Consider the following 134,083-nt stretch of genomic DNA (forward strand, 5'->3'; position numbering starts at 1 on the left):
TATAAAAATAGCTTATATCTCTTATAAAACTCACACCTGAATTTCAAAACTTGGAGTCATTATTATGGCTGTTACTATGGCTAAGTGATAAGATTTCAGTGTCTCATTAAGCTCTTAAGACAAAGTGTTTCATTAAGCTCTTAAGACAAAACCAGAAATCTAAAAATCAATTTCCTTTTGAAAGAATTTGCTTTGAGAAAAATTTTTATTGACATCATTAAATTAAACTTCATCTGAATAAACAGTACACAAAATAAATATTCACAAAGTAAAATCACTGCAATTTCCAATCAGTGAACTACAAGAGGCACACATTTCTCATTTATCTTTAATTTTGAATATAATTGTCCAAAATAATTTTTGCATGCATTATACAGCCTTGTTCCATGAAACCACAGTTCCTGACCACAAACTGCTTTGCTGTGAGACTGAATGCACTTATGAAAGGCACAGTATAACACACAGTTGCTGAAACACTAATAAAACAATCACTGCTTAATTGGATATACATTTGGTATCACTGCTTTTTCATTTATGTAGAGATACCTTTTCACCTCTGTACTTTAACACTGAAGGAGCAGAGAAATTTAGAAGTGAATATCAAAATGCTTGATCCTCTCCAGAACTAAAAGCAGGATCCAGGAGCAGTTGTCCTTCAGAACTAAATAGTACACTGTTAGTTGGAGATGGTTGTTTCTTACTCTATCTTTTAAGAGATTATTAAATGCAGTGAGAATGGACATACAGTAACTATCCACACTCTTTCAGGAACAGAACCAAATTGTCCAAAATTACACTCACACCAGCGATTGTTTTCACTGAGGACACAATCCACACAGCCAGAGTAAAGAGGGGCTTAGAGAACACATTCTAAAAAATGACAAATATGAAAGGACAATAATCCAATATTTTCCCTCAATAAAATTAGTTACTATTTTAAACCCAATATAAAGCAGAAATATACTAAATATTATTTTAAAATATAAACACAGTTCTTTGTGAGTTATAGATAGCTCTAATTAGCTAAAAACAATAGTATTGGAACATACTATAAAATCTCTATACAGTTTCCCCAACTCAGTACACATCACATATTCCTCCAGAGCACAGGTCAACCTGATTAACTACTTTTTACAACAGCAGAATAAAGATGCTGGAGGGTCATCTTCTAGTCTGTATTTTCCAGAATTGGGTAGATCTTTGCACTCTGATATAAATGTACGAAGTTCGGTCTCTGGAAAGCCATTTTGTTGATAGTGCTATAAAGAAGAATGAAAAGACTCATTAATAAGCTCCTTGAAAACAGCTTTATTCCAAATTCGAAGTGGATCATTTGGCAAGGGAGGGGATTTTTTTTCTAGAGGGACAGTTTAGGGTTCCCAAGTATTTTCAGGAAATAGTAGCCTCTGGAGTCGGTCTTAGATTTGGCTGAGGTGAAGCGGGTCTGGGACTGTTCAGATCCCCCCTTCACCTCTTTTCCAGGTCTACTCAGCCCAAGGGGTGCCACATGGAGTCTGGTCTGTTAGGGGAGAATCGAGCCAACCATATCCTGAGTCCGAGAGCCTCTGTCACCACTCTGCCCTGTAGCACTGTGACTTCCAGGCGGTGTAAATCAAGCTCGTTGGATGGAACCCAATTGATTGAGATTAATGAGATGTTTGGGGGCCTGAGAGTGAACATTCTTAGTTTTCCGAATGACTACAGCATAGCTGTGGACATTTTGGAGATGGCCCAGGTTCTGAACAGAGATCTAAATGCCAGAAGCACATTTCCAACCTGCATACCCTTTTTCAGTCACTCATCCAGGCAGACAGGTATGGTTAAGGGCCTCATATGCATATCAGCTTAGGATCTGAGATCCCTAGGACATGCCCTGACCAGAAAAGAAAAGCACTCACTTAGCGTGCCCATTTGGCGAGGGCTCTGAGCCCACAGAAAGAGATTAATAACTGTAACAGGAGGCTCAGTATTTTGTCATTAAGAGTTATCCTTAGAGATTTGGATGTCACCCTTGAATGGCACCTGGGCCTCTGCATGCAGAGGTGAAGGTCATGGATCCCTCCCAAGGAGAGGGTTTGGGACAGTTATATCTACATCCTTTCCCAATCACCTTGGAGACCAATGTATATATCTGCCAAACAAGCACTGAAGAAAGTAAGGAGGATGGTCAGTTCCTAAAATATGGTTCAGTAAGAGTGAAGTTTTGGCCCAGGCTTCATAAGCAAGGGATCCATCATTATCAACTCCAACCCATGGCCTTCTGGTCATCCCCAGGGCCAATCACATGACAAAATGTTTCGTTATTCCTCTCATTCCCAGAGGGAAAAGTCCCCACAAGGAAAAGTCTATGCCAATAGCACATTTAACAGTATAAAGTTAGTAGAAATTTAAATATAGGGATATTTATTCTGCCTTCTTATATTTCAAGGGGAACAAATGGATAGCTTTTAAAATTATATTTCTGACTCCAAAGCAAACACGGCCAGTACTTGACATGTCAACCCTTCTGCTGTTCTGGAGGCTGAACCCTAAGGTTGAGCCTTGTAGGAAGTAATGTGTTCAGTTATGGCACATTCCAAATGAAAGGGGCATTTTTTCTTTATAAAAACTGTATTCTTAAAGATCTCCTCAAAATTTTGGCTTTCCACAATGTCATCTATTTTATTCACCCAAAGCTTACTTTTATACTTATTTTTTATTAATTAAGTTTATTGGTACATTTTAGGTATACCATATGATGACATTCATCACTGGAAATTTGCACCTTTACATAATCTCTCTTGGTTCTTATTTTTTTCCCCATTCCCCTGCCCTCCCTTCAACCCCTATATCCCTTCCTATTTACAAAGACTTTGTTTCCATTTTTTCCTTTTCTCATATTTTTTCCTTTCCCTTCAACTTTTATACTTGTAATAAAACGTTAGAAAGCTTACTTGAAAAAGCACCATTACTTACAAGACTCATCATTCTAGAAATTGCATTTCTCCTTCATTTCTGTTTCCCAGTCTCTAAAATTGAGGTCCTTCTCTATCCTGGACAAATCAACATTCCATCAATTCCCTCCCTTTAGTTACTAAATTTCACTGTTACAATACAAACTCTAGAAGAATGCTGCTACTTATGATAAACCTACCTTAATCGTTTCATATGTATCAGTGATCAGTGCAATGAAAAGGCTTAAAATCATATATATAAAGAGGCTGATGAACGAGTAGAGATAAATTCTGCTGAACAGCCAGACCAAGTAACTTTTTTGCTGCATTTTTGCAAATGTGGCAAACATATCATCTCCATTTATCAAAGAAAAAAGGCACTCAGAGACCCTGTTCAGAGAACGGAACTGGAAAAAGAAAATACAAAAGTTCATTTTCTTCCACACTCTTTCCCCCCTAGAGACCTTTGTTCGTGACATCTTAAAAATAATGAGGCCGCATATCCCAAGTTATCCTTTTCAAACAAATAATTTGAAGCAGGACAAACATTTTGCTTTGTGATGTATATACTGTGCACAAACCTACTCTCTTTTCTCCTGGGATGAGCAGCTTTTTCTTGCTGCTCTTCTTAGTTGAAACAGCCTGGATGCAGGCAGAAGGGGCAGTTCTCAGTGACTTTCTAGGTCCCCCTACTCCCGTTCCCCTTTACCTTGAGATGCTTCTGCAGAGATACCCAGGTCCCAAACACACATGCTCAAATGTCTCCTCTTAAAGTTCATTCCATGTACGCCAATGCATAATGTTCAAGACCATTGCTCTGGTAGCAAAATTTTCAAATATTCTACACATTTCTCCTTATACTACTTTTTAAAAATAAAGTCACATTTTGAGAAGGCTTACCCATCGCCTATTCTGGTACATTAATAATGAATCAAATTAATTAAAATTGACTTCCCTGGTGGTAGAAAGAACTTAATTATCTGACATTTTCCAAACAAGATTTGAAGCAATCCAGCTTCAAACAATTCTTTTGAGTTGATCACACTTTGCTAGTTTATAAATATGGCAATAGATAGACATTTGAGATTTTAAGGGTGAGTCACAAAATAAAACTTAATTTAAAAAAAAGAAACCAATAGCTCTATTCTAAAGTTAGGGATAACAGGGAAAAAGTAGTTCATCAGTACCTTCTCGTGGTAAGGCCCCAGCACGATCCACCCACAGAAGCAGTAGCCTAAATAAATCATAGCTGCACAGCAGCAAAACCTAATAACATTGGGCAACGCTGCCTGAAGGGTCAGAATGAGGAGCTGGAAAGTAAGAGAGGTCGTTAAAATCCCTTTGTCCTTCATCCCTGGCAGTGCAGTAACTGAATATCAAAAGCACAGAATTCCCCGGAACTCCTTACATTGTACTTCTCAAAGAAACCCAGGTATCGGATGACTCCAAGCCACACAAGCATGGTAGATGTTCCGAGAAGTATGCTACAGACATCATAACTCGTGAGACTCTAAAATGGAGCAGAAAAAGTAGATTAAACCGGGCTGGGGATTTAGCTCAGTGGTTCCACCACCTGCCTCGAAAGTGCAAGGTCCCGAGTTCAATCTCCGGTACCAAAAAAAAAAAAGTAGATTAAACAGCAGAAAGTCACTTGGGCAAGAAATATTTATTGGGCAGCTGTAAGTTGGGCCCTATTTTAAGTGGTAAGAATAAATCAGTGAATAAACAAAATTATCTGTCCTCATGAAGCCTGCATTCTACTGAGGGTGCAAAGAGAAAGAAGAGAAATAAATTTATAGAACCCTTGGTAAATTAGCTTCTGGTAAGTGCTGAGGAGAAAAGGTGGGGGGATAAAGAATGGAAATGAATTTATGCTTTAAAATAGGGGAATTAGGGAAGAGCTCCACAAAAAGTGATACATGAGCAAAGATCGGAAAGGAGTGAAGAAGCAAGTCAAGCAAAAATCTAGGGCAGGACGAGATTGCACACACAGGGACCAGCGGCACTAAAGGCTCTGGGGCACAAAGGAGCCTGGAAAAATCGTGAGTCTGGCCAGATTGAGCAATAGAAATAGTATGGAGACATAAAGGTCAGGGGCAGGTAGCACAGGGCCTCGTGGGTGGTGAGCAATTTTGTCTTTTCTTCAAAATAGGTTTGGGAGATTAAAAAGCCCCGAAAAGAGCTAGGCATGGCAATGCACACCTGTAATCCCAGAACACTGGGAGGCTGAGGCAGGAGGATTGCAAGTTCAAGCCCAACCTGGCCAACCTAGGAATTTAGTGAGGCCTTGTCTCAAAATAAAAATGGGCAGGGATTGTAGCTCAGTGCAAAGGCCCTGGGTTCAATCCTTGGTACTGAGAAGAAGGAGAGGAAGAAGAGGAAGAGGAGGAGGAGGAGGAACAAGGGGACAAGGAGGAGGAAGAAGAGGAAGAGAGGCAGCAGCCCCAAATGGGAACAGAGGTGACCTGATCAAATGCTTGTGCTGTGGTTGAGAGCAGACAAGGAGTGAGGGGCTGTTGTCCTGATGCAGGTGAGAGCTGGGGAAGCTTGGACCAGCTGCACATAGTGGAAGTGATGAGGTGTTTTTTAAAGGCAGAGCAATAGGATTCCCTCTTGGATTAGATGTGGGAGACACGGATAGTGAAAAAAGGAGTCTTGGATAAATCTATAGTTTTTGGTTTGGGCCACTGAAAAGAGTTGTCATGAACTGAAACTGGAAAGGCTATGGGAGAAGCAGGATTGAACTGTGGAGTTGGGGATTTTAGGAGTTTTTCTGGTTATCTTGAATTTGCGATAACAAGCAGACATCCAAGTGCAGACTGGAATAGACATCTGAGTACTTGGGTCTGGAGTTCAGGGAAGAATTCCAAGCTATTTGGGCATCACTGACAAATAGATACTACTCAAAGCATCTATTTGAGACAGGATGACGCTACCATGGCCTAGGTGGAAAAGAAGCTGTCCACGCACTACATCTTGAAGCATTTCCACCTCACAGGTAAGAGGGGACCAATAAGGGACAGTGTGAATATCAGCAGTGATTTGGGAGGAAAACCAGGTAAGTGACAGTCCAGTGAAGAAGCATGTCAGAAACAGTGTGTGGCTGCGTTAAAAGCTGCTGACAGGTCAAGGTAAGGATAAATGACTGATGATTGGACTTAGCACGATGGCACAGGAGCCTGACTGGAATAAATATATGGAAGAATGGAAGGAGGAGAACCACAACAATAAGATGATTTTTTGAGACCTTTTGTTGTATAATGGGGAGCAGAGAAATGGGGGAGTAGCTGGAGAGAGAAGTAAGAGATGAGATTTTGTCTTTGAGAGGAGAAAAATGTGGTAGTAGGGGAAACTACCTGGTAAGGAGCGGGAAACTTATGATTGCAGAGAAAAGGAGGAAGAACTGGAGCAATGTCCTGGAGTAAGCAGGTGGGGGCGGCACCTGGCAGGCGAGGAGAAGGCTAGGTTTGGGATACTGGTCCAAGTATTCACAGTAACAAGATTAAATAATAAATGGACACTGATGCTTGAAGGTGGATAAGTAAAGTGGGAATTAATGCAGGCTCTGGAGGGGTTTTTTTCCTATTGTTTTTGTAAGATAGGGAGTAAAGTCATTCATTGGCTGAGAGTGAGGATGGGGAGGAGTGTTAGAAGTTTTATAAGGGATGAAGTGATCATCTGAGAGACAGGAAGGGTAATGATCTAGACAGAAGAATGAAGAGAGATTTTGGACATCACTAGGGGCTCACTGAGGACAATGATAGTGGAGGTTGGTAAAAATAAAGATTTGCTGCAAGTCTACCCTAACTCATTCTTTCATCCCTAAAGTGGAATGGCATAGTCTCTCCACATATGGTGGCAGCTGCTCAAGGTCAACCTAAACCACCCTCTCCTTCCCAGGCACAGGCCTGTGCTGCATTCCCCAGCTCTCCATCTAGTTTGGTTTGACCAGTGGGATGGGAAGAGAAATGAGGCCCACCACTTTTGAGCCGAGGCCACAAGGCAGGGGAGAGCTTCCATGAGATGGTGTTTTCATTTTCCACAGGCCATAGGCTAGAACCTGTTGGGAGGTGACCCAGTGTCAGTCACACAGTCAGCGTGAGCTCTTAAAGTATGGTAAAGAAACAAAATGAGGGCTGGGGATTTAGCTCAGTGGTTCCGGCGCCTGCCTCGCAAGCACAAGGTCCCAAGTTCCGTCTCTGGTACCAAAAAAAGAAACAAGATGAGAGGAGCTTGGGGGTCCCTGAATGCTTGTGTGGAGCCAAGTAAGGTGCCAACCCAGAAAACCCACCGTACTATTACATCAGACAGAGAAAAGCTCCTTTCTTATCTGAGCCATTGCATTTGGAATCTCTGCCCGTGCTCACAACCCACTCCACAGGTGATTCAAACATAATTAGTTGTATGAAGGCTAGGAAAATAGAAGATGGAGTAAGATTAGTTTGAATATTAGTTTTTCAATTTTACTTTTGTTTAGGGGAAGGGTCAATTTCTAGACGAGGTCAGTCTTTTTAAAAAAAAGGATAGCCTTGGATCTTATCAATGGGAAAGTAAGAAAATGGGAATGGTCTCATTTTGAATGGATAGAAGAAACAAATGGAAGCGCTCACGAAACAGTACCTTGGCCTCACTTATCTCCTCCAGCCCTCTTTTTTCATTGAAGATTTTTGCCAATTCTCGTAAAGTTTGTTTTAACTCTTACCTTGATTGTCTTGGTGTTTGTATCTTTGTGTGTGTAAGGATTCACAGGCCCCATGTGAAGAGTATGGATCCAGTGGGTTTAACACGGCACATTTTTGCCAGGCACCCAAGTGATTCTGATCCAGTGGTCTGTAGAATATATTCTGAAAACCTCTGCCTAAGAGACTGCTTGACTAGAGTAAAGAGAATTACTGTTTTCAATGTCCAGCTTACTCACCATAAGTCTTGGGCAAAATCATTTACTCCGAAATTCTCACTAAAATACCATTCACCTGAATCTGATACTAATGATGGGATGATAGGAAAAAAAATTACCTTAGCTTGGATTTCCATTTTCAGAATTGAACCAATGACTGTCAGTATGTCACTAATAATAATCATAATGTACCATCCATTGACAAATTCCATTTTAACAGAAACAGAAACTTCCTTCTTATAATGGAGGAGAAAAAACTTGACGAATTCCTTTAGGGAAAAGAGGAGAGACACAGTGAGCGTCTCCGTCGATCAGAATGTCAGTAGCATTGGTAAAGAGCCCCAGCCACTACCTGCTGAAGCTGAAGTCCTCTAATCACAGATCTAACGCAGAGGAGCAGCGAAGACAAGCAAGTCAGAATGACAAAAGCGTCAAAGATCATCATGTAATGCGTGTTCTTCTGAACTGCAAGCAAAGAAGATTATGTGAAGAGACATTCATATTGAGACATTAGTTTCTTCTTAGAATAATTTAGGTAATTTTAGCATTCTTTACAGAAAGATAACAAAGAAACCCTGATAAACATTCTTTCAGTGAATGTTTCAAAAGGTTAAAACCAAAGATCATTTGATATCAGCTGCTGGTCACTTGTTCTAAACACAGCCTTCCTGCATAGTCTATTAACATATAACTATCTGGACACAAAGTATTTACTAAGCACCCACTATGCACCTGGCACTTTTCTGGATGCTGGCATACAGTGGAAACGGACAGATAAGGCCCCTCAGCTTATGGAACTTCCCACTGCAATGAGACAAGCAGAGAAGTAAGCAAGTACATGAGCAAAGTATTTTCAGGCAGAAGTGATATAACAAAATAAATCATCCTAGTTGACATGTACCGAGGACATTTCTTTTTTCTTTCTTTTTTTTTTTTTTTTGATATGGGGGATCGAACTCGGGTCCTTGAGCTTTCAAGGCAGGCAGCAGAACCACTGAGCTAAATCCCTGGTCCACTGAGGACATTTCCTACTGGTCATAGTTCCAAGCACTTTACATGCATGAACTTATGTGATCCCAATGAGATAACATCATTACCCCTACTTTGCAGGTGGAAAATCTGAAGTGCATGATTTGTCCATAGTTACACACCCAGCAGTAAGGATTCAAACCTTTTCATCCTGTCTTCAGCACCGCTGGTTCCTGGCACCCTAGGGAACTTCTTAGAAGCAGACATTCCCAGGTCTTACCCTAGACCCCCCACACTGGAAGCTCTGTGTCTTCTCAAGCCCTTGAGGTGATGCCAACATTTGAAAACCAATGCTGCATAAGGAGGAGGTTGGTGTGGGAGGCCGGCAGACAAGAGGTTCACATACTTTGTGTGGTTGGGGAAGGCCTCGCCAAAGGAAGAGTAGGTTTTAAGTGAGACTGCAACATCCAGAAGGAATCACCCACACAGAGATGTCTGGAGAATCAAAAGTGCAAAGCTTTGGCCAGCAGGACTGGAACCAATGAGGAGAAGATGAAAGAGGTCTCAGCTGTCATGTGCTCTGGTATAGAGCTGGTTTCCATTTAACAAATTAGCCTGCTCTATCTTGAGAGGAAGATACAGTACTTAAGACTAGTTCTGACAATGAAACATCCTGTTAGGTTTGCCAGTGGATCATCTAATTGTTCTACAAATGTCTAAATCTACTTTAGAAAAACTTTTAAACCAAGAAACAAACATTTGAGAGAAAGCCCATATATCAGGGTCTTTCAGATGCTCTCCTTTCCACTTTCTAAAGTTTGTGGAAAATCATTATGATGTTTCAGATAACAAAATGTGTTTCAAATAAATGAATTTGTGATTGGAATACAGTTTGTGATTCAAGAGCTTTATAAATTTGAAGTCACCTATTAGTGAAAGAAGCACTGTAATTCTGAAATTTCATCTAATTTATGCTGGTCATCTCAGTATAACTTCTGAACATGGTAAATTCACCTAAGACAGTGATTATTCAAGAATAGTCTGAGAAAGGACTACTGGGCATGTCCAACCCGTAGCCCTTGGGTAGAAAACACCTGACTTGGCTGAGCCATACTGAGTGAAGAGGAATTCTTTCGGACTACATGGAAGACATATAATATAGTTCATGTTTGTAAGTAACAAAACTTCCTTCTTAAAAATATTTTTTATTTTACCACAGAGGGCTACAGGTTGGACACTTGCGCAAGGGTCTTCAACCTCGCCCCACAACTACTGTCTGGGGAGCCAAGAAAACTGTATCTTATTGGGTTCTGAGCTGATTCCTTTTCCCATTAGAATGCAAGATCCCCTGACCTATGGATTGAGGCCTGCACAACACACCATTATGTTACTTCAAAGGAGCTAGAAAATGAGACAGATACATTCTTTCCAGCAAATTTTCTCCTGTTCAGTTCCAAAATTCTTGAAAGCACTCAGTCTACACCTGAATTCTTGTCCATATTTCTAAAAATAGAGCTTTTCATATTTAGTCTACTTTTTAACCTGAATGGAAGACCATTATAATGAGTGGGAGGCTTCAAGGTCAAATTCTACCTGACTTTTCCCCAGCTGTCTGACCATGGACACCAGGCATGACATCTAAGCATTGGTTTCTTGATCTGTAAAAATAACGATTCTGCCTCTCTCAAGGATTTTCTCCCTCAAGGACTTTTTTTTCCCTAGTACTAGTGATTGCATCCAGAGCCTCTGCACTGAGCTACATCCCCTGCCCTTTTTTTAAAACAAACTTGAGACGGTCTTTTTGAGTGGATAAGTTGTATAGGTTTGGCTTACACATGAGATCCTCCTGCCTCCTCCCAGAGTGGTGAAATTACAGGCATGGGCCACTGTGCCTGACTCTCAAAGATATTTTAAAATATTAAAATGAGGAAAATGGAGATGGAAGTATTTATGTAGCATATTCTCAATAAATATTGGTTTGGGTACATATAGGGCTTTGGTGGGGGACTGTAAGTATGTTATTGGTGAGGAGTAGGCAAGTGAAGATGCATGGAAAACCTGGAATCATTTCAATTCTAACAACTTAGGTACTTTCTGGTACATCAAATGTCTGCAATACACTGATACACTTGCGGAGAACTGGGGACTTGGGAATGTTTTAGCTGGTATTCTGTATGCCCTGGAGGCAGTAATTTAAGGACCATTTTACATTATTTAATAACCATTGTGAAAGTAAAGCTTGCCACTTACTTGATCCAGATACATGCCAGTCCTTACATTCTCTAATGGAAATATCATTATCTAAACTTATTTTAATTCTTCCACTGTGAGCCTTGTTGTCAAATGTTATCTGTGAAGACAGGAAAAGGGTGAAATGCATATGTACAGTTGCTTTTGCTGCTATGGGTCGTTTTGTTTTTCTTTGCAGTACTGGGGACTGAACCAAGGGTGATCTACCACTGAGCTATATCCCCAGCCCTTTTCATATTTTTTTTACTTTGAGACAGAGTCTCTCTAAGTTATCTAGGAGATCTTCCTGCCCTAAACACTGGGATTAGTCTTTGAAGGCAAGATACCGCTATCCATTAATCAGAAAGCAGTTCTTTCAAGGGTACAATAGACCCAAATTCTCATTTCTTACCTGTTGTTAACTCTATTTAACCTTGGGAAATGCCCTTTATTTCTCTGTAAATGGAGAAGTTTGAATTAGATCTGCTATAGAAACATTTTAGTCTAATACCCTATGTTTCTAGGACAGCATTGCATCCCCAGATATCTTATATAACAAGAATACTTCCCCTTTCCTCCCATTCCAAGGACCTCCAGATGCCCTTTTGATAGGGCCAGAGCTAGTACAGCTGTTCTTTGCTGTGGCCTCCAGCAAGGCTCCAGGAAGGGATGAACTTTCAGTGCTTCTGCAAGTTTTACTAACACAGAGGCTCATTGCTTCTGCCTTGAGATATTTCAGGTGGAGCTTTTAAATTTTTCATTCTGGGTGTAGCTCTTGTAGTCACTCTCGCACCACCTGTATTACAAAGGGCTTGGAAGTCGCCAACCGTGTGCTCTTCTTAGGTAATCAGGCACCAAGCTGGACAAAACTATGCCAGAATACTTTCACAGCTCTTTCCTGCTAGCTCCCTCCCTTTTACCATGCAGGACACAGGCAAGAAAATCAGCGCCTTCTCTCTCTTTCTCTCTCTCTCTCTCAAATAAAGTTCCATTGAAAGTCTGTTCATTAGACCTGAGGATCAGTGGAATAGATTAGAAGATCCAGAAACAATTCTAGACATGCTCATTATAAAATGTGGGGTTTTTTATAAAATGGAGTACTACTCAGCCATAAAGAACAAAAAACTAGAGTCATTTATAGCTAAATGGATGCATATTGAGGCCATACTCTTAAGTGAAATAAATAGGACACACACATGTGTAAATACCGAATAGTTTCACTAGTGTGAGAAACTGATAGTGTAAACAAGGGTTAAAATGATTAAAATAAATAAATGATAATTTGAAATAGGAAAAAAGGTCCACAGAGAAAGGAGTGAAGGGAGGGGAAGGAGAAAGGAAAAGAGGGAAAGGAAAAACTATGAGAAAAGAAAAAAAAATGGAAATGAAGTCTATGATAATAGGTAAGGGCAGAGGGGGTGAAAGGCACACATGTAATGGGGAAAAAAATAAGAACCAAGATATATCATGTACAGGTACAAACAATGATAAATGTAAATGAATTGTATACCTAAAATGTACCAATAAAATGTACCAATAAAATTAATTTTTTAAAAAAGTCTGTTCATTTAAGCGAATTCATTCATTTAAATGAATTTTATTGAAGTTTCTCCATGTAGGATAGTCAAAACTCATTTCAGATAAGAGATCTCCAATGACTTTAAAGAGTTTAATCACTGTATTTCTCTTCATGGTGAAATGCAACTTCTTCTGTAACAAGAAATTGAGGACACTTCCTCTGTTTGCTCTTCTTCACAGTAGCTGGAGGACCTGGACTCTAGCTTCACACAAAGAAGATGTTTGGTGTCATTTGGCAGTCAGAAATCCACAAAGAGCCTCAGGATTTTTAAAGCATTAGGTGTTCATCAAGTATCTTGGATAAATTAACCATGACTTAGTGTTACTTATATTTCAAGTAAAACTCAGAAGAAAAAGTCTCTCAAAAGGGAAAAAATACGTGGTAGGTATTAGACCGCACAGAAAAGTAAATTTGAAAATTTGAATACATAGCAAAATAAATTGTACAAAATGAAACCAAGAAGAAAAATTGAACATAAAACAGAGAATTAGTGAACTATGGGACAAGTTCGAATGATGAAATACAGATGTAATTAGAATCTCTGAAAGTTGAGGGGTTAGGGACAGAAAAATATTTGAAGACATATAATGAATATAGAACACAATGAAAATTATAAATTCAGAAGCCAAAGATGCCTGCTGAACCTCAAACATAGGGAACATGAAGAAAATGATACCAAGGCACTTCATAACCAAATTTCTTAAAATCAGAAATAAAGTGAAAATGTTAAAAGGGAGAAAATATATCCCATACAGAGGAACAAGATAAAGTTGACAGCAGACTTCATTTCTCATGAGAAGCAATATAAGCTAAAAGAATATCTTTTAGGAGGAGGGAAGGAGACCACTCAGACTAGAATTCTATACCCAGTAAAACTATCTTTAAAAACTGAAGGGAAAATTCTTCTTCAGACATAAAAAGCTGAAAGAATTCATTACCAGCAGACCTGCACTACATGAAATGTTAAAGGAAGCACTTCAGGCAGAAGGAAAATGCTACCAGATTTGTTATAAATAAGAATGAGGAACACGAGATATAGTAACTACATAAGAAAATAAAAAGGAGATACCATCAGTAAGTGCTCGCAGATCCTGGCCAGCAGCGGTGTGGACCAGACCTGCGAGGCTGCAGGCAGATCCCAGCCAGGGCCCCGCCCAGACACCAGTGGCTTGGGCACACAAGACCAAGACAAAGGGTGGCCCATAAAAGAGCTGCACAGGCACACAAGCATCAGCCAGAGACCCACCCCATACCATCAGTAAGTGCGTGGAGACCCTATCCAGACGACTGCTCAGACAGCAGGGTCTGGGGTGGGAGACAGCTCCCAGCAAAAGGCCTTCCCAGACAAAGCTACATAGAGGGGGCCCAAGCCACCCTAGATACCATCCCAAGTGTGCACAGGCCCCAACGAGAAACCCACCCAGACAGCAGGTCAGCTAAGGGATCCAGAAGGCAACCATTCTGAACTCAGGAATTGGTACACTGGTGAGTAGCAGAGAAAAGGTTGCTCAGTGGCTTCCTGAGAATTGAAGGCCACTGGGTGAACAAAAAGTTGCCCCAACAATGGCACAGGAGGCTGCATCTGTTGAAATAAGAAGACACGTAAATAAATCTCAAAACCAGACTTCCAGATCACCTAAGGCAACCCCAAAGGGAAACAAGATGGAATAATCTGATACTCAACCACCTGGACTCCCTGAACTGGCAATGAAAGAGGATCTGAAAAAATGAAACCAGAAATAATTTCTAAGATAACAGTGGAGACTGTGCCCATAGTGCAAGACATGATTAATAAATCTAGAGCAGACACAGATTAAAAAAAATATAGAGGAGCCAAGGAACATGATGGAATCCCAACATAGGAAAAAAATGGAATCCATAAAACAGATGCAAACAGATTTCCAATTTTTAATCTCCACTGAAAGTTTACACAGCAAAATGAACAAGTGTGAGGATAGAATTTCAGATATGGAAGATAGGATTGCAATTAGTGACCAGGAAAAGAAAAGTTTCTCAAAAATAGTAAGGGACCATGAGACTGATCGGATTCAATGAAGAAACAGGAGAGAGTGCAGATGACATAAGAAAAACACTGTTCACAAAACTAATGGCAGAAAACTTCCCAAGTAGGGAAAAAGAACTTGATACAGTAAGTGAGGCATACAGGACTCCAACTAGCCATGATAAAAAAAAAAAATCTACACATAGTCATATAATAGTTAAGATTTCAGAAACCAAACAGAAGAACAAAATTCTACAAGCAGTTAGAGAAAAGAAACAAATCACATACAAAGGAAATCCCATCAGAATCACAGCAGACTTCTCAGCACAAACCCTCAAGGCTAGAAGAGCTTGGAGTGATGTATTTCAAGCCCTAAGAGAAAACAACCTCCAACCCAGATTGATGTACCCTGCAAAATTATCTTTCAAAATTGATGGAGAATTAAGATACTTTCATGACAAAGAGCACCTGAGGAACTTCATGAATACCAAACCAGCACTCCAAAAAATTTTAGACAATATCCTAGGAAAAGACAATGAGGATCACAACCCCAGGAAGCCCAGCAGAATGAATCCATTAGGCACAACAAGAAATAAAACACAAAGGGGAGAATCCAACAAAAAGAAAAGGTTATTACAAGGATAAGTCAATACATATCAGTTATAATCATCAAAGTTAATGATCTCACTTCAATCAAAAGAAAGAGACTGGCAGAATGGGTCAAGAAGCAAGATCCAGCAATATGCTGCATACAAGAAACACACTTAATTAAAAAAGAAACTCATAGACTGAAAGTTAAAGGGTAGAAAACAATGCTCCATGTGATAGGAACCTGAAAAATGGCAGGAGTAGTTATCCTCTTTGCAGATGAAGTGGATTTCAAACCAACACTAAGAGAGACAAAGAAGGACACTACATCCTTGTAAAGGGAACAATTCAAGAGGAAGACATGACAATCATAAATATCTATGCCAAACACTAGTGTGCTCAACTATATAAAACAAATACTAATGGACATGGAAAATGAAATAAGCACTAATACAACAGTAGTGGGGCACCTCAATACCCCACTGTCACAAATAGATAGATCAACTTGACAAAAAAACAAGCAACGAAATACTAGAACTCAATCAAACTCTGAAAAAACGAAGTTAACAAATGTTCACAGAGTGTTCCGCCCCACAAAATCAGAATATACATTCTTTTCAGCTGCACATGGGTCATTCTCCAAAATAGACCACATACTCTCTTATAGAACATGTTTAAGTAAGTGCAAAGGAATTGAAGTTATCTCCTCTATATGATCAGATCATAGTGCCATGAAATTGGAGATCAATAGTAGAAGCAACCACAAGAATTTCATAAACACATGGAAATTGAACAACACACTTCTGAATAATCAATGGGTCACAGAGGAAATTAAAGAACAAATCAGACAGTTCCTTCAATTAAATGACAATGACAATATAACATATCAGAATCTATGGGACACAATGAAAGCAGTCTTACGAGGGAAATTCATAGCAGTGAAAACTCACATGAGGAAAAGAAGGCAAGCCCAAATAAACAACCTGATGCTGAACCTTAATCTTCTAGAGAAAGAGCAGGACAAACCCAAAACTCACACAAGGGAGAAAATTATAAAGATCAGAGAAGAAATCAATGCAGTGGAGACTAAGACAATGATACAAAAAAATCAATGAAGCCAAGAGTTGGTTTTTTGAAAGAATAAACAAAATTCACAAACCCTTAGCCAACCTTATCAAAAAGAGGAAAGAAAAGGACCAAATCCATGCAATTAGGAATAAAAAGGGTGAAATTATAATGGATTCAGCAGAAATCCAGAGGATCATCAATACCTTCTTCGAGAACCTATATGCCAATAAGATTGAAAATACAGAAGGGACAGATTCCTAGATACATATGAATTACCAAAGTTGAACAAAGAAGACCTAAAAATTCTAAATGAACCAATATCAATCAATGAAATTGAAAATGTAATTAAAAACTTACCAACTAAGAAAAGCCTGGGTGCTGATGGCTTCACTGCTGAATTCTACAAGAAATTTAGAGAAAGACTACTGCCATTACTGTTTAAACTCTTCAATGAAATTGAAAGGGAAGCAATACTTTCAAATTCATTCCTGCAAGCAAGCATCACCTTGATTCCCAAAGCAGAGAAAGACCCAACCGAAAAAGAGAACTATAGGTCAATCTCTCTAATGAACATAGATGCAAAAATCCTTAATAAGATTCTGGCAAATAGAATGCAGAACATCATCAAGAAGATCATATACCCTGACCAAGTGGGATTCATCCCAGGGATGCAGGGATGGTTCAACATACATAAATCAATCAATGTAATACACTGTATTAATTGAGCCAAGGACAAAAAACATGTGATCATCTCAATAGATGCAGAAAAAGCATTTGACAAAATCCAACACATATTTATGATAAAATCCCTACAGAAACATAGGAAATGAAGAAGTCAAATTGTCATTATTTGCAGATGACATGATACTGTATATAGAAGACCCCAAGAACTCCACCAAAAGTTTTCTAGACTTAATAACCAAATTCAGTAAAGTAGCTAGATATAAGGTCAACACGCAAAAATCAACAGTTTTCCTCTACACAAACAACAGACTCACTGAGACAAAAATAGGGCATCAATTCCTTTCACAATAGCATCCAAAAAACTGAAATACCTAGGAATCAACCTAACGAAAGAAATCAAAGACCTCTTCTCTGAAAACTATAGCCCTCTGAAAAGAGAGATTGAAGATGATATCAGAAAATGGAAAGATATCCCTTGCTCCTGGGTAGGAAGGATCAACATAGTGAAAATGGCCATACTTCCAAAACTGCTATATAGATTCAATGCAATCCCAATTGAAATCCCAGCAGCATACTTCACAGACCTGGAGGAAAAAATTGCAAAAATTCATTTGGAACAAGAAGAGACCTAGAGTAGCAAAAGCAATTCTAGGCAACAGAGACATGGCAGAGGGTATCACAACTCTCAACTTGAAACTATACTACAAAGCTACTGTGATAAAAACAACATGGTACTGGCAAAGGAACAGACTTGAGAACCAGTGGAACAGATTAGAAGATGCAGAAACAACTCCAAATACACTCACCCACCTCATCTTCAACAAAGAAGCCAAACACCCTCACTGGAGGAAAGCCAGCCTCTTTAATAAATGGTGCTGGAAAAATTGGGTTTCAACTTGCCAAAGTTTAAAACTAGACTTACATCTCTCACCATGCAGTCAACTAAAATCGAAATGGATTAAAGATCTAAATATTAAAACAGAAACGCTGAACCAGCTGGGGCAGAGGTTGGGTAGAACTCCTTAAAACATTGGTGTAGGAAAAGATTTTATGAACAAAGCCTCAGTTGCCCATGAACTAGCGCAAACAATCAACAAGTGGGATCTCTTCTTATTAAAAAGCTTCTGCACAGCAAGAGAAACCACCAACAGTGTGATGAGATAACCCACAATGTGGGAAAAAATTTTCACCTGCTATTCCTCAGACAAAGGTCTACCATCTAGAAACTATAAAGAACTTTAAAAAATAGACCTTCCAAATTTAAAGACCCAGTCCAAAAATGGGCATCTGAAATGAACAGACATTTCTCACACAAAGAAGTAGAAATAAACATGAAAAAATGTTCAACATCACTGGTTATTCAAGGGATGCAAATGAAAACAACTCTGAGATGTCACCTCACCCCACAAAGAATGGCTGCTATCATGAAATCAACCAATAACACATGCTGGCAGGGCTGTGGGGAAAGAGAAACCCTGCTCCATTGCTGATGGGAGTGTAGACTGGTGCAACCACTGTGGAAATCAGTATGGAGATACCTCAAAGAACTAGGATTGGAAGTCCCATTTGACCCAGCTATTCCCCTGCTGGGCATCTTCCCCAAAGAAATAAAAGAATCCTACCACCGTGATATATGTGCACCCAAGTTCTTAGCAGCACAGTTTTTAATAGCTAAAACTTGGAAACAGCCCAATTGCCCATCAACTGGAGACAGGATAAAGAAAATGTGGGTTTTTTATAAAATGGAGTACTACTCAGCCATAAAAAATGAGAAATTAGAGACCCACATTGACCCAATACTCTTAAGTGAAATACATAGGACACATAAGTGTAAATACTGAATAGTTTCTCTGGTGTGAGAAAGTGAAAGTGTAATAAGGACTAAAAGGTATAATAGATAATGTGAAACAGGAAGAAAAGGGCAAAGGGGAAGGGGAAGTGGGAGGGGTAGGGGAAAGGAAAGAAGGGAATGGAATTAATATGAGAAAATGAAAAATGGAAACAAAGTCTTTGTAAATAGGGAGGGATGGAGGGGTTGAAGGGAGGGCAGGGGAAGGGGGAAAAAATAAGAACCAAGAGAGATTATGTAAAGGTGCAAATTTCCAATGATGAATGTTATTATATTGTATACCTAAAATGTAGCAATAAAATTAATAAAAGCAAAAATCAAATGATACTGATAATTCATCCTTTGCTGGGCTAATAATAGGGCCAAAATTTGTACTCTAATTCAAAATAGTCCCACATTTTAGTGCTTTTTCTTCTTGTTAAATGTTCTACATAATAATTACACTGTACTATACACTGAAAATTTTTTAGCCTCAATCTCTGCAACTTGATTTTTCACAAGGAATTAATTGAGTATTAGGGACATAGCTTTTGATACTAACTCCTACTGACAGAAATCTGGGTCATTCAAAGATAAGTTTCAAACTCTGCTCTGCCAGTGACCAAGTAGCAGAGGGTTATTCACTTATAAGGTGATCACCTCACAAGGAAGTATCTTGCTCTCTAGAGAGCTTTATAGCTCCCTCTGCAACTGGAGTATAGACAACACACAAGTAGTGAGGTAGGCTGAAGTGGGGAAGATGAACCAGAGCTTTCAGGGGCAACACCAGAAGTCACAGTGAGCAGCAACCCAAACATGAACCGTGAGAAACTCAGTACAAGATGGTAAGCAGAGAGCCACACCCGCCTCCTCCTTTGTGTTTGAACATCTACTCCATGCCTGGCACTATTCTCAGCATTGGATTCAGCACCAAACAGGACAAGTCCCTGCCCTTACAGAACCTACAGTGAGGTGCAGAAGACACGTTAACAAGTGAATAAGTTATAACAAACAAAGCAGAGCTAGCAATAATCAGTGTTCTCCCAGCACATTCATGTGGAACATCTTATACTTCTGATCTCTCCTTAGTACAAGTATGTGAAGCATATGATGAGAAAAACAATTTCTCTCCAGACTGGAGTCACTGCAGTGCAATGCACACTTACAGTCAGGGTAAAGTCATAGCAGTCAGGGAGCTCCTGGTGACGAACCGTCTGCAGATTGATGGCCTTCAGTTTAAACTGAAGCTCCACTGTCAGGAGCCTACAAAACAGAGGAGGCTTTAGTGGGTGGAAACACACACACACACACACACACACATGCACAGACACAAGTTATGCCCCCACTTGTTCCCCTCACCTGTGGAAGTCCAGTGTTAAGTTGAGTTTATTTTCTTCCAGCATTCCAATATGAAAAGATTCATCAGGCTCCACAAAGAAACACTCTGCCATGGAAAGAAACAAAAGCATGATACAGTTCCTCAAATAAAGAAATAAAACTTCATTTTGAAAGGATAATTCATTCAAGATGTTATTCAGACTCCACTCTTTTTCTGAATTAAGATTTTAGAAGCTATTCGCCTATACGACTTTGTTAAAGCACTTTACGTATTTTTAGGACCTACAAGACTACACCATTCCTGGAGTGCTTGGGGACTAGAGAAAGGCCTGAAGTCTGTCTCATTAGGGTCCTATAAAATGCCTCCTTCCTTTCTGTCTCTGTAATCTTTGATCAACTCTGAGTCCCACCTCCTCTTGTCTTTGTATCCTAAGTGGAGGATTTGAAGTACTTACAGTGCCTGATTTTCTAAGTAGGTTAGAGAAGGGGTCACTACTTGCTTCAAGGGGGGGGGGGGGGGCTGCATAGCTTGGTGGTCTTTTAGAAAAAGGGGTGGGGCCCAGCAGGAGGTAAGTGCCAGGCAGGTGAGCCAGTGAATCTTCATCTGTATCTGCAGCCCTCTATGCACTTGAATCATCTCAAAACCATTCTCTCCCACATCCACCCCAGCCCATCCATGAAAAATTATCTTCCATGAAACCAGTTCCTTGTGCCAAAAATGTGTGGGATTGCTGGTAACTTTAAGAAAAGGAAGCAGCATTTTAGAAAATTTTCTCTATTTGGTATTGTTATCCTTTACTAGTCTTCTCAATATAATAAATTATTCATAAGCATGTTTTGTAAGCATAATACCCATCTATCTGTACAACCAGCCTACCCATAGGCAATTGCCTATGAGAGGCAATAGAGAATATGACTTAGCTTCCGGCTGCCTCTCGATAGTTCATCCTGAGTAGGTCAGTTGGTTCACTGAGCTGTACTTCACTCTTCTAGGAAACAGGGATAATAATAAACCTTGCCTTATCTAGGTTTCTTTGAGGATTCCTGAGATACAGTAAAAGGTTTAGAACAGTAGTTGAGACATAAGAACTTCTACACAGTTTTTACTAAGCCCTAATAGCAAAGATCATACCAATGTTTTCAGAGATGAATTTGCTGATTTTAAGTGTAAATCAAGGAGTTAAAACCCAAAGCTCTACCATATAGAACATTACCTGTTTCGATTTCTGGATCAATGTCAAAGGTGTCATTTCCAGGAAAGATGTTTCCTCGCTTGTAGAAGTGCTGGCAGATTGCCATAGCAGAGTGCTTGGTACCCTTGTTCTTGTAGGCATGATTCCCAACTGAGACATTGCGTAGTTGCAGGTACTTCAACCACAGAGGGAAGCAGAAAGTGAAATGTCAGTCAGGGCAGAGTGAAGCCAGGATGTCTGTCCCTCCCTCCCCACCTCTGAAACTGGCTGGTGGCCACCTCCTGCCCAGGGTGGAGACATCCAGGGTGAGTGGAAAGTGAGTGACTTGCTGCTCAGCACCAGGAAGGGAGGGCAAAGAGTGCTCTTAAATTAGAGTTTCCGGTTCAAGGCTCATTTCAGTCACAAATTTTCTGAGCTATTGGTTCCTTATCTGCAAAACTAAAGTCTAAAGCTGCATAGTCTTTGAAGTTCTTTCCTTCTTTGAAGAACAATGTCCAGGGACTGAGTTTTTACATTCAGAGTGAATATACATTTTTGTCACTGAACTATCTCCTGCAAGGTAAGGTCAGAGTTCTTTACTACTATGATTTAAGAAGTGGGATACATCTGTTCCAAATGGACCATTAAAACCTTTTCTTTAAAAAATGTTGATTTAATCATTATCTTGACAAAAAATACATTTAATCACATTTGCAGAAATGATTCCCTTGTTCTAGTGGGTCTTCTAAACAACATAAAATGTTACTTTTACAAATGAAAACCTTATTGCACCTTGGAATAACTGTCAATGTAAACTCAAGGGATTTCCAGAGATGTTTTCATAGCTTGCAGTGAGCAATGTGGTTGCACAATTGGTCATATGAAAATAAGGAATGGTATCTGTCTCTCTTGAAATTAGCACTTTTGTATGATGGATGCAGAAAAGTAATTCTGCTAAAGATGCATGTGAATAGAAATCATTTATGATCCGGGCCTCGGGGATAGATTCTGAGCCAGGCCTTGCCAAGGTTGCCAATGGGTAACATGCTACTATGTAAAATGCTTAGTTCTGAGCCCTAACCTAACTCCCCCATCATATTTGATGCAGTTTGAGTGTTTCTCCCTGACTTCTTCTTTTTCGGACTTCTGGGCCACAGGCTGCTTCTTCTTCTTGTACTTCCTTGATGAATCCTCCCTGTCATTCTCCCCTTGGAGTCCCCTTGGATTCAGCCCACAACCTCTGCATCCACATTTTCTCCACAAGTGACTTCAACCAGAGTCTTGTTTTAAACACCATCTATACACTGAAGACTTCCAAATTTACATCTCCAGCCTTGATCTCTCCATCAAATACCATCCATGGGTAGCAGTCTGCCTACCTGATGTCTGTGGTGTCTAAAGAGGATTTCAAACCTAAATGTGCAACAGAAAGACCTACTTCTCCACCATAATTCCCTTCTCAATGAATGACTCCAGAAGTCAATCAGTTGATCAGGATCAAACTTAGGAAAGGTCTTTCCGACTCCTTTTCTCATATTTCACTTCCAATCTATCAAAAAGTAATGTGTTGCTTTCAAGTCACTTCCCCATGGGACTCACCCAAAGCTCTGAGCCACCTCAGCACAATCTGACTGCCTCATCACTTTCACTGCTGCTACTGCCCTAGTCCAACCACCATCACTTCTCCCTTGGACTAGTTAAGCCTCCTAACTTCCTGCTTCCAGTCCTGGTTCTCTCGCTAGTCTAGTATCCACTGAGAACTCAGGAATGAATGAATTAACGGATGTGAAACCCTTCGAACACTGATACCCAACACAGTACAGGAGCCTGCTCAACGCTCCTGCTTACTGTTCCTTCTCCTTTGAGATAGCCGCTGGCTCCTGCCCCAATTATTATCTCTTCTCTTCTCCTCTGGCACCTTAACAAAGAAGCCTTCTCTGGCCACCTCCAGTTGTTCATTCTGTCTGCTGTATTTTGTTCCCATAGTACTTATAACTGACAGATGGTGTCCTTACGTGCTTGTTCGTTGCCTGTCTCTTCCTCTTACACTATGACCTCTTTGCCTTTGTCTGTTTGCTTACTGTACAATCCCTGCTCTAAACAAGTACCTGATATATCATAGACACCAAATAATATTTGAACAAATACCTCTTCGCTCTGGTCTATGTATAATAGAGCCTGTGCCCTATCGAAAGCTCCCATGGCTTCCTGGCCCCCTCAGCATAAGCCCCAAAGCTCCTTTCTGGGTCCTGCAAAGCTCGGAGAGGCCTGGCCCTGGCCCCTCTCTATCCGTCCCCGCACTGACTCCCACTTGCACCCTCAACTTCATTTCCTCAAAGGCACCGAATGTTTCTACCCCAGACCTTTGCTGTTAGCAACTCCTTCAGCCTGGAATATTCTTCCCCAGATTCCAAATCCTCAGAAAGGCCTTTTCTAACCATCGTGAGCCTATTGCCATTCCTTATGCTGCTTCATTTTATTTTACAGCACACATCACTACTTTAAATCAAATAATTTCGGTCAAAATTTTTAAAGTCTATCTCTCCCATTAGAAGGCAAGCTCCACAGGAAAGGGAATTTATCCAGTCCACTGCTTTAATGCCAGCACTTTGGGGCCACAGTGAGTGTGTGCGCATTTGTCAAACTGATGGCAAAGTGAAAAATTATCATATAGTGACAGTAGCTCTTTATTATAGCTAATTTATGCACAATGAGTCAGCAAACTTCGAGGATAAGATACATGATTACAGTCACACACTTTCTGTTGGCCCTTGGATTGGGAAAATGATCCAGAAGTCTGCAATAATAGAAACAAGCTGTATATGTTGTTAAACAGTATTATGTTCTACATGTCTCAAGAGATAGGGTAACGCTGAGATATTGAGTTTTTCTGGTTTTGTTTCCCAACATGGACATGGTATACCTGGAATGTGGGGTACACAGTAGGAGGTAACTCTGGAAAGTTGGAGTCAGACCTGTGATGAGTTCTAAGTATGTGTGGGACAATCCCCACAAGGGTCCCCTGAAGCTCTGAACCTCCTGACCACAAAAATCTTATGCAAAAGATCTGAAGCCCAGGGATGCAGGTAGCTGTTAACACTGGAAGTTATGCAACAGTGTGACAGCCAGACTTCCTGGCTTTTTAAGGCTCCCTGTGGAGGTCTGAGTAGCAGGCAAGACCTGGATGGTCCAGAGCAAGTGGCAGGGCTGTGACCAGCTAAAGGACCACACTAGAGACCAAGCCAGAGGATTCTGGGACAGGAATGTGGGGCGGAGACTAATGCTGGGAGTCTGGGAATTGTCAGGGAGGCTGCATGGGGCATGTAAGTGGCTATGGCCTCTGTAGGGCTTAAGTGGGCTGGCACATATCTCTTCTGACCTTGGCAGCTCTGCCTTAAGAAGAGATTTTCACTCAGATCAAGGGTCCTAGGTCAGACTTTGTGTAATAGTATAAAAACAAAATTAAATGTCCTTAGCTGAGTGATTGGCACCAAAATTAAAGCAAATTAAAATTGGTTGCTCCTTGATTATATGTTGCTTATTCATGGCTCCTCTGTGATCACTTGACCCTAACAAATGTCATGAGGGTTTTGAGCTTATTCACTCATTCACAAACATCTGAGTCCTGTTTTATATCCTCACCTTCTGAAATAAACACATCCAATGCTGTGTTACTCAACTCAGTTTGATGGAGATATAGATGGATGTGTAGATAAAAGTGCACATATATCTATATCATGAGAAATGTTATGCAACGAGATCTGTGATTTTAGGTGAAATCACTGGAAAATAACCAAGAGGTGGTAAGGCAGGTGGATGAGGAATAAAGGAAGCCAACCAGACAGGAAAATTTATGCACAATGTTTGAGCCACAAGAGTAAATGATTCCAAGACCCTGAGGCCTTTAAACCCAAGCAATAGACCAGAAAGAGGAACCAGTCTGGGCAGCAGGCTGGAAGAGACTGAGCTTCTTTGGACAGGGTGATTCTTCCCTGCAGCTGCGCAGCAGTGTGAACAACTGTTTGGGAGTCACCTTGTCCTGGTGATGACCAAGGCTGGGTAATGCAGGAAATTTCTCCAGGAAAAGGACAAATCTCTCAGAATTATCCAAACAAAGAAAAGGAGCCAGCAAAGATGACCCAAAAAGGATGGAGGAAATAAGAGGAAAGCCGAGATACAGTATGAAACACACAAAGTAACTCTTTGACACGCTAATGTAAAAGTGTTAGAATCACAGTATTTGACCAGGATGAGTCTTAGGGATCACTGAGTTAGATGACAACTTACCTCCACTATCTAATCATTGCCTTACATAAAATGAAGTATCCCTATCAGTCCCACTGTCCCCATTCAGTTCTCTCGATGCATGCGAATAACTGACCTCACTAACCACAAAATTCCTACTTGTTCATGAAATATTTGATCAAGACACTTTAGTCTTCAGCTAAAAGTACCTAATGGGGCTGGGAAACTGCAGGGAGTCACTGCCATTAGTATTATTTATTTGCCTACTGGTGCTATAATTTGAACGGATTATGTCTCTTCAGAATCCACATGTTGAACTTAAACAACAATATGGTAATATTAAGAGTGAGATCTTTAGGAGCAAAGGGAGATTAAGTAGCAAAGGTAGAGCCCTCACAAATGGGATTAACAAGACTATGAAAGTACTAGAAGGAAAAGTTAGGTCCCGTCATCCTTCTACAACTCTTCCGCCATGTGAGGACACAGAAAGAAGATGCAAAATACGGAGCCTGTAGCCTGCTTGAGCTTAGACTGTCCAGCCTCCAGTACTGTGAGAAATAAATTTCTGTTATTTACAAATTATCCAGACTCTGGTATTTTATTATAACAGTAGAAAAAAGACAACCAGGACAAGGAATCTATATCTATTGCTACATGGAAAGGTCATGGAGATCTGTTAAGCAGAATGACCCAATACCAAAGAGTATATTTTAAAGACTGAGATTAGGCCTAGTAAGAAAGGTAAAATATTTCATAATGAATATAATGGACTGTTTACCTCTTACCTCTACCCCCCACACTCTCCCCCAAACACCAAACTACCAATTTGGTGCAGAGTCACTTTAGAGAAACTTACTACACTTAATGCAAAAATTTCAAAATTGTCTAGGATTAAGCCATTTTCCCCTATAAACTGCAGGCCATAATTCTGTTTAACAACTTATGCAGCTTATATCTATTACTGATTTTCTCATTACTAATGCTAACTAAAAACTTAGTCCCATATAGGCATATTTTATCTGGGCAATTTACCATGTTACTGCATAGATTGTCTCCGGAAAATGAAGAGTTGTATTGCAATATTACCATGTTTTGAAAAAGAGTTGTAATAATTACGAAATGTGGTCTGTAAACTAAACCCGCACTGGAAATACTGACTTCAAGAGCACTTTCAGTGAAATACACACAATACAAAATTTGGGATTTTGTTAAAGTACTATTTATAAAAATTCAATGATTAGAAACTCAGACTAAAAAATATGACTCATGTATGCAAAATAAGCTTATTTTTGTTGGCAGTTAGTATCACAATAAAATTGTCAAAGCTTTACTTACTTTTAAATGAACTTTCAAGTATTGGTTGCTGTAAAAACTCTGTAAAGTTAATATTCTCATTATTTGCCATAAGCCTCTGAAAATGTAAGATCAGAAGACTACTTATGTCCCAGGTCATGTTCAGTGATTTTAAACCTTTGAGGCTCTTATTCGAACCCCTAACTCTGATTCTTTCAATAAAGTTATCAAAGTTTCTATCTCTCAGTACTAAATAAAACCTTTTCTCAACTTCTAGCTTTGTAAAAGTTTTCTGGCAATATCTTTTTTTTTTTTGCTGGCAGTATCTTTAAGAAAAATTTAAAAACAGTGTTATGCCTAAGTCATTTCCAAGCATTTGTTCACCCTTCTACACTTGAGTGTCAGTTTCTAAAAAATGCATTGCTACTGCTTTTCCAGCCTGTTTTTTATCCCAAGAATAGATATACTTGATTTACCTGGTTCACTGCAAAGATGATCTGATCATAGACTTCGCTTTGCGTGTACACTGCATAGGTGTCATCCATACGGTCCAGGTATCCTTTGAGGAAGAGATGTTTGAATGCTATAGTGTTCTCTTCCTTGAAAGCTACCACCATCTGGTTACTTAGTCCAAAAAGAACCAGCTTAAAAGAAGAGTAGAAATGGTAAGAGAGTGAACAATCTGAACAAAAATGTAGAGGCAGATGGTGCAGGAGCTTGAACCGCAAGATGAATTTCCAGTGAATTCCAGAGGACATCGAGAAGGCTCGTGACTGACTGATAACACTGCATAAAAAAGCCCAAGCCCTGTGGCCAAATTATACTTACTCATAGGCCTCATTACCAAACCTGTGACAATAAGATCAAAACTAGAAAAAAAAAATCTTTTCAATTTATCTCTAACTTAAAGTACATTAACATAATGTGTCCTTAATATTTGGGTAGGATTGACCCCAGAGTTTTACATGAAACTCAATTGTTTGCATGGAAAAAGTTTGTTTTACTGCACCACTGTCATGATGACATAAGCTCTTTTAATCATACCCAAAAGCTTGCTGTTGTGGTTTACACCTAAAATGTCCCCCAAAAGGCTCATGTATTCAGAAGTGGGGCTTTCAGAAGGCGATTGGATCATGAGGGCTCTAATTGCATATTTTGATGGCAATATCACGAGGAATGGAGACTTACAAAGCGCCTAGTGGAAAGGGATAGGTCATGAGACGTGACCCTGACTGTATCTTGCCCCTGGCCCCCTCCTCTCTGGCTTTCTCCCCCACGGCGGTTCCTGGCTGCCATGAGGTTAGCAGTTTTCCTTCAACTCACTCTTCCGCCTCACCACCAGCCTAAAAGCAATGGAGCCAGTTGATCATGGACTGAAACTGCTGAAGGTATGAGACAAAATAAATCTTTTGTATTTAAGTTGTTTTTTCCAGGTATTTTGTACAATAACAAAAAGCTGATTTGATTTACTCCAAGTCTGTTTCATACCCTTCCACTCCCCACCCCCCCACCCAGTAAGCTTAAATCCCGGGGTGAGGAGGCCATATTGTAGAAACCTGTCTTATCACATTTATTGATTCCACAGCATAATTCCAAATGTAATAATTTTGCGAGGAGTACATAAAGGCTTAGAAAAGTTAGATAAATTTTTCAACTCACATCACTAGCAAGTGTACAGTCAAAATTGGAAACTGTATCTGACAGACTAAATCTAAATTCTATCTGTTCTATCAGGCACACAAGTAATCCAGGGTCTGATAAGACAGACCCCTTTCCCTCTCCTTGTGACGTATGACAGATGTCACCATCCTAACTCCACCTAGCTCCACTCCCATTTCTGAAAAGACTTTTAAACCTAAGTATCCTCACTGAAATCACAGTAAGGTGAAAGCTTGATAGTCCAGGGATTTTACATCTAAAGTCAGTGCCAAAAAAATCTTCAAGATGAAGATATTCTTATCAATTTTATGAGTACCTTCCACATGCCAGCATTGCACTAGGTACTGAGATAAAATGAGAAGACAATTGATTCCTATCTTCAAGGGCTGAGGACAGACTGGAGCAAGAGTGGCTGGAAGAACTGCTATAATTCAGAGACTGAGCCAGCCAGTGAAAACAGGGAAGATTTTAGTGGGGTTCCTGTCATTGTGAACACAAAATCTCCAATTTAGCAGAAAGATTCCTTTTTCCTGAAAAGAGGTAATCTGTCTCTAAGTTGCCCACATTTGCTCCATGACAAAACTGTCTTTATGTGATTTGTTGGACTGCTCAGATACAGAATAAAGAAATATCACAATCAGGAAATTCTCCATTACTTTTTAAAACTTACCTATGCAGATTTCCCACGCTTATTACCAACAGGTTTATTTTTTTCATTAACTTTATTGGTACATTTTAGGTATACAGTACAGTTACATTCATCACTGGGATCTTGTACTTTTACATGATGTATCTTGATTCTTATTTTTTCCCCATTCCCCTGCCCTCACTTCACCCCCTCCACCCTTCCCTATTTACAAAGACTTTGTTTCCATTTTTTTCCTTTTCTCATATTTTTTCTTTTCCCTTCTTTTCTTTTCCCTACCCCCCCCACTTCCCCTACTCCTTTAGACCTTTTCTTCCTATTTCACAATATCAATTATACATTTTGATCCTTATTTACAATTTTAGTTTTTCACACCAGAGAAACTATTTGGTATTTACACATGTGTGTCCTATTTATTTCACTTAAGAGTATGGCCTCAATGTGCATCCACTTAGCTATAAATGTATCTAGTTTCTCATTCTTTATGGCTGAATAGGCTTACCAACAGGTTTAAACTACTGGTCCATTTTCCTTTTGACCACCCTAGTAAGTATATGAAGATCAGGGGAACTCCCCAAAAGATTAAAGAGTAACTAACAGCATAAGCCTTAAAGGTTATAAATCTGAGTTTGAATCTCAGTTCTACTCTTCTAGTTTCCTGACTATGACACGTTATTTCACCATACCAAATGTCAGTGTTCTTGTCTGTGAAACAAAGATACCACTACCTATGTCCAATTTGTTTGAAGAATTGAACATAATGATGTCTATAAAATGTTTAATATGACACACAGCAAACACTCAAGTGGTACCAATTGCTACTCTGAGTAAAAAAAATTCCATTTAGCTGATATGGGGTTTCAGAGTCTTGAAAAGCCTTTTAAAAAGTATAAACATCAACTTCTTCATCTATAAAATGAGGGAAGCTAGCATTTACCTGATAAGAGTGTTGTTAGAATTAAATGAAATAATGTATTAGAACAGAACAATCATCCGAATGTTCATTCCCTTAATATAATATCTAGTATCAGAAACTTAAACAAGAATTCTACTAATCTAATATGATTATAGAAATTGCCTTAGCTGCTACCAATCATAACCATTTGTTCTCAATAAGCAATTAAGATTAGTAATGTCAGGATTTAAAAGTTTCTCAGGTGGGGCTTAAGCTCAGTGGTTCAGCCGCCTAACTCACAAGCAGAAGGTCCTGACTTCTATCCCTGGTACCAAAAAAAAAAAAAAAAGTTCCCTTTCAATACTCATTTATTACTTGTGTATTTTTTTTACAAAAAATAATAATAAAAATAAATCTTTCATATCTATTTTCACTATTAGAAACTTTTATTTTTGTTCTGCTTTTAACAAGAGCTACTATTCTTCCCAGTAGGAAAACCCAGGTTCATAAAAATAAATCACAGCCAGTGTATGTAAGAATCACAAAATATGGTTTCCCTATAAAAATTTTTAAAGAAGCCAAGGAAAGTTTCCTTTCACAAAAACTAATTAGACTATGTGACCAAAATTACAATGTAGTGAAAGATGAGGAGGAAAAAGGTAAGAACAAAAAAGCCAAATTCTTCCACAAACGTTAAGGAGAGAAAGGTTAAGATTGTGTTTATTTGTTGTTCTCCCCTATGCAAGCAGTTAAAAAGTGGTTTTTAAAAAAATTATCCATTGTTCTCTTTGTTTTTAGAGAGGATTTCACCAAACTCACGATCAGAGTTGCTTACCTGGATGGTCACTGTGGCAATTTTCAGAATTTGTATGGCAAATTTCCATGGTTTTCTGCCTCGGGCCCAGAACTTCTCACAAGGATTCATGAAAAAAAACTTGAGTTTTCTCCTCATCTGGTCTTCTAAAAGAAGCTCCTCAGATAGTGATGCATTCTGGTTCAAAGTGTAGCGATTTTCCTCTTCCTGAGAGCTACAGCTACTTATAACTACCTCAGGAGTTGCCATCCCTAGGGAAGAAAAGAGGCCCATCATTTCCACTCAGTGTCTAACGGCACAAGCCCATATTGTTTGCTCTTGCCAAACTGTGCCGGAAGGAGCCCAAAGGAAACCCCTGGTGTCAAATAAGAGCTGTTGTCCTAAACTGCACTTTAGGTATTCACAGAATGGACTGAAATTTAAGGTATCATGTTTCCTCTTTGTTTTAATTACTAAGTGAATTCTCGCCTATTTGAAGATTACTACATTCTAAGGCTGCTCCTATTAGTAAAAGATAATGTGTAATATGTATAGTATGTGCATGCTTTCTGCTTCATTAAGTAACAAAGTTAGAGCAAAGATTAGACTTGAGAGCCTGGATAAAGACTTCACAGGGTAGGTAAACTCTGAAATTATATGCAAAAACTTGTGTATATGAGGGTATGGCCCCTTCTTCCCTAGGGAGAAATTAAAACTTTCACCAGATTATTTTTTAAAAGAAGTTTAAAATCACTGAGTTGATGGTAATAGTGGATCTTTAAAAAACAAGATCCAATTTGGTTTCTAATTCTGGTTCCCACAGTTTGATATGACCTGATGGAAGTCACTCAGCCACCTCAGGCCTCAGTTTCTTCTCAAAAAAATGGAAATGATATTAACCCTCATATTATTGTAGGGAGCATTAAATAAAAATGCAAGAGCTCTCACGTGGAGTCTAGCACTAAGCAGTTGGCCTCATTCCCCTTCACCCCAAAAGACAGAGCAGCATTCTAAACAGCCAGCAGAGTTTTTTGGGGCAGAGTGAGAATGAGGGAACTGAAAGTTCTATGTACAAAGGGAAAAAGAGGCACTCAGCTGCAGGCCAGTTCCCAACCAGCTGCATCAATTATATGTGCTTTTCATGAAAGTACATTTTTATGTTTATGGACCACATCTTACTTTTCAAAGTACTTGATACCTATTATATCTTTGGTTACTCTGAAAATGATGGGGCAGCTTTCTCAAAGTGACAAAAAGTCACTCCATAGACTGGGACCTATCTTGGATTATCCTCATACTAATATCGACACTATGGAAACCTGTTCAAAATAAAATAACCCAAACTACCAAGAGGATAGAGTCCTTCCATACAGAATAGAAAACCAGGTTTGAGTTCATTATTTTTATGATTACTTTTACTTGGCAATGAAAGAGGAAGTCTTTAACCTACATTCATAGAATACCTGACTAGTCACTGTTCAGGTACCACACTGCTTTCCAAGTCTAGAAGCTCATGTATGATTTGGACTCCAACATTCTTAGCAAATCTAAGGAATGTAGATACTGGTTATAAAAACTAGCCATGGGGAAAATGTTTAAACTCCTAATTAATGAAAAAGACTAATAAAGATATTGCTGAGCAGGTAAGGCGTAAAACATATTTACTCTACATCATACACCGTGTCTTCAAAATGAAGTAATTATGACAGAACTCATTCAAGAGTGACTCGTGTTTGTGTGTTAAAATGCCTATACAGTAAGTCTTAGATAAAGACTAAAATGTGAGGGAAAAAAGGCTTTTAATTCCTTAGGATTCTTAAGAACATTTTATTTCCTTCTTCCAAAAGGTAGACTATGTTAACTAGCATTTAAGAAGACTTTCTCTATGGGATTCAAAATGAAGGTGATTTTATATTGATAAAATGTGTATAAGAGTATCAATATAATGATAAAATTGTTAATAAACTATTTGGAGAATTATGGATTTGGAGTCACATTAAGCCCTTTCCATTTTGATAGCGAGAAAAATTAAACTGTAAACAAACTAACCACACACTGTGTAACAGTAGCCCACAAGATCAAAGAGAAAATGAGCCATCATCATTAATTTATTCCGCACATAGCACCAAACTGTTCCGGAAACGGGACATTTCATTCACAAGCCTGACCAATAAACTTGCTGTGAATGCCTGCCTGACCCTATCTCGAAAGCCCTTCTGAGGATGCACTGCTCCAGCTGCAAACTGTTGGGCCCCTAGGAGCTGAACGAGCCCTGGCAGCTACCCTTCCCTTGGATGTAGAGGCGCTGGGAAGGCAGGGTGCCCCAAGGCACCCTCAGCGTCTATCCCAGAGCCTCGCTAGCTCCTGGAAGCCACAGGGAGGTTCCTTATCCCGCGTACTTGGGTCGAGCTGCAGAAAGTTAGACAAGTTACCTGTAAATAGTAAAAGCCTCACGACTGGCGACAAAGTAACTCAATCTCCTTTCTTCGGCAGCGCTTTCCCACTTTATCAGATCAGCAGACACAAAACTTCAGGCTCGCTTCTCTCTCTCCCTCCCTCCCTCCCTCTTTCTCTCATCTTTTTTCCTCTGAGCCTTGCGAACTGATCTGCGCAGCGCTGATCCCTGGGGGAGCCCGCAGCCCCCGGCGCCGCCCCTGAACTCGCTGGCGGGGGACGCTAGATGCGACCCCATTTCCACCCTCTCCCCACAAGCCTCTAAAAAGGGGGACAACCCGAGTTAAGAGTGGCCGGGAGAGCAACTTCCAGATCGTCATCGAGGCCATCGAGCCCTGGGCGGGCATCCAGAGTGACCCTCGCGCCCCAGGCTTCTCCGGGGTGAGGTGGCTTCCTGCTCTCGGGTCCTTGCCCCCGGGTTCCGAATCTCCCCCACCCCCACTCGCCGCCACCCGGCCCGAGTCCACCCGACCGGCACGGCCGCTACTGACCTCTGGCCGGCGGCGGAGCTGAGGCTGTGCCCAGCTCCCGCATCTCGCACCCGGCTCCCACCTGTGCACTCCAGGGCCCCGAAGCCCGGGGGCCCGGCCCTCCCGCCCAGTGTGTGTCCCCCGCGCCTCGGGACATCGCGATCCGTCCTGCGTGTCGCGGGGCGCCGTTCCCAGGACACCTAATGCCTCCGGCGCCGCCCTGCGCCGCTTACCTGCGGCCGGCGGGGACGACCAAGGGACCGCGCCTGGACGCTGCAGGTCTGCGCGCGGCTCCCGCTGCCCGGCTCCGCTCCGCCCAGCGTCCGAGGAGAACCCGGAGCCCTCGCCCTCGTGACCCTCCCGACCGCCGCTCCGATTCCTACCACGCCCTTCCTGGGGCCGCCTCGTCCCGGCTGTCCCGGGGCTCTGGCGACCCCCAGCCCCAGCCTCAGCTCCAGCCCAAGCCCTCGGGTCGCAGTAAACAACCTGCACGGGTTTCTGTGTCTGCTGCGCAGCTGCTGTCGGACGAGCGGCCAGCGAGTGGCCTCCGACTTCAAAGGAGCCTCAGCACCCGCCGGGCGCGTCCTCCCGGTGACCGCGCGGCTGAAACGCGGTGTCGATGCGCAGCGCTTCGCACGCGCGGGAGCTCAGCCCTCGCCTGGGCCTGCCATTCTGATGTTTGCACACAGGGTGAAATCAGGGCTCCTACCCTCCCCGGTCCTCGTTCCAGGCAAGTTCTATGAAATGACCGGGTTGTCCATTAGATTGCTCCATCCTGGGCGCAGGGACCAAAAAAAGCCCTGGAAGGCTCTTCGAAGTAATGTGAACAGAATAAAACGCCTACGGTGGACCTTGAGCCGTAACCTTTTTTTTTTTTCATGAATTCTTTTTAAAAATTAAACCTTAGCCTATGCCTTAACAGGAATGGATCAGGAACTTTGGTTAATTTTAATTACACTCATTTTGATTTGTTTTAATTTATTCTTTTTTATTATGTTTGGCCCAGAGTAAGTTTATAAAAGTCAGTGAATGTCCCTAACAGAGTATTCCAGAAATTGTATCAAGAGCTATCAGACCCTTTACAAAACCTTTTATTTTTCAAATACTGGATCGGTTTGCACGGACAATTTATAAATGAAATTATCTTTTGTTGCAGTGGGGTACAAGAATTTTATGCTGTTCATTAATTTGAATCTCATGTGTTATAAACAAGATAAATACCCGAAGGATATAACTGGTGCACTCAATTCTCAAATGCAATTTGGAAAATATAATTTAACCTCAGAAATAGGAGCATTGCCTTTTCCCCCTAAGATTAAATAATACTTTAGGTTGTTTTGTTTTGTTTTTTTGGTCCTGGGGATTGAACTCAGGACCTTGCACTTGCGAGGCAGGCAACGGAACCACTGAGCTAAATCCCCAGCCCAAGATAAATAATACTTAAATGAAAATATTTTTATTCTTTTTTTTTTTTTTTTTTTTTTTTTGGTACCAGGGATTGAACTCCGGACCTTGTGCTTGCGAGGCAGGCACCAGAACCACTGAGCTAAATCTCCGGCCCCTAATGTACACATTTTTAAACCAAAATTCCATGAGAAACAAGATGTCAATTTTTTTTTTTAAAAGGAGGGGGAGAAAATTTCAGAGCCCTGCAGAGCTGTGCAGAGCAAGGCAAAAGGAGCAATCAGTAATTCTGCCTCTCAGCTGGAGCACTGAAATCTTCCCCCTAAGATAAATAATACTTTAGGTTTTTTGGTTTTGTTGTTTTGTGTTTTTGGTACCAGGGATGGAACTCAGGACCTTGCACTTGCAAGGCAGGCGCGGTGCCACTGAGCTAAATCGCAGGCCCCAACATCATGTTTTGACACATATACACTGTAAAATGATTACTTCAGTCAAGCTAACCAACGTATCCATCAGCTCACATACTTACCACAATTCTTAATTCATCCACTTAGAAACATTTTATAATAACACCAGTCAAAAATACTCTCAGGTGGGGCCAGGGATTTAGGTCAGTGGTGCCAGCGCCTGTCACGCAAGCGCAAGGTCCTGAGTTCGATTCCTGATAATGAAAAAAAAATACTCTCATGTGAAAAGGTAAATGTACTCAGCATCTCATATCCAGAGGCAGATTAAAGCAGTTAAGTCAACACCATTCTGGACAACTTCTTGACATCTTTATTTGTACATTTTTGAAATTTTAAAAATTGGCAATACCATATATACTATTTTGTAACCTGCTGTTTCACTTAACAGTGTGTAGTGGACACCTCTTCACTTCAATAAATTCTTGTCAGCCTCATGGTCTCTTGATGATCTCATTGACATCTCCTTTTTCTATCCCCCCACGACTCTCCATCACAGCCTCCTCTGCCTCCTGAGTACAGTACTGCCTTTTGCTTGAACCTGAAGACTTGTACCCTCAAATACAAAAATATCCCAAATGGATTTTATTTCAAATCTGAGGCTGCTGACTTGGCTGAGAGAAGAATCAATTCTTCTGTTTCCTGGTAGGTGAAAAAGCTCTCTGTGGGAACTGAAGCCATGTGCAGTCCACTGCCGTGGGCTCTGTGCCTCTGGAAGTTTGTTCCCGTGGCGGCCATGTGCTGGTTCCCACCCTTGTCTGGCCTGCTCTAAGGAAAGTACCTTTATCCCAAACTTTGCAGATATAAAACTGAAATATGGACAGATTAATACTTTGTCTGATCCCACTTATCCAGAAAGTGACAAGTTTAGGCTTCAATACAATTTTCTTACTTTGAATACAGTTTTTGTTACTTTGCCACTGGTAAAAACCACTAGGTCTGTGGGACTGGTATTCCCTGACTCTGGAAGTGGCTGCTTTATTGGACCATCACTCCCATATCACGGCTCTCCCACCACCTACTCTTCTTGGGAGGGGGCAGCAGAGACGCACCTGTACTCACAGAAGTCCAATCTGCTACCACATGGCCACAATTATTTCCTCCTCTGCTCCCGCATTGTTCCCTCTGGAGACTTCTCCTGCTATAGCCTGTAGCTCAGTTGTAGGGCCGTCTTCCCTTGTAGGAAAGGCCAGCAATTCTAGAGCCAAGTAGAACCTGTATCCTCCTTAGTCCTTAGTAGACTCAAGCTATTCTCTACAGAAGTAGAAAGAATGTTTTTTCTCATTTCTGAAGCTGAATACTGTATTTATATGGGATCCTCCTCAGTTCCTCATGTAGTAGGTGGTGATAATTTCCTCAAGAATTTTGGAAAATAGTAATTCCAACAGTTTAGGTATCAAACAAGGATACTTCCTTCCTTTCATCTCTCCTAATCATACTGATGAAGTCAAAGAAGGAATAAAGGCTCCTATTCAAGGTCTTCTATCCCTAAGTTCTGAGCTATACATATATATATATATATATATGTATATATATATATGCAATCCAATTTGTACCTAACTTATCAGATTATCTTCTCTAAACCTAATCAGAAGTTTATCAAAATGACCTTAAATAATCAGAGAAGTATTTTTAGTTGTGACTTCTTGACTCATGACATCTTCACTCAACTAATAAAACTAAAACAGCTTTTTAAACATGTTCAGTTTCAGGCAAAATTAAGTCAGCATTCCCTATGACCACATGGTGATGTTTCATTTCTAATGACTCCCACAAAAGAACAAATAACTAGTCAATTATGAATTTGTATCATGAAGAAATGACTAAACACCACTTAATTTCTAACTCTTTTGGTGTTGTGACTTATTTCTCTGAAATTACATCCCCTTGGGGTATCTCTTAAAGAAAAGATGACAGAAAGGCTGTGTGTCTCATTCAAATCACAGGGTTCTAATCCTTACTTCCTTAAATCTGACTGCAAAGGATTATGAATTTTTTTTAGGAAAAATAAATTCTTTGGAAAATTACAGAGAAGCTTTAGTTATCTCTTTTTAGGTTTGATTTCAATAATAGTCAACCAAATATTTAAACATACATTTTGTTAAGTGTATCAGATGTCATTATTGGAGATGTAAAAGAGTAAGAATCTATTCTAGCCCTAAAATTTAGAAGGGGAGACACCCATGTAAACAAGCTGTTGCCACACAATATAATACTTACTCTGATGGAAAAACAGAAGAAAGAGTGACTAATTCTACTGTGTCCTTCTCTGGCTTTCCAGAGATGATGACATTTGAGTCTTGACAATAAAGAGTAGTTTATTAAATAACAAAGATGAAGAAAGGCATCACAGGGTAAGGTGGAGGTAGAGGCAGCAGGCTGAGCACATGTACAGGTGTCAATAAGGATGGCATTTTGGGAGCTATCAGGAGCCCAGTGTAACCAGAGCTTTGGTCTCAACCTGGGACCCACAAACTTCTGGACTTGAACAGCAGTATGTTAGGGGTAATGGAAAACTGAGGGATGAGCAGGTCACAGTCACCTGAGGTTTCTTTGTGTTCATTTACTTTTATGTCAGTTTTAGTAGTGATTTTATGCATTTTAAAAATTATAATAAACATGAAAAGATTGAAGATTGTGCAACATAGTTCAAAAACCTCATAATCTTTTTTTTTTTGGTACTGGGGATCTAACTCTAGTCCTTGTGCTTACGCAGCAGGCAGCGAATCCACTGAGCTAAATCCCCAGCCCACTTCATAATTTTTCCCCCCCATTAAGTTTATTGGTACATTTTAGGTATAAAATACATTTACATACATCATTGGGATCTTGTACCTGTACATGAGTATCTTTGTTCTTTCCCCCCCCTTCCCCTGCCCTCCCTTCACCCTCTCCACCCTTCACTATTTGCAAAGATTTTGTTTCCATCCACTTCATAAATTCTTATATAAAACAAAGTAGACTTTAGTTGCAAAAATCTGTTTCATACTGTAACTCCTCTTACCATCTGCTACCAATCCATGCCCCTGAAGTTTCAGGCCCTTCAGCTGCCCCAGGCCTTCAGTTAAGAAGCACTGAACTAAACAGGGGTTACCCTAGGAAGAGAGACCAGAAATGAGGTCACAAAAATAACTCATCATCTTCTAGATATATCTCAGGTATCGTTCATAACTGTTTGTACAGGGTTTCATATGCTAGATTGAGGACATTTAAGCAGGGAAATGCCTTGGTTGAATCCCTGATTTAGTATACTCCATTGCAATTTAGCAAATAAATTAAAGGGGAGAAAATAAAACAAAGGACTGTTGCTACTATCTAGGTGAGAGATGAAACATATCTGATATGAGGGAGAGATAGAGGATGGCTAAGAGGAGATGTATTATTAAATACTTAGCAAAGACAAATGATAAGATTTAGTAATATGTTAACTGTGAGTATTAAAAGAGGAGTCAGGGATGACTCAGATTTCTAGTTTTTCTAGCTGACAGTAATGCTGAGATAGGAAATAAAGTACAAAATCTTGTTGAAAAATATCTGAAACATAATGATTTGATTTTGCTTCTGCTAAGCTGTGGTACTCATGGCATGGTAATTCCTCCATTCACTCATTCATTCAGTATTTTTATGTAGTAACTAGTAAGCACCAGGATCTGAACTGGACCAGTAGTAAGAAATAACCAACAACTTGTGGAAATTCAGGTCTGCAGCTTAAGAGATGCATTAGGGCTGAGACTCTGAACATGAAAGTCCCAATGTCTTTAGAGGTGATGCTTGAAGCTAAGGGGAATAAATAGGGTACCACAGGAGAGTGCAAAGAATAAGACGCTCGGTCTGAGATTAGGGGAAAACTAATCTCTCAGTGCCAGAGAGAGCCCAGGAATAGAGTGTTATAACATTTAGATAAGACTTCTTCCTAGGTAGTCTTTCTTTTTCATGATTTCTATGGTAAAATATATTTTGGTTTTGCAAACAAACTCATCAGAAATTTGAAAGAATCAACGTAATCTACATAAAAGTTTAATCTTCATTTAGGATTAAGTCTGATATATGCTATAAATTTATCTTTTAAATTTAAATATTTATTTAAATTGATACAAAGAATTAACTTAAACCAATTACGCCAGTCAATTGCACTACTTTATTAAATTCTCCACGGTTACAAACTAGGCAGTTATAATTATTTTTATGAAAGAAAGGAGGGCAACTATTCAGAGATTAGTTTCTCACTGTGAGTCCCCTGGGATCCATAATCATAGACAAAATGATCCTTAGAGTTACTCGGGGATTCAGACTTTTCCCCCAGAGATGCACACTTGCAGCTTGAGTCGAGCTCTCTACACAAGTTATTTTGGCAAGAGGAAAATATAACATATTAGCAGTTCTGGGACGCCCACCGCACAGTGGGACCCAATTTCCTCTCCACCCCCGAATTTAAGAGGGGATTCCTAGAAGGCTCCAGCTTGCCGCCGCGAGTTGGGAGGGGCAACTACCCTTAGAGGTTTCACTCGCTGCTTCTAGAGTCCACAACACAGGATTCTCCTTCGGATAAGATTGTGGTGGGTGCAGATTATGGACCAAAACGGTCAGGCTTGAAAATCGGCTGGATCACTACCTTTGCACACATAATTTGCTAAACTCTTTCCTGCCAAAAGGACAATGCAGACTTCGGCTGGTTCCTGTTGCGTGATGTCACATCACAGTAACCAATCACAGCCATTGTAAAATAGACTATTCGGAAGTGAACACTGCATTGGTGGAGGTGCTTTGTCAATCTCAGCAGAGGCCCTGCCTCTTTTCTCTTAGCAACTAATGCGTCTTAGCAACGCCTTGCCCAGGAGTTTGTGCTATTGGGATTTGTTTTTCTGAGAGTCTATCACCAGCTCTCAAAGGCGCTTTTCTCCAGTTTACTGCCGAGGCTTCTTTCTCTTCACTTTAGTAATACTGTATCAGGTAAGGCCAGCTCTGAAAGAGAAAGGAGGAGTGGGAAAAAGTGTTTTATTCACTCTTTCAAGAGTGTTTGGAAACTTTCTAGAATGGGCTAGTTGCTGAAAAGACTGAAAAAATAAATAAGACTTCCACGGCTTTGAAAGCTCTTCTAGACTGGCTAGGGAAAGCAGATAACGGCAATCTAAGAACTTTGAGGGCGGTATTACCTTGTTTACGGGTTGTACATCTTCAGTGACTCTCACATTACCTGGCACATAGTGGGAGCTCAAAAAAATCATGAAAGAATGAATATAAAAATGACAAGATCCTGGTTATTAGTGTGCGGGAATCAAAAAAGATTAATGCGGGATCAAGTAGAGAGACCACTTCAGAACTGTTGAGAAAGGGGTGGAAGACAAACAGGAAGATAGATAAGGAACACGAACGCTTTGAAAGTAAAGATCTTGTCTGATTTTTCTAATGATTAGTTCTACCTCGTACCTAATTGCTGATCGGTCCATTCTATCTCTTACTTCGAGTGTGCTGAACGCTGAATGAATTCACAGCAATCTTCCGGGCAGTTTACACTTGAGGAACTCTGCCTTGACAAAGACCTGGCATAATTAACTACACACAGCGTGATTAGAATATGTTGAGGAGAACAACATTGTTGCAGCCTGAGACAGACAGGGAGTCTTCTAGGAGGTCATGTTGGAGTTGAGCCTCGAAGGTTGAGTAAAATTTAAGCAGAGAAATTCATGTAGGTTAAGGAGGGAAGGGTGTTCTCTGGAGGGAGGTGGCAAATACTGGAACCATCTGAGGATGAATGGTAATGGGATGAGGCTGGAGCAGAACGGGAAAGGCGGGTGGGATGAGGCTGACTGGGGAGGGAGTTGAAGGCTGTGCTTACAAGTGGGACTCTACCCTCTTCTCCAAGTCTGTTTGGCAGAACACCAGTCCAAGACTACCTTGTAATGCTTTGTAAAATGCAAGGTTCCAAGCTCAGGTAGATCTGCAGAATCAGAAGAGGGTTCAGGATATTTACATTTTAAAGGAGCTCCATTTTTATAATATGGAAGAGCACACTGCTACGGACAATAAGGACTCACAAAAGTCCTTATAAAGACCCGGGCTTGGCGGCACACACCTGTAATCCCAGCACTCTGGGAGGCCGTTGCAGGACGATTGCAAGTTTGAGCAGCTTGGGCAACTTAGCAGTGTATAGAGACATTATCAAAATAAAAAATTTTAAAAGGACTGTCAGTGTAGCTCAGTATGGAGAACCTGGGTTTAATTCCTAGTATTGACCCCCCCAAAAGTCATTACACAAGTAAGTGACCAAATAAGATTTGCATTTGCAGGCAGACTGTGTGATTGTTTCAGTAAGCACACAGACAAGGAGGCCAGTTAAGAGTTATGATTTAGGTTAGAGTGTGGAGGAGTGGAATCGGTGAATTTAAAAAATATATATATATATACATACATTTTTATTTTCACTAACTGCTAAGTGAAATATATGCATTGGGTAACAAACCACAGAAGCATTAGCAGGATCTATGTCCTGGTTACCAAGAAAAATTCCAGCTCTTTTCAAATTAAGTTACAAATGTTGCAGATATATTATTTAGGCTCATCAATACCTTTAAATTAGGGTAGTCTTTAGAATTACTGTTAGATCTTATTATTCAATGTGTTGATAATAAAGAAGCACATAAATTAATACATTATAGATTTAAAATATTTTAACACCTGTATTTCAATATACTTTGTTGTAATCTTGTATTTTTATTTAGTGCATGGGCATTACCAGTCTATCATAGGGATTTACACCACCAAATGGATTAGGAGCTCTGGTCTAGAATGATGTGTTGAGGCCTGAACTAAAGGAAGATATGGGAGAGGAAGACAGAAAGGAGACATTTTAAGGGGAAGAGTAATAGGATAGTATCTGCATAAATGAGTAATATCCAACCTTGGAAAGAAGTGGAGTAGATATGGAGCGGGAGAAACACGAGCAGTAGACTCATAGAAAGCATTGTAGGAATGGTTATCTCTGAAGAGTGGATGTTTCATACTTCTTAGGAAACAGCCGAAGGGCCCAGGAGAACCCTGAAGACTAATCAGGGTCTTAGTGAAGATTTACTAAGAAGTACAAGTTCTTGAAGACCATTTACTAGATGCCCAAGATGTTAGCTTTGCCTTTTATTCTAATTATTGGTTTTCTTAAAGAAAAGAAAGAAAGAAAGAAGGAAAGAAAGAAAGAAAGAAAGAAAGAAAGAAAGAAAGAAAGAAAGAAAGAAAGAAAGAAAAGAAAGACAGACAGGAGGCAAGTATGGTGAGTTTATCAGTACTTTAGAATAAGAAAAGAATGATAACCACTTTGACAAAGCTAATTGAGGGAGACTTGGGAGTAAATGCTTCCTAAAGAAGATCCTTGGTGAAGAAAAGGTGCCATTGCTACAGATCTTTTCAGAATCGGGATCTCAAGGCCGGGAGCAAGCCACACATACAAGTTACAACAACTGGGAGCAAGCCAAAGGATGAGTGCATCTCACGAGCAAGGTGAAAAGAGGAGATTAATAGCTGTTCAAATGACTGTGGATGTCAGTTGCAATTTGCATCACTTATTGCTTCAGGGGCAGTAGCTGTTCTCCTAAATATCAGAAGCATCATAAGGTTAGTCACAGTCAAGTCTGGAGAGGTAACTGGGAACCAGGTCGTGGACTGCTCTGAACAGTGTTCTGCAGAGTCAGTAGAGGACCTCACAGATTTTGAAATTCTGTTTGGAGGACTAAACAATACCCACAATTTGTCAGCCTCTAAAGTGTGATTGTTGATTAATTGTGTCAATAGGAGTAAGAGAAGCTCAACTAAATTGACTCAGTAATTCCACACCATACAGATGGTATAAGGGGGAAATGAAGGAGGACAGATCTGCTTCTGTTTCTTCAGAGGACCTCCAGTCTTTGCCTTCACCTTGAATGTCATCTGGTTTCCAACACACACTCTTCAGCTTCTGGTGCAGATCCTTTGGCCTTCCGGGGTAGACTCTTCAGCCTTCCATCACAAACTCATCCACCTCCTGATACAAACTCTCACGGGATACTGCAGTGAGCTCCAGACAGTTGACTGAAACCTTCAGTCTCCAGGGTGCAGACAGACCCTCTGCACTCTTCCTCATCCGACCGTGTGGGTGGCCGTTGGGAGCCAATCTTGTAAATCAAGATATATTTGTTTATCTTGTGTTATATCCATTTCTCTAGTAAACACTGATACATAAAGACATTTTTTGTTAACATAGATGGCAGAAAATATGACCTTTGTACATTGATAGAAAAAATATACTCTGGAATGGGTCAATTTGTAAAGATATGTGATTTTTCATGTCAAAAATATTTTAATGAAATGTTCACACATTTCTAAGTGTTGTCTTCAACAATTTGTTTAGAAATCTGATCAGCTCTGTTGCTTTGAAAAACAATCACAACACAAAGCCACTGAACATAACTATTTAGAAGTAGATGAAATATCTGTTCTATTACTCTTTTTTTTGTTGCTTAAATTCATTTATTGGTACATTTTAGGTATACAATACATTTACATTTATCATTGGGTGCTTGTACCTGTACATGATGTATCTTGGTTCTTCCCCCCCCCCCCATTCACTGTGCTTCCTTCACTCCCTCCACCCTTCCCTATTTATAAAGACATTGTTTCCATTTTTTCCTTTTCTCATAATTTTTCCTTTCCCTTCTTTCCTTTCCCCTTCCCCTCCCACTTCCCCTACCACTTTGGAACTTTTCTTCCTATTTCAAATTATCAGTTATTCATTCTAATCATTTTAATTCTTATTTACACTTTCAGTTTCTCATACTAGAGAAACTATTTGGTATTTACACTTATGTCCTATTTCTTTCACTTAAGATTATGTCCTCAATATACATCCATTTAGCTATAAATGTCTCTAGTTTCTCATTCTTTATGGCTGAGTAGTACTCCATTTTATAAAAAACCCCCACAACTTCTTTAACCAGTTTCCAGTTGATGGGCACTTGGGCTGTTTCCAAACTTTAGCTATTACAAACTGTGCCGCTATAAACATGGGTGCACATATATTGCTGTGGTATGATTCTTTTAATTCTTTTGGGAAGAGATCCCAGTTGTTGATTCTTTGTGCTAGTTCCCATGCTACTGAGGTTTTATTCATAAAGTATTTTCCTATGCCAATGTCTTCAACAGTTCTACCTAACTTATCTTCCAGCAAATTTAGTGTTCCTGTCTTAATATTTAGATCTTTAACCCACTTCGATCTTAGTTTAGTGCATGGTGATAGATATGGGTCGAGTTTCAATCTTTGCAGGGTGAAATGCAGTTTTTCCAACACCATTGATTAAGTAGGCTATATTTTAAAAAATAAAAATAAAAATAAATAGGCTATGTTTCCTCCAATGAGGATGGTTGGCTCCTTTGTCAAAGATGATGTGGCTGAGTATGTCTGGCGTTGTTTCTGCATGTTCTAATCTATTCCACTAATACTCGAGTCTGTATCTTTGCCAGTACCATGCTGTTTTGATCACAGTAGCTTTGTAGTATAGTTTCAAGTTGGGGATTGTGATACCCCCTGCCATGTCTCTGTTGCCTAGAATTGTTTTTGCTATTCTAGGTCTCATCTGGTTCCAAATGAATTTTTCAATTGTTTTCTCTAGCTCTGTGAAATATATTGTTGGAATTTCAATCAGCATTGCACTCAATTTATATAGCAGTTTTGTAAGTATGGCTATTTTCACTATATTGCTTCTTCCCACCCAGGAACAAGGGATGTCTTTCCATTTTCTTATATCCTCCTCAATCTCCTTTTTCAGCGTGCTGTAGTTTTCAGTGTAGAGGTCTTTTGCTTCCTTTGTTAGATTGATTCCTAGATATTTCATTTTTTTGGATGCTATTGTAAAAGGAATTGTTTCCCTAATTTCTCTCTCAATTAGTCTATTATTTGTGTATAAAAAGGCTATTGTTTTTTGAGTGTTGACCTTCTATCCAGCTACTCTACTGACTCTGTCAATTAAGTCTAGAAGGCTTTTGGCAGAGTTTTTTGGGTCTTCTATGTAAAGTATCATATCATCAGCAAATAATGACAATTTAACTTCTTCCTTTTCTATCTTTATTCCTTTTATTTCTTTCTGTTGTCTAATTGCTGTGGCTAATGTTTCCAAAACTATATTGAAGAGGAGTGGTGATAGTGGGCATCCTTGTCTTGCTCCTGATTTTAGTGTGAAAGTTTTCAGTTTTTGACCATTTAGTATGATGTTGGCTATTGGTTTTTCATAGATAGCCTTAATCAGGTTGAGATAAAGACCTTCTATTCCAATTTTCTGTAGGGTTTTTATCATGAATTGGTGTTGGATTTTGTCAAATGCCTTTTCTGCATCTATTGAGATAATCATATGGTTTTTGTCCCTGACTCTGTTAAGATAGTGTATTACATTTATTGATTTATGAATGTTGAACCATCCTTGCATTCCTGGGATAAATCTAACTTTGTCAGGGTGTATGATCTTCTTGATGACCCTCTGTATTCTGTTTGCCAGTAACTTGCTGAGGAATTTTGCATCTATGTTCATTAGGGAGATTGCCCTGTAGCTCTCTTTATGGGTTAGGTCTTTCCCTGGTTTTGGAATCAAAGTCACACTTGCTTCCAGGAATGAATTTGGAAGTAATGCTTCCCTTTCAATTTCATTGATGAGTTTAAAAAGTAATGGTGATAGTTCTTCTTTAAATGTCTTGTAGAATTCAGCAGTGAAGCCATCAGGACCTGGGCTTTTCTTTGTTGGTAAATTTTTAATTACATTTTCAATTTCACTCATTCTAATTAGGGTGTTTAGAATTTCTATGTCTTCTTCATTTAACTTTGGCAATTCGTATGTTTCTAGGAATCTGTCCATTTCTTCTCTGTTTTCCATTTTATTAGAGTACAGGTGCTCCAAGTAGGTATTGATGATCCTCTGGATTTCTGCTGGATCTGTTGTGACTTCACCTCCTTCATTCTTAATTGCATGGATTTGAGACTTCTCTTTCCTTTTTTTGATAAGGTTGGCTAAAGGTTTATCAATTTTATTTATTCTTTCAAAAAACCAACACTTTGATTCATTGATTTTTTTGTATCATTCTCTTAGTCTCCATTGCATTGACTTCTGCTCTGATCTTTATAACTTCCTCTCTTGTATGAGCTTTGAGTTTATCATGATCTTCTTTTTCTAGGAACTTGAGGTTCAGTGTTAGGTTGTTTATTTGAGCTCTCTCTGTTTTCCAAATATGGGCATTCACTGCTATGAATTTCCCTTGTATAACTGCTTTCATTGTGTTCCATAGATTGCTTTATGTTGTACTGGCATTATCATTTACTTGTAGAAACTTTCTGATTTCTTCTTGAATTTCTCCTGTAACCCATTGGTTGTTCAGGAGAGTGTTATTCAATTTCCATGTGTTTGTGGGGGTTTTGCAGTTTCTTATGTTATTGATCTCCAATTTTATTGCACTATGGTCTGATAATATACAGGGAGTAACTTCAATTCTTTTACATTTACTTAAAAATGTCCTATGAGCTAGCATGTGGTCTATTTTGGAGAAGGACCCATGTGCAGCCAAAAAGAATGTGTATTCTGATTTTGTGGGGTGGAACACTCTGTAAACATCTATGAAGTGCATTTGTTCAATAGCTTGGTTCAGTTCTAGAATTTCATTGTTGACTTTTTGTCCAGATGATCTGTTTATTTGTGATAGTGGGGTATTGAGGTCCCAGACTACAACTGTATTAGTGCTTATTTGGTTTTTCATGCCCATTAATATTGGTTTTATATAGTTGGGGGCATTCATATTTGGTGCATATACATTTATGATTTTCATCTCTTCCTCTTAGACTGTTCTCTTCACAAGGATGTAGTGACCATCTTTGTCTCTCTTAATTAGTTTTGGTTTGAAATCTACTTTGTCTGCAAATAAGATTGCTACCCCTGCTTTTTTCTGGGTTCCTGTTGCATGGAGAAATATTTTCCATTCTTTTACTTTCAGTCTATGAATTTCTTTTTGAGTTAGGTGTTGTATACAGCATATTGTTGGATTTTGCTTCTTAATCCATTCTGCCAGTCTATTTCTTTTGCTTGGTGAATTGAGGCAATTAACATTGATGGTTATAATTGATAGATATTGACTCATCCTTGTCATGATGTTTTACTGTTGTTGGCTCTTTTATTTTTTATTTTTCTCCCTTTTCCTTTAGTTTCTAGCCTTGCTTGGTGGCTTCCCCCTGTTGGGCCTCATGGAGTTGTGACATTCATTATCTTTTTCTAGGCTATTGCTTAGAATTGTTTGGAGTGCTGGTTTGGTGTTCATGAAATTTCTCAGGTGTTCTTTGTCATGAAAGTATTTAATTTCCTCATCGATTTTGAAAGATAATTTTGCAGGATACAACAGTCTAGATTGGAAGTCATTTTCTTTTAGGGCTTGAAATACTTTACTCCAGGCTCTCCTTGGCTTGAGGGTTTGTGTTGAGAAGTCTGCTGTGATTCTGATGGGCTTTCCTTTGTGTGTAGTTTGTTTCTTTTCTCTAACTGCTTGTAGGATTTTGTTCTTCTGTTGGGTTTCTGGGATCTTGGCTATTATATGTCTAGATGTAGATTTTTTTTTATCATGGCTAGTTGGAGTTCTATATGCCTCACTTATCTGTATATCCAATTCCCTACCTCTGTCTGGGAAGTTTTTCACTATTACTTCTGTGAACAGCTTTTTTTTTAATGTCAATTGTACTTTCTCCTGTTTTTTTGTGGACTCCTATTAGTCTTATGTTATTCTTCTTTGCATCATGTAGCAGCTGCTGGATTGATTTCTCATGGTCCCTTACTGTTTTTAAGAAATCTCTGTTTTCATGGTCACTAACTGCAATCTTGTCTTCTCTATCTAATATTCTATCTTCACATTCCCTTAATCTACTGTGAATACTTTCAATGGAGTTTTCAATCTCCTGGATATCTATTTGTATCTGTTTCATGGATTCCATTTCTTTTTTTTAATTACTTTATTATCAAAGACACACATGCAAAAAATTAAAACCACTCAAAGAAGAACAATTCAAGAGGAAAAAAACTACAATAATATTCAAATACAGTACAACTCAACAAAAACAAAACTGAGAAGCACTTAAACATTTTTCCATATAACTTAAAAAAGCATCTCAAGCACCAACGAGACACCAGAGGATGTGATTTGTTTCAGAAAGGTCTGCAAAACCAACATTGAACAAATAATGATCTGGAAAAAAAAACTCTAGTTAGTTAGCAGACTCTGCATAAGCCAAACTTCTCCCTAATTTAAATTTCGATACAGTCATACGACACACGATGGAAACACAGTCCGAGAAATATGTTATTAGGGCATTTCATCCATGTGTATCCTTATTTACATTTTCAGTTTCTCACACTAGAGAAACTATTCGGCATTTACACACATGTGTCCTGTTTATTTCACTTAAGAGGATGGCCTCAATATGCATCCATTTAGCTATAAATGTCTGTAGTTTCTCATTCTTTGTGGCTGAGTAGTACTCCATTTTATTAAAAAAACACATCTTCTTTATCCAGTCTCCAGTTGATGGGCACTTGGTCTGTTTCCAAGCTTTCACTATTACAAACTGTGCAGCTATAAACATGGGTACACATATATCGCTGTGGTAAGATTCTTTTAATTCTTTTGAGAGGAGACCCAGCAGGGGGATAGCTGGGTCAAATGAGACCTCTAAACTTAGTTCTTTGAGGTATCTCCATACTGATTTCCACAGTGGTTGCACCAATCTGCACTCCCACCAACAATGGAGAAGGGTTCCCCACACCCCTGCCAGCATTTGTTATTAGATGATTTCTTAATAGCAGCCATTCTCTCTGGAATGAGACGGGGATTCCATTTCTTTCTTATGTTGGGTGATTGTGGTTTCCATTTCTTTCTTATGCTGGGCATTCATGGCTTCCAGCATGGTTCTGAGCTCATCTATTTTTGTATCTGTTTCTGTTCTAGAGCCTCTAATCATGTCTTTCACTCTGATCACCATCTCTGTAGTTATCTGAGAAATCATTTCTGTTTTGAATTTTTCTAGAGCCTCATTCATCTGTTTTGTCACTTCCTGTGCTATCAGTTCAGGGTGTCCAGGTGGTTGATTATCACATTTTTCCACCTCCTTTCCCCAGAATTTGCCTTTTGTGGGGTAGAAGTCTGAGTTTGTGCCTTGCACAGATGTCTTTTCATTTTTGTTTTTGGTACTGTCCTTGGTTTCATTCCTAGGTTGACACTTCAAAATTGCTTATTGTAAGTATCTTTGTTGCTTGTGTTTAGAACCCTTGTGGAATGATTGCTTTTCAGAGGTGTCTTCCAGACATAGCTAGTCTTTAGGTTTTGAATCTCTAATGAATCTGTGGCTATCTCATTTTCATTACACTAGGAAGGCAATCACAACATCTTAGCCCAAATGATACAATCAGTAACACTATATCATCAAGCACAGCTTAGAAAATGACAATTTGTGGTAATTATTAATCTCTCACCTTTAACTGTGTGACATATCAAAATCGAGGACCAGCCCAACATATGTTTACGGTGAATAAACTCTTCAATATACCAACTTTACCCTTCGGGATGGGGAGTTAGAAGGAGTTGGGGAGGGAGGGATAGATAGGTAGAAGGATTGGGAAAGGATAGCAGTGAAGCCAGAAGACACAGGAAGAACTCACAAACTCTAAGAAACTGTTGAAGAGGAAAAGGCAGAATGAAAGAACAAAGACATGAACAGAACAACTTAACAGCAATAGGGAGGCTAGATACTATATTTACTTTCCTTTAAAACTAATGATAATCAGGCCGGGGATTTAGCTTAGTCGTTCTGCCACCTGCCTTGCAAGCACAAGGACCCGAGTTTGATCCCTGGTACCCCCCCCCAAAAAACTAATGATAATCTAGAGAAGGAAAAAGAGAAGAAAAGAAAAATAAAGAAGAAATACGAATTAGGGCCAGAACAGGAACAAAAAGGGAGATGAAGAACAATGTGGGACAGTGAGAGAGTGAGTGAGAGAGAGAGAAAGAAAAGAGAAAAGAAAGGAAAAAAAGAACAGAAAAATAAAAATTTGAAAAGAGTATAAAAAATAAAAATTAAAAATTAAAAATAAGAGAAAAAATTTTTTTGCAAATAACAACAAATAAAAATGAAAAGCCTCCTTCAGGGTGTGTCTCTGCTGTCACAATAGACATCATGGGCAGCCATGAGCAGATATAAGTCAATGAGTCTCAGCAAGGCAGTAGCAGATTTGTGAGATTCAGGCAGATTTCTGGCTGCTAGTCCCAAGTTGAGCTCCCTGTCCTCCTGCAGGGTTGAACTCTGCAAGGTTCTACTGCAGGTTCCAGCTGCCTTTCTCCTGAAGATATCCAGGTTCTGATGGGAGGTGATGATCTCTCCAATTTACCAAGTACAGTGGTCTGGTGTGCCTTTATTGCAGAGATTCTTTTCCCTTTTCCAGTGGGCTTCAGTTTTCTTCAAGGCACCTGAGAGAGGCCCTCTTTCTGTTGCTTACTTCTGCTCTATATTCTGGAGCTCAGGACAATTGCCTTTATGACCCCCTGTACCTCTGTACTGTGGAGCCAGGTAGTAGCACAGCAAGGAGGCCAGAGGCAGGGGGTGTGGAGAGTGGGGGGACTAAGCTTGTCATGGTGGGCAGAGTGTGGGGTTGGAGCGGGGGCTCCACACTGCTGGGGTCCTCATTGTGCGCTGGCTGGTTACGTTGTATGTTCTATTACTTTTACTAAGTACAACATGATTTTAGTCTGTTTAGAAGTAGATGAAATATCTGTTCTATTACTCTTACTAAGTAAAAAATGATTTTAGTTGGGAACAGAAAAAATGTGAGCATTTCAGAGTAATGCTAATAAAGTAATGTTAAATAATCTAGTATTGAAAAATTTCCATAATCTTTTGATAATTAATTTAATTGAAAAATAAAATTTAGAAAATGTATAATGTTCTCTGTAAAATATGCAATTAATATTCTGAAAAAGACTTTCAATAAGCCCTGGTATAATTTGAAAACATTTTCTTTTATTTGACATTTGTGTCTAAGAAGAAAAATCTGCATAAAAATAAGCCTTGAAAAAATGTACTTACTGAAATTATGCAGACTACATTATTCATTTGATTTTATATTTCCAATTAAAAGTGATTTATTTTCTAGATATAATATTGACAGGATTTTATATACAATTACTATAATAAACTATGAAATATTTCCTAAAAAGTAAATGCAATTTAAGGTAGCTACTTTAAAGTAATCATTTTCTTTTCCATTGAGACTGTATCCACCAGTCTACGCTCAGTAAATCAAACTTCTTTTTATGATACCTAGCAACTAAGATACCATGCTGTTTAATTAAGAAGGTTCAGAACCTTTAAAAGCCTGCAGACCAACCTAGTCCTACTTTGCTCTTGATTACTAGTCTATAATTTAGACAGAGAAGTTAATTAGTATTTGTGAAAATTGTAAATGAGCTAATCAGATAATGCAGCATGCATTTATAATACTGGTTTCAATTTTGTAGCCTAATTTGCTGCTAAAAATTTGATTTTGTGGCTTCTGGGCCACCTTACCACTGCTACCAGTGCAAAGGAGGTGACCTGCATGGATGCCAAGAGCACACACCCACCCTACCTCCCCTCCACACACATAGAAATGAGAAGACACGTAAATAAGTCTCAAAACCAGACTTCCAGATCACCTACAGCAACCCCAAAGGGAAATGACATGGAACACTCTGATACTCAACCACCTGGACCCACTGAACCGGCAACAAAAGAGGAAAAAATGAAATCAGAAATACTTTCTCAGATAACGGCAGAGATTGTGCCCATAGTGCGAGACATGATTAATAACTCTAAAGATGAGCTCAGGAACATGATGGAATCCCAACATAAGAAACAAATGGAATCCATAAAACAGATGCAAACAGATTTCCAGGACATGAAAAACTCCATTGAAAGTCTACACAGCAGAATGAGCCAATGTGTGGACAAATTTCAGATATAGAAGATAACATTGCAATTAGTGACCAGGAAAAGAAAAATGGCTTCAAAAATGTAAGGGACCATGAGAAATCAATCCAGCAGCTGCTAGATGATGCAAAGAAGAATAACATAAGACTGATTGGAGTCAATGAAGAAACAGGCAAGAGTGCAGATGACATAAAGAAACTCTTCACAGAAGTAATGGCAGAAAACTTCCCAAGCAGTGGAAAAGAACTTGACATACAGATAAGGGAGGCATATAGGACTCCACATAGTCTTGATCAAAAAAATTCTACACATGGGCGTATAATTGTTAAGATTCCAGAAACCCAACAGAAGAACAAAGTTCTACAAGCAGTTAGAGAAAAGAAACAAATCACATATAGAGGAAAGCCCATCAGAATCACAGCAGACTTCTCAACACAAACCATCAAGGCAAGAAGAGCTTGGAGTGACATATTCCAAACCCTAAAAGAAAACACCCTCCAACCCAGATTGATATACCCTGCAAAACTATCTTTCAAAATGGATGGAGAAATAAGATACTTTCATGACAAAGAGCACCTTAGGAACATTGTCAATACCAAACCAGCACTCCAAAGAATTTTACACAATATCCTAGGAACAGACATTGAGGATCACAACCCCAGGAAGCAAAGCAGAATGAACCCATCTGGCATGACAAGGAATTAAATGTAAAGGGGGAGAACTCAACAAAAAGAAAAAGTCGTGGCAATGACAAGTCAATACGTTTCAGTTATAACCATCAATGTTAATGGTCTCAATTCACCAATCAAAAGAAATAGACTGGCAGAATGGGTCAAGAATCAAAATCCAACAATATGCTGCATAGAATAAACACACTTAACTCAAAAGGAAACTCATAGTCTGAAAGTTAAAGGGTGAAAAACAATACTCCATGTGACAGGAACCCGAAAAAAAGCAGGAGTAGCTATCCTCTTGGCAGATCAAGAAGATTTCAAGCCAACACTGATTAAGAGAGATGAATAAGGGCACTGCATCCTTGTAAAGGGAACGATCCAAGAGGAAGAGATAACAATCATAAATATCTATGCACCAAACACTAGTGCACCCAACTATATAAAACAAATACTAATGGACATGAAAAGTCATATATGCACTAATACAATTGTAGTGGGGGAGTTCAACACCCCACTGTGACAAATAGATCAACTAGACAAAAAATAAGTAATGAAATACTAGAACTCAATCTAACTCTTGAACAAATGAACTTAACAGATGTTTACAGAGTCTTCCACCCCACAAAATCAGAATGCACATGCTTCTCAGCTGCACATGGGTCATTCTCAAAAATAGACCACATACTCACATAGAACATGTTTAAGTAAGTGCAAAGGATTTGAAGTTATCCCCTGTATATTATCAGACCATAGTGCGATGAAATTGGAGATCCATAGCAAAAGAAACTCTAAAAATTTCATAAACACGTGGAAATTGAACAACACACTTCTGAATAACCAATGGGTCACAGAGGAAATTAAAGAAGAAATCAGACAGTTCCTTCAATTAAATGACAATGACAATACAACATCAGAATCTATGGGACATAATGAAAGCAGCCTTACGAGGGAAATTCATAGCAGTGAATATGCATATTAGGAAAACAGAATGAGCCCAATTAAACAACCTGATGCTGAACCTCAAGCTTCTAGAAAAAGAAGAACAGGACAACCCCAGAGCTCATACAAGGGAGGAAATTATAAAGATCAGAGGAGAAATCAATGCAATGGATACGAAGAGAATGATACAAAAAAATCAATGAAGCCAAGAGTTGGTTCTTCGAAAGAATCAACAAAATTGATAAACCCTTCGCCAACCTTCTCAGAAAAAAGAAAGTAAAGGCCCAAATCCATGCAATTAGAAATGAAAAGGGTGAAATTACAACAGAACCAGCAGAAATCCAGAGGATCATCAATACCTACTTCCAGAACCTATACACCAATAAGATGGAAAACACAGAAGAAATGGACAGATTCCTAGATACATATGAATTACCAAAGTTGAATGAAGAAGACCTAAAAATTATAAACAACCGAAAATCAATCAATGAAACTGAAAACGTAATTAAAAACTTACCAACCAAGAAAAGCCCAGGTCCTGATGGCTTCACTGCTGAATTCTACAAGACATTTAGAGAGGAACTACTGCCACTACTGTTGAAACTCTTCAATGAAATTGAAAGGGAAGCAATACTCCCAAATTCATTCCTGAAAGCAACCATCACCTTGATCCCCAAAGCAGAGAAAGACCCAACTGAAAAGAAGAACTATAGGCCAATCTCTCTAATGAACATAGATGCAAAAATCCTTGATAAGATAATGGCAAACAGAATGCAGAAGATCATCAAGAAGGTCATACACCCTGGTCAAGTGGGATTCATCCCAGGGATGCAGGGATGGTTCAATATATGCAAATCAATCAATGTAATACACTATAGCAATAGAGCCAAGGACAAAAACCATATGATTATCTCCATAGATGCAGAAAAAGCATTTGACAAAATCCAACAGGCATTTATGATAAAAACCCTACACAAAATTGGAATAGACGGTCTCTACCTTAATCTGATAAAAGTCATCTATGAAAAACCAACAGCCAATATCATACTAAATGGTCAAAAACTGAAATCCTTCACACTAAAATCAGGAACAAGACAAGGATGTCCACTATCACCACTCTTGTTCAATATAGTTCTGGAAACATTAGCCATGGCAATTAGACAAGAGAAAGAAATAAAAGGAATAAAGATAGGAAATGAAGAAGTCAAATGGTCATTATTTGCAGATGACATGATCCTCTATATAGAAGACCCCAAGAACTCCACCAAAAGTCTTCTAGACTTAATAACCAAATTCAGTCAAGTAGCTGGTTATAAGGTCAACACACAAAAATCAATAGCTTTCCTGTACACAAATGACAGACTCACTGAGAGAGAAATAGGGCAAATAATTCCTTTCACAATAGCATCCAAAAAACTGAAATACCTAGGAATCGACCTAACCAAAGAAATCGAAGCCCTCTTCTCTGAAAACTATGGCATTCTGAAAAGAGAAATTGAAGATGATATCAGAAAATGGACAGACATCCCCTGCTCCTGGGTAGGAAGGATTAATATAGTGAAAATGGCCATACTTCCAAAACTGCTATATAGATTTAATGCAATTCCAATTGAGATCCTAGCAGCATACTTCATGGACCTTGAGAAAACAATCCAAAAATTCATTTGGAACAAGAAGAGACCCACAATAGCAAAAGCAATTCTAGGTTACAGAGACATGGCAGGGGGTATTACAACCCCCAGATTGAAACTCTACTACAAAGCTACTGTGATAAAAACAGCATGGTACTGGCAAAGAAACAGACCTGAGGACCAGTGGAACAGATTAGAAGATGCAGAAACAACTCCGGACACACTGAGCCACCCCATGTTTGACAAAGGAGCCAAACACCCTTACTAGAGGAAAGATAGCCTCTTTAATAAATGGTGCTGGAAAAATTGGGTTTCAACTTGCCAAAGACTAAAATTAGACCTATATCTCTCCCCATGCACTAAACTAAAATCAAAATGGATTAAAGATCTAAATATAAAAACAGAAATGCTGAACCGGCTGGAACAGAGGTTAGGTAGAACTCTTGAAGATATTGGTGCAGGAAAACACTTTATGAACAAAACCTCAGATGCCCGTGAACTAGCAGAATCAACAAGTGGGCTCCTTCTTACTAAGAAGCTTCTGCACAGCAAGAGAAACCACCAGCAATGTGAAGAGACAACCCACAATGTGGAAAAAAATTTTCTCCTGCTGTCCCTCAGACAAAGGTCTACTATCTCGAATCTATAAAGAACTTAAAAAAATCAGACCTCCCAAATTTAAAGACCCAATCCAAAAAGGGGCATCTGAAACGAACAGACATTTCTCAGACAAGGAATTAGAAATAGCAAATAAATACATGAAAAAATGGTCAACATCACTGGTCATTCAAGAGATGCAAATGAAAACAACGCTGAGATTCCACTTCACTCCAGAAAGAATGGCTGCTATCATGAAATCAACCAATAACAAATGCTAGCGGGGCTGTGGGGCAAGAGGAACCCTGCTCCACTGCTGGTGGGAGTGTAGACTGGTGCAACCACTGTGGAAATCAGTATGGAGATACCTCAAGGAACTAGGACTGGAAGTCCCATTTGACCCAGCTATTTCCCTGCTGGGGATCTTCCCCAAAGAATTAAAAGAATCATACCACAGTGATATATGTGCACCCATGTTCATAGCAGCACAGTTTGTAATAGCTAAAACTTGGAAGCAGCCCAATTGCCCATCAACTGGAGATTGGATAAAGAAAATGTGGGGGGTTTTTATAAAATGGGGTACTACTCAGCCATAAAAAATGAGAAATTAGAGACATTTAGAGCTAAATGGATGTACATTGAGGCGATACTCTTAAGTGAAATAAATAGGATACATATGTGTAAATTCCAAATAGTTTCTCTAGTGTGAGAAATTCAAAGTGTAAATAAGGACTGAAAGGTATAATAGATAATGTGAAATAAGAAGAAAAGGGGCAAAAGGAAGGGGAATTGCGAGGGGTAGGGGAAAGGAAAGAAAGGAATGGAATTAATATGAGGAAATGAAAAGTGGAAACAAATTCTTTGTAAATAGGGAGGGGCAGAGGGGTTGAAGGGAGGGCAGGGGAATGGGGAGAAAATTAGAACCAAGAGAGATTATGTAAAAGTGCAAATTTCCAATGATGAATGTCATTATACTGTATACCTAAAATGTACCAATAAAATAAATTTTTTTTTAAAATTTGACTTTACATCTCCCTCAAAATAGGAAATTCAGTTAAATTACCCACAGATCATTTACTAGCTCCATTTGAAAAAAAATGGACATACACTGACTTTGTGTTTTGGGGGGGATGCCCGTGTTAAACTGTTACCTATACTCAAGCTTAATATTAAGGTAGCATCTCTTGATCGCTGGAACCTGTGAATTTGTCGGTATCCATGGCAAAGAGGATTAAGATTGCAGATGGAATTAAAGTTGCCAATCAGCTGATGATATATAAGGAGATTATCCTGGATTATCTAGGTGAGGCCAATGTAATCAAAGGCACCCTTATAACTGGAAGAGGGGGAAGAAGGGGAGGTTAGCGTATAGTCCCAGAGAAGGACCCACTCCCACTTGCACTGATGTTGAAGAGAATTCCACAAACCATTAGGCAAAAAGCCTTTTGTTCAGATAGGAGATTCACAAAGAATGGCAGAAGGGAATAAAAAACTAGACAGCCATTAGTTCAACTTTAGGAAAACAAGTTTTTAGTATGTTCACTGTGCCACTTATAACGGTTATGTTAATGGAAGTGAAAACATAATTCCTGTCTTCACAGTTCACAGACTCTAACTTCACATGCCCTGAATTAAACTCCTGAGTTTCCCTTTCAAGTATGCTTTTCTCATAGGACCACAGCTTAATTAATAGCAACCCCATGCTTTCCATTCCTTAGGCAAAATTCACCTTGATCTGCTCCTCTCAGGCCCTACATCTAAGTCAGCAACAAATCCTATTAGCTCTGTATCTAGAATCCAGTCATATTTTGAGAGATGGAGTCCCATTGTCCAGGCTGGCCCTGAACTCCTAGTCTCAAGCAATCCTCCTGCCTCAACCTGCGAATAGCTAGGGCTACAGACATGCACCACCACACTCAGCTCCAGTCATTTTTTGCATCCATTAGCTCTTCCTGACCTAGTCTGCCATCATCTCTCCTACAGGTTTTTATTTTTGGTTTTGTTTTTTTATTTTGTTTTGTTTTGTTATTTGGTATCAGGGATGAAACTTGGGACCTTGTGCTTGCGAGGCAGGCAGCAGAACCACGGAGCCAGATCCCCAACCCTCCCTACAGGTTTTTGAATGGCTCTTCATCAGATTCCTTGCTTCATTCCTTTTCTTGCTGCAGTCTTTTCACAACATAGTGCACCTACTGATCATTAAAAATGTCCATCAGTCCAGGAGTGAGCACATGCCTGTGATCTCAGCTGCACAGGAGGCTAAGGCAGGAGAATTGCAAGTTTGAGGCCTGCCTACACAACTTAATGAGACCTCCTTGTCTCAAACCAAAAAATTAGAAAGGGATGAGGATTTAGCTCAGTATGAGCCATGGATTCACCCCCAGTAAAACACACACACACACACACACACACATGCTGAGTCAGGTTGTGTAAAGTAGCTCCTCAGCTCAAAGACATCCAATAGCTCCCCACATCCTTCAGAGTGAAAGCCATAGTTCTTCTACACCACCTTCTGATATGTTGTAAATTGTTCCCTGCTACATTATTCTCAACTATTACTCCCTTCCTGTAAGAAAGTCCCACTTGCTACCGTGAAGGCAAAGTATTCTTCCCCCGTCTCAGGATTGACTGTATGACATGCTTGGGCCAATAGAATGTGAGCCGAAGGAACAGCGGACCAATGCCAAGAAGACTTAGTAAGCATCATGTGGTTCCTTTAGGTCTCTTGCTCTTTTCTCTACCATGAAAGTGGCATAGGCCATGTCAGGGCTGCTCCTTCACCATCAGCTCTGGAATAAGAGGACTTGCAGCAGCTGATCTGCAGCCATAATACATACATGAGAAGAAACAAATGTTGTATGAGACTGAGATTTGGGGGCCATTTGTTACTGCAGCAAAGCTGACTATTATATCCCAATCACCTCTCCAACTACCTTCATTTCTAGTCTTCCTGTTGCTTGCTCTGCTCCAGCCATCATGACTACTGGCTGTTTTATTAAATGTGCCAGGTGGACTTTTACCCCTGACACTTGACACATAGTTCCCTCTGCCTAGAAACTTTTGGCCTTCCCCAGATGTCTGCATTTTTGTCTTCCCATTCTCTGAGGTCTTTGTCCTGTTATTTATAATACTTGTGTCATTCAGTGTAAAATCATAACCTACAATTCCTCTCCTCTTCCTACTTTATTCCCTTTCTTAGTAACTATCACATCTAAATATCTGAACACTAATTATTTTGCTCCTTTGTTTTTTCATTGTCTGTGCCCCCCAAATATCAGCTTTATCAGGACAAGCACTTTTTTGGCCTATTTTGTTCACCACTGTAGCCTTAACACTAGGATGGTCTCTGGTGCATTCTGGCCAATAGATGTATGTGGAAGGATCAGGGATGGTGGTAGGATTCATTGAACCCGTGTGTGAGCGTGGGGTGGGGGTGAGGCTCGATGGTGTTCAGAGTGTTTGTGTATCTTTTAAGTAAAATTCAGCTAGAATAGAAAATGGAGAGGAGTACATTGATAAGGAATTGTCCAAAGGAAGGATTAGCGCTAATATCTGAAATTATGCTGAGAAGGGAAGTGGGATGGAGGGCACAGTCTGAAAAGTTGAGAGAGCCACTCATTGCAGAGTATTTTGAAAGCAGAAATTTTTAAGTGGTCATTAAATGTTGATTAAATAATCAGTTGTACCTGTGTAGACAAAGGCTCAATTTTAAATAGTTTCACTTGTAATGAAACATAGCCAGTTTCCCTGGACTTGAAGGACAGGCAGGGTGGAGGGCAGAGGTTAAAAGTGTGGCCCAGCAGCTGGGCTGCAAAGGCTCTCTGTGTCCTCTCAGCAAAGTCACCTGACCACTCAGGTGACTATGAATACATGCAAAAGTGCCTTTAGAGCTGTACCTGGCCCAAGGAAAGCTCTCTACAACTGTAAGCTGTCACTGTCACCATTTGCAAACATACATGGGGGAAAAACATGAAGAAAAAATATTTCTAGGCAAACACATAGGCACCCACACTTTGGTCAAACTTTCACAATCAAGGGGCTAGGTAGATATTTAAATTTGTGATATTTTGAGCACGAACTATGAAATAATGATGAATCTGTATGATTTATTGAAATAAAGCAAGCCAGTCTAAAGTGATTTAGTTTTATAAAATTTTTATTAATCTCATTAAGTCTTTATAATCATCTTGAGAAGGTGGATTTTATTATTATCCCCATTAAACACATGAATAAACTGAGACTTCAAAGATAAGTAATTGGTTCAGGGTCACTGAGCAGGCAAACGGCAGCACCTGTTTTTAAACCCTTGCTGGTGAGACTCCTGAAATCATGCCCCTAACCATTAAACAGCTTGGGGCAGAGGTGGGCATCCTCTGCACAGGAACACAGGGACTTGCTGCCATGGTGACAACTTTGGCTAGCCCTCCATCCTGTCAAAAATAATGACAATACTTCCAGAGGCATCCTTTGAGAGCACAAACAAGGCCTTAGTGCTTACATGCACACATGCTAAGACAAAAGTCTAGCTTAAGTTATGTTAATTTAAAAATTGTGTATATGTATGCACTTTGTGGCCCTGTCTCTCCTGGAAGACTTTAAACTCCTCTTTGTAACTGGGGGACCTTTCAGGGAGTCCAGCACAAGGCAGCACAGAGCCACCACCTAAAATGGGAACTAGAATGAGAGGTGGGAGGCCAGTGCCCTTTGTTGTGCTCCCAAGGTGGGGCCTGCCGTGAAACCCTGACATTTTGGCAGGTCTCCATCTTGTGCTTCCGCTGCATGGTTCTGCTGGAACGAGATCTTCTCAGTAACATGGCTACAGTAAACCTCTGGTCACAGAATACCCATCCTATTGAAAATGCATGTTGGTTTAGTACAGGCAAAACCTAGAAAACACATTGTTATGTTCACTACATGATAAAGCTTAATAGTTGAAATCGTAAACCAGAATTTACTAATGATGGTATCTCTTTATATAGATTAAGTCAGAACCATGGCTCCAAAATCCCCACAAAGAAAGACCGTAAGTGGCCAGAAGTCAACATCCGGCAAAAAGAAACAAAAATCAACATTGCCTGGTAGGATTATCTTTCATTTAATGTGTTATATCAGCAGTCAAAATGGCTATTGTTTTATGTATCAAATTAAATGAAATATGTTTACTGTCATAAAGCCAATCATGCAGAATTAAGTATTTGGGAATTTATTTTTACTTTTGATTCATTTCATTATAATATCAATTAAATGCCATATAACAAAAGCCATAGCAAATATTTCACTGATAACTTCCTTAGAAAGAAATTATTTGCATGCAGGTATTCATAAGCTAGTTTAACTCTTCATTATATATTTGCATTTACATTTTATGTTTTGAGGTCTGGTAACAGATTATAATAAGCTGAGATATATTTGATTTACACATGAAAATTTGATATCATTTTATTTTATTTTAGCTAATGAAGAAGAGGAACCAGTAAATATGGAAAGCATGGGTAAGTGGAAACACAATTTAAAATTTGTGTCCCCAGTTTTATAAGATTTTAATCTGTAATGAGCAGACAAGAATACTGAAAAATGAAGTGATCAAAATGTAGAAGAGCTAAAATTCTACCATGTGATTTAGAATAAAAAATTAAAGATTTTAGTAAAGAATAGAATAAAAAAAGAATTTCAAATTGAGTAATAGATTTGGGGCACACCTGCCAGCCATCAGCTTAGTCCCCAGGGCACCTGCATCAACAGACACATCCCATACACACTCCCATACCCCCACCCCTGCCTCTGCCCTCTTGGCTGTGCAGCTACCTGATTCCACACTACAGAGGCACAAGGGGACATAAAGGCCATTGGCCTGAGCTGCAGAAGTAAACAACAGAGAGATGGCCTCTCTCAGGCTCCCTGATGAAAACTGAAGCCCACTGGAAAAGTGAAGAGAATCTCTGCAATAAAGGCACACCAGACCACCATACTTGGTAAGTTGGAGTGATCATCACCTCCCATCAGAACCTGAACTATCTTCAGGGAAAAGGCAGCTGGAACCTGCAATAAAACTTTGCAGAGTTCAAACCTCCAGGATGTCCTGGAGCTCACCCTGGTACTTGCAGCCAGAAATCTGCCTGAATCTCATGGGTCTGTGACTGGCTTAGTGAGACTCATTGATGTATAACTGCACACAGCTGCCCACATTGTCTATTGTGACAGCAGAGAAATACCCTGAAGGAGGCCCTTCATTTTTATCTTTTATTTGTTATTTTCAAAATTACCACTATTTTTTTGCTCTTATTTTTTATCTTTTTCTACTCTTTTAAAATTTTTCTTTTTCTTTTTTCTTTTTCTCTTTTCTTTCTCTCTCTCCCTCACTCCCTTGCTGTCCCACATTGTTCTTCATCTCCCTTTGTGTTCCTGTTCTGGCCCTAATTCAGATTTCTTCTTTATTTTTCTTTTCTTCTCTTTCCTTCTCTTGTCTGTGCCCTCTGGCCTCACTGCTAATCTTCCCTTATCCTTCTACCTACCTATTCCTCCCTCCCCAACTCCATCTAACTCCCCATCCTGAAGGGTAAAGTTGCTATATTAAAGAGATTATTCACTATAAACATATGTAGAGTTGGTTTTTGATCTTCATTTAATCCACACAATTAAAAGTGATAGGTTAATAACTACCAGAAATTATCATTTTCTAAGAGGTACTTGATGCTATGGTGTTGCTGATTGTATCACTTGGGCTAAGGTGTTCTTATTGATCTAATCAGTTGTCCTTCCTGGTATAATGAAAATGAGATAGCCTCAGAGCCATTAGAGACTTAAAACCTAAAGACCAGCTATACCTGGAACACCTCTGAGAAGCGATCATTCCATAAGCGTTCTAAATACATCAACAAAGATACTTACAATAAGCAACTTCAAAGTACCAACCCAGGAACTAAACCAAAGACAGTACCAAAAACAAAAATGAGAAGACATATGAGCAAGCCACAAACTCAGACTACCACCTCACAAAAGTCAAATTCTAGGGGAAACAAGGAGGAAAAGTCTGATAATCAACCACCTGGACACCCTGAACTGATAGCACAGGAAGAAACAAAACAGATGAATGAGGCTTTAGAAAAATTCAAAGCAGAAATACTCTCCCAGATGACTACAGAGATGGTGAGCAGAGCGAAAGACATGATTAGAGGCTCTAGAACACAGATAAAAAAAATAGATGAGCTCAGAACCATGCTAGAAGGCATGAATGCCCAGCACAAGAAAGAAACAGAATCCATGAAACAGATTCAAACAGATATTCAGGAGATTAAAAACTCCATTGAAAGCATGCATAGCAGATTAAGAGAATGTGAAGATAGAATATCAGATATAGAAGACAGGACTTCGGTTAAGGACCATGAACACAGAGATTTCTTAAAAATAGTAAGGGAACTTGAGAAATCAATCCAGCAGCTGCTACATGATGCAAAGAAGAATAACATAAGACTAATAGGAGTCCACAAAAAAACAGGAGAAAGTACAATTGACATTAAAAAAAACTTCCCAGAAGTAATAGTAGAAAACTTCCCAGACAGAGGTGAAGAATTGGATGTACAGATAAGTGAGTCATATAGAACTCCAACTAGCCATGATAAAAAAACAATCTACAGCTATACATATAATAGTCAAGATCCCAGAAACCCAACAGAAGAACAAAATTCTACAAGCAGTTAGAGAAAAGGAACAAACCACACACAAAGGAAAGCCCATCAGAATCATAGCAGACTTCTCAACACAAACCCTCAAACCAAGGAGAGCCTGGAGTAAAGTATTTCAAGCCCTAAAAGAAAATGACTTCCAACCTAGACTGTTGTATCCTGCAAAATTATCTTTCAAAATCGATGAGGAAATTAAATACTTTCATGACAAAGAACACCTGAGAAATTTCATGAACACCAAACCAGCACTCCAAACAATTCTAAGCAATAGCCTAGAAAAAGATAATGAATGTCACAACTCCATGAGGCCCAACAGGGGGAAGCCACCAAGCAAGGCTAGAAACTAAAGGAAAAGGGAGAAAAATAAAAAATAAAGGAGCCAACAACAGTAAAACATCATGACAAGGATGAGTCAATATCTATCAATTATAACCATCAATGTTAATTGCCTCAATTCACCAAGCAAAAGAAATAGACTGGCAGAATGGATTAAGAAGCAAAATCCAACAATATGCTGTATACAAGAAACACACCTAACTCAAAAAGAAATTCATAGACTGAACGCAAAAGGATAGAAAACATTTCTCCATGAAATAGGAACCGGAAAAAACCAGGAGTAGCAATCTTATTTGCAGACAAAGTAGATTTCAAACCAAAACTAATTAAGAGAGACAAAGATGGTCACTACATCCTTGTGAAGGAAACAGTTCAAGAGGAAGAGATGACCATCATGAATATGTATGCACCAAATATGAATGCCCCCAACTATACAAAATCAATATTAATGGGCATGAAAAATCAAATAAGTGCTAATACAATTGTAGTAGGGGACCGCAATATCCCACTAAAACAAATAGACAGATCATCTAGACAAAAAGTCAACAATGAAATTCTAGAACTGAACCAATCTATTGAACAAATGCTCTTCATAGATGTTTACAGAGTGTTCCACCCCACAAAATCAGAATACACATTCTTTTTGGCTGCACACGGGTCATTCTCCAAAATAGACCACATGCTAGCTCATAGGACATTTTTAAGTAAATGTAAAAGAATTGAAGTTACTCCCTGTATATTATCAGACCATAGTGCAATAAAATTGGAGATCAATGACATAAGAAACTGCAAAACTCCGACAAACACATGGAAATTATATAATACCCTCCTGAACAATCAATGGGTCACATAGGAAATTAAAGAAGAAATTGGACAGTTTCTACAAGTAAATGATAATACCAGTACCACAGGAATCTATGGGACACAATGAAAGCAGTTTTATGAGGGAAATTCATAGCAGTGAATGACCATATTAGGAAAACTGAGAACTCAAATAAATAACCTAATGCAGAACCTCAAGCTCCTAGAAAAAGAAGATCATGATAAACCCAAAGCTCATGCAAGAGAGGAAGTTATAAAGATCAGAGCAGAAGTCAATGCAATGGAGACTAAGAGAATGATACAAAAAAATCAATGAATCAAAGGGTTGGCTTTGTGAAAGAATAAATAAAATCGATAACCCCTTAGCCAACTTTATCAACAAAAGAAAAAAAAAGGCTCAAATGCATGCAATTAAGAATGAAAAAAGTGAAGTCACAACAGTTCCAGCAGAAATCCTGAGCATCATCAATACCTACATCGAGAACCTGGACTCTAATAAAAAGGAAAACACAGAAGAAATGGACAGATTCCTAGATACATATGAATTGCCAAAGCTAAATGAAAAAGATACAGAAATTTTAAACACCCCAATTACAATGAGTGAAATTGAAAAATATAATTAAAAATTTACCAACAAAGAAAAGCCCAGGTCCTGATGGCTTCACTGCTGAATTCTACAAGACATTTAAAGAACTATCACCATTACTCTTTAAACCCATCAAGGAAATTGAAAGGGAAGCAAGACTTCAAATTCATTCCTGGAAGCAAGTGTGACTTTGATTCCAAAACCAGGGAAAGACCCAACCCAAAAAGAGAACTACAGGCCAATCTCCCTAATGAACAGAGATGCAAAAATCCTCACCAAGATACTGGCAAACAGAATACAGAGGGCCATCAAGAAGATCATACACACTGACCAAGTTGGATTTATCCCAGGGATGCAAGGATGGTTCAACATTCATAAATCAATAAATGTAATACACTATATTAACAGAGTCAAGGACAAAAACCATATGATCATCTCAATAGATGCAGCAAAGGCATTCGATAAAATCCAACACCAATTCATGATAAAAACCCTACAGAAAATTGGAATAGAAGGTCTTTATCTCAACCTGATTAAGGCTATCTATGAAAAACCAACAGCCAACATCATACTAAATGGTCAAATACTGAAAACTTTCACACTAAAATCAGGAGCAAGACAAGGATGCCCACCATCACCACTCCAGTTCAATATAGTTTTGGAAACATTAGCCACCGCAATTAGAAAAGCGAAAGAAATAAAAGGAATAAAGATAGGAAAGGAAGAAGTTAAATTGTCATTATTTGCTGATGATATGATACTTTACATAGAAGACCCAAAAAAGTCTGCCAAAAGACTTCTAGACTTAATTGACAGATTCAGTAGAGTAACTGGATAGAAGGTCAACACTCAAAAAACAATAGCCTTTTTATACACAAATAATAGACTAATTGAGAGAGAAATTAGGGAAACAATTCCTTTTACAATAGCATCCAAGGGCCAGGGATTTAGCTCAGTGGCTCCAGCACCTGGCTCAGAAGTGAAGGGTCCCGAGTTTGATCCCTGGTACCAAAAACAAACAAACAAACAAACAAACACTATATATATAAAAGCCAAAAAACCAAAAAACTATATATACATATATATATATACACACACACAATACCATCCAAAAAAATGAAATATCTAGGAATCAATCTAACAAAGGAAGCAAAAGACCTCTACACTGAAAACTACATCACTCTGAAAAAGGAGATTGAGGTGCATATAAAAAAATGGCAAGACATCCCTTTTTCCTGGGTAGGAAGCACCAATATAGTTAAAATGGCTATACTTACAAAACTGCTATATAGATTTCATGCAATCCCAATTGAAACTCCAACAATATACTTCACAGAACTAGAGAAAACAATCCAAAAATTCATTTGGAACCAGAAGAGACCTAGAATAGCAAAAGCAATTCTAGGCAACAGAGATATAGCTGGGGGTGTTACAATCCCCAACTTGAAACTCTACTACAAAGCTACTGTGATAAAAACAGCATGGTACTGGCAAAGAAACAGACCTGAGGATCAGTGAAATAGATTAGAAGATGCAGAAACAACTCCAGACATACTCGGCCACCTCATCTTTGACAAAGGAGCCAACCACCCTCATTGGAGGAAAGATAACCTATTTAATAAATGGTGTTGGAAAAACTGGATTTCACCCTGCCAAAGATTAAAACTAGACCCATACCTATCACCATGCACTAAACTAAGATCGAAGTGGATTAAAGATCTAAATATTTAGACAGAAACACTAAATTTGCTGGAAGATAGAACTGTTGAAGACATTGGCATAGGAAAAGACTTTATGAACAAAACCTCAGTAGCATGGGAACTAGCACAAAGAATCAACAACTGGCATCTCATCTTAATAAAAAGCTTCTGCACTACAAGAGAAACTACCAAGAAAGCTAACAGACAACCTACAATGTGGGAAAAAATTTTCAGCAGCTGTACCTTATATTTAGAATATACAATGAACTGAAAAAATCAGACCCCCCAAATTCAAAGACTCAGTTCAAAAATGGGCATCTGAAATGAACAGATATTTTTCAGACAAAGAAGTAAAAGCAGCAAATAAATATATGAAAAAGTGTTCAACATCACTGGTTATTTGAGAGATACAGATGAAAACAACCCTGAGATTCCACCTTACCCCACAAAGAATGGCTGCTATCAAGAAATCATCCAGTAACAAATGCTGCTGGGGGTGTGGGGAGAAAGGAACCCTTCTCCATTGTTGGTGGGAGTGCAGACTGGTGCAACCACTGTGGAAATCAGTATGGAGATACCTCAAAGAACTAGGACTAGAGGTCCCATTTGACCCAGCTATTCCCCTGCTGGGGGTCTTCCCAAAAGAATTAAAAGAATCATACCACAGTGATATATGTGCACCCATGTTGGTAGTGGCACAGTTTGTAATAGCTAAAGCTTGGAAACAGTCCAAGTGCTCCATCAACTGGAATCTGGATAAAGAAGATGTGGTTTTTTTTATAAAATGGAGTACTGCTCAGCCATAAAGAATGAGAAACAAGAGACATTTATAGCTAAATGGATGCATATTGAGGCCATCCTCTTAAGTAAAATAAATAGGACACACATGTGTAAATACTGAATAGTTTCTCTAGTGTGAGAAACTGAAAGTGTAATTAAGGATTAAAATGATTAAAATGAATAATTGATAATTTGAAATAGGAAGAAAAGGTTCAAAGGGGTAGGGGTGGCAGGAGGGGAAGGGGAGAGATCAGAGTTAAAGGCCGGAATCTGGAAAGAGTCCATATATAGATTGTGTTTAAAACTATGGGAAGAGATGTAGATAGAGCCTAGGCTGGAGCTCATCAGTGGGTTGTGAAGGAAGAGTCACTGAGATCAAAGGAGAGATGGGTGTGTTTCCAGAAGAAGCACATACAACTATCTACAGTACACAGTACTCGATAGTGTGATAAATGGCTGTTACTGTTCTAGGTATTTATCATAACATGCTGTGCTTTTCATTCTTTAGAGCATAATCCTACTTACATAAAAGAGTTTACTGTAAAACAGCATGCAGCATATTACCAGTGCTAGCCTCATGTATCTCATGTTTAACTGCGTATTTGGATAATATCAAGGGGCCATCACAGCTGATTGACATATACCTTCTCAGTTTGCACTTAGCAGTTGCCACTCTGTGTGGTACTTTGCGATACACATGGATGAAATTGCCTAATAACACATTTCTCAGATTATATTTCCATCATGTGTCACATGACTGTGTTGAAATTTAAATTTAAAAAATTTGACCTATGTGGAGTCTACTAGCTAATTAGAATTTTTTTCCAGAGCACTATTTGTTCAATGTTAGTTTTGAAAATCTTTCTAAAACAAATCACTTCCTTTGATGTCTTGTTAATGCTTGAGATTTTTTTTAAATTATATGGAAAATTGTTTAAGTACTTTTCAGTTTTGCTTTGGTTGAGTTCTGTTATATTTGAAGATTATTATAGTTTTTTCCTTGCATTGCTTTTCTTTGAATAATTTTAATTTTTGTATATGTGTGTGTTTAGTGAATGATAATAAAGTTATACATTTTTATTTTAAAAATTGAGTAATAGATTTAGACCAAGCAGTATCTTCAAAATCTATTATGTGATTATTGCAAGATCTTTTGTAACTGTAAAGTATTGCAAGTCTGTAAATTATTACCTTTATCAGAATAGTATTCTCCAAACTCTGGTTCATTGGCAGTGTTTATCTGTACTTCACAGATTCCTCTATTTCAAGGAAATGGACTGAGTTTTCAAGCAAATAAACTACAACTTCAACAACCAAGCTAATGTTCTTTCTTTTAAAGGCTAAATAATTTTTATTCCAATAGAAGTAGGGGAGTGAAGGGGAAAACTTTTTCTCAGAGATGGCTTAGATGAAGATTTGTGCTTTTAGTGATATAGAATAGGTAAATATTGCTCAGATTTTTATGCAAGTCTCTCCTTATAATTGAGACCTAGACTCCATCTCCCCCTCAAGAAGCTTTTGTCTTTCATAGCACTTATAATTCTGAAGTTAAAGATGTATTTCAATCAGATTTCTGTGACTGTAGCACATACCTGAGGTAATTAACTTATAATGATAAAGGTGTATTTGGGCTCATAGCTTTGGAGGTTCCACTCTGCGGCCAGCTGGCCATGATTTGGAGGGGCTGTAGCAGCACTCATGGCAGGAATGTGTGGCAGAGCAAAACTGCTCACCTCCTGGCCAGGAAGCAGAAGAGAGAATGAGGAAGATGCCACAATCCCTTCACGCGCCCACCCCCAGTGGCCTAAAGACCTCCTCCTAGCCCCATCTCTTAAAGTTGCCACCGCCTGCCAATAGTGCTGAGCTGGGGACCAAGTCTTTAACACACAGGACTTGGGAGGAGATGCCAGGTCCAAAATATAACAAGCTGATTCTCATCATTCATGGATAAAATTGCTTCAACTACTGAATTAACCAATGTAGCACCAAGCTGTTGTTCTTAGGGCAAATAGGGAGTTAGATTTCTTCAAGCTTCTGTTCCCATATTTATCAACTAGTAATACATAACCTTTAAATACACCGTATTTAGTATATGTTAATGATTCATTAACACTAGTCTTATGACTATGACTCATGACTGAATGGAGCTTATCTAAAACTCCAATTTTCTCCATAACTCACATCACAGAACTTGCAGGAACACAAGAAAGCACTTAAGCACTATGCTCTGGAGCCATTTTAAGCAGCAAAATCATCAATAAAAAGCACTAAAATGTGACACTACATAGACTTCTGAAAAGGAAGTGGATATCTTTGCTGGGACATTATTCTGTTTTCCACAAGTAGTTGATTGGACAGCCTATGGAAGTGTCTTGATTCAAACCATCATTTGCAACTTTATGACTGTTTAGCCCCAAATAACTTCACTTCACTGAACCTCTGCTCCCTCATCTAAAAAATGATCCTTGTAGAAAATAAATTAGGTAGTATTTGCACATTTCCTCACATGGGGCTACCACAAAATAGGGTCATGTTAATGTTTATTACTATAAATAATACTATAATGACAGAGAAATAGATCAGTGAATAAAAATAGAGTCCAAAAACAAAACTCACATATATATGGTCAATTAATTTTGAACAGGTTATAAAAAACGCTGACAAACTATGTAAATATGTATGAGCATTATTTAAATTAACTCTTGCCGTCTGTAGGATCCATGTGTGTAGTTTATGATTTGAGCTACACAGCCCCTCTATCTTGGGCACACAGTAAATCTGAGGCATGAATTGAGTTGAGGGAGTGAGTTTGAGGCATGAATCATGCTTGAGTCTCTTCGGCTGCCAGGAGAATAAATGCCCCCCGCTGTGTCCTATGGAATGTCCCCTCTGTTCCCTTCATGACCGTGTATGGAGAAGGAACTCTTCTGGCTCTGCTGTGTCCACTCACAAAACAGAAAGTAAAGCATCAGAATTAGAACACAGAGGGCCTGGTTTGGATCTCAGCTATTCCCCTTCCAACTCCCAGTGACTGATCTTGGAAATGTCACTTGGACTCTGTGAGCCTCGGTTTCCTTTGCTAAAAAGTGGAGCCAATTATCCTATCCAGCTGAGAATGCTGTTGTGAAGATGAAATGAGTCAATAATACCTGTGAAGTGCTTGGATCCACACTGGCACACCGCGGGTACTCAGCCTGAGATTCTGTCAATAAAATGGTGGTTAACAAGGTTGGGCCTGAGGCTGGTGCTAGCCTGGCCCCTTACACAGTAGTCCTTGTGCCAGGCACTCCTGACCCAGGTCAGTTTCAAGGAGCCCCAGAGACCCTCTCATTTGTTGTAACGCATTTCTTACCCTCTCTGGAGCATACAGCCTCCCACCCTGCTTGATGCTCAATGAAGTTCATCTCATTGCTGATCACCACAGCAGCATTGCCATAGCCTGAGGCGCTGTCCCCAGCGTGTGCCTCAAAACCCAAACAACAGCAGTTCTTGTCTTCGTTTTGCCACAGATTTTGGAGTTGGTCAGAAGCATCGGCCTTTCTCTCTCTCATTTGGCTATTATACTGATAGGCAAGAAGGTACTAGCCTGTGACGGTCGACTGGCTACCCATCATCTAGGGTGTTATTGATTGCCAACCCCAGCTAGAAACAGTCCACAAGATGCACTGTCTTCTAGGTGAAGGAATGTTAGAGCCTATATTAAAGTTGCATTGAACAGATTCTAATAGTGCAAAGGGATCATTTTTGTGAAAAATGGAATTTGAAGCTACTAGAATTTTAAGCATATGTTTAAGGGGGGAGGTAGCATAGAACAGTCTCTCTCTCTCTCTCTCTCTCTTTTTTTGTCATCGTTTTCCCAGTTTCTTGGATGGCAGACAGTTTTCTGGTTTTCCTAAACACCTGAAAGCTTATTTAGCGCTGCCTCCTTTTTAATCCTAGTACAGCGGGCGCTTCAGAGCTCCACCTAGTGGTTTTCTAAGGCAACACTACAGAATTTTTTTTAGGCCTTCAATACTATAAAATTACCCTTCACAGTATGATAGTGCCCAGGTGACTGAGGAGGGTGGAGGGAGTGGGCAGGTCTCCTGAGCTGGGGGAAGATTGTAAAGGCCTGGCCTGTGTTGATCAACTGGGAGCAGAATTCTGTCCTCCACAGGCCCTACTTCCTCTGTTAAATGTGAAGCCAGTGAGAGAGAGAGAGACAGACAGAGACAGAGACAGAGACAGAGAGACAGAGCTAGAGAGAGAAGGAGCCCAGAAGGGATGCTGGGCGGTCTGTTAGGAAAGCAATAGAGGCTTTGTTCCAATAATTTCAGTCTTAAAATCTATCCCAAGAAAATAACTTTAAGTGTGATAAAAATTTTAAGCTACATATGTATTTGTAGGCTTATTTACAGTAATTTGAAACAAATGAGAAAAAACAGAATGCTTACCAATATAAGAATTGTTTTAAATCATGTTACAGAATTGTTAATTTAAAATGTTTTTAAAAGATTATTTAATGCTGTAACAAAATATTTGTGAGGTAATAATGAATACTAAAAGCAGCATTTAGAATTTCATATAAGATATATATCGAGTAACTAAAATAAAATAGAGCAAAATATTAATAGAAGTTCCTTCTTGATGGGTAGTATTATGGGCCATTGTTATTTTCTTCTTTTTCAATTTTGTTCAACATTTTTTATAATGGTTATATTTACTTTAAATATAAGAACAATAAGTTTAAAGTCTTAAAATTTTTAGCCAAGATTGTTAAAAGCACCTTTCCTGTTGCTAATATTTTAAGTGGTTACATTTCATGTCCAAATTTCACTTTGTCCTTCCTAGGCCATCCAGAAATTTATCCTTTAGTATTGACTACCAAGACTCAGGAAATATTCAACTGCCGAATAGATGAAGATATCACAGATGAAATACCATACAAACTTATCAAAAAAGAAGATATTTTTGAGGACTTACACAGAAGAGCTGCAGTATCTGATTTCCACCCAATCAAAAAAATTGTTCAGGTAATACAATGTACCCCTTTGTTTTCAGGCTTACCTCAAGAAGTTCTTGGTGTATTATAACACAAGTTAGAGATGTTGTTGAGTTCAAATCTGGTACACCCCTTACTTTGAGCACACACTAGCCTATCCATGCTCCCTTTGGATAAAGTAAAGATACAGTGGCAACCAGTTGTCTTATTTTGCTCACAGAAGAGCTCATCATTGCCTAGTTTTAACTATAATAGAAATACACCTTTATTTTCTTGTACCACTTTAATTGTTTTGTTCAGAATTTTGGTCTCATTCATCTCCAAATATGCTGCAAAACACAATACCAACGTTTTACTCTTCCTGTTAGAAATAAAACTTCATGGTAAATTTCCCTGCATTCATCATGTTTTTAAGAGTTTTCTTAACCCAATAATTTTGCAGTTTGGGGTTATCAGCTACAGCTTAGCATTATGGTTATATTTTATGATTGGTTGACTGGAGAAATATCAATTTTGTGTCAGCATCTAAATAAACTGAGTGGCTGTTTAAAATTAACTTTCTCTTTTGATTATGTCCCCACAGGACTATCCCGGAAATGAGCTTCTACTTGTTTACGACAAAGACTTCAAATATGGGTTGAACTTTTATATTATTGGTACTGAAGAGGGCAAGGACAATTATTTAAATGTAAGCAAATACCAACCCTGAGATTTATTGGTTGTTGGAAGGAAGCTGTTAGCCCTGGGGTATCCATACATGATACCATTATTCTTGTTCAGCTCTGTTTCCCAGGGACCTAGATCAGTCTCAGGTACCTAGAATAGGTAACCAGTAAATGTGGGGTGAAAGGAATTGAACATCTCAGAGTACAGACCCTCCACTGACCCATGAGAGCAGGAACAGTAAATCTGGAGCACCTCCATTCTCCTAAGAGCATCACTCTGACCTATGTTCTTTTTTCAAGTCATTCCTATTTCTATGTCTGTGGGCAAGTTACTGAAGTTCTTATCTTTAAAATAGTACACCAGTAGTGCTAATTTCCAGGGCAATTGTGAGAATTAAATGGGTTAAGAAAAATAAAGTCCTTTGTTCAAGGTGGGCAAGAAAGGTAACATATTTATGAAATTTATCCGAAAGTCCTGCAATGTCATTTAGTCAAATTGAGGGTAATGATTTGGAAGGTTTGGTCAAATTGTTTGAGGGAAGTAGAAAAGTTTGCAAGATTGATCAATAAGCCAGAAAAAGTAAGGGAAAGCCATTGAATTTTAAAATAGCCAACAATTTCTAATTAAAAACAATCTTTCCTTTGGTCTTAATATTTTCATTTTTGTCATTGTTCTCTGTTTTTAGTGTTTTATTATTGTGAAATATTTTAAAGGTGCAGAAAAGTACAGGGAGCAGTACACCAAATATCTATACTATACTATCATCACTCAAAATGAATATTCACAACTTTTTTTAAAAGGGAAAATTTTTAACTTATTCTAAAATTATTATATTATCTTCTTGCCCATGATTTTATGCTCTTACTACATATGTATACTTCACAAAGAATGCATTTTGCTTGTATTTAAATTTTACATATAAATTATATCATTTTATATAAATTATTCTACAACCTTAAAAACATTTATTATTATATATTAGGAGTAAATAATGAATACATTCATCTTGTTATATATATACATATCACATGTTGATCTCTTTTATTCAACAACTTTTATTTTTCATTGAATTATGAAATTCTAGGATCTATAAATATTAATACATTTAGATATCATATAGAGATATTAATACATTTAAATATCAGATTGCCTTTGCTTTGTGGGATTTTATTTTATGATTATACCTATGATTATGACATATTTATGTCATTTCCCAAGTGTTATTTATTTGGTGGTCTGTTTTTTCACTATTACAAACAAAGCAATAGTGAATATCTTGGTTTTAAAATTCATTCCTACTATTTAAGTGATATCATCTTTTTTCATGCCTATTTTTCTCTTCTCAAAGAACCATTCATTAAATCAGAGAAAATTAATTTTCTATTTTATCATCAAATTTAGGTTTTGTAGTCATAAGCATGTATAGTAAATGCTTTTTTCTTATGATGTATCATTTCCTTATTTCCTCTATCTTTTTTTATCTTCTTTCTAGATATTTGATCAGCAAGGATATTCTTTTTCTATTTTGCATAGTTTACTTCTCATAATTCAAAAGCATTAACTGATAAATAAGACACATAAGAAGTGCTAATAAACTTACATAAAAATAAATTGTATGTATACAAAATACATGCATATGCCTATAAACCTAAATTTGCTCATGTATTTGGGAATGAATGTTATTTATTTCACTGTAGGCCCCAGAGGTACCAGAAGAACAAGAAGAACATAAAGAACTTATTCCTGAAGAAACATATACTTACACACCACCCATCTCTAAACCTTGGGTTTCTTTGGGCAGTGAAAAAGAAATAGAGGAAGAATCGGTTAAAAAATCTACAAAGCAGGTCAGGGGCTTAAATATGATCACTAGTCATTACCTCTTTGTATCTGAGCAACATTTATTTTCACCAAAGCACTAATATAATTTGCTATATTGCTATGGGGATATGTTTTTTGTTTTTGTTTTCATAGAATAATTTTCTTAAGTAGGCATTAAGAGTTGATCTGTCCCTCCCCGGCAAAAGGTATGTCAAAGCCTTACTCTCAGTACTTCAGAATATGACCCTATTTGGAAATACAGTCTTTACAGGTACAATCAGTTGAGATGAAGTTACATTTGAGAGGGTAGGCTGCTAACCCAAACTTGCCAGTATCCTCATAAAAAGAAGGCCGTAGCGGACATAGAGACACCAGGTGAAGAAGGAAGCAGAGATGAGAGGAATATAGTTACAACTCAAGGAACACTAAGGATTGCTGCCCAACACCAGAAGCTGGGGGCAAAGTGAGGGCAGATTTTTTTCTCTCACCCTTCAGAAGAAACCAATCCTCCAACACCTTAATTTCAGACTATCAGCCTCCACAGCTCTGAGAAATAAATCACTGTGTTTTAAACCACCCAGTCTGCGATACTTGGTTATGGCATCCCTGAGCAATGACTATAATGGCATTTCCTCCCAAAGCAACTCTTGAGAAGAGGATTTGTGTGTGAATGACTTTTATTATGAGAGTGTCCCATAAAATGAAGGGGAGTAGGACAGAGACATGGAAGAACCCCTACAGGAAGCAATCACAGGCAAAAGCCTTGCAGAGGGAGAGCTTCAGCCTGAACATTTAGAGGAACACTGGAGTATAAATTAGATTTTAAAGTTGACCCAGAAATCAGCCAAGAAAATGGACTTTTTTCTTATGGTTCCTGTCAGTCCACTGTTGCCATGATGTAAACTATAGTCACTTCCGGTTCTTTGTACCTGCAGGCAAAGTGGTCTTACTAGAGCAGTCCAGGGCTAGGGATTTAGCTCAGTGGTTTTGCCACCTGCTGTGCAAACACAAGCACAAGGACCCGAGTTCAGTCCCCAGTACCAAACAAAAAAAAAAAAAAAAAACTAGACCAGTCCATCAAAGTGGATCAGGTGCAGCCCATGGGAATAGAAAGCACATGGAGCTGAAGGGGAACACAGAGTGTACAGAGGGATCTGAGAGGATCTGGCAGAGTACCAGTGCTGTCCACCACACTTTTTCTCCAGGGACTTCGTTATGTCACTTTTGTTGTTTATATGTGTTGCAGGTTACATATATGATTTCTCGAAAACGAATTGATTTTGGTGCACCAATTTCCTTCAGTGACCAAAATGCTTCCAGTGTAAAAGAGGCCTACATCGAATGTACAGCCTACCCAGATAAAAATTTCACCCTTAAAAAACTTGAGAAAAATGTTGGCATGCAAGCAATCCCCCAAGTCAAGGACACAAGTACTCAGACAAAATGGTGGGTTTCTATATTTTTATAATTACCATAAAATCTAGCAATTTTCCTGATAATTTTTTAAGGCATAGAGTTCCACAAAATAATTCAATTCAGGAACACCTAACTGTGCTCGAAAATACCTTTAAAAATCTTAAGAAAATTAGATATAATTATATGAAGATTATGAAGTAGAAAGACAAATGACATTAATAATTACAGTGCTAGTCATCTCTCCTTTGAAATATTTCTACTCCCTCCTAACTGTTCTCTTCTACCACCTAAGTAGTGATTTTTACCATTTAAATCAGATAGTCTTTATCCTCTAGGTTTATTATTTGGCTCACCATTACTTACAGAAATACACCCATCCAGAGCCCTTGGGGCGGCATCTACGGTAGCTTCTTTCCTCCATGATAAGGTAGATAGAGAAGTGGCAAACAGTTGGAAACTCTAAAGTTCTAAAGCAAAGGAGAGACAAGATTGTAATGTTATTAAGATAAAATGATCCATGCAGCAGGGACTGGAGGGCCAGAAAGAGGGAGCCTGGAGGTGAAGAGATTGACCATGTAGAAACCTGTTCTAATGTGACCAATGTGAACACAGCAGGAACAAGAGGAAGGAGTGGAAAGGAGGTATGTGCACTACAGAATTCTATACATCCCATCATTAAGACAAACAAATAATAACATAGCTCCTCCACCTATTACCTAACAGCTCTGCTCTTCGTCGAAACAAATCTCCTCATGACAGCTGTCCACACTCTCTAGTTTCACTTTCTCTTCCACCATTTTGTCTTGTTGAGCCCAATCCAAGCAGTTCTAAAGCAAAGGAGAGGCAAGATTGTAATGTTATTAAGATAAAGTCTTAACAGGGTCTCTGATTGCCCAATCCAGGGATCCATTTTCATTCCTTCTCTTCACTTCTCAGCAGTGTTTAACAGAATTGACTATTTTCTTTTCTTGAAATACTTTCTTCCATTTGACTTTAGAGACAACTCTGACTATTCGACTCCTAACTCACTGGCAGCTCCTTCTTTACCTCTTTTAATGACCTTCTTCTTCCAAATATTTTTGGAAACTTTCAAGATATTCAAGGATCCCCACAGCTATCTCCTTTCAATCTTTTCTGTGACCAGGCTTAATCTTGGGCTGACTTTGTTCAGTCCTGTGGTGTTTTCCTGTCATTTGTTTGCTGATGGCTCCCAAATCTGTACTTTACTTCCATCTCTCCCCTAGACTCTATATTTGTTTATTCGTCTACTTGAATGCTGACAAATGTCCAATAATTCAATGTCCAACACAAACTTTTGATTTTCTGCCTGCAAACCTGAAAATTCCTGAAACTTCCTTATCTCAGTAAATAGTAGTGATATTTTCCTAATTGTTGGGCACAAAGATCTTGGATTTCATTGGTTATATCTTCAGAATACTTCCATTGCTCTCACACTTAAACAAGCCACTATCATCTCTTGCTTGAATTCTTCTTCTTCTTCACTGTCTTCTGCTATCCAACCTTCTCCTCTACATTCTATTCTCTGTAAAAGAGCCACAGCAATCTTGTTAAAATATAAGTCAGATCATGTCACTGATCAAAGTCCTCCAGTGGTTTCTTATCCTCTTACTCATCCAACCCAGCCACACTGACTTCCTTGTTCCTTGAGTTCTTCAAACATGTTTGTGCCTGGAATGTTTTCACTTACAGTTCCTTTACACAGAACTCTCTTTCCTCAGATATCTTTATGGCTCTTTGCTTCCTTCAATGAGGGAAAGAGAAAATCTCTGCTCAAATGAGGCATCTCCTGACACATCTATATAAAAGCAACAACTGCTATTACTATTCCCCAGTCTACCCCCTTAGTCTATTTTCATCATGGTTCTATCATTGCTTAATATTGTATTTTCACTGTCTCACTTCTCCCCACTATCTTTACAATTTAAGCTCTATTGGACAGGAACTTTGTCTTTTTTTATAATTGCTAGATCTCTAACTCCTAGCATGGTTCCTGGCAGGTACTTATTAAATAGAGGGGTTCAGGGAGGAATGGAACAAGGAAAGGGATGAAGTTAAGGAAACATGTGGCATAATGGTTCATTTAAGTTCAGAGTCATGAAATACACAAGGAGAGAGCTCAAAAGAATCAAGATACAGAAGCATGGACTACAATATGGGGTGGGCGGGAATGCCTTTCAAACCTATGTAAACCAACTCAGAAACCATGAAATTACAATGCTAAAGTCAAGGCACGTATACATGGACAGCAAAGCTTGGGCCAAAAATGAATCAGAAACCAGGAAAGTAGATGAGCTGACAGGTTAGAACCAGAGGAAGTGAGGGGGATTGGTAGTCGAGGATTAGTAGTCAAGTCCTAATGGGGAAGGAGAACATCAGAGATCCATAAGCACCAGGAAGTGAAAGAAGGACAGAAAGTGGAGAGGTAATCTACATGAACCAAAGAAGCTTGGAGTTTGAGAACAATTTCTAAGCCAAGCCAGCCAGAGATTTCTCCTGTTTCTACAAGGGTACAGACAAGTTCCGAGAATGAGTCAGCCAGGGTGGACTCAGTAGATAGACTCAGAAGGAAGAATAAACCTTTGACAACAGGGAGCCCAATTACAAGACTTTGGATACATTTGACTAAGCTCTCAGTGAATGTGGATAGAGAATAATAGTGACAGCTATGGAAGGAATAAACAGGCGATAAGTAAAGGCAGGTCTTGACTTACAAAATGGAAAATAAAGCAAAAGGATTCAAATGTTCAAACTTAGATGACTGGGATACTTCTGATACCTCTTCCTAACTGGGGGAAATTAGGAGGGGTAGCTGGTAGAGGGTGAAGAAGACTGGACATGTGATTGTGATGAAAGAAATCATGATAACTTACGACAGAGGTTCAAAGAGCAACAACACTGAGAGCAAATGCTTAGCGTTCCTGCCACGCACCAGGCGTTCTTCTAAGAGCTTTGTATACATCCACTCAGTCCTCACAACTGCCCTTTGAAGGGGGCATTATCCCCACTTTACAAATAAAGAAACTGAGGCAGAAGTTTAAAAAAAGCTCAATGTTTAGAACATAATTTAAACTGAAAAAATGATAGCTTTGCTAAGAAACAACAAAACAAATTGCATTTTAAAAAATAAATGACAGTGGCTCTTCGTTACCTTGCTACTTTCATATATCCCGGTAGGCATTGTATCTCTTTCTTATTCCTACCTGGAGGATAGAAGTTAAAAGGTAAAAATAGGATTTGAACCCAAGTCTTTCTGGTTCCAATACTAATATTCTTTCTGATATTACCACCACTCTGTCTTCTGCCATGGGTATGAATCTAGGCAAGGAAAAACAATCCTATTGAATATAATCAAAAGACAGCATAATTTGTCACTCACAGACACACTTTACTGATGTTTGATCAGCAAACACAGATTCAGTAGTTGGTACTTTATTGGTCCTTACAACAACCCCATGAGCTAAGTGTTGGAAGAATTTCATTTAGAGATGAGAAAACACGCACAGAGAGGTTATGTAATTAGAATTAGCTCAGGGTCACATGACTAATAAGTGACAGAACCAGGCTTCAAAGCCTCAGAGTCCACCCTGATAACAATTGCACCATCTACCACTTCCCAACCCGGAACTCAAGAATCAAAGGCTGACTCAATCTCAGTGAAGCCCCAAGACACAATGCCATGTGACAGGTTCATGGCAAGGCGAGCCATGGGGGCAGACTGGACAGAACCGGTTCCTTTCAGAGCCCATGCTACCATCCCTGCCTAGTTGCTCCTAATTTTGTATACTTGGAGCAGGATTTCCCACCTCAACACAACCAACATTTGGAGCTGAATAATTCTGCTGTGGGAGGGCTTTCTTGAGTCTTGTAGGGTGTAAGGACCTCAGGACTCTACCCACTGGACGCCAGTAGCGCTTCCCAGGTGTGACAACCAAAGTGTTTTCAGACGTTGTGAGGGAGCAAGGTGTGTTATGCTGGTTAAGAAATATTGATAGGAGGGCTGGCGATTTAGCTCAGTGGCACTGTGCCTGCCTGGCAAGCACAAGGTCCTGAGTTCTATCCCCGGTACCAAAAGAAAGAAATATTGATATAATGAAATAAAGAGAGAGGAGGTGATAAAGAAAATGTGGCAAACGTTATTAATTGATGAATCTAGATGAAGGGTATGTGGGAGTCTCTTATACCCTCTTACAACTTTTCTATAAGGTAACAATGATTTCTAAATTAAAAATTTAACAAAATAAGACCTATTAGATTATGCCAGGGTGAAATATATGTAGACTTTGAATGCTGTTCACTATCAGATGCCTAGAATAAAGGAAAAACTCCAAGTATAGAATTTAAACATAAAGTAATATCTTAATACTGCTGTCACTGAGATGAACTTTTGACCTATAATGACTTATATTTGCTTTTCTTTGATCTATTTTTTAATATATTAGGACATATCCCCAAAATGCTAGTACACAATATTTTTCAAGAGAATTCTCAGAAGAGGAAAAAGAAATGGTTGGACAATCAAAATCTTTTTCTGATTTTCTTAACAAGGTATCCACAAGGTAAAAGAAAATTGTATATTAAATTTTTTAAATACAACATAAAATGTATATGTAAATACTTATAACACTAATTATTAATAAGCAACTCTAAGAGATCTAGATAGAAAGTATGAAGACAATTATCAGCTGTGCATAAGCATACCCCACATTCTGTAGATTCTTCATATTGTTTAGAAATAGTCTACCCTTCTATTGCTAAGAAATACCCTAGACCTTCTATGACAGGGCCACACCAAATGCAGTGAGAGCGAGTGAATGTGTGAGGATGTTTTCCCAATTGCAAATGAACAATCACAAATTGAGTATACCGTATCCAAATTGCTTAGGGCCAGATTATTTCAGATTTTGTTATATGAGGGGGTTGGAATATTTGCACACACATAATGAGATACCTTGGGATGAGTCCCAAGTCTAAACATGCTGTTCATTTGTTTCATATATACCTTAAGTATTAGCCTGAAGGTAATTTTATACAATATTTTAATAATTTTGTGCATAAAACAAAATTCCATGGTATGGAATGTTTTACTTGTGGTGTCATGTTAATGTCAAATAGGTTCAAATTTCTGGATTAAGGATGTCCAGCCTGTATTTGTATTTACCATGATTTCTTTTATTTAAGGCCTTTTCTCCACTCCTCACTCCACTTCTAAGCATCATTGACTTTTATAGGATAATGAAAATAAACATGCTAAGGATAATAAGGACAATTATTATGATGATGATAAAAGTATTTGCAAAAATATCTTTGTAAATGAGAACTTGAATTCAATTCAGACAAACATGTCAGTATTATCGCTCATTCTTGCATTGACTGCCATCCTTACTGACTCTGAAAAGAAACGTCTTCAAAACAACCCCTATTCTCCCCAGGGTCCTGGGCAGAGACCTGGGGCTTCTAAGCAAGAGAAAGAGCTTGACAAGGTCTTATCAAGCTGATGTCAAAATTTCAAAAATTCACTGAATGATTCAGAGAGTATATCACCTATTTCCCACTCATGCGCAAGAAGCTTTCTGCATTGAGAAAGAAACAAGAAAACTTTAAATTTGTTTTCATCTGTCACAATGGTCAGAGAAAAGTGGTCAGATGTCCCATTACCTGGCAACCACTTTAACCTCAAGTATTATGATTCCTCTTAAAAAGACAGACTCTTTTTTTTTTCCTGTAATCAAATGACAAGTCAAGTTAAACAAAAATAGTTCCCGAATTAATCAGTTTATTGCATGCACACAAAAGCAGAATAAGGAAAAATAAGCAAAAGAAATATAGGCAAAAATAGATTTTTAAAAACCTGGGCAGAGTGCTAGTAACAAATCAAACACCATGAATGCAAAGAAATTGTCCAAATTGTCCTGGAGGCCAGCAGTTCTTCAGTCCCTTCATGAGGACACTTTAATGGGCTGTGGATGCTATCAGTTGTCAGCAATGAAACAAAGGACTCGGTCAGGGCCTCCAGTAGCCCGAGCCACACCAGACTGAATGGATGTTCAGAGCAGAGTCCAGCAGGTGATGTCTCCACTGGCAGTCTGCAGGCAGTGGCATTTGTAGATTCAGAAGGTGTATTAGTCAGTTTCCAGATATCAACCATGAGGGAAAAGCCTTCACAGCTAACCACCCTATTTGCATATCAATGCACATCTATGTATTAATGTGGCTATTGGTCAGCCACTTGGCTCAGTTACAGCTTGTGCTACCAAAAAAGACCTCAAAATGGATTTAGTGCATAGTTATATTGATTATAATTAAAATAACAATTTACTTAGGTTCACAAGAATAGCATGACAAAATCATAACACCTCATATCAAAATCAAGTAATCACGGCCTGGAGATTTAGCTCACTGGTTTCACCGCCTGCTGCTCAAGCACAAGGACACAAGTTCAATCACCGGTACCAAAAAAAAAAAAAAATTAAGTAATCTTTTAAAATTTTCCTAATAAGAATTTAAAAATGAGAGGTCTGTTTGCATATGATCAATTTCTAGGAAAGACTAGCCTTGAAGAAGTTAAAAAAAAAGGTTCGAAATAAATGGTCCCTTTCAATTGTCATATATATATATATATATATATATATATATAGTGACTGGTTTTTTTATTCCCTCTCTGAAGTATAGAAAGGAGAAATAAGAACTACGGAAAAAAATGGAAAATTAACACAAGAATTATAATAACATTGGCCCAAAGAATAAATAAGAAACCTATGTTTATACCACTGCTATACTTCTAACTTTAAAATTATTTAAGGTTTATTTAATATTTTTAAATTAATATAAGATTGATTTTGTTCTGAAATAAGGCCCTTTTAGAATTTCTTTCTCATAGAATTTTATTCAAACCATACCTAACAGAATCATTATTTGCAAAAGAAAAAAAAATGATAGGAAAGAAAAATTTTAAAGGGATTCACAAAGCAATCATTTGGAGTTTAAAAGAAAAAAAACAGTGATTCTCATTGGACAAGTTTCGCCATTCTCAAGTTCATCACTGTGAGGAACCACAAGGTTCTTCCTGGGAACGGAGAAACTGGAAACCAAAGGAAGTGCCCTCTTCACTTCCACATTGAGAATCCCTTGCTTATTCTGGCTCTGAGGAAGGAATCAGGAAACCAGACCAAAAGCCCTGCCTCTAACTTGTTCCTGGAGAATAAAATCCCTCTCTGTTCAGGCAGAAACAGAAAGAAATACAGTGCTAAAAATGCTAAGGTTTCTACTTGAAATTGAATATATACAGAGCTGGTCAAAGTTATGGTGCAATAAATCCCTTGGGTGTCATGAAACTTCAGACTGTGGCTCCCACAGGTCAGGAGTGAAGCCCATGACACTACATTTCTAACCGGCTCCAGGCCAAGCTTGGCCCATGGACCACACTTTAATTAAGTACAAGGACCTAGGAAATCCTTCCACCATTCTGTTTGGAATGATGAAGTAGAAGAATTTAACCAATTACGCTGTGGCTCGTAGTATAGAAGATTAGTGACAGAGGCATCAGAAGGGACCCTTTTTGCATTTTAGGAGGCTCTATTATGAGACTTAGTGTCCACATCTGATTGTCTTGTTTTAAGAAATTTATAATTGAAAACTACTCTTACAGCTTGCTACACCTATCAAATACACACACACAGACACACTTGGATTTTTTATCCTTATGGTGGCATTCTACTTGTAGAAAAGCTCCAAGAGGCCTGGAAGATAAGCTGAACTTTCAAACCTGAGCATATAAAAGAATAAATAACATTATAGTAACTATTTAAAATCAAGAGCCTGTCAAATCAGGTCCCAAGGCTACTAAGAGATGATGATCTGAGCACTCATATTGTCCCTTAAACAAACAACATTAGGGCCAGGGATTTAGCTCAGTGGTTCTTCCACCTGCCTAGCAAGCGCAAGGTCCCGAGTTCGATCTCCGGTACCAAAAAAAAAAACAACAACAAGCAATATTAGCATTTTTAGTGGCATAAATCTTCATTTAGGGACTGTCTCATACACTGCAGTAAGTATATGGAATTAAATACAGCTGCTGATCCCAGGCATTGTGGCATTGTGATAACCAAAACCACAGAGCACATGTCTGTGCACACACATACACACTTCTCAACTCCAAGTTGAGAACTTTCCCAACTTTCCCCTTGTTGAGAATCTCTTATTTGTCGTTTGGAGTGTGTGTGTGTGTGTGTGTGTGTGTGTGTGTGTGTTCACTTTATTTGAGCTCTCCTCATTTCATATAAGTGATCATTTAGCACTGAAAATGCCTTAGAAAATTGCCTTTTGTGTCTGTTTGAGCTGTCCAGGAAGCACCTGAGACCAGCTTAGCAGTAGAGATTTCCTGAGGCTTACACTGTGAAAACTAGAGGAGGTGGGGCAGGGAGAACATCCAGTGAATTCTCAGCCAACCAAGCGGACCTGCAGAAGGCAGGCGGCCTGTGCAGGAAGACTGGCCAGGGGCTGGTTTCCTGGCCGTTGCCTCACTTAGTCACTGGCTGGAGAGAGTGCAGCCTGGTGCGGGAAACTGAGGCAGACCACAAGGTGGCCAGAGGCTGTCAGTTAACACGCTCCTGGGAACCAAATAGCCAGTTCTTGGAAGAAATTCTGAGTAGCACCCTGCCATGAGATTTTTCCTCCTAAGTCATTTATTCACATGGAGTTAGTCATTATTACCAAAGATAATTGAGAAGTATTATTTTTGTTCAATGTACATGAAGTGCTGCTAAAATAGTCATATCACTAAATGCTAAAATCCAACACTTCAATTGCTTTTTTCAAAAAAATAAAATAGTGTTGAAATAGCCCTGCAGCAAAATGAAATTATGAACCTGTTTACTGACGACTGGAAGTCCTTGGCAGAAGAAGAAGGTACCTTTGGGGACAAGACGGATACCCACCTGAAAGAGTTTCAGTCCTTTACCGACCTCCACAGCCAAACCGAGAAAACAATCACCTGTGTCTCATGGCATCCAGCTATCTATGGTGAGATGGACACTGAACTAGTGTTGCTTTTATATGTAAAATTATAAATTAGATCGATTTCAATAAAACAGTTTCTGTTTGCTGAGTGCCAGGCACCTACCAAGTGTTTTCCACACCTTGACTGTCCTGTGCTGCCCCAGCCAACCTGTGGAAGGCACATGTTAGCATCTCTATTTACAATGAGAGGATCACAGCTCTACTCCACAAAGTGTCTTGCTCAGCTCCCTCCGCCTGTGCAATGCAATCTGGATTTAACACAGGCCTGTTGGACTCCCGGGCTGAACTCCCCCTTCCTAGCTCTGCCTCTCTCTCTTCTTTCTTCTTCCCCACACCCCCCACTGGCCCTTTTCTCATAAAAAAGAAACAATTTTTTCTTAGTAAATCTTCAAAGTGCACTGTTTATTTTACACTAACAGCACAATTGGACCACCCACATTCAAGAGCTGAATGAATGGGGGGGGGGGGACTGTGATACAGGGCAGAGCTCTAAGAAAGCTCTTACTCCCCTTTGAAGTATTTATGTTCAACTTTTATCAAATGGAAATGAACCGTGACCATGTAGAAGAGCACCAGCTGGAAGCCCTTCCCCATGGACAGTTGCTGCCAACTTCAATTTCCACTTGTGTTTTAATCAGGACTAATAGCAGTGTCGGTGGCTGTACGACTTTCCTTAGAAGACAGAGTCCACTTTTCTGGTAAATTACTGCTGCAGCCATCATTGATTCTTTTCTGGAGTTTCTCTGATCCCATACATCCTCAGGTAATTAATGAGCGGCCCACATAGTCTAAAACTTTCAGGTATTACTTTCTCATGCACTTTAGCTGTCTTTTATTTTAAAACACTTTATAATCAATTAATAATTAAACCCTTATAAATTTAGGATCTCTTCAATGCACAGCTTGTCATTTAATTTGAACAAAACTAAAATTTATACTTTGTTCACTGAAGTGATATATATTGAACAAATCAATGTTTACTGAAAAAGATCACAAGAGCAATATTTAACTATTTTTCCCCTGATACTGAGGATTGAAACCAGGGAATACATCTCCAGCCCTTTTTGTATTTTTTATTTTGAGAGACTTAGGGTCCCTCTAAGTCACTAAACTGCTCAGGCTGGGCTCAAACTTGGGATTCCCCTGCCTCAGCCTACCAGAGTGATGGGATTGCTAGCATGCACCATTACATCTAACTTAACATATTTTTTAAAACAAAGTTGGGCCAGGGATTTAGCTCAGTGGCACCACACCTGTCCTGCAAGTGCAATGTCCTGAGTTTGATCCCTGGTACCAAAAACAAAACAAAACACTCTTTTATGGGCTTTATTCAAATACTGATTGCTCAGATGCAAGTGGATTTTAGTTTCTCATGAATTTCCTCAATTCCAGGGATCACCACTAGATGATGATAATGAGTAAAGATGACTGGATAGCAGTGGGGAGAAGCCGACTATGGGGACAACTAACTACTCTTCAGCTTTCTTGTTGCCAAAAAAAATCAGAAACTTGGAATTTTGCATGAAATACCACAATTTTAAATAGCTTAATGAAAACCAAACACACACACACACACACACACACAAACCCCACTCAGACCAAATCAAAACACATAGCCACAAAAAAATAAGGCTGAAAGTTGGGCTTTTCTCCACAGAATTCTAGTTTCTGGGACCTGCTTACTAGGAAATGCTTTTTAATGTTAGATCATGTTTTTTTCAGTGTTCTTAAATCTAATAATAATAGATTTGTTTCTCTCAGGCCTCACATAATTAAGGCTTTCCTTAATAACCCTTAGCCTCCTCTTCTTCCGAATTCCCGAATTCATCTGAATTAAAGCAATTTGGCTGCATTAAATTCTAGATTTTTTTTATAGACCCAGAGGTCAAAATGATGCATCTCTACCTCTTCTCTATCAGCCTACTTAGCACAAAACAGTCCCATTCTCCAGTGGGTGCTCGGCCACTTCTGGCTCACAGAGCCACAGTCCACTCCTTCCCACAAAGTGTGGCTGTCCTTCCAGGCAGTTAGGAAGAAGAAAGAAAGAGCCTCCTTTTCTCTGTTTGAAAAAAAAAAAAAGCTCTTTGGGCTGGGGATTTAGCTCAGTGGTTTCGCTGCCTGCTGTGCAAGCTCAAGGACCCGAGCTCAATCCCAGCTACCAAAAAAAAAAATAGCTCTTCACAGAGAAGCAAATAATTTTTTAAGGACAAAAGCAAATGATTTATTTTGTCTTTGTTCAACTCAAAACCATAATTGAAAATTGAAAATTTTTATTTTCAAAAGTACACGTTTCTCTAGAGCTCACAAAATACCAAATAAACCCAAGACGGCTCACCCCGATTCTAGTTGGAAACCTTTGGCTCAATGGTGGTGAATGAATAGCCTGCTGAGGCCTAGCTTTGTTCTGGCCGTTACAGTTGAAGAACATGACAGTGTAAGAATTTTGCTTGGTAGGAACATAGCAGAATAGGTGCTAAATCTAAGTATTCCTTCATATTTATTTTTCTCCCACTTGGAGTTATATTACTCTGAAATGTGGACTATTTTCACTGCCAATAACTGCCTATTCTCACATCCAGTGAATTTTGTTTTTTGAGTGGGCACTACGAGCCAGGCTGGTACGCAGGAGGAAACGACAGGATCCTGCCCTCACAAAGCTTATCTGCCACACTTTTTAGAAACACTGATTTCACAATCTTTTTGTTTGGAAAAATTATAACATGCCTCAGTAACTTCATACCCTTTGGGTAGGTGAGGAAAGAGACCTGAGTTCCCATGTGAGCGTTCCCACTCTCGGGTAGGTCCGAGTCCCTGATAAAATTTAACACAAGTGCCTCCCAGAGGTAGAATTTAGGACCAGACTCTACTGCACATTGCTCATCCACTACAAATGCCTATGCTATAAAATTAGACTTTTAACTGTCTTTACTTTTGCTGGCCATGATCTTAATAGGCTTTCTCTCTCTTTTCTTGAATTTGTGACATTTACGGTAGTTAATGCTGGAGAGCCCAGATGATATCTTCTGCTTCAAGTTCTGTCCGAGTGACCCTAACATCATTGCTGGAGGCTGTATAAATGGACAGGTACTTAGAGATTATTACCTTAGATGCTTCTTAATGTAGAAAACATTCTGCAGAAAGTTTCCATTTGGTGGTTTTTTGAACTCAAAGATTAAATTCAGCAGAGGGGAGCAATGCCAATTGTGTGCCAGTCACTATACCAGGAACGAGTGGGTATAAATGGGATAGACATGGCATCAGCACTTGAGGTTCACAGGGTAATCCAGTCACCCTAGCTAATCAAAAGTGGGTCAAATCTACTTGAGTTGCTGAACTAGAACCACATATTGTATAAGAAAAACTTTGTGGAAGAACAAAAGCTACTGCTTGATAAAGAGGTTTCTGAAATTTCTGAGTGTAAGGGTTAGAGGATAATACAGAATTTAGACAGAAACTCACTGGAAAACATACATATAAAATTATGTTTGCTTTTTTCTCCTTTCTTCTTTAAGTTACCTAATTTTATGAAATTTAGATCTTATCCTCCTTTTATGTGTAAAACAAAACAAAACTCTAAAAGATGTTTTATGATTTAAGTTGCAATTTATTTTGATCCAATAGGTTTAAGGATTAAAAGGGTAGATGATCATTTTTGTGTGGTTAAGAAGACTTGCTTATGGTCAAAATGTAAATATCTGCACTTTTTATGTCCATGTATCCAGAACAAAAAGAAATTGCAAGAAAATAAAAATTTCTCCCACTTTCGTTTAATAGTAATTGGTAATGATGAGCCAGAGCCCATTCTCCAAGCCCTGCAAATCCTAAGATGCTTTTTTTGTTCATGACAAAAGAATCATGACTGTTTTAGAATATTTTTTAAAGACATGATAAAATTAAAAATAATTCTGTAACCTTGAGATTTTGTTAATATTTTTGTGTATTTTGTGTGCTTAGTCATTGAAAACTAACCTAAACTAGTGTTTTACTTTATTTCTGATTTTTCAAAAAAAGTGACCGTTCAGGTATATGTAAATTCAAAGTGGAATATAACATTCAATTAAATAGAATCCATCACTTACCAGCCTCTTTTTTATAATTATTAAACAATTGAGGGCCAGGGATTTAGCTCAGTGGTTTCACTGCCTGCCTTGAAAGCACAAGGTCCTGAGTTCGATCCTCAGTACCAAAAAAAAAAAAATTTGAGTATTTGTACTTAAACTTGGAGAATGTAATTCTGAAGAATTTTGGAAAGACGTTTTTTTCTATGGATCTAAATCAGCTATCACTAGAGTCACACATTCCTATGGACAGAGAAAAAACTTCCTAAGGCAAAGGGTGGCACATGATATTTATCTTGGATTTTTAAATGTACTCATATTAGTACAAGCCCAAGAATCAAATTGCTGAAGAACATTCAGAGAGAACAAAACATTCTTTTTTATTTTTGCTTTAAAAGTTGCTGCTTTACTTAAGATACAGGCTAGATTTGATTTTCCTCTAAGGTGACTGATTTAGCAAGCAGGATAGCAACAGTAGTCTAAACAAAATCTTTTAAGAACCAATTAACTATTTCCTGAAAATGTTCTAATCATATTTATCTCTGTTTTAGATTGTCCTGTGGGATATCACAGCACACGCAGATCGCATAGAAAACATTAAAGCAGATGGTAGTGGAAGTAAAAAAGCCACACTCAAGGTTGGTGGCTTATAACCTGTCTTTTGCAAGTTTGTTTTTCCCATTCAAGAGTTAATTTAAAAGTATATAACAGAATTGCCAAATTTAACAAAGATTCAGTAGAAGAAAGAAAAAAAGGATATTATTTCCCAAGGCTTCACATCTGCTGGTAGACATGTTCTAAATCACTTTCATGTGAGCTTTTCATTAAAAATGGAACAAAACAGGGCCAGGATTTAGCTCAGTGGTTCCACCACCTGCCTCTCAAGTGGAAGGACCCGAGTTTGATCCCCGGTACCAAAAAAAAGGAACAAAACAAGTTTCATCATCCATCCCAGGATGTTAGGGGTTTGGGCTGTTTTCATTATTAAATAAAATGAGGAAACCAAGGAAGTGACATCAGTGGTGTCTTTGAAAGAGTTCTGGACTGAAAGGCCAGGTATCTAGCCTGTATAAAATGAAGGGATTATAATCATTTCTGATTTTTTAAAAATATGCTGTGATTTTGTGAAGCTGTTTCTGTTTTAAGAGTGCTTCAATAAGATTCCTTTGCTCCCAACTCAAACTTACCCACTACATTGCACAACCCTCCACCCCAATTCTTCGGCCTTAATACTGACAGGTTTTTTACCAACTAATGTTGGGATGTGGCCTTCTGTACATGCACGAAAATAGTCCTTGAAGAAGGGGATGTCCTGGGGTTGGGGATGTGGCTCAAGGGTACAGTGTTTGCCCCAAGGGCCTGGATTTGATGGATTTGTTTGCCCCAAGGGTCTGCAAACAAACAAGTAAAAATAGAATGTTCCATTGATTGTTTAGTAAGCAAATAATACATGTTAAATTTAGAGATAAACTGAAGGTGAAAGTCAATGCTCCTAAATATATATAAAAACACTAATTTATATTTTCTTGGACTGATATATTTCTAAGTTTTTAATTTTAACTGCAATGATGAGTGAAGTATGAGTTCAATCACCAGCTCTTTGAAATGGAACTTTCTTTTAACATTTCTTCAGCCTATATTTCTCCTTGAACCAGACAGTAATAAAGAAGCAATGTATATCAGACACTGTGCTGTCTCTTCAATAGAAAATGGTCATAAGAATGTAATTACAGACATACACTGGCTGGCTGACACATTTGAGGTGAGTCTTGGCAGCTTTGTGTTTTTTCCCTGCTGGATTGTAAATTTTCAAATTTTATCTAATGAAAGTATTTCAAGTCAATAATTCAACTATTGCTGGATTAATTATGGACTCTGAACCCTACATGTATCTTATTTAACCCTTGGCTCTTTTCCATTGCTCTCACCTGCTTAACAACCTCACAAAAGCTCCTATGTTTGGTCCACCATTGATAGTGAAAAGCTGAAAGAGCTTACATTTCTTTCTTTTCTTTTTTCAGTACCAGGGATCAAACTCAGGACCTTGCATTTGCGAGGCAGGTGCGGTGCCACTGAGCTAAATCCCCAGCCCTGAAAGAGCTTACTTTATAATAATAACCAATAGTGAAATTATGGTACATCCTCTATATGTTATAATACTAATACAATAATTTATAAATACATAGGTGAATGTTCAAATTATGTTAATTGAAAAAAATCTCAGGATAAAAATTTATATGCGTTCTAATGAAAACTATGTAAAAATGTTTTGGTAACAAAACACTTAGACAAGACCATATGACAGAACTGTGTTTGATTATGAACCTATTTTCCAAATTTCTGGGACAGAATTATGTTTTTATTAAAATTTAAAACAAAAAGAAAATTGAAAAGGTAAATAGCTATGAGGAAAAAACTTTTCTAGGTAAACAGAATTTACTGTTCTTGCATTTGAAAAATAGATTAACAGACTCGGCTATGTCTTTGAGAATCGAAGTGAAATATCCTGTCAACTTGTCACCTGTTCGGCAGATTGGTATGTCTTATTTCAAGCGTTTTTCAACACGTTTTCATGCAATGTGTTGCTCCTTAGATGCTCCTAAAAACAGTGTCCTCTTCTCCCCAAATAATCTTTATTACAGCAATCAAGTTCAATGTAACTAAAAGATAGAATAGTTATAGGTTGTGCTGGTGCAAAATAATCTTTTTTATAGGGATAAATAGGTTGTAAAAAAATTAAGTAGCAGCAGAAGGGGCTGTGGAGTGGCAGGAGAAGGTGTCATGACCTTAGCAGTAGCCATGGGCAAGGGACACCTGATTAATCCATTGGATTATATACTTTAAATGAGTGAACTTTGAGCTATATCATAATAAAGCCCTTATATTAAAAAAAAAGATTGTCCAATTGCCAAATTCTGTTTTCATTTATGTTAATATCAAGAAAAAGTTCATTAAATGACCCAATAGTGGTATCATTCTCTAAAATATGAAGTGCAAAACAATCCCATTTAACAAGCATCTTAGTTTCAGAGACACTAGAATACACCCATGGTAACACTATTAATGTGTAGCAGCATTAATGGTAGTCCTGAAGTTACACTTCTCATTTGTACTTAATAAAAAAAAATCTATGTAAACTTTCTTTTAGCACAATCTGTTTCTGGGATATTAGACCACAGAAAACTTTAACCCCTCTACTGACAGAGAAAAAGAAAGAAGAAAGTATTGAAGTTCCTTTTGATGTACCATCTACATTTCTGCACCTAGACCTCTCCTGGAAACCTTTCATTAAGGTAAGTAACAAGGGATTAGGTTCATCCTATCTGCTTGCAGAAATACTTGTTTTGCATACATGTGCACATCTACATGCCCTCTAAAACCAGAGGAGTTCAAATTAACACAGGACTTTATAGTTCGGGTATTTATTCAACCAGTAAATCCCTCGATTGAGGGCTATTTTGATACCTGGCTAGACCAAACCAGAAATCAAAATAATTGTGAATTTGAGATTGAGATCTCATGTATAAGCAAACCACAGATTACAAATGGTTAGTGTAATAATTATTCAGTTGCATAACAAACACTTGAAATCTGCCAAGTGCTCAGGTTAGCCCAGAAAAGCTGATTCCCTCATTAGAGTCAAAAGTCTGCTTATTTTGCATATCAATAGTAGGATATGATATTGTTGCAAAACCTCTGACCACACAGAACTGAGAAGTTATTGAATTGTAGTTATTATTTGTATTTACCTTGAATCACAGATCTTGAAGAAAAGCAATTTACCTTGAGAAACATGGCTAAGGATATGGAAAGTGAGAATGTACTTTTTCTTTAGAATGTCTGATTTTCATTCCAAACTTAACTTTTTTTTTTTATTTGATTTGTAAGTATCACAAGAACTGCATTATTAAGTACTGTATTTGCTTCCAGTGAAAGAAAAGCATGGAGTGATGAAAATACAAGATGTGTTCAAACATATGGTTAATGTTTAAATTTTTTTTAAACATTATTACAATAAAAGACATATTGTCATTAATCCTCCTCTAAATACTCCCCTTTGCTTCAAACACACTTATCCCATTATTATCACTTCTGAAGTAATTCTTCTGGAAGGCCTCTGTAATGAGTGCCTTTAGTTGCACTGTCATGAATGCCTTGATGTCCTGAATCCATTCAAAACGTTTACCTTTCATTTTCCTTTTGACTTTGGGGATGAGCCAGAAGTTGCATGGCACCAGATCTGGTGAATAAGGTTGATAAGGACACACCATAATGTTTTTAAGAATCTGCCTTTCCACTGGCAGCAGGATGCACTACATCTTTTATCAGATTTCATAAAGACACAAAAGAGGACTTCCAGAACTGATGTAGAAAGTAAGAACAATGGAATACATATGTTCAGAACAGGAGGGAGGATTTTGATGAAGATTAGTGGTAATGTGTCTTTTACTGTAATATTTTTAAAATATTAAAATATGCTCTGTATTTTTTAATCAGCCTTTGCATTTCTGAAGTAACTAGGAAAGAACTGGAAAGAAAGTTTTAGAAATTTTCTAGGGTAAGATTTACTGAATTGTGGAGAGTTAAAACAGACAAAAAAATAAGCAAAAACACTTAATAACTGCATTTCACACGGACAAACATCCTGAAGCAGTAAAGTGGGGAGGGAGCAGTGAAGGAAAAATACACGAGACAGTTTGCCATTCCGGCCACCAGGGCATCGTGAACACTCAAGGCTACTTTTAGAACTCAGGGCCACAGGAATCCCTGAGGGGAAATGGAGGCAGCCAGATGGATGCAAGGTACCACCACAACTCCCTGGATTTCATTTAACTGAAAGATTTAGGGAAGAGGGGACCAAATCATTTTATGTAAAAATTAACCAGGATGTATTACGCGGAATAGAATAGTGACACTTGAAGAAAGAAAACAATTCATAAGAGTAGGAATTTGAAAATGTGCTCCTGACAAGCTCCCTTCTGTAGGAAGGTTTTGAGAATGTGGTTTAGGTGCTTTTCATGGGGAAAAGCAACCTGGAGAAAGGAGAAAAGGGAAAGAGAGAGGAGTGGATTTCCCCACAATCTTGGGTCAGAAGGAACAGGCAAAAATAAATCAGTAAGGATTTATCTTTAATAAGGACATATCTTAAGAATATATCATCCTTTAATTTGAGGATATGTCTTTCTTTTATGTTCTCCCGAAAGATGAAGCTATCTAAAGGCGAAACAAATTTAGACCACTGTCCAACCAAGATAAGCCTGAGTGAAGACCAACTTCTTTCCAAATTATCAGGTAACTAACTGCCTTTGGCTATTAAAAAGGTATTTAATAGTTTGAATATTCTCATCTGTTTATGCTATGATGAGTTACTTACTAGAGCAGTCTAATTCATAAAAAGAATAAATAAAATCAAACCATCAGGAAACTTTACAATGGCTATAACAGCGGTAGCCAATACATTATAGTTGCCTATATACACAAAAGATGTGACAGAATTCAGTTCTTATCTCTAAAGGCAGTCACTATGGTCATTTCTTGTCCCCTTTCAAGAGTTTTATGGCATTTTGCATCCTCTTTGGGTGCATTGCCAGGTATCCACTTACTCTTGCCATACTTGGGCTTGTTAACAAGAACACATTCATTAGTTTCTTGACCACACTTTGCTATTGATCCAATACTGCTTCTCCACTGACTGGGGATCACAAGTCCTAGCCATTCCACCACCTTTTCCTCTTCAGACCTGTTTGCTCAGTGCCTGGTACTCTGTCGCCATCTAGTGGCCAGGAACCACTCACCTTTTTGCCTGCCATTTTAGGTGTATGACTTTTCTAAACACTGTAATGAGTATAAGAAGTTCTATGTTTACTTTAGTGAGAAAGACTTTGTTCTAAATGATTTTGGAATTCTTCTTTTGGAACAGCTTTCAGGGACTGCCATATATGTATTCTAAGCAATGTGACATAGTGGTTAAGTGTTGATTCTGGCCTTGATGGTCTGGATTTAACTCTCAAAGCCACAATTTGTTATTTGACCAGGCCTTATTAGTTTACCTCTCTGTGACTTAATTTATCTTTTGACCTGTTTGAAAATAAAAATATAAAAAGAGTGAATGATAAAGTTACTATCTGATAGGATATTTTCAAGGTAAACCAAGTTAATATACATGAAGCTATAAGCACAGTTGATAGTTAATTCACAATAAATGTTAACCACTGTGTGTTAAACCCTGTGCAAATTACTTAATCTCTCTGAGTCTCTGTTTAGTTAACCTTGGAGGAAAATTAATGCATAATGACCTTGCTATTTATTGTGAGGCTGAATGAAATGGTTCACGTAAAGCCCACAGTTTGGTGCCTGGTCTGTAGTGAGCACTTAATAAATGTTAGTTGCTAGTATTATTGTTGCTAGTAGTGAAAAGTCCATGACCTAAGAAGATGATTTCAATTTGCTAAATATCCAAAGTACGTTCACTCAAGTTTGAATAAATGTAGATGATAACATTTTTCTATGGCCTCATCCTCTTTGACTAAAAGACTATTTCTTTGGAACTCATATTTCGATTAGCATTTGTGATTTTCCTATGCTGTTACTTCTTCAGTTTCTCTTCCACTGTTTTTTCCCCTGGCTCTATTTTGCCTTGCTGCCTCTACTCTTGAATTGATCCCAACTTTAACTTTAGCTGTATGCTTCCTTCTGTATATACTTTCCTTTGGGTAGCATGGTCTATCTCCATGGCTCCAACTTTCACCTCTGGTAAGAATTCTCCACCTGACCATTTCCGGTCTCCTGGTTTTGAACCTGATCTATTCTCTCAAAGTCAACATGTGCAGACTTGAATTCATAACTTGAATCATCACTGCCGCTCTCCTCATGCCCCCACTTCCAGTCCTTCCCTCAAAATAATTATGTCTTCCTTTAGAACACAGCTGGCGTATGCCTCTTGTGTTCCTTTAGCAGAGGTAACTCCATAGATCAGGGTCTCTTTGTTAGGCCAGAGGCCTCCAAACTTTCTGATCTCGCACCTCATCAATAAACATTTTTAGTACAAATTTCCAATGTATATACATTTATTTACAACATATATACTTGTTTTCTCTACTAATATATTTATGCACATTATTTTTAAAAAAGAAAAGCAGAAACAAGAGTTCAGAATCTGAAAGATTTGAATGATTTTAATTTTTTATATTAAATGGATACAACATTCCTGTTTGCTTTTCCTAAATGTGCTACAGCCTTTTAATAAGAATAATGCAATTGTGCCTAGTTATTTATTGAAATGTTAATTTACACTTTGGAATACCGCTATTTAAAGTTCTTGGCAGGGATAGTGGTGCACACCTATAATTCCAACACTCAGGAGGCAGAGGCAGGAGGATTTCTGGGAGCTCAAGGACAGCCTGGGCTTCATAGTGAGTTCAAAGGCAAGACCCTGTCCCTAAAACAAACAAACAAACAAAACAAGCAAAAAATAAATAAATAAAGGTTCTTTAAATAGCTACGGTTGTCTTGTTTTTAATGCCTTAACTACTAGAAAGACCTCTCAAAGCATATAGATCCAAAAACAAAGTGTTACTGACTATACCACCTAAATCATAATAATCATTTTTGTATAGATTTATGCTAATTGTTTTTAGTGCAATATGTATCTTTAGCATAGCTGACATTTTTTTGTCCTGTTTTAGGGGTTTTTTTGTCTGCCTATTGACTCTTTTTTATGCTTGTTGTTGCTTTCTCATGGGTAATATATTCCAGAGCACATGTTGAGTAGGTGTGATGAGACAAGTTTTATGAACATATAATTCTCTACCATCTTTTCCAGAAATTTAGTACCTTTGAAACACTAATAAAAGACCTGTAAATGCCCAAGACATCTTTAAGAGAACAGAAAATCAAATAAACAAACCTAAAATATGATCCTTTTTTTTTTTTTTTTTTTTGGTACCAGGGATCCAACTTGGGTCCTTGCACTTTAGAGGCGGGTGCCAGAACCACTGAGCTAAATCCCCGGCCCTGATACATTTTTTTTAAATTTTGTTTGTATAGTCCCAGAAAAGTCACTAGAGAGAAAAATATCAATGCTTTAGTAGTGGTTTTCTCTAGAAGACATAATAGATGCTTTGAAGACATAATAATAGGTGCTTTTTGTTCTTTTACTCATGTTTTTTCTATTTTCCAAAACTTCCATAAATAATATTTATTAATTTTAGATTCATAAAAGTAGTTTATTGTAAAACAAATGGAATCAATTGTTTAAATAAATAAGTTTATCTGTAAAATATGTTATATAGTATGGTACAGTCATTGACGTTTTTGTTTGAGAAAAGGGTTCTACTGCTAAATTAGTCTAAAAATACTTGTACTTGTGTCTGCCACATTGGGAAGGGAAAGGAGAGATGTGTGGACAGATGTGTGTGGCAAGGGACATGAAATATAAATTATATTTTAAAAGGTCTCTTACTGCAAACATGTACTTCTTCTACCCTTGCTTCTCTGAAAGACAAAATGTTAACCCAGACCAAAGCAGTAGAAATGAACCCGTACCGAAATCTTGAAGCTGGATTAGCCAATCTTCTCAAGCCAATTGACGACTTCTGCACCAAGTTCTTTGTGGGAACAGAGGTAAATTGGAGCTATCTGCTTTTCAAATTAATGCTTAATAACACCAACATGAGGAATGGAGGGGTTGAAGGGAGGGCAGGGGAAGAGGGAAAAATAAGAACCAAGAGAGACAATGTAAAGGTGCAAGTTTCCAATGATGAATGTCATTATATTGTGTACCTAAAATGTACCAATAAAATAAAAATTTAAAAAAAATAACACCAACATATAGTATTATAACCCCATTGTACATGTTTGCCCTATGGTTTACAATACTTACACAATTTCATGTTGGGTTGGGTTTTTTTGGTGTTTCTTTTTTAAATTTTTTTTATTGGTACACTTTAGGTATACAATATAATGACATTCATCATTGGAAATTTGCACCTTTACATAATCTCTCTTGGTTCTTATTTTTTCCCCATTCCCCTGCCCTCTCTTCAACCCCTCCATCCCTCCCTATTTACAAAGACTTTGTTTCCATTTTTTCATTTTCTCCTATTCATTCCATTCCCTTCTTTCCTTTCCCCTACTCCTCCCACTTCCTGTTCCCCTTTGTCCCTTTTCTTCCTATTTCACATTATCTATTATACCTTTTAGTCCTTATTTACACTTTCAGTTTCTCACGCTAGAGAAACTATTTGTTATTTACTTGTGTCCTATTTATTTCACTTAAGAGTATGGCCTCAATGTGCATCCATTTAGCTATAAATGTCTCTAATTTCTCATTTTTATGGCTGAGTAGTACTCCATTTTATTTAAAAAAACACATTGTCTTTATACAATTTCATGTTTTAATGTGTTTATTTGCACTTCAGATTTTCAAACTTATGCCTCATAGGTTCACATTTAAAAGTTCCTTTACAAACATAGAAAAATCTATAAAAGTGAGGACTCTTTTAACTAATGAGGTATTGATCAATCTGCAAATATTCATCAAATACTTCCATTGTATGGAAGGAACAATGCTAAGTATTATAGATTTACTAAGAAAATATATTATTTTGCTAGGTGAACACAACTTAGTAGAAAATACAGTGAAAAACTCACTCAATTTTTAAAAATAACAACTGTACATAATAACAATAATGACTGTCATGTTTCACCATCTACTATAATAATTACTAGAGCAAGTTCATATTTATTGGATATTATTATGTATCAATGCCTGTACCAGGTCTCCCTTCCAAATTATATCTCATTTAACCTCAGCAATCTTGTAAGGTTGATATTATTATTTCCATTTATGGTTGAAGAAATAATTCTCAGTACCTTATCTAAAGTCAGACAAAGGCAAAGACACTCTTTTCACCCATGACTCCCTTTTCCTAAAATAAATAAAGGGTTTTCTCCCAGACTAAGCTACAGCTTAGACTCATCAGAATGTAAACTGCATTCACACTTTGATATTCTGAAATTAACCAATGCCACAAACTCTGGAGAGTGTAGCACCTGCCAAGCACAGAAATAGGCACTGGGCGCGGGGATGAATAGCACAGTGCTTCTGTCCTCAAGGTTCTTTCTGCTCAGGTAAGAAGCAGACACATTAACAGCGTGATAGCAGCAATACCCACCCAGAGGCCACTTGGACAAGAAAGAGGAGGGTGGGAGGATGGGGGAGGTGACCCAGGAGCTGACTAGACATTAGCAATCGAAAGGACATCTGAAAGATCAAGAAGAGAGTAGAGTTTCAAGTAGAAGTAATAAGCTGAACAATACTTCGAAGTTATGAAAGTCCAAGATTTGTCTGGAGATAAGGGAATAGTTTGGTCCACCCACAAAAACTTTGGAAACTCAGGAGTTGGGACTCATACATGTCTCCATAATCACCCATATTCTCCAATCACTGTGTGTTGATAAAAGTAACTTGTTTTTTGCTCAATTAAAATCAAGTGCAGAAATGATTTTTGAGGCCTTTCCTCCAACGATATTGAATTATCATTTGATCATACTGACCTGTTGCTTTGTCTTGGTTTTAATCAGTCTTAGCACATGGACATAAGGTCTTTTTCTCTGAAATTGTCATTGTATTCATCAGGAACCTGTAATATTTTTAGGAAGGTGAAGTGATATACACAGATTGGAAAATGGAAAGAGATCCTGACACTGGCAGGATGATGGGTAAGTTTGTCGGTTAATCTGTCGTGGTAAGATCTTCCTTAAAATTTAAACCACCTGAAGGAATCTTGTGACGTCCTAAGTAACTTCAGTCCTGGCCCTGCTGTTATTGGGGAGTGCACTAACCCTTCTGACATGTGCACCATCTCCCAAATGGAGGGCTTTGGCTAAGTGGCATAGTTGTCACCTGGAAGCTTGCTAGAAGTACATAAGAAAATCATGAATCCTACCCCAGGCCTGCTGAACCTGAATCTGGATTTTAATTAGATTTTCTAAGTAGAACACTGGCATACATGAGCTTAGATCATGAGACACTTGAACAATTTAATTTAAAAATGACTTCTAGGATCTGGACTGTGAATAGCTGAGCAGAGGTATGTGGGTCATACCCAAAAAGGAAATTTGGCTTCCTGTCTTTAATAGACTCAGAGCCTAGGGACTCACCAAACTACAACTGCTTTAAAGTTTTGAATTTTATCATGGCATGAAAACATATCTAAACTATACTTCAAAGTTTGGAATAACCACCAGCAGAAGATATTTCCAAAAGAGGATCTCGTCAGCCTATGGGTTGTTGGGAGGAGCGGAAAGTGAGTGATCCATAGAGGTCAGAGCCACAGCCTGCAGGGGACAGCTTTTGGGGGTATCATCTTCACCTCAAACCTTACCCCGCTGCCCCACCTTTAGTTCTACTGAGTCTGGCTCCAGAGACCAGAGTCTACCTCGGACCTGGGAACACTTTCTGTCTGGGCCATGCCTCTAGGGTAGCCATTTTCATCTCGAAGCAAAAGCACTTCTACTTTTCTTCTATAGTATCCCCTGGCCAAAAACCCAAATGTTAACACTGGGGCAGCAAGAGATTGGTATGACCCAAAGGAGGTTCAAGTGCACACAGAACTGATTTTCTGCTTTCCATTCATTCTCAATTCCATGACTTAAAGCTGAACTCAAAATTAGATATTTGATATAGTTAAGTGCATGAAACTTCTTATATCCATTTATTCAGTAATTCATGAATGTTAATTGTGCATACACTGCACATCAGACACTATATAACATGACAGGGGTCTTGGTTACACCCTTGGGACACAAGCTGAGGGCTTCATGACAGAACTTGGATGTGCACATGTAGACACCAATGCCTCCTGATCTCAGAGATTCTCTTGGGGTTCTATCCTGCTCCTGCAGTCAGATTCCTAAACTGCTTTTGAGGGAGACTATGACAAATAGGTTTATTTATTTTAAGTAGATTTTATTCCACTTATAAAATAACCAGTGATAATAAACTTAAAACCTAAGAGCTTTATGTTCAAAACTTCACTGAAGTTGGTTTGTTCTTTGCTTCTTTCATTCATTCATCAAATCATTATTGAGAACCTACAATGTGCCAGGTATTAGAGATAAAAAGATGACTAAGATATTTTTCTTCTATAAAGGTGTTCCATGATCTATTAGAAATTCAGGCAAATGAACAAAAGTGGCATTATAGTGCCATTAGTGCTGTAAGTAAACTCAAACTCGTGGGCATCCAGGGAGGAGGTGATTCTCTTGGGCTGTTAAGAAACCTATCAGAGACACAGTTGATCTGGGTCTTGAAGAGTGGATTGAAATTTTCCAGATGGATAAAATGGGAGAAGACATTCAAGGTAGAAAGAGCAAGGACAAAATCATGGAAGCCCAAAAGAGCAGTGAACAGTGAACAGAGGGGGAGATCACATGGCCAAACTATAGCCATAGAGAGGACAACAGTAGCAGGAGAGGTGACAGGAAGCACATTTGGGTCCAGATGACAAAGACCCCCCAGTGCCCTCCAGATGACTTTATTCTAGAGCCACCATATAATAAAAAAAAAAACCCTGGCAGGAGAGCAGCGGCTGGATTAGTCTGTTGGTAGAACTTGTAATAGAAACAGGATGACTAATTGCAATATCCCAGATGAGAGATGATGAGAACTGAAATACAGGTATGGTGACAAGGACAAGTGGCCAGGAAAATGTGGGATAGAGAGACTCAGAGGTCAATATGCCAATGGGATGTGGGTGGTCAGCACAAAGAGCAGTTGCTTTTAACTTTTTGGCATTTAGTTCATTCAAAAAAAGTAGGAATAATAGCTTTAACCACTGACTATAAAGGATTATGATGATAGTTTAAATCATCAGTCAAGTATTTTGTAATGTAGAAAGCTGAACAACCTTTTTTTTATTCCCATTGAATAATGGTTGAAGTACTAGGAAACTCAATCTGTGGATGCTCTGCACTGCAAACTACGTGTTTTCTTTACATTCAGTAAACTGGAGGCGTTTTCTTTGGGAGCGTCCAGCCCCATGACTTCCTGACCCCTGTTGCTTTTCTCAAATACACAACCGGCAGGAAGGGAATTTCTTCTTAGGAGAAACTTCTGGAAGACAAGTTACTCCCACTGAGATGTATGTGATAAAGAAGGCCAAATCAAACATTTCCAGATAATCTGAGAGACAAGCCAAAAAATTCAGACTTTGAATGATACAAGTGACATAATTATTTCATGTAGTCTACTCTCAAATCCTCAAACATCATGTGCTGGGCACTCTTCCAAGCACTTTCTAATGCATTAGCTCATGTTGTGACCCTCAAGGCAGCCCTGTGGAGTTGCTACCATGGGTGACCATGCAGTCTGCCATCAGCGCCTGTGCTCTTAAAAACCTTACTGTACCAAATTCTCCACTAGACAATGACTCTGGAAAGTTGCCTCTTTGTTGATTGTAATTGTCTTATAACCACCTGGCCTGGAGGCACTGGCACTTCATTTAGCAACTTATGGACAGCCGCATTCATTGCTGAATGGCTCACAGGTCTTTCAAAGGAAGAGTAAGTTATTATGGGCTTCAAGTTTAAAAAGCAAACCTTATAGTTGTTGACATTGCAGTCACTGGTAATCAGTATGGTCTCCAGAGTCCTGGAAGGCCCTGCTCACTAGGATGACATCATGTCTAGGAAAGCCACTAACCCTGTGGGCCAGGACCATGCTCCAGTAATAAAGATGCTGATTTGTAAGCTGTTGTGCCTTACCAGGAATATTCTAGTTCACCTCAAGATGGCTTTGGTCAGAGGGAAATTGGCCTTTTTTTTAAATCCAGAAATACATTTTAAAAATTTATTTATTTATCCCTCATTCCCTTTTTAAAAAACAAAATTTTAAAGTGTTGTAAAATATACAAAAAATTGACCATCTTAATTACTTTTAAGTGTACAGTTCAGCCAGCATTAAGGACATGCACGTTGTGTAACCAAACTCCCAGAATTCTTTTTTTCTTGCAAACTGAAATTCCATACCCGTTAAACACTAGCTCCCCACGCCTTCTTTCTCTCATCCGTGACGGTGAACCTTTTAGGGCTTTTAGTGATAACAAACAACCCACTGCGGCATGCGTGCCATAGGTTCACCACCACTGCTGGGCTCTTACAATTACCGTTCTGCTTTCTATCTCTATAAATTTGCCTAAGCTAGGTACCTCAGGTAATTGGAGTATTTATCCTTTGGTGACTGGCTTATTTTATTTAGCACTATGACCTCAAGTTTCACCCATGTCGTAGCATCTGTCAGAATTTTCTTCCATTTTAAGGATGAATAATACTCCATTGTATGTGAATACCACATGTTTATCCATTCATCCATGGGGAAAACGAGTTGCTTTCACCTTTCAGCTATTACAAATGATGCTGATGTGGACAAATATCTAACCAAACCTCTATCTTATAAGCTTCTTACAAGATGTAATGGGTATTTTCTGCTTAATGTCCTATTAGTGTTCTGGGGGCCATGGGACATCCATCCCTCACATAGCCATTATATGATGAGATTCAGAATATTAGTGGTTTTAGTATCAATTAGCTAGACATTGTAGTTTAGTCTTGACAGGAATATTTTTTTATGGCCATCCCTGGATTTTTGGGTATGAGTAACAAAGAGTGAGAAACATCCAGCTCTGCAGCCAGGTCTGGGGGAAGGAAACCCAAGGAGACTCCCCTGCACTCTGGCCAAAGAGATCAGAGCAGCAGGAAGACCCGGGAGCCCTGCACAGGGACTAAAGGGAACACTGGTCTCTGCATCCTGCTTAAGTCTTCCCCAGGACAATAACTGGACACTGCACAGAGCCGATTGCTGTGGTCAGAAACATGGCTATTATTCTCAACACATCATATTTTACTCTTCCTAGTCAAGCTGTCTCTACATCCCAGCTCACGGGCATTTCTTGACTGTTCACTCTTCTCCACAGCACCTTAATCCAAGCCCCATTTTGAGCAGACCTACCACAACAGTCTCCTATGCTGTCTGCCTCTGCTTCTACTAGCCTCTAATCTGGCAGTGGTGAAGCTATGGCACGTGTGCTATTTGTATCACTGAAATCTCTAAACGGTTTACCATCATTGCATCCATTCCCCCAAGAGCAGCCAGAGAACCTTTGGAAATGTCAATCAGATTGTCTTACTGTAGGCCTAAAGGACTCACTGAAACACACTACACTTGGACAATGAACTAAACTCTTTCTTGTTAGGTCCTGTGTGGTCTGGATCCTGTTCACTTCATGTCTCATGCTGGGATTAATAGATTCCAGTCCTACTGCCTTCTTCAAGTGTACAGAGGCACCAGGAACTATGGTGTGCATCCTTCCCTCTGTCTTGAACACTTCTCCACACCAAATTCTTCCCATGCCCAGCTGCACTCAGGCCTAAATGACTCTTCTTCAGAGAAGCCTTTTCTGACCATTCAGTTTAAATTATGAACATTCCTTGTTTTTCTTTCTTGTAATATTTTCTCTTTCATAACATTCTTTATGCTACTATAATTGCATACTCTAGGATTTGTTTATTGAGCTTAGTTATTTGTTTATTGAGTTTATTGAGACTTTCCCACCAGAGTGTAAGCTCCATGAGAGCAAGATCATGTTCTCTTGCTAGCCATTATTTATCCAGTCATCTACAGTGCTTAGCACCCATGGGCAATCTACAGATATTTATTAACTCATTGAATGAATAACAGTATGAATATTCCTCTGATCTTTAAAAGTAGCCTTCATGGGAAGTTTCTTATACTCTCCATAAAAAAAGGAAGAGCCATCCCTTGACTGATTGAAAAACAGCCTTTTTCACTCCCGCAGCAAAGAAACCCGTGTGCCTCTACTCTGTCCATGATGGAGCTGTTCACACCGTTCAGAGATCACCTTTTTACAGTGACATTATCCTCACCGTGGGGGGGTGGAATGTGGCCATCTGGAAAGAAGGTGTTATGGTAAGTGGCCTGCAAAATGAGGGAGTGGGTGTGTGGTCCTTTGTAATAGAGAAAGAGAATAGGAACAATGGCTTGTTCTGACATGACAGTGCCTTTGGGGTACTTTTTAGAGAAATGAGAACAGATGGCCTGGGCTCCAGCTTGTCAGCAGAACAGTGTAAGCCTTTTGAAAACACAAATCATTTGCTTTTTTTCCTAAGGGAAGGAAACAACATTGCAAGTCCCTTGTTCTCCAAAACCTAACAGTCTTCTTGGAAATACATAATGTGGGAAGTTGACTTGACTTAAATTTTTGTCTTCCTTTAAAACATAAGATGGGAGGGCCAGGGATTTAGCCAGTGGTGCTGCACCTGCCTGGCAAGCACAAGGTCCTGAGTTCCATCTCCGGTACCCCCCACCAAAAAAAAGAAAAAAAAAATAAGATGGGATCCTGACTATGGGATGAAGTCCCAAAAGAAACAGTGGCCCTTACATCTTTTCTTTTGCATCAGGAATTCTTTGCCAGGGTCAGAAACTAGAATGAGTAGGCTCAGGGGTCTGTCACCAGGAGACCATAGCTTGTCCAAAGACACACATGGAACAAAGTAAGTGGACACAAGAGTCAAGAAAGAGGCTGGTTCCAGGCAAACAAAAGCCAACCTACCCAAAGCTAGAAAGACTGATAAAAATCCAGTGAAACAAGGGGATAGGGAAATCAGAACATTTTTTTGTAATGTAAATTGATTTGTCCTTTTGGTGAGAAGTTTGAGATTACTAAAAGCTGAAAAATGTGTATGTCTGTATATTTCACAGCTAGACTATATATATATATTAGAATATATATATATTAGAATATATATATTAGAATATATATAGAGAAAAAATATATAGGTCATGATACATATGACCTAATGGTTCATCATCTAAAATTGTCAACTTACACAAGTAGTTTGACAAAGGAAGTTTCAAAATGTGTATTTGTACAAATTTGTCATTTAAAAACTGGAAACTACTTAAATATCCATCAACAAACAGACTTCTACTTTATATCAATGCATTTCTGTGTGTTTAATTTTTTTATAATTAACAAGTTTTGTAGTTTAAGAAAATTCAAGCAAGATTGTCAAACGACTATGCAGGGATCAAGAACCTGGTTGGCCATAGAAACTGAAATAACTGGAAGAAGTGGAAAAGAAGAGGTTTGAAGTGTCATTTCTGAGGAGCTCAGGAATCCATGACATTCATCTTATCCCACAGCAAAATTTCTTACACATGTGGGCAATAACTCCGTGATTTAGTTTAGTCACTGCAGGTGATGCAGACGTGCACACACCTAATTGATAGATGGACTCTGACAGTTGATTGAAAGAAAGTTCCAATCTTCTTTTTCTATGAAAACCTCCAAAGTAGGGAAATTACCCCAAGGTAGAGGAAAACAAAGATGATCTCACGGTGTCTTGGTGGTCTAACATCTCTTCCAAATATATTTGTAAGTCATTAGATGCTCCCATCTGAAGTTATTTAATGAGAATTTGCCATCTCTGCTGTTGATTTTCAACGTGCAGTTCATAGCTGGAATTAACAGACTCTGTTTGCTTTTACTGGCTACTAGAGCTGTTTCCTTGGGAAACAGATACCTGATAGGAAAATAAAAGTAAAAGCAAATCTGCATTTATCTAGCGTCCACAAATCTTCACAGAAATAGCAATGCATTTAGAAGCACTTGGATTATTAGAACCATCAATAGCTCAACTGGAAGGTTTGATCTTTGCCAAAAAGCAAGTAAAACAAGCAAACTAATGGCTTATGAATGCCTCATCCAAAAACCCTACAACAGAGGGAAGTAAGACTTTCTAGTGGGATAATTTTGCAGTTAAAGGTCATGGCCAGCTGAGTTGTACGTAAAATCATTGTGTGTTTCCCTTGAATAATAACAAAAGTTTTAATTGTCTTTTTAAAATTTTGTTTAAAGACTGGACCCCTCCTTCGGTCATGCTGTGCTGCAAAAAGGTACACCTCAGGGCACTGGTCCCTGACAAGGCCTGGTGTTTTCTATATTGGCCGAGAGGATGGATATGTTGATACCTGGGACCTTCTGGAAAAAACCCACGAACCAGCCCAATCACAAAATATTTGCATAACTATGATCACTTACATCAAACCTTGGACATTTTCTGGTATGTTAATTCTAATCAAACAAGCTAAGTTGTTTTGGGTGACTCGAAAATATTTTGGTGTTCGTCAGAAAAGCCTCCAATATGTTTTCTTAGCTTTTTGTTTTTCTTCCCATCTTACCTTTTTCATCTCTTCCTTTCTTGTCCTGTTCTTTCCCTTCTCTTTTCCAATATTCCCTTCTCCTCCCCATTCTTCCTCTTTTTTTCCCTCTGTCTTGCTCTCAAATCTTGGATAAATTCTGAGCTTCTCTCACTGTTCTGATTCATCATCAATGATTTCTAAGACAAGAAGTTATCTGAGAGACTGATTTTGAAATATACAATTGAAAACATCCTCCTTATCTTCTCCAGGTCTGACAGGGTGATCCCTAAATCTTTACTACTTTTTGTTGTTGCTTTTCCAGATAGAGTAAGTGTTGTTTCTTTAGCTTTTAAGTCATATTTTTCATTACACCACTTGTGTTTCTCCCATGGCCGTATCAAGTAATTCTCTTCATGAGACTAATTCTCTGGGGTTATTTATCTATAAACTTTAATCTTTGGATTGAGTAGGAGGGAACAAAGCAAGCATAAATACAAGGATGTGTCTATGAAAAAGTAATTATTTTGCTCTAATGTTTCTCTTTCAACCAAATAGTCCTTTCTGTACAAATCTCATGTTAGCCTTTCCTAAAAGAAGTTTCCTTTATTCCCAGAGATCCACAGACATATCCCTCTCTCTCAGAACAGTAGATGTAGAAATTCAGTCTTCAGTCTGAGACTGGAGTGTCACAGTCTAGTTAATGCTTAGCCATGTGTGTCACCAAAGGCGTTTCCCATCTTTGTTACAAAACATTGCTTCTGTACCTACAGGGATTATGAGTCTAGGATTCAGCAGTTTGAACCAGACTCTCTGAAAATGAGAGGAGAAGAAAGTATTATTTTCTCTGATGAGAGAGGACATCAGAATTCTCAAACATATTGCACAAGGGGTAATCAAAATATATCGTGAATGTTAAAAAAAAATTTTTTTAACTTATTTCAGTGAAAAACATATTGGTAAGAGCAATGGGCTAACTATGGTTGAAGTGAGGAACAGTATTGGGGGCAGGTAATGGCAATGTGTCTTTTATTGTAATAAATTATTTAAGCCTTCGCTGTATTTTTTATCACTCTTCATTGATCAAACACTTACTGTCAAATAAAAACATTATGGTATGTCCCCATTCGCCATGTATCCTGGATCTGGCACCATGTGACTTCTGGCTCTTCCCCAAAGTCAAAATGACCATAAAAGATAAATGTTTTGAAATGATTCAGAGCATCAAGGCAGCCATGACAGCCCAACTAAAGACAGTCCTAAAAGAGGACTTCCAGAACTCTTTCAGAAAGTGGCGAGAACAGTGGAATAAGTGTGTTCAAAGCAAGGGGGTGTATTTCAGGGGAGCGATTAATGGCAATGTGTTTTTCACTGCAATAAAAATGTTTTAATTTAAACATTCACTGTATTTTTATCACATCTCATATATTTCACCCATTTCAAATGCTTCAAGTAAGTAATTTGTTTTAGTAATAAGAAAACTGTGGTTCTGGCTGTCTTTGCAACTCATCTGGATAATGGTATCCTTTAGCCCTTACCGCATTTGGTGAAAATATGCCTCATGAGTTTTCTTTGAAACTTTCCATGTGAACTTTCTGCTCAGCTCTCAAGTCTGACCAGCAGGCCCAGCCACAGAGTCAGCCATCAGCCACATTCCTTATATAGACACCAGAAAAGCAAGATTGGAGGTGGCAGGGAGGCTAACAAAGGCCCAGCGTCTTAGCTTTCATCTCATCAACTGGAAAAAATGTCTTTTGCATGTTTATTTGGTCGAATCATGAACATCTGATGAAGTTGCCAAGAGCCTTATAACCTTTGGGAAACCACAAAACAAAACACATTTCATGTTTAACCTCTTAAGATGGCTTTCTGTTTGCTGAAATGTCCCCCTACTTTTTTCATCTTGCAGCTAAGCAGCAGTTTCTAGCCATAGCTGATTATTATGGAACACTGCATATATTAGAAATCCCTTGGACATTAAGTCACCCTTCCACCAATGAGGTTAGTAACTTTTGGCTTTGAGGATTTACATGACCAGACATTGTCTGGGCATATCTTAAAGTATTTTTAAAAGGCAACATTTTTGCTTTATAAGAGAGTAAAAGATTTAAGCGGTCAAAAATGAAATATGAATCTCCAAATCAATTCTTCTATAAGAATCTGAGCTTCATTTAATTGGCTTCCTCTCCATCTCATGGTTGGGATTTTTCTTAACTTCAAACTATTTAACTTACGTGACAGAAATATAATCATAAAAGATTATTTTCAGGTTGAAAGTATGTTTTAGCTCTGTCATTTCAGTGGTATTCTTCTCTGAAATCCCAGCTGACAATTTTATGCATCTTTCCATCCTCCTCCTCCACCTTAATATATTGCACATGGAAACCTCCACCCTGTACCCGCCACCAAGCAATGTTAATAACGAGGTTATGCAAGGATCAGTGGATTGAAATATATAAGTATGTGTACAACCAACACAAAATATATAGATTGTAATCTGTTACAAGCCCCAACATCACCCATTTACTGGCAGGCAGCAAGTGTTCCCTCTGCTCCTCAGGCTTCTTCCCCCAAGAACTCTTCCGACTGGGCTTCCATTCTTTTGCCTCCCTGCTAAGCCCTCCAGGGAACTAGGAACTTGGTTCTGCTTCCAGGGCCTTTAGGGCCTCCATTGATACCCTCAGCGGGGTTTTCCCAGTTCAGTTAATGACGTGAAGCTTCCCTCAGTCTTAGAAGTGAAAAGGAAGAAAATGGGAAAAAGAAGTTCCCAAATGTTTCTACTACAAAATTCCGAGGTGTTTTTTTTTTTTTTCTTTTTTGCAGCTCCCTCCTTCAAACCCTACTCCTTTTCTAGAAGTCTCCAAGTCACAGGGATGTAAATCTAAGTACAGCGACCTCCAAATAGGTCCAGCTGCGGATAGTAGGCCTGTGAGCACAGCTTCCAAATCCTGTTCACTTGAAGGATTAGAAGTAGGGTGCATCCAAGTCGATCATCTTCCTCACAACAGGAAGATGACCATTAGGCAATGATCAGGAGGGCTAGGCGGTACATGAGACAGGCAATCCACCTGCACCAGAAATCCTAACAGGGCCTTGTGGAGACCACAGGAGCTTCCCTGTGCTTGACCCTGCTGTGGGCTTCTATTTCTAATAGGTATCAAGTGTTAACTACTACTTTGAAAGAGAAGTCAAGCATCTGGAGTACGTAGAACAGCGCAAAAATATTCGTGAACAAGAAAAGAAAGACATGGAGTTAGAAATGGAAAAGAAAAAACATGTAAGTTTCAGAAATGAAAGTTGCTTTCTTTTCACTCTAGTGAAAATGTTTGTTTGGCTTATTCCACAACTTCCATAGGGATACCATGCTAGACTGTAAAACAATCTATTCTTGGTCTAATGAGAGTCAAGAGGGCTTTTTTAAATTTCCTAGCTCACCGTGAATGAGAACTAGCAGTTGGACACTTAATGATATTCTATCCAATTCAGGTTTCTATAGTTTACTATAACGTCAAATATAGTACAAATATGAAGATTCCAAATGTTAATGTTTTCATTACATAGAATTTTAATATCTGGTGAACAATGCATTAAGGTAGATAGCATAAAAAGTTGAATAGAGGAATCAGGATATGTGGTTTCAAATCCCACCTCTGCCACTTAGCAACTATGACATTGGGAGCGGTGCTTTCATGAGCTTTGGTTGCCTCATTTGGAAAATGGGATAATGATAACCACTTTGGATGATTGCTGTGAAGATTTCAGTTAAATAACCACAAATAGTTGACGTCAAATGGGAGCTATTATAGTTATAACAATAGTAAGATTATAAACTGATAAGAAAGATGAGTTTTACTATATGTTATGCTGGAGCTGTGATACTTAAAAATAGAGGTGAATTGAGTATAGGACACATCCATCTTAAACCTCACCAAAAAGGAACCTAAAGCTCTAAAGCCTTCCCCCTCCTGTTTCTCAGCCTTTCTCTGTTTCATATAAATTCCATGGCTCTGTTGGTCTTTCTTTGCCCACAGGAATTTGGGGCTTTTAAATATTCTGTCAATTCAGGTCTTCTCTCTTTCTCACTTAAAGTCATCTTGTTTTACATTTTTACTTCTCTTTTGTTCATCCCCTCTCTTGCCCTTTTGTCACCAATAATTTCATCCCTGATCCCATCTGTAGTTTCCTTGTAGCCAAATGCAGAGCATCTTCTAACGTAATTATTCACACAAGACCCCCAGGTCTTCATTAAAAGCACCAGCATTTGGAAATATTGTAACACTGCACTAGCAAATAGATTAACATTGTCATTTATTATAGATACTAATTAGTTCAATAAAAGCAGAGGGACTCATCTCAAAAACATTGTTTAGTGGTAACAAAGTAGAAGAGAATCCCAATTAATGAACTTTTCATTACATTCCACTGCTACAAACAAATTGGTCTTGGTTTTGTCCTTTTGCATACTTACAAACATTGGTTGAAATTCTGTGACAGGAGATAATCTGTCACTCTTGTCCTATGTATGCCAGCAATCATCCATGATTGTTATAAGTGTTTAAGTACCATAGCAACAATTTCTAATTATCTACATCAGGTGAAGCATGTAGAATTGTGGATAATCAAAAAGAACTTGCATGTGAAATATTTCAATATTTAAAAACTGCATCATGCTTTCTAGTTTCCAAAACTTGTCCAACTTCTTGGAAGATTGTTTCCATTTGACACAGTACTTTCTTTTAAATAGAGCTGCCACTTCTCAAATTTCCTCTGGAACTAGATCATGGATAAGTGAATTGATCTAAAAGAGTTCTTCTGTTAGAGTTGGAACATGAAAAAGGTCACTAAGGAAAAACAATTAACATTAGTTGGAAAAAAGAATGATATTTAAGAACCTCGGAGGATGGGAGTGGGATTAAATGAGTTAAAATATTTATAGCCCTTAGCCAGTGATTGGCACATAGAAAGTGCCAGTACATTTCACTATTAGCATTATTGCAGAGGGCAGGGGAGGGTCACACAGCCTGGCTGGTCTTCGTGAGTACCTGCCAGGTGCCAGACATGAGGCTCCAGCCCATACCCTCAGGGGAATCGAACACCTGTCTCCTTGCAACCATGGGCTGGAGAACCAAAGCTGGGAAAAGTAGCAATTGCCATGTGATCAGCAAGCTATACTATCTGTATGGGACGTAGGACAATTCTGCCACCTCCAGTCAGTGACTCAATCAGGGCACATAAGGAAAGCAAGAGTCCTGAGGAAGAAGTTGAGAAGGGAGGTTTTGGTTTTTGTCTTGGAAAGAGGCAATGGCGTATCAGGTCTTTCCCATTCCTCAACTCCACAAAGCATCAGACTTCCCTCCTGTCCTCCTCCTCACCTGCAAGCCCCTTCTAGATAGCAACAACTGTTTGAAAACAGCCCCTTCTCATTCTTTGGTAATTTTAGCTGTCAGAAACTTACATATTTCACATTACCTATTATACATTTAGTCCTTATTTACACTTTCAGTTTCTCACACGAGAGAAACTATTCGGTATTTATACATGTGTGTCCTATTTATTTCACTTAAGAGTATTGCCTCAATGTGCTAGGGGAAAGAATAGAAGGGAATGAGATTAATATGAGAAAAAGGAAAAATAGAAACAAAATCTTTGTAAATAGGGAGGAATGGAGGGGTTGAAGGGAGGGCTGGGCAAGGGTGAAAAATAAGAACCAAGAGAGACTATGTAAAGGTGCAAATTTCCAATGATGAATGTCATTATATTGTATACCTAAAATGTACCAATGATTAGAATGAATAATCGATAATGCAAAATAGGACGAAAAGGTCCAAAGGGGTAGGGGTAGTGGGAGGGGCAGGGGAAAGGAAAGAAGGGAAAGGAAAAATGATGAGAAATGGAAAAAATGGAAATAAAGTCTTTGTAAATAGGGAAGGGTGGAGGACGAGAAGGGAGGGCTAGGAATGGGGAAAAAATAAGAACCAAGATGCATCATGTAAAGGTACAATTCCCAATGAGAAATGTAATTGTGTTGTATACCTACAATGTACCAATAAAAAATTTAATTTTAAAAAAAAGAAACTTACAAGCATGTCTTCTTTGTTCCCCCCTAGAAAACATACCAGAAGTCAAAAGAACAAATAGAAGCTGAATTAAAAATGGACTATGAGAGTTATTTGGAACTGGAAAAGACCATCCTTATCAATCTTGGCCTAGTCAAAGTTCCGGAGACGATGTCACACATGGAAACGATCTAGAGAAGCTTTCTGAAGGGGTGTCTGGAGGACTCTATGGGTCTTCTCTCTCTTCATTCATTATCAGTTTGAACTAGCAAACTGAACATATAGAGGTTCATTGTAAATATAGGCTTTTATTTCACTGCTATTAAAACATTTGAATTACAGCAGTAAAATCTATTTCCGATTTTACACTGAGCATGCATGGAATTTTGTTTTCAATAAGAAAATGTTCATTATCCTACAGTAGTTCAGAACTTCAGACATCCCCTCCACCATACTCCTTGCCATTCATGCAGTGGCCCTAATCCCAGACAGACATGGAAATCGAACTTAGCTCCTACCTATCAGGTAGCTTTGGGTCATCTCTCCAAAAAGTGCTTCGCTTGCACCACTGCACAAATAATAGAGCCATAGGCTAAACAAAATATTAGCAAATTGAATCTAGAAATACATATATTTTTAAAAGAATATCACATGAAGACTGAGTTGGGTTTGCCCAGGAAATACGTTTAATTTAAAAGTAGAAAATTAATCAGTGATTGACTAAAGTAGAGAAAGTATGATGTCAAGTAGATTTAGAAAAAAATTGTTGATAAAATTCAACATCCACTCATAGTAATAATAAATTCTTAGCAACAGCAGAAAGAAGAGAAATTCTTTTATCTGACAAACAGCATCTAAAACAATCCTATAGCAAGCATCATACTTAAAAGCTTTCTTCTGAGTCTTATTCCTCTGCAATAAGGCTTGGAGCCTACTATCCTGTCTTCTTTGCCATATTGCACTGGATGGTTTTAACCACAAGGCACAAAAAAGAAAAACAACAACAACAGTTCATGAAGCTAAGTTGCATAAGAATATGGAGCCAAACTGTGAAGGCTCCAATAAACCCAGCTAAGGAAGCCAGATCATAGTGTGTGGGGAATTAATAGAAGGGCTAAGTAGGAAGGCGATAAGATCTGCTTTATTTGGGGGAAGATAAGGAATGGATTAGAGCAGAGAGAGTCTCCTGGCAGGAAATCCTGTGAGGGGGCAGTAATGAGAGTTCAAGTTCAGTAATGAAAGATTAGAAAGCCCTGTGTGTAAAGCTTCATGTGAATAGAAGTGAAAGGCTACTTAAGTGGGGAAGAGAAGATAAAGAATGATGCCAAGGTTTATAACTTAGGTTGGTAGAGGAAAGGAAACTTGGAAGTCAGATGGATTTAGCACTTATACACTCGTGTGTCCTTGGACAGATGATTGAACTCTGGGAGACAGAGTCCCCTTCACTGAATCAGGTTGAGAGCACTTACCCCAAAGCATCTTTATACGGGGACATGAGCATCTGCTCATACGGAGCTGGTGCCCAGATGTGTTATTGTCACCACTATTGGAATGTCCCTGGGCTCAGCCTGCACCTGAACTTCTTTTCCACTTTATTTCGTTCTACAGTCATATCTCAGTTTAACTGTCTCATGGCTTTAAATACTACCTTTATCCCTGGCGTGAACTTCTCCCCCAGAATTAAGAGGTGCACAGGTGACTTTCTATCTCTGTTTGGATATTCAGTAGGTCTCTCAAGCTGCAAACATGTCCAAATGGGGTGCCTGGCTTTTCCCCCAAAATCCATTCTTCGTCGGTGCGCCTAGACATCATGTCTTCAGCTGCTAGGGGCAAAAACCTTGACATCATGCTTGGCCTTCTTTCTCAATCCACATGCAATTTGCCAGCAAATCCTATTGACGATATGATGTGATAGAAAAAATATGGTGAATATTATAAAGCTTTAAAAGTATATATTATAGTAAAAGACACTGTCATCAAACTCCCTCAAAATACTCCCCTTGTCTTTGAACACCCTTGTCCCGTCATTCTTGCCCCTTTCTGAAGAGGTTCTGGAGGGCCCCTTTTGTGAGTGTCTTTAGTGGCTTTGTCATGGTCCTCAATGTCCTGAATTGATTGAAAATGTTTACCTTTCATGGCCATTTTGACTTTAGGGAAAAATCAGAAGTTGCATGGTACCAGATCCAGTGAATAAGGAGGATAAGGTACACCACAGTGTTTTTAAGAGCCTGTCTTTCCTTTGTGTGATACTTAGCAACAGCATTCACTACATTTTTGATCACACTTCCTAACACTACTTAAAGAGGATTTCCACGACTGCTTCAGAAAATGGTACTGGGGTTTGAACCCAGAGGCACTGTACCACTGAGCTATATTATCAGCCCTTCTTATTTTTTTATTTTGAGACAGGTTATCAGGAAATTGTCCAGGCTGGCCTCCAACTTACGATCATCCTGCCTTAGCCTCCCCAGTTCCTGGGATTACAGGCATGGGCCACCACACCCAGCCAGCTGTGCTTTGAAATGGGAGTCAGATGCTGCCATTCTTCTGCCAAAAGCTCTTCCTCAGGGTAGGAGTCAAAGACTTCCCTGTGCACTGCCAATGCTCACGTGCTCAGGCTTCCCCTGGTCACCTAGTCCGGTCACTTGTTCTTCTCTCTGTCACACCCACGCCATCACATTGGCCTCCCCTCCACCAACCAGCCCAGGTGTGCTCCCTCCCAGGGCATCTATGCCTGCAGTTCGCACTTCCTTCGGAAATTTTCCCTGTTTTATTGTCATATGGCGACTCAAAGAAATGTAGAAAGTATCTACTATGTGTCAGGCTCTGTAATTTTAGCCTGGATGACCAGGGAAGGTGACATTTAAGCAAATAACCAGAAGTGAGTAAGGGATTTCATATACAGTCTCCCAGAAGTGTGTTCCATAATCCAGTCCTGCACCTCTTAGTACAAAAGAAGCTGGGACTACAGAGAACATGCATAGTTTATACTATTACCTAGGGTTGGACATATTGTTGCCTCAGAACCAAGGTTTTGTGAGCATAGAAGACAGGGGTAATGGATATGTCTCAAGGTTATCAAGAAAAGAGCTTAGTATAGTGGCTGACATCTTCCCAGCAGTGTTTTGCTGGGGAGGTACCAGAGAATGAACCCAGGGCCTTCATACTGAGCTATATCCTCAGGCCTTTTAATTTATTTTTTATTTTTTGTTTAGAGACAGAGTCTTGCTAAGTCACTAGTTTGCCCAGGCTAGGCTCAAATTTGCAGTCCTCCTCTCTCAGCCTCCCAGAGTGCTGGGATTATAGACATGGATCATTTTGCCCCGGATTGTAACATTCCTGCTGAAAACTCTAAATATTATTTCATCATGCTTACAATTGTGGCAGTTATCATTTAATATATTTGCATTGTGTGAAACCAGTTTTTCCAGGTCTCATGAACTCACCAGACTGTGGGCGCTGGTGGGGGTCCCATTGGCAGCTGGATCCCAAGTTCTGAGATCTCACCCCACCTGCTATCAGGTAACTCAACCTTCTATAAACTGTTGCCACATGTGTGCTGTGCTAGTTGGGGTAAAGATGGAGTGGCATATGTTCAAAAGAGCCTGACAACCACCAGGCACTTGAGGGGCCCCTCTCTCAAAATGAGAGCGCTGCCTGAATCAAATGACATGGGGAGGTGCTGGGGCGATGCTTCTGCATTAGTCCAAGTCTATCAAGAAGCAACACCAGACAGGCCTCGATGCACTCAGGATTTACTAGGGGAGAAAGCAGGAGAAGTGAGGGAAGCCTTCAGATGTCTGTGCAGATCTGTATTTACGGAAGGAGAGATGAAAGGACAGAGGACAGTGCCTCAGGCCACCCTGAAAGGGTGAATGCTGGCAAACTCCACTTTGACAACCAGGACTTTGGAACTTGGACAAGCTCCGGTGCTGCCTCCCTCTTCCCTGCGTGAATCCTCTCTGAGGCTCTTCAGCACTGCCTAGGCTGATTCCTCTTCTCTGGTCCAGACCCTCCATTTAGCAGGTAACAGACACAATGAGTACCAGCAAGGAACACAGCTGAGGCTTAAGCTAGGAAGTGAGGGGATCCCTCCCATCGGGAGACATAAGGAACATTGGATATATTGGGGTGAACGGGGCATGAATGACAGTGGAGTTACCTCATGTGCCTCCTTCCAATCCCACAGCTCCCTTGCTTTCCCTTGCTGCCGATTGCTTCCCAACTGTACTGTGGGTCAATTAAACCTCCTTTTTCTGCCCATAAATCCTTTCAGTCCACCCTTAAAGTGGGGTGGAAAGAAAGGGGCTTTAGGTCCTTGCAGATCTGAGGCAAAGCTCAGCCTCACCACCTTGGGTGGTCCTCAGTCTCTGTTACCCTGTCTGTGAAATGGGATCCCATGTGCCTACCTCATATAAAAGCAGCATAACACACTTGGCCTGCAGTTGGTGCTTAACCCATGTTGCCCCTTTTCTTGCTTGGTCTCAGGCGCGTGCACTTTCACCCCAGAGAAACCAGAGTTTTTTCTGCCCTACGTAATAATGTCTGATTTTAACACTTTTGTTACTATTAACAGAAATAGCAATGTCTCCCCACTTTTAAATGTGATTTAGGCAGTGACCGTGCATGTCTGCACATTCTAATCATTTAATCATTCTAATACGAGACCACAAATGTTGGGCGTCATAGTTAAAAGGTGAACAGCAACTTTCTTTTTTGTAGAACTTCAAGTGTTACTTGGAACAAAAATATTAATCATCCTAGTAATATTTGATTTATTTAGATAAATTTAATTATCATTCAGCTTTTACAAATGGCTTTTTACTCACCAAGAAAAGTGTAATTTAACCAGTGTACTTTTAGGTCCTCAGATAAAGACATCCTGGGTTCATTTGTGATGAAAAAGCAGTTAGCTCCAGTAGACGCTGGCCCACGTGTTCTTCTGCAGCTTCCCCATCCACCACTGTAAATAATTAACATCTCCCCTGCCCTTCTACCCCTGAGCGTCCAGGGTAGGCAGCATGCTACCTCGTTGCTAGGCTGCCGCTCCCAGGCCAGAGTCTATGTAACTGAGCCAGGTCCCCAGCATGGAAATCAAATATCTCAGAGAAGGGCAGATTAGACCCGGGGTGACAAATTCACCCTGTGTGGCTGATGAGCTGCTTGAGGGTCACAGGCCGAGTAAAACAACCGCACACCGTCAGCGTAGAATTCCACACACCAACAAAACAGCCTTGGAAGTTTATTGAGAAGATGATGATTTTGAGGAGCTTTCAAAAGGTTTTGTGTTAAGAAATATGCCTTAAAAATATACACAATGAATAGGGCAAATAATACAGGTCGTTTCCCTGCAACAACGCCAGTGCTCCAACCTTAGAAGAACAGAATGTAAGGTTTCTCTAACTCACAGGTACATATGACAATCTGGAATTTTTTTTTTTCAGTACTGGGGATTAAGCCAAGAGATTTCAAACTGAGCTACATGCCCAGCCCTTTAAAAAACTTTTATTTTGAGAAAAGGGTTTTGATAAGTTGCTAAATTGCCCGGTTTGGGTTCAGACTTGCAATCCCCCTCCCTCAGCCTCCCAGGCATGTGCCGCCACACCCAGTTTGTTTATTCTCTCTTCTTAAAGAGAAGAAAGAAGAAAGGTGTAAAGTGGAAGATTTCACATTTTTCTCATCAACTAAAGATGCATTCTCCTGTCTTTTTAGGAGCCATATTTTTAAGAATAACAATTCTCTTTGAGAAAACAAAACATCAAAACAATGCTAAGTGAAATCTAAAATATAGAAAATGCCAGCCTTAGTAAAGAAACTAAACAAAAAAATTGAAACTGGTAACAATTTGTCATTTGCAGTGAACTTTGTAGACTATGTGGATCTAATGTTATAATAAAAAACAGAATAAACTCCCAGCTATCCAGATGTCGACGTATAATTAACAATGATTAATCTGAGGTAAGAAAATGGTCTATTCTGAGCCAACATGAGTGACCAGGCCCTGGGAGCTCACATGAACACCGTGAACTCCCAGAGGACTCCCAGAAAGGCATGATTTGTACTGTGAAGAGATTACACAAGACTTTCATGGCCCCAAAAGAAAGGAGAAGGGTCATCAAGCAAACTACAAAAAAGTGGGAAATTGTCCACAAGACTCGGAGGCCATCTCATTCCCAGTCTTAAGGTTTAATAGAACCCAGAGATCCAAGGAGCCTAGCATACATCATAAGGTTTTATCCATTAGTAGTATGTACACACACACACACACACACACACAAAATGCTAAGCCACACACAAAGGCCAATAATAAGTGGCTGTCAAAAGGACCTAAAAATAGATACAATTTAGGCATCTTACTTACAATCTTTCATCCATCTCTTCACAAGGGCATTACACTTCAATTAGTAAAATTCAAACAATTCAGAAGCTCTTTAAATACAAACACAGCTCTTTGGAGAAATTTCAGTTCACACAGAATAATGACCAACAACTAGAACTTCATTATTTTGTAGTTCTTCTGTGAATAACAAAAGACAAATAAGCAACTTAGATTTATTATTTTTATAACCAAATTGAAGCTCCCTCTCAGTGTGAATACAATTCAGCCAAACAGTCACATTTACAGGACTGGGTAACAATCGCTCATAGTTGCTAGTATGGAGACAGCCAAGTATAGTCCAAGCTCAGCCACTCTCAAGCTATGTAATCTTTGGAAAATAATCTTTCTCATCCTTCCTTTCTTTATTCAACAAAAGGAGATAATAATTCCCAGTGCACGGGATTATAAAGATTAAATAAAATATATGAAAGTATTTTCCAGAGCATATGTGCTGCAGTGTGATCAAAACTATGGTGAATGTTTTAAAACTTTCTAAGTTGATTTTTTTTTTTTTTCTTTTTTGGTTCCAGAGACCAAACTCGGGACCTTGCGCTTGCCAGGCAGGTGGCGGAACCACTGAGCTAAATCCCTGGCCCCAAAATGTTTTAATGTATGATGGTAAAACTCATGTTGCCATCCATCTGCCTCAAAATCCTCCCCCTCTCTTTGAACATACTTATCATACTTACCATTGTTCTTGCCACTTCCTGAAGCAGTTCTGGAAGTCCTCTTTCATGAAAGTCTTTGGTGGTATTGCCGTGGCTGCCTCAATGTCCTGGGTCAGTTCAAGATTTTCATGGTCATTTTGGCTTTAAGGAACAGCAGGAAGTTGCATAGTGCCAGATCCAGTGGATAAAGTGGAGGAGGACACATCCAAAATGTTTTTACAATAGTTGGGGCCGGGGATTTAGCTCAGTGATTCTGCTGCTTGCCTTACAAGCGCAAAGACCTGAGTTCGATCCCTGGTACCAAAAAAAAAAAATCATAAAATAGTGCCTCTCTATCAGATGACACTTGGGAGCCCCATCATTGTATTTTTATCACACCTTGTAAAGACACTCATGAATGAGGACTTCCAGAACTGCTTCAGAAAGTGGCAAGAATGATCCAATGTGTTTGAAGTGAGGAAAAGTATTTTGGGAGGGATTTATGGCAACATGTCTTTTGCTGTAACAATTTTATTTATTTATTTATTTATTTATTGGTACCAGGGATCGAGTGCTGCAATAATTTCAATTAAATATTTACCATATATTTTGATCACCTCTGTATATGGAAGCCAGGAATTGTGGCGTATACCTATTATCCTAGCACTCTGGAGACTGAGTCAAAAGGATTCCAAGTTCCAGCCCAGCCTGGACAACATAATGACCTAGCCACACCCATATATATATATGGAATAATAGTAACAATAAATGCTGAATTTCTTTGGGATTCTAAGATGCTGTGAATCATCAAAGGAAGTTATTTATATTTTATCATAGTATATTTTTCTTACATAATAATTCCTGATAGCGTTTAACTAACACTCCATTTATCAAGATATTTCATTCTCTTACCTCATTAGATAAACAATTTACAGATATTGGGAGGTAATTAATTTGGTTTAACAATTATTTAGGTCCCAACAATTATATATGTCCCAAAGTTAGAAACTTGCAAAAGAGAGAGAAGAAATTAAACATTATTCATTTTAAAAAAGAGAGAGAGAGCCACCTGCTTGTAAGGTTGGAAGACATTTTATATGTCCCTCTTAACCACATCTATGTCAACCAAGGAACCATGTAACCATCAATTGTATTTTATTTTTTTGACACTGTTGGAATTTTTTGTTTGCATTTCACCAACAAGCTGGCCTAATGCTAGGAGAAAAACTTCAGAAAAACACCCCGGCTCTGAGAGGGAATACTGGTGAGTGGTCTAGTACTTAGAAACAGTAGCCTGTAGACAGAGTTTGAAACACAAAGACTGCATCCATTCGTTCTGAGAATCTTGGTTTTAATGGAGAGTAGAAAATCTGGGCGGGGAGGAAGGTGGCAGAAACTATCAGTGCTTATAAATATGGACATGAGCCTCTGCATTTGCCAGCCAGCTTCAGTTGGAGCCTTGTGGCTGAATTCTAGCCAACAGGATATGGGTGGAAATAATAGAAGCCACTGCAGGCCTGACTTTAACTCAGCTCATGAAATCCACCAACTTTAACTTCCGCTTCTGTGCTTCCAGATGTCATAATTTATAAAACAGAAAATTTTCTCACGCTTTATCAGACTTTTTACAAGCAAAAAATTACCCTTTATTTATCATATTAAACTGTCAAGACTCCTGGTTTAATTGTTATATCACAGCTGAGCTCATCCTGAATTCAGGTAGGTTAGACAGCATACGATCTCATTAGAATAGGTGTTCACAACTATCCACTTAAAGCAAGGAATTGGACTTAAACCTATCTCAATTAATAAGTCACTAGAAAAATAAAAATGTCATAGCAAAGATATCAGAAGATGAAAAAAGAAAAGCCCTTTTCTAGTTGAAATGATCTGTCTGTCTGTTGAAAGAACATGCAATATTCTAAGCAAAGTCCAAAGTACACAGTAAGCAAGTGAAGTGGGATGTACATGTCACTCCAAATCCCATGTTTTTAAATGCACAACTCTGAGCTCAAGTGGCCATTTAAAATTCAAATCTGAGCTCCGGCTCTTCTCTGCTTACAACCTGGGAAGCAGAGGCTGCTCTTTGCTTCTCAACTCTTTTCCTGCTTATGACACGGCCTTGCTTACTTTGTAAGCCCAACTCTTAGCAATTTTTTCTCCCCTACTTCTAGCCGCTGCATCCACACCCTTCTCCACATGTGCTATGCACTCTCATCTCTGCTTCCTTTATGATACTATTCCATTTCCATGGATAAAAAGCAACCAAAAACTCAAATATGCTCTAAAATGAATAGTACCTTACACAGCTGTATGCATCTGAAAAACAGGTCATGTATAGCCTTCTCATGGAAAATGAATGGTGCTCAGAATTTTTTAGAGAATATAAAAGGAATTGATGGTGTTTTCTAGTAGTTTTAAAAGTCACAGAGTCAGAAAATATCTAAAATATAAGGTTGTAGATTCAGAATAATGAGCTTCTGCTGTAGGAATTTTCAGTAATGGCCAGAGCGATATTGCTCATCCAATGTGCTCTTGCTACAACCCCCATCAGGAGACAAACTCTACTTCCCCTTCAAACTGGGCAGGGACTTGTGGCTGCCCCAAAGAACAGAGTGGGGTGGTAATGACACTGTGTCACTTCCGAGGCCAGGTTACAAAGGGAAACAAGGCTTCTTCCCAACTTGAACTCAGCCATTGTGGTGAAGTAGTCCGGGCTGCATGGAGACAGCACATATAGGTGTTCTTGTCAACAGCCTGCTAAGGTTTCAGCTAGTGGCCAGCATCAACCCCCAAGCACGTGAAGGCACACAGCTTCAGATGTTTCCGGCCCTCAGCCTGCAAACTCCCTCAACTCATGATGAGTAGAGCAGAGATGAGCTCTCTACCTAGATATGTACACATTCAGACTAGTGAACAAAATGAATGTATCATTATTTTAAGCAACTAAGTTTAGGGATTGTTTTAGTTACTTTTCTCCTTGTTGATACAAAATTAAACACTCAGATTTTTTAATTGTCACATGCCTTTTGATTTCTTTCAAAACCCTTATCAGCATCTTAGTTACTTTTCTCATTGCTGAGACAAAATACACAACACCCAAAGTTAAAGGAGGGAAGGTTTATTTAGCTCAGTTTGTTAGAGGTTTCAGTCCACAATGGGCTGGCTGCAAGGCAGGGTGGCCTGGCAGACAGGCATCACAGAGGAAAAATAATTCATGGCAGGCAGAAGGTAGCAAAGCAAGCAAGAGACTTTAGCAGCTTCTTTCTGCCTCTTTTGTATTCTATCTAGACTACTGAGATTAGGGTGGTGCCAAAACAATCAGTGGACTGATTTAGTAATCACCCACCCTTAATCCCAGCATCACACACTGTAGATCTGGCCACCTTTGAAAAGGCCCTACCTATGACCACATGAGTTTTGGGGGGAACATCTAGCTACAAACAAGGATGCTTTGTTATATAACAAGACATAATAACTGGAAAAACTACTGTATAAGGTTCTTATGAGTAATATGTGAGAACAAATATATAATAAATATATATGTGTAAAATTCCTAATACATGTCTGAAATATAGTAGGTCCTCAATAAATGGTAGTTACCTATAATGTATCAATAACTAGAAATTGCCCACACATAGTATATTAATAATTTCTATATTTTATTCTAGGAAAGATCAGTAAACCCCTGCCTTTAATACACATAAATAAATAAGACAAAGAACTCATAAATTAATAAGAAAATAATATCTCAGCAGAAAATTGGCACTTTACAAATGTAGAAATACAAATGGTCAAAAGTAAGTGAAAAAATGTCTAACTTTGCCAAATGTCAAAGATGTAAAAGAACTACTATTATTTGTACTTTGGTAAAGAAAGATGAATAATTCCTAATATTGGTGAAGACTTAACAGATGCAGCACTGCAAGGGAGTGGAACACAGTTTGGCAGAATGTATTTTATAGTGATTTCCCTTTACAACTGCTCCAAAGGAAATGAAATACTTACAGATAAATTTAAAACATGTGCAGATATCTGTGCTAAAAATTACAAAATACTGATGAAAGGAACCAAAGACAACAAATACATTCAAATGATGATGTACTAACTAGGAGAGATGTGATATAAATACTTTTTTTAAAAGTTAATGACAAAACAATACATATATGGCTCCATTTTTATAAAATGTCATACATACACCTACTGTCTAGTTTGTGGCCAGTGAGATGTCTGAGAGGATCACCAACTTGTAACCTCACCTCTCATTTGCATGTTTGGTGTTCTGATGATTTTTACTTTTATCTACAGCCTTTGTACTGAACTACATCCCCAGCCCTACATATGTATGTATGTATTTTTATTTTGAGACAGGGTCCTGCTAAGTAGCTAAGTTGCCCGGGCTGGGCTCAAACTTGAGATCCTCCTGACTCAGCCCAAGAGCATTGGGATTACAAGGGCGAACCACCACTCCCGGTTTGTTTGAATTTTCTAAGAAAAACATTTTTATAAAAAGAAGTGAAGCTAGATTTTGTTTTGTTTTGTTTTGTTTTGTTTGTCAGTACCGGGGATCGAACTTGGACCTTGCGCTTGTGAGGCAGGCACCAGAACCACTGAGCTAAACCCCTGGCCCGAAGCTAGATTTTTTAATCCATTTTAGGGACAGTTAAAAAAGAATATGCAATAAAAAGTAAAGATATTAGAGAAATATTTCTGATAAATTGCAATATTTTGTAGCATCAAGACTCTTGCTAAAGTATATGTCTCTTATTAAGAAATGAAAATCTACAAGCATTTGCAAAGTAGTGCTCTAAACTTGAAAATACTTGGGCTGCTTTATTTAGGCTGTTAATTACCTCCAAAGAACATGTACTTGGAGCAGGAATCCTTGGTCTCAGCTGCATGTGAGAATGACCTGCCACAGCTGGAAAAGGATGGATGCACAACCAGAGGTAGAAGGGGGAGAGAAGGAGCCCTAGTAATCCCAAGAAGCAGTTCTAACAGAGCTGCTTCTGAGCAAGAGCTTTCTGAACTGAGGCCTTAAGAATTAGGTGAAGTGGAGCTGGGCATGGAGGGACTAAACAGAGTTTCTTAATTAGATACTGTTGATCTTTGGAGCCAAATACTTCTTCATTGTGGCATTGACCTCTGTTTTGTAGGATGTTTAACAGCATCACTGGCCTCTACATACTAGATGTCAGGATTCTTCCTTAGGTATGACAACACGAAATAGTTTCAGACATTACTAAATGTTCCCTGTAGGACAAAAATTCTATCCTTCTTCCCCAGGAACCACTGGGCTAAGAGGAAATGGAGCAGCCCCCTGAAAGGGAAGCCACATTGCAAAAACATCAGACTGTATCCAAATAAGGTTATAGGATTTGGGTGCAGCTAGAGTGGGTATGGAGAAGGCAAGAAACAGGTGAGTTTATTATGAGGTAAGCAAGCCCGTATTTATATCATTAATGGCCATTATAAACTTATTTTTAACCACCTGTTGTAAATATACAACTTCGTTCTATTGTTTTCACTGAAAGAAAAGCAATTAACAAGAGTAATAACAAGTAACAAATTGAAAATCAGCAAAAATTAAGTACAGAACTTTGTGAACAGAGCTCAGTTTTAGTTTACTAACAAATTATTATGAATTCAGTATGTTAAAACAACAGAAATTTGCTCTCTTTCTGTTTTACGGGCCAGAAGTCTAAAGTGAGTCTCACAGAGCCAAAAGCTAGGTGTTGGCAGGGCTGCTTCCTTCTGGAGGCTCCGGTGGAGAATCCATTCCCTATCTCTGCCAGCTTTCAGTGGTGGCTGGTATTCTGTAGCTCACAGCTGTACCCTTTAATCTCTGTCCATCTTCGGACTGCCTTTTTCCTTCCATAATCCCTCTGACTCTTTTATAATTACATTTAGGGTCCATCTGGGTTACCTAGGAAAATCTCCCCATCTCTAAATCCTTAATTATATCTGTTAAATCCTTTTGTCATTAGTGTAACATTCACAGACTCCAGGGATTAGGGCATGGATATTGTTAGGGCCATTATTCAGTTTACCACAAAGTCATGAAGATTTTAAAGTTAATGGGAAATTTCAACAGATTCTACTTATTAGTTTACTACTTTCTTTATGTGGGAAAGATTGAAATCTAAAGAAATATATAATAAAAAGTGTGACGTAGAAAGCAGGAAGGGGAAAAATTCTTGAGCTTGTGTATCAAAAAGCAAACTTCAAAATATATTCCTTATACATATCTTCCTCAGGAAAGCAAAAGCAGTTTACACAGTTCCTTAAACATAAGGCAAATAGAAATTCTCTCCCCCCACCAAATAACAGGCTCATATGTGGAAAGAATCTACATGTCCATCAATATGAAATAGCAAAATACATTATGTGCTGTTATGGCATGTATCTAGATGCCCCCCCAAAGCCTCATGTAGTCATAGGTGGAGCTTTTTGCAGGTGGTTGGATCTAGGGTGTGTGCTGCTGGGATCAAGGATGTGACGCTGGGATTGATTCAGCATGTGATGCTAGGATTTAGGCTGTCCCACCTTGGGTGTGAGTGCTACCCACCCTAAGAGTAGGTAGCCTAGATAAAATGTGAGGAACAGAAAGAGGGTCTCTGCTTGTTGCTTGTAGCTTGCTGTTTGATACTTCACTGCTTTGCTGCCTTATGGCTGCCATGAACTGTTTCTCCTCTGTGATGCCCCTCTGTCATGCCACCCTACCTTGGGGCCAGCCAGCTATGGACTGAAACCTGTACAAACTGTGAGCCAAATAAACTTTTCCTCCTTAACTTTGGGTAGTGGGTATTTTGTCTCAGCAACAAGAAAAGTAACTAAGACACGTGCATTCACAAAGGAGCAATAATATTCCTTTGTTCATTCTGTCAAGGAAGTTAAATCCCCAAATTATCAATGGAAAGATGAATGGTACAACAATATGTGTAATATGACCCCAGGTGTGTAAAGCTGTGTATATTTGATTCTGTACCAATGTGTACACACTCATATTTCTCTTGTATGAAAGCCAGAAAATATAGTCTTCAAAGTGCTAGTCTACTTCTGAGAAGTATGTCTACTTCTGAGGAATGGAAGGGGAAAAGAGAAATGTGTAAAGACAAGACAAGGTCTTTACCATGTTCAGTGTGTTTGTTTGATCAGAGTACTGGGGAATGAACCAAGGGCCTGATACAAGACCCTACACTGAGCTACAACCTAAATGCCATTCAGTGACAAAGCAGGGCACAAGTCCTGACTATCTCCAGAGCTTATGTTCTCACCCACAATATTATGCTCCTATATAAACCTCATATATAGTCTAAACACTTAATAGTGTTACTGAAGTGTGATTTACATAAAATACTACCTAAGTATACAACTGGATATGTTTTGACATATATAAATATAAACATATCTATCATCCCAAAATTTTCTTCATGCTCCTTTTTAATAACTCCCTCTAGAGCCTCCTCCTCCAATTCCCAGTGAATCACTGATCTGTTTTCTGACTCTACAGATTTGTTTGCATTTTCTAGAATTTTATGTAAGTGCAATCACAGGTTATGTACTCATTTTTCTCTGGCTTCTTTTTCTTTTGAAATCTGTTCATGTTGTGTACATCAATAGCTCGCTACTTTTTATTTCTGAGTAGTATGCCATTGTATGAAAATAACACAATTCGTCTGATGGACATTTAAGTTGTTTCCAATTTGGGGCTTTTACAAATTGGTCTGCTATAATAATTTCTGTACAAATTTTTTTGTGGACATATGTTTTTTTCCTCTACATTTTAGAAATACTTTTAATGGACAATTATTTCTTTAAAATCATGTCTACTTTCTCAGTTTAATAGCATTTCACATAGGATGATTCACTGGAAAAAAAAAAAAAGAAAAATTTGTTTGAAAAACTACCAAATCCTGTCATTACTAGCTTCAAATAGACAGATTCAGACCACTTTTTCATCTTTCATCATGATGCCCTGGATAAACACCATCATCTGTCATTTGGGTTATCATAAAAATCTATTAATAAACTGTTAAGCTTCTGTACTTGATCCCTTCAGTCTATACTTAATTGCACATCAAGTAATTTGTATAAAACATAAATTAGATCTCACTCCTGTGCTTGAAGCTCTCCAATGATTATACATTCAACTTGGACCAAAAGCCAAAATCCCAGTAATGACATCCTAGACCCATGGCAACCTGCCTCTCATTAACTATGCTTCAGTTTGCTAACTCAGCTCCAGACATATACTCTTATTCTTCCTTAGGTATGTTTTCTTTGCGGCGGGGGGAGTAATATCTAGAAATAGAATATCTGGGTTATTGGTGTGGATATGTTTAACTTTCTTGCCATATGGCCAGTCTTTTAAAATTTTAGCCATTCTTACTGATGTACAGGCATCTCCTTGTGGTTTTTCCTATTTCCATAATGACTAATGTTGTTGAGCTTATTTTATGTGCTTATTTGCCCTCCATATATCTCCTTTCATGAAGTGTTCACATATTCATTTTGGAAGAGGTGTTTTTATATTACTGAGATTTGAGAGTTCTTTATAAATTCAAGATGTAAGCTCCTATCAGATATATGCAAACATTTACTCCCAATCTATGGTTTATTTTTTCTCTTAACAATGTCTTACAAGTGGAAAAAGTTTTTTAATTTTCATGAAGTTGTTTATCTTTTTTTTTTCTTCTTGTGGCACTGTGGATTGAACATAAGGCTTTCATACTGAGCTACATCTCTAGCTTTTTTGTAGACAAAAAAGAGACCCTTTTTTGTAGGGTCTCATTATGTTGTCCAGGCTGGTCCCAAACTTGTGATGCTCCTTCCTCAGACTCCCAGAGTGTGTGCCACGATGTCCAGCCACCAATTTATTTTCTACAGAGGATGTCTTTGGTGACCTGAGAAATCTTTGCATAACCCAAGGTTTTCTTCTAGAAGTTTAACCCTTTTAGGCTTTCATGTAGGTCTGTGATCCATTTAGAGTTAATTTTTACATATGGTGGGAGATATAGATCAAAATTCTTTGTTTTTGCATATGAACATCCAATTGCTGCAGCACCATTTGTTGAAAAGTTGAAAAGATTAGACTTTCCCCAGTGAATTGTCTTTGTCAAAAATCAATTGTCCATATGTCTATTTCTGAACTCTACTATATTCTCTTGACTCGTCCATCTTGATGCTAACACCATGCTGTTTTAGTAATTGTCACTTTGTCAACTTAAAATCAGATAGTATTGCTCCTCCAATTTTTTTTTCTTCAAAAGTTGTTTTGGTTAGTCTGGGAACTTCACGTGTACTTTTAGTGTAATTTACATATGGAATTTTACTCATAAAAAATTTCACGTAGGTGCTTTGTTAGAAACAAACCATTTGTGATGTGGGTACTGTGTAAATGTCTTAAGGATATAGCTGATAACAGCTTAATCACTGTTCCTTGGTGGCTGGGATGTTAAGTAAACCTAGGAAGTGGGGATGGCTAATATAGAAGCAATTAGTCTATCAGAAGTGAACAGGACATGAAACTAGCAGCAGCAAGGGACTCCAGTTAGCAGAAAGAACCAAGAGAAATTGAGTCCCCTCTGACACTTTCTTAGGAATAGTCTTGAAGAGGGTTTAATACGCCCTATTTTAAAATAAAGTACAAAATAAATACAAACAGCATTTACACTCTATTTTAATCAAGTGATTGGAGACCAGTTTCAGATGAGACTATAAAACCAAATGGAAAGCAAGTTTTCCCTGGAGGCAGAGGAAAGGAGGCAGATACTATTGGGCCAGGAGAAGGAAAAAACGAAACAAAACCTTGGTTGGGATATCTAAGGCTCAAAGCAGTTGGTTTTGGCACATGGTCACAGGGCCCAGCGAAGGAAAGTGTCTGTGAAGAGGCGAGAACGTGCAAAATTTTTTGGCACTTGGCAAATTTATTGGGGTGACCCATGCAAGCCACTGCATAGCAATTACCTACAAAATTAAAAAACAAACAAACCCCGATGAACTTTCCCTGAACCCTGGATCACATGTTTGCTTGCTTCCTTATGAGTCTAATAAAAGTGAGGTGCACTGCCAGTTCAGGGCTCTTTGTCCAATAGAAGCAGGAGTCCCCTGAACCCCTCTTCCAAATTATCTTTGTCTTTCATCCTCATCCGCCCCTGGATTGGGGTAAACTCGTAGGCTGGTTCCTACATCAAAGTTCATTTTACAACACTTGGTCATTGTAGGAGGAAGAAATAGGAGTTGTTAGGGAATAACATCCTGTACATCTCATTTCTGTAAAAGGGAAGGAATTCTCCACTTCTCAAGAAGAAAGGTGTATGAGTCATTTCCCTGCTGTTGGGACAAAATACCCAGCGCTTGCTTCTTAAAGAAAAGGAGGTTTGATCTGGCCAAGTTTCAGTGGGCCCAGTCTATGGTTGGCCAGCTCCAAGGCAGAAATAGCTTGGTGACCAGGAGAGAGAAAAGGGAGGAGGCAGGGACAAGAATACACCTTTCCAAGTTATGCTTGCCAGTGACTCTCATCTTCTAACCAGGCCCTCCTCCAAACATGAGACTTTTGGGGAACACACCAGATCTAAACCATAACATTCCACTCCTGGCCTCCAAAAGACTCTTATCCATCCCATTACACAAAATGTATTTAGTCTATCTCTAAAAGTTGCCAAAGTCTTAACAATTCCAGCATTGCTGAAAAGTTCAAACCCAGTTTCCTCTTGGACTCAAGGCAAACTCATAGCTATGAGTCCTTGTAAAAAATCAAAAAGGAAATGAAGGGCCAGGGATTTAGCTCAGTGGTTCCGCCGCCTGCCTCGCAAGCACAAGGTGCCGAGTTTGATCCCTGATACCCAAAAAAAAAAAAAAAAAAAGGGAAATGAAATACTTTCACCATACTATAACACAGAGTAACATTCCCATTCCAAAAAGGAGGAATGGGAAATTAGACAGAAATCAGAACAAAGCCAAGACTGAAACCCAGCAGGGCAAACATTAAATCCTATGGATCCATGTCTAGGACCAGGGGTAGGCTGTGCTGAGATGTTAACTCCAAAGGGATTGGGAAGCCCCACCCCTACAGTAGTATCAATTGCAGCCCACATGTCCTCTCTTGGGTTGGGTCCACTCTCTCCCTGAGGCTTTCCTCAGCAGATGTTTCATGTTCCTGGCATCTCTCACTTCCTAGGGTCTCCACTGGACCTCTGGCTTCACTCTCAGAGCTTTACACACTGCTGTCTTGGTTCTAATTTTAGGAAGAAAAAAAACGTTATTGGTTTCCTACCATCTTATGTTAAGACAGCAGTAGTTCAGAGGAACATATTCTGGTAGGGAGGGTTCAAAGTGTAAGAGAAAACAAAATGAAAAAGGAAAATGTGATCAGGACCTTAATAGCTATGAATTTATTTTAGTATACAGAAAAAAACTGCTTATGAAAAGTGATACTGGCTTCCCACTTATGCAGCAATATAGTTTTATCCTAGAAATAAATTTAACTTTAAAAAGATTTCTTAGAGAAATGAGAAAATACATGTGGTTCTTAAAGATAGTAGAAATTGTTAAAATTGAGAAGTCTAGGATAGCTCACAGTAATGTGGAAAGAACAAGACACCCAAAATATTCATTGCTTTTCAGATATTGGAGCTTTCTAACTAATAAATCCTAAGAGTTCACACATTATGTAACTCTTTTAGAGGTTATAGTCACACAGTCACATGAACTCCCTCCCCATGATGCTATGGAGTATTGTGATGCCTGGAACTTACTTTGAAATGCACCAAAAGTTAAGACAGATAACACATAGATATCATCAAGCAAATATAAGAAAATGCTTATACTTACAGATGGTAGATACAATGTTCACGTTTTCTTTGTATTTGAAAATATTTATAATAAAATGTTGAAGGAAAAAGATCTACTCAGCTTTTTATGCATAGTCTGCTTGGCTTCACAGGTTAATTTTGATAAATACAAATCAGACAGACATGTTATGCACTGAATTTTTTTAAAATTTTAATTTAATGTAATACATGTAGATATCAATTAAAACATTGAAAAGCTCTCTTACTTCAATGAAGTGCTGACATTTCTCATTTACCAGTTTAGACAAGCACTTTTCAGTCACCTAATGATTTGGAACTGCATTTAGGTTAAAGAGTGAATTTTATGAAGGCCACAGGGGGAAGTTAGGCAAGAACAAGCACAAACAGGTTCACAAACTGTATCACACTTCTTGAGCACAGGTCAAGAACAAGGGGTCACTGTTCAATATCTACAGCTGCGGAAAAAAAATGTAAGCTGTAGGTATGCTGTTTCATAGCTTTAATAAAAACTGTCTTCAAGATGAAGGGGTTTTCCCTCTTGATTTGACATCCATTGTACTTTTCTAAAATTGGAATTTTAACCCCCCCAGGGAAGTTTTATTTTCAAGAGTGGAATTTCCAAAGTACTGTA

At 38.7% G+C, this 134,083-nt stretch overlaps 2 protein-coding genes across 8 annotated transcripts; one reads left to right on the top strand and one right to left on the bottom strand.

Moving 5' to 3' along the window:
* Positions 1 to 314: 314 nt before the first annotated feature.
* Mcoln3 (mucolipin TRP cation channel 3) lies at positions 315 to 34,559 on the bottom strand. Of its 5 annotated transcripts, none has more exons than XM_087213012.1 (13): positions 34,452 to 34,559; positions 30,861 to 31,090; positions 27,302 to 27,469; positions 21,330 to 21,483; positions 20,137 to 20,221; positions 19,944 to 20,040; positions 11,050 to 11,149; positions 8,183 to 8,295; positions 7,950 to 8,099; positions 4,342 to 4,443; positions 4,121 to 4,243; positions 3,134 to 3,340; positions 315 to 1,259 (listed from the first exon to the last, which is right to left on the bottom strand). In XM_087213012.1, the coding sequence occupies exons 2-13, from the start codon at positions 31,086 to 31,088 to the stop codon at positions 1,125 to 1,127; spliced, it is 1,662 nt and encodes a 553-aa protein (XP_087069138.1). In that variant the 5' UTR covers positions 31,089 to 31,090; positions 34,452 to 34,559; the 3' UTR covers positions 315 to 1,124. The 5 variants fall into 5 exon arrangements, with proteins under 5 accessions (XP_087069138.1, XP_004841412.1, XP_004841415.1 ...); XM_004841355.4 differs by lacking the exon at positions 34,452 to 34,559 and adding an exon at positions 34,229 to 34,421; XM_004841358.4 differs by lacking the exon at positions 34,452 to 34,559 and adding an exon at positions 33,976 to 34,177.
* Positions 34,560 to 40,384: 5,825 nt separating this feature from the next.
* Positions 40,385 to 114,951, top strand: Dnai3 (dynein axonemal intermediate chain 3). 3 transcript variants are annotated; one of them, XM_087213014.1, is made up of 24 exons: positions 40,400 to 40,560; positions 42,766 to 42,871; positions 61,430 to 61,528; positions 61,904 to 61,942; positions 73,187 to 73,368; positions 73,921 to 74,025; positions 75,701 to 75,850; positions 77,071 to 77,270; positions 81,701 to 81,817; positions 86,089 to 86,279; positions 86,915 to 87,039; positions 89,271 to 89,360; positions 90,886 to 90,972; positions 91,968 to 92,096; positions 92,797 to 92,870; positions 93,483 to 93,627; positions 95,539 to 95,626; positions 98,835 to 98,956; positions 100,993 to 101,056; positions 106,192 to 106,322; positions 108,274 to 108,478; positions 110,464 to 110,555; positions 111,709 to 111,831; positions 114,662 to 114,951. In XM_087213014.1, exons 3-24 carry the CDS (start codon positions 61,444 to 61,446, stop codon positions 114,803 to 114,805), a joined length of 2,688 nt encoding a protein of 895 aa, XP_087069140.1. In that variant the 5' UTR covers positions 40,400 to 40,560; positions 42,766 to 42,871; positions 61,430 to 61,443; the 3' UTR covers positions 114,806 to 114,951. The 3 variants fall into 3 exon arrangements, with proteins under 3 accessions (XP_004841411.1, XP_087069141.1, XP_087069140.1); XM_004841354.4 differs by lacking the exon at positions 42,766 to 42,871 and having other exon boundaries at positions 40,385 to 40,560; XM_087213015.1 differs by lacking the exons at positions 42,766 to 42,871; positions 110,464 to 110,555; positions 114,662 to 114,951 and having other exon boundaries at positions 40,385 to 40,560.
* The last annotated feature ends 19,132 nt before the right edge of the window (positions 114,952 to 134,083 follow it).

This window comes from Heterocephalus glaber, unplaced genomic scaffold, assembly GCF_053883595.1.
Source record: "Heterocephalus glaber isolate CG9 unplaced genomic scaffold, H.glaber_assembly_v1.0 deba00001442, whole genome shotgun sequence".
Classification (NCBI taxonomy): domain Eukaryota; kingdom Metazoa; phylum Chordata; class Mammalia; order Rodentia; family Bathyergidae; genus Heterocephalus; species Heterocephalus glaber.

Excerpts from the sequence above, each read along its gene's own strand:
- Mcoln3 (XM_087213012.1), bottom strand. The coding sequence starts at position 31,088 with ATGGCAACTCCTGAGGTAGTTATAAGTAGCTGTAGCTCTCAGGAAGAG. Across the intron at positions 20,041-20,136 it reads TTAACACTGGACTTCCACAG|GCTCCTGACAGTGGAGCTTC; the intron begins GTGAGGGGAACA and ends TCTGTTTTGTAG. Across the intron at positions 4,244-4,341 it reads GTTTCTTTGAGAAGTACAAT|CTCCTCATTCTGACCCTTCA; the intron begins GTAAGGAGTTCC and ends CTTACTTTCCAG.
- Dnai3 (XM_004841354.4), top strand. The coding sequence starts at position 61,444 with ATGGCTCCAAAATCCCCACAAAGAAAGACCGTAAGTGGCCAGAAGTCA. Across the intron at positions 92,871-93,482 it reads GTCACCTGTTCGGCAGATTG|CACAATCTGTTTCTGGGATA; the intron begins GTATGTCTTATT and ends ACTTTCTTTTAG. Across the intron at positions 106,323-108,273 it reads TCTGGAAAGAAGGTGTTATG|ACTGGACCCCTCCTTCGGTC; the intron begins GTAAGTGGCCTG and ends TTTTGTTTAAAG.